The 122,807-nt window shown below is 37.0% G+C and overlaps 1 protein-coding gene across 2 annotated transcripts; it reads right to left on the bottom strand.

The window, feature by feature from the left end:
• Positions 1–23,724: 23,724 nt before the first annotated feature.
• On the bottom strand, positions 23,725–117,333 carry SPAG1 (sperm associated antigen 1). Of its 2 annotated transcripts, none has more exons than XM_074268219.1 (20): positions 117,223–117,333; positions 114,683–114,771; positions 107,992–108,130; positions 104,919–105,078; positions 99,722–99,847; positions 82,779–82,846; positions 80,433–80,542; positions 79,670–79,775; positions 71,242–71,372; positions 69,976–70,082; positions 60,238–60,391; positions 54,360–54,770; positions 53,829–53,928; positions 46,021–46,173; positions 40,851–41,026; positions 38,209–38,350; positions 37,234–37,360; positions 31,367–31,531; positions 26,439–26,816; positions 23,725–26,291 (listed from the first exon to the last, which is right to left on the bottom strand). In XM_074268219.1, exons 3-20 carry the CDS (start codon positions 108,126–108,128, stop codon positions 26,160–26,162), a joined length of 2,883 nt encoding a protein of 960 aa, XP_074124320.1. In that variant the 5' UTR covers positions 108,129–108,130; positions 114,683–114,771; positions 117,223–117,333; the 3' UTR covers positions 23,725–26,159. The 2 variants fall into 2 exon arrangements, with proteins under 2 accessions (XP_074124320.1, XP_074124311.1); XM_074268210.1 differs by having other exon boundaries at positions 60,238–60,403.
• Between the last annotated feature and the right edge of the window lie 5,474 nt (positions 117,334–122,807).

The raw sequence follows: 122,807 nt of genomic DNA on the forward strand, positions 1-122,807 counted from the left end.
CAGTATTTGCTAAAGAATGTGAATGCCAGCTCTCTTAAAAAGAGAGAATCTGTTTAATTTGCCTTTTCCAGATTGCAAGTAGAATAGGCATCTAGAACATTGCATCATTTCTACTATTCCTTTCCTCTCAGTAAAACATTAACCTCAAGCTTTTCTTTGGGAGTTCCTTTTCCTAATTGCTTTTAATGCAGGCTTTCTTCAGTACTTGAAGAGCACCCAGTCATGTCACCCCCCACAAATGTGAGGTAGATAATCATGCTTATATTTCATATTCATAAATTAAGACCTGCCCTGCTTTGTATAAGAAAATCATGGTGCTACTTTGGTTTTTCTTCCTGCCCAAATCTTTCTGTATCTGCTGTTTTGCCAGCTCTGTCTGAAGGATCTTGAAATAAGAACTTTTGGTATTAGGAAAACTCAGAACAAAAGAATGGCTTGTTTCCTTAGTGTTGTGAGGATATAACATATGTGTGTGTGTGTGTGTATATAAAAAATATAAAATTACATACTCTATGATCTTTCAAGGAATGAAAACTAATCAGCCTCTATTATTTTAAAATATATTTTTGTTTCACAATTTTTAAAATTTGAATTTTAAAAAATTGAATAAAAATTATTCTCACCATGTAAGAAGGCAAGCAATATATGTTACACACATATGAAGTGATGCAAAACCTCTCCATATTTGCCATGTTGCAAAAGAAATCAATAAAAAAAGAAAAAAAATGCTTTGTAAGTTATCAGTTCTTCTGATTGTACCTGAATATAGATTGAAATATTCTCTATATCATTTTTATTAAACTTATTTTTTCTTGAGGGTTTTTATTTTCATTAGGATGGGAAATCTATATTTTCTTTCATAACTTGACTTTTATAGAAATGTTTTGTATAACTTCACATGTAGTTTTTTAATTGTGGGTGGAGATAAGGGAGAGAACTCTTAATTTTAAATTTTGTTTTTTAATGTAATGAGAAAAATACATAAAACTACTATTTAAAAATATTTTTTAAAGTTCATCAGGTCTCTGAATGTGAATGACATTTTTTATCATGGGTGCTTTGGAATCATCTTAGATCACTGTCTTGATCAGAGTAGCTGCTTTTCACAGTGATCATCTTTAGAAGTTGCTGTTACTGTGTAAAGTGTTTTCTTGGTTCTAATTACTTCACTTTGTATCAGTTTATTAAAGATTCCCCAGGTTTTTCTGAAACCATCCTGCTTCTCACTTTGTATAGCATAATATCCCATCAAAATCATTTGCCACAATTTGTTTAGTCATTCCTCAATTAATGAGTATCTCCCCAACTTAAAGTTCTTTTCTACCAGAAAAGAGTTTGGCATGACTCCAAATTGCTTTCTAGACTCCAAATTGCTTTCTAGAACAACGGTTCAATTAACAGTACAATGTGTACAATATGTTCACAGCTTCAACAATACATTAATGTTCCAGTTTTTCCACATCCTCACTATTTGTCATTTTCCTTTTCTAACATGTTGGCCAAAGCCAATTTGATAGGTAAGAGGTGGTGAAGTAGTTTAATTTGCATCAATAGTCATTTTAGAGCATTTTAAAATATGTTATAGTATATCCCAATATATGTGTGCAGAACCAAACAGTTTTCTTGTTGCACAGGAAGAATTGGATTCAGAAGGTAAAAATAACCTGGGAAGAAAAACAAAAATGCAAACACTTTACACTCATTTCCCAGTGTTCTTTCTCTGGGTGTAGCTGATTCTGTTCATCATTGATCAATTGGAATTGGATTAGCTCTTCTCTTTGTCTAAGATATCCGTTTCCATAAGAATACATCCTCATACAGTATCACTGTTGAAGTGTATAATGATCTTCTGGTTCTGCTTGTTTCACTTAACATCAGTTGATGTAAGTCTCTCCAAGCCTCTCTGTATTCCTCCTGTTGGTCATTTCTTACAGAACAATAATATTCCATAACCTTCATATACCATAATTTACCCAACCATTCTCCAATTGATGGACATCCATTCATCTTCCAGCTTCTAGCCACTATGAAAAGGGCTGCCACAAACATTTTGGCACATACAGGTCCCTTTCCCTTCTTTAGTATTTCTTTGGGATATAAGTCCAGTAGTAGCACTGCTGGGTCAAAGGGTATGCACATTTTGATAACTTTTTGGGCATAATTCCAGATTGCTCTTTAGAATGGCTGGATTCATTCACAATTCCACCAACAATGTATCAATGTCCCAGTTTTCCCACATCCCCTCCAACATTCATCATCATCTTTTCCTGTCATCTTAGCCAATCTGACAGGTGTGTAGTGGTATCTGAGAGTTGTCTTAATTTGCATTTCTCTGATCAATAGTGACAAATCTCTAATCTTAAAAAAATTGATTGATATAGGAGTTGTTTAGGAGTAGCTCCTAAGATCATCTAGCAAGGTAAGGTGATTCATATATCAGATATGGAATATGAAGTCAGTTCTTCCTAATATTTGTGTTAAATAGCTATGGTTATTATAAAGAAAATAAGAGAGAAGTAAATGCTGAAAAAAATTATTCGTGGATATTACTGGAGACATGTGAGAGTAACATTTTTGTTGTTGTTTTGAACGTTTCCACCAACTGCCTTGAGGAAAATTGTAATGAATTTATCTGATCATAAGTAGCTAGTATTTTAAACTTCTTAGCACTTTAAAGTTTGGAAAATGTTTCACATATGTTATTTCAAATAATCTTCACAACCATCCTGTGAAGCAATTGCTGCTATTATTCCCATTTTGTAAGCAACCTATTTTGTAAGATAGTAGAATAGATAGATAGAATGAGGACACTGTAGTCAGAAAGAAAGAAAGAAAAAGAAGGAAAGAGAGAAAGAGAGAAAAGAAGGGAGAAGGAAGGGAGGGAGGGAGGAAAGAAGGAGGGAGAGAGAGAAAGAAATTTATCCAGATACTAGCTATTGATATTTCACAGGTAGCGATTTTATAAAGGAGTATACTAAGGCCAAAAGGATCCAGGGTATAAAATATGTATGTAGTATGTATTTGAGACAGAATTTGATTTCAGCTTTTCCTTTTCCCGAGTCTAGCACTGTACTATTTAACTGTCTCCTTACCCAACATGTACTATGTTAAGTAATTATACATCCACATTTTTTGCTTGATCTGGCTTTTTACCTTGCAGTAGTGCCACTGAAAGCATAGAACAGAAGAGAGGAACCAAAACATTCCAAAGTATTGGGCACAGAAGACTAAGCAATCCCCAAGCAAACTTCAGTATTCAAGTCTGAAAGATTTCAAGACTGACCATTAACTAAGCAGGCATCAACAGAAGTAACAATAATTGTAGATTCACTATCATCAGGTCCTCATTTCTTCCCCTTTGGTCTTAGCCATAGGTATTTCTCAAGATTGTTCTCTTAGTATCAAAAATAAACGGTGATGGGAAGTGGGGGGGGGAGAGATGAATTTTTTCCTAATATGCCAAAACTTTCTCTTTTTTGGATTATACTTTAAAAGTCCTTGCCTCCATTAAAAAATTACTTAGAACCCCATACTTCCTAGGGAAAACCTTTTTTTCTTTCTAACATAATAAGATCCTGAAAAGGATGGGAACTGCACCTGAGATTTCTTTTGTATAGGGAATTCTGGGAGGGGGAAACTCTCATGCAGGTCTTCTCTTTCTTTGTTGAAAGTTGCCTAGAATATTGAGATTAAGTGATTTGGCCCAGAATTCTGAAAATTGTTTAATATCCTATCAGAAAAAAAATCATGACCCCTCTGCCTTGCTTCCATGCTATATGTGGTAGGTTAAGATTTGGAGATTTGGAATGGAAAAATAATATCTTTAGACCTAAAACTATCACTTGCTAAACAGATGTTGTTTGTTAATCTATATTTGAGAAAGAAAATGCCTCCTATTTTATCGTCAATCTGTGACCAGGCAGAACTCTTAAATGATGCATGAATTTCCCTCAAACCAGTGGAGCTACTTGTTGGAGGGATTTGCAGGGCATAGGTGGCAATGGGATGGGAGAAGGAAAAGGAGGAAATCTTACTCCATTATTTGAGGGAAAAATTTTTGATGGATTAAAATGGACTGAATCTGGAAATTGTCCTCTTACCTACCCTCTTAATTATATCAAATTTCTCTCATTCTGGGGATGTGGCCTATCTACAAAGTTCACTTAATCCTATTGTATAGGTGGGAAAACTGAAGTTAAGAGAGGTTACATAGCCACTAATTAGCACTAGGACAAGATCTGATTTTCAGCTTTGGACACATGGTTACTCTGGTTTTTGTCATCAATAAAACATTAAAAGGAAAAAAAGAAAATCATCTCAAAAGGTATTTTGAAACTTTTACTCCTAGCTTCCATTGTGATGCAAAGGGGAATCACAAGAGGAAAACTACTGGGTTATTATCCTGTGCATTGGAGATTTTTTGCAATAAATAAAAACGAACACTTTGTCCCTTCTCTCCATTGGTCTGTGCCCCCCACTTCCTTTAAAACCCAGTTCAAAGACTTGCATGAACTGATGCTAAGTGAAATGAGTAGAACCAAGAGAAAACGGTACACCATAACAAGAATATGCAATGATCAACTCTGATGGACTTAGCTCTTTTCAACAATGAGATGATTCAGACCAATTCCAGTGGACTTATGATGGAGAGAGCCATCTGCACCTTGGGAGAGGGCTGTGGAAGCTGAGTGTAGATCACAATATAGTATTTTCACCTTTTTTGTTATTTGCTTGCTTTTTATTTTCCTTCCCATTTTTTTTTTCTTTTTTGTAAAGAGCTGAAACTCTGAATAGGTGCACTGGAATCAGACAACCTAGAACTTAAGGCTAATTACTGATTGGACAATACTCTATTAGAACATGCTTGGAAAATGGCTCTTCTCACTATTTTGTGGTGGCTCAATCTTTTGTTATATACAGATAATTGTAGGAGGGATTAGGGGGTGAAGTAAGACAAGCCAGAGTCACTTTGGTGGTGAACGAAGAGAAGGGAGGTCATGGAGAGCTTGTGTCCAAACCCTTCCCTTCTTCCCCCAAAGAGCAAGAATAAAGATCAAGGACTTTTGCTTATCCTGACTCTGGCTGATTCTAAGGTATTCAGGATGATAACCCGGACTTCACGTTTTTTTTTATCTGAGTTTTCTTGTGGAAGATAATAATTGTAGAAATATGTGTAGAAGAATTGCTCATATTTAACATATATTGGATTATTTGCCATCTGGAGATGAAGAAAAAAATGTAATATAAGGTTTTGCAAGGGTGAATGCTGAAAACTGTTTTTGCATATATTTTGAAAATAAAAAAGCTATTATTTTTAAAAAGAAAAAATGAAGATGCAAACAAACAACCCAGCTCAGACAATCCATCCAGAAAGTCTTATCTGATTAATCCTGCCCAAACTCCATGTATTGATTCAAAATAATGAAACATAATTAGTGTTGTATATTATATTTTATTATCCTTATTTTGTTATCAATTTGTTTTTCTGTCACTTACCTTTTTAACTAGATCATATAGAAATTTGTAGGGGAGCTTACATTTGTAGGGGAATTTGTGTGAACATAAGCCTTTATTATACATATATATATATATATATGTATATATAATACCAATATGTGAAATATTTATAATCTTACACAATATATCTCACACAAAAAAATATATAATAGAATCATAGATCTAGAAGTGACCACGAAATACCATTTATTTAACTGATCAACATCACCAGTCCTTGTACCACAGTTGAGAAAAGCAAAAAGAACTGGATAGAATGGGGGAAATGTTATAATACTTCAATATATTAAAAATAAATGACATCTCATTTAGGATAATTTCTCTACCCTATTCAATGTGTGGAGAAATTTCTTGTGGTAGTAACATGGCTCATTACCAGGAGAGGGAACCAGAGAGCTTCATCCATTCTCCTAAAGAATACAGTAATCTTTATTGGAGATATACCAAAAGATGACTTTCAGCTGGGTAAATATGGAATTTTAGTTTAGGGGCTTGCTTAGAATTTTTCAAGAGCCTCCACATCCTTTCCTTTTTTTCTTTTTTTTTTTTTCTTTTTGGTTCATTTGTGAAGAGCTTTTTTTTATCCTTAATTTCTTTTTTTTTTTTTTTAATTCTATTTTTTTATTATAGCTTTTTATTTACAAGATATATGCATGGGTAATTTTTCAGCATTGACAATTGCCATACCTTTTGTTCCAATTTTTCCCCTCCTTCCTCCTCCCCCCTCCCCCAGATGGCAGGTAGACCAATACATGTTAAATATGTTAAAGTATATGTTAAATACAATATATGCATACATGTCCATAGTTATTTTGCTGCACAAGAAGAATCAGACTTTGAAAAGGTATACAATTAACCTGTGAAGGAAATAAAAAATACAAGCAGACAAAAATAGAGGGATTGGGAATTCTATGTAGTGGTTCATAGTCATCTCCCAGAGTTCTTTCATTGGGTGTAGCCGGTTCAATTCATTACTGCTCTGTTGGAACTAATTTGGTTCATCTCATTATTGAAGATGGCCACATCCACCAGAATTGATTATCATATAGTATTGTTGTTGAAGTATATAATGATCTCCTGGTCCTGCTCATTTCACTCAGCATCAGTTCATGTAAGTCTCTCCAGGCCTTTCTGAAATCATTCTGTTGGTCATTTCTTACAGAACAATAATATTCCATAACATTCATATACCACAGTTTATTCAGACATTCTCCAATTGATGGGCATCCACTTAGTTTCCAGTTTCTGGCCACCACAAAGAGGGCTGCCACAAACATTCTTGCACATACGGGTCCCTTTCCTTTCTTTAAGATCTCTTTGGGATATAAGCCCAGTATTAACACTGCTGAGTCAAAGGGTATGCACAGTTTGATAAATTTTTGAGCATAATTCCAGATTGCTCTCCAGAATGGCTGGATGTATTCACAGTTCCACCAACAATGTGTCAGTGTCCCTGTTTTCCCACATCCCTCCAACATTCTGCATTACCTTTCCCTGTCATCTTAGCCAATCTGACAGGTGTGTAGTGGTATCTCAGAGTTCTCTTAATTTTCATTTCTCTGATTAATAATGACTTGGAACATCTTTTCATATGCCTAGAAATAGTTTCAATTTCATCATCTGAGAATTGTCTGTTCATATCCTTTGACCATTTATCAATTGGAGAATGGTTTGATTTCTTATAAATTAGAGTCAATTCTCTATATATTTCTCCACATCCTTTTCTAAGAGCAAAATGAAATTTCCTTTTAATGGACAAGCCTGAGGAGCTCAATTTGGGTGATTTAAACTTATTTATACCAAAAAACCTCAACCAAACAAAAACTACTTGTAACAAGTTGTCTTCCTTGCTGCTAACTCCTTATCTTCCCTCAAATTTTCCCATGCTGTTCATCCATAAAACAACTCTGCAAGTTAAAAGTAATCTGATTTCCAGCAAATAGACACCTCTTGCAAGCAGAAGATTAACTAAAGTGGGTATTTTTCTGTGGTGTATTCTATTAAACATCCCATAGTTATTCAAGGATATGAATTAATATTCATATTCTTTGGGATTCATAAATAGCAAGACCCTTCATCAACATATATGTGCTTCCAAATTGAAATTATCTCTAGCCATATGAAAAGATGCTCCAAGTCATTATTAATCAGAGAAATGAAAATTAAGACCACTCTGAGATACCACTACACACCTGTCAGATTGGCTAAGATGACAGGAACAAATAATGATGAATGTTGGAGGGGATGTGGGAAAACTGGGACACTGATACATTGTTGGTGGAGTTGTGAAAGAATCCAGCCATTCTGGAGAGCAATTTGGAACTATGCCCAAAAAGTTATCAAACTGTGCATACCCTTTGATCCAGCAGTGCTACTACTGGGCTTTTATCCCAAAGAAATACTAAAGAGCGGAAAGAGTCACATATGTGCCAAAATGTTTGTGGCAGCTCTTTTTGTTGTAGCTAGAAACTGGAAGATGAATGGATGTCCATCAGTTGGAGAATGGTTGGGTAAATTATGGTATATGAAGGCTATGGAATATTATTGCTCTGTAAGAAATGACCAGCAGGAGGAATACAGAGAGGCCTGGAGAGACTTAAATCAACTGATGCTGAGTGAAATGAGCAGAACCAGAAGATCACTATACACTTCAACAACAATACTGTATGAGGATGTATTCTGATGGAAGTGGAAATCTTCAACATAAAGAAGATCCAACTCACTTCCAGTTGATCAATGATGGACAGAGGTAGCTACACCCAGAGAAGAAACACTGGGAAGTGAATGTAAATTGTTAGCACTAATATCTGTCTGCTCAGGTTGCATGTACCTTTGGATTCTAATGTTTATTGTGTAACAAGAAAATGATATTCACACACATGTATTGTACCTAGACTATATTGTAACACATGTAAAATGTATGGGATTGCCTGTCATCGGGGGGAGGGAGTGGAGGGAGGGAGGGGATAATTTGGAAAAATGAATACAAGGGATAATATTATAAAAAATATATATATATAATAAAAAAAATTTTTTAAAAATATAAATAAATTAAAAAAAAAAAAAAAGAAATACTTAAGATGGGAAAGGGACCTGTATGTGGCAAAATGTTTGTGGCAGCCCTTTTCATAGTGGCTAGAAACTGGAAAATGAATGGATGTCCATCAGTTGGAGAATGGTTGGGTAAATTATGGTATATGAATGTTATGGAATATTATTGCTCTGTAAGAAATGACCAGCAGGATGAATAGAGAGAGACTTGGAGAGACTTACATCAACTGATGCTGAGTGAAATGAGCAGAACCAGGAGATCATTATATACTTTAACAACAGTACTATATGATGATCAATTCCGATGGACGTGGCCCTCTCCAACAATGAGATGAACCAAATCAATTCCAATAGAGCAGTAATGAACCGAACCAGCTACACCTAGTGAAAGAACTCTGGGAGATGACTATGAACCACTACGTAGAATTCCCAATCCCTGTATTTTTGTCCGTCTGCATTTTGGATTTCCTTCACAGGTAATTGTACACTATTTCAAAGTCCTATTCTTTTTGTACAGCAAAATAACTGTATGGACAAGTGTACATATATTGTATTTAACATATACTTTAACATATTGTATTGGTCAACCTGCCATCTGGGGGAGGGAGTGGGAGTAAGGAGGGGAAAATTGGAACAAAAGGTTTTGCAATTGTCAATGCTAAAAAATTACCCATGCATATATCTTGTATATAAAAAGCTATAATTAAAAAAAAGAAAACTCTGCATGTTTTGAAAATAAAAAGTTTAAAAAAGAAAAAAAAATGTGCTTCCAAGTGAATTTCTGTGAGCCCTTTTATTTTCTAAATTAACAAGCCAAGTTGTATGACCATGAAAGCAGCATCTATACTATATAATTTTTGTTAATTTGTTACAATGTATAATATTTTTAATATATACATACTATTTATACTATGTAATATGATAATTTGTTAATCACAATGTCATGGACATTTAAGAAATGTCAACTGGACCAGAATCAAACTCTAACCTGAGAGTAGCTGGAAGTGAGACAGAACTGCTGGCCAGAAACAGCTTAAGGAAAATGAGACTTGCAGGCAGAAGCTCCTCCTCCTAAGAAAAGGGGCTTACCATTGCTGATGCTGGAGCCAGTTATATATATGAATTGTTTTATATATATATATATATATATATATATATTGTCCACAACACAATCATTCTTAGCTCTTGAGACAGTTCTCATGGTTGGCATTTCTTGAGACAATACAGGCGTTCTAGGGTCCCATGGGAACAGTCATTGTGTCAGGGGCATTTGGGGTCATGATTATTCCGAGGGATGCAGCACCAGAGTTCTGTGATAGGCCAGAAATGCACTACAAGGAACAGGGGTTATGAACATGCCCTGGATGGCCCCTCCAGGGGGAGGTAAGTCCCTCAGTGAACCCCTGGTGCTGGTCCAAGCAACTCACTTTGCCAAAGAGTGATAAGAATATAAAGAATTATTTGTTATGTCAAGCTCAGGACGCAGCCTGATCGTTGAGCTTAGCTCTGGGAAACAGAGTATCTCCAAAATACTTCAACAGAAATAAATATCTTATTCCCCAGTTCTAGTCAGTTTTAAAGTTCCATCAATACTACCTCAATGATATTTCTTGCATCTGTCTTTTCCTTGTTACTGTGCTATTCACATTGCTATAACCCTAGTTCAACCCCCCCATTACCTGGTGTCCCAGTCTCACCCTGCACCTCATGTACCATGCATTTGCATGCACCAATCCCATCCTTAAAACATAACCCATAGGGGCAGCTAGGTGGCGCAGGGGATAGAGCACCAGCCTTGAACTCAGGAAGACTGGAGTTCAAATCTGGTCTCAGACACTTAACACTTCCTAGCTGTGTGACCCTAGGCAAGTCACTTAACCCCAGCCTCAAAAAAAAAAAAAAAAAAAAAAAAAAAAAAAAAATGGAAAACATAACATCTCTAAAACTTCACTATTAAAGGACCTTACATCTACCAAAGTTGAGATCAGGTGCCACCTTCTCAATATTTCTCTCTCCCTGATTCCCTCAGCTAGAAAAGATCTCTCCCAATCTGTTTTGCTCTTCCATATACTTACCCTAACTTTTGTTTTCATGGACATATTTCATCATCTATTAAATTCTAAGCTCCCCAAGGACAAGTATGATGTCTTATGTTGTTCTTTGCATCCCAAACACCTTGGAGATAGTGCCTTGTACTTGCTTAATAAATGCTGAATTGAAATATTGATTGACATAGTCAATTCACTATCAGATGCCTGTCTAACAGACATTTATTTATTCATTGAGAGGCAAGATCCATGGGACTTAAAAACAAGCTCTTTGAGAGTGGAATGTGATATAATTTAACCTCTTCAGAATAACTAGCATTTATGTTGTAGCATTGTGTTCCAAGAACTCTACAAATATCTCATTTGATCTTCACAACAACCTGGCATAGAGATACTATTATCATCCCCATTTTACATTTGAGGAAACTGAGGCTGAGAGCAGTTAAGTGACTTGCCCAGGGTCACATAGCTAGTAAAGTTCAAAAGAGAATTCAAACTCCAGTATTATTGGCTCCATATACTGTACCGCCTAGTTACCTACAGACTTGGCTATTAGGAAAGTGGGTCATCTTTGATAAAGTTATAAAATCAGAGAGAGGAAAGAAGTGATAAAATCACACACTTCCCTTGTATGAAATTGTCCAGTCTCAAATCCATTAAGTGTTAGAATAAACAGCAGTAAACAATCCTGAAATCCCTCAAAGACAAGCAAACTTTTTTCTGCCAATTGGATATTTATATCATTATTCATGGGCCATCCAAAATTAACCACAAAGTTGTTGTCTGTTGGTGCCTTGGCAGGGCCAGACCAAATGATTTTGTAACCCTTACCTGGGTTTTGGGCCAGTCATTCCCTTCCCTGACAGAGCTAAATTTAATGTACTTTTTTAGTTCAGAGTATTCCTCGCTCATACTTGAGAAACAAGATTATCTGCTTAATTCTCAGTCAGAAGACATTTCCAGAAAAGGAATAGCAGGAAGTCTTAAAATACTGGGAGATCCTGTGTCAGAGTCTCCTGTGTTTGGAGAAGAGCCCCCTTTTCTGAGTGTTTCTAAGGGGAAGATTGGTATTCTTGAGTTCAGGTTGAGCCAGTTTTTTGGTATACCTTTCCAGGATGGAGTTTGGGGCTTTTTGTTTTGTTTAATTTTATATTTTGCTTACTGTTTGTTTTAACCCAAACTTGTGATTTCATTGATATGGGGAACTCTGGGTAAGGAAAATTCCCTCCATCAAAGTAGTCTTAGACCCTTGCCACTGGACATGAACGAGAATTTATTTGTCCTTTCTTAGAAGTGATTACTAGAGATCATTGTTGATCACAAAGTAGAAAACTTTGATTATATCAAATTGAAAAGTTTTTATACAAACAAAAACTAATGCAGATAAAATTAAAAGGGAAACAATAAACTGGGGAAAACATTTTTATAGTCAAAGATTCAGATAAAGGCCTCATTTTCAAAATATATAGAGAATTGACTTTATAAGAAATTAAGCCATTCTCCAATTGATAAATGGTCAAAGGATATGAACAGACAATTCTCGGATGAAAAAATTGAAACTATCTCTGACCACATGAAAAGATGCTTCCAAGAGAAATGCAAATTAAGACAACTCTGAGATACCACTACACATCTGTCAGATTGGCTAAGATGACAGGGAAAGATAATGCAGAATGTTGGAGGGGATGTGGGAAAACAGGGACACTGACACATTGTTGGTGGAATTGTGAATACATCCAGCCATTCTGGAGAGTGATTTGGAACTCAAACTGTGCCTACTCTTTGACCCAGCAGTGTTACTACTGGGCTTATATCCCAAAGAGATCTTAAAGAAGGGAAAGGGACCTGTATGTGCAAGAATGTTTGTGGCAGCCCTCTTTGTAGTGGCCAGAAACTGGAAACTGAGTGGATGCCCATCAATTGGAGGATGGATGAATAAATTGTGGTATATTAATGTTACGGAATATTATTGGTTTGTAAGAAATGACCAGCAGGAGGAATACAGAGAGGCCTGGAGAGACTTACATGAACTGATGCTGAGTGAAATGAGCAGGACCAGGAGATCATTATATACTTCAACAACAATACTATATGATGATCAATTCTGATGGATGTGGCCCTCTCCAACAATGAGATGAACCAAATCAATTCCAATAGAGCAGTAATGAACTGAACCAGCTACACTCAGAGAAAGAACTCTGGGATATATGAACTACTACATATAATTCCCAATCTCTCTATTTTTGTCTGTCTGCATTTTTTATTTCCTTCACAGGATAATTGTACACTATTTCAAAGTCCTCTTCTTTTTGTACAGCAAAACAACTGTTTGGACATGTATACATATATTGTATTTAATTTATACTTTAACATATTTAACATGTATTGGTCATCCTGCCATCTGGGTGGGGGCAAGGAGGGGAAAAATTAGAACAAAAGGTTTGGCAATTGTCAATGTTGTAAAATTACCCATCCATATACCTGGTAAATAAAAACTATTAAAATTTAAAAAAAGAAAAGAAAAGAAAAAAATTTACAACCAAATCCTAAAGGATTTGCCCAAAGTCACACAAACCACTGTGTGTCAGAAGCAGACCTGGAGCCCCTAGATTAGATTCTTCCTTCTAGCATCAAGATATATATATATATATATATATATATATATATATATATATATATATATATATTAACCATAAAGTCATCCTTCTCTCCCCTCACAAGTTTTCTAGCTTGGTCTCATTATTTTCCTTGGTCCATTATTTGCTCCACACGCACCCAAGAAGGTCAACCTTTTATATGCTGAGGATGCCCTGAGCTGGACATGTGCTGGCTTGCTTGAGACAGGAGATCATCTCGTCCTGGACTATTGAAATAGCCTGCTGCCTGAGATCCTTTGCTTCGAATCTTTCCTCCACTCAGCTGTTAAATTGATCTTAAAATCCAAGTGTGGCCACATCATGGCCCTAATTCAATTATCTCCACTGGCTTTCCTTGCCATTTCTGCCTTTCCCTCTTCTCCACATACTCTTGGAATCCAGCCGTGATACTGGTCTCTGGACTGTTACTCCCACAGGACATCTCCCAGTTCCTGGCATTTTTACTGGTTGTCTCGGTTTTCTGCAAGTCTCTCCCTCCTGGCTTCTCTGACCACTTTCAAGTCTCAGCTGAAGTCTCAAATTTTGCAAGAAGCCTTTCCTAATCTTCCTTAATCTTAATGCCTTCCCTCGGAGACCACCCCCAGTTCATCCAGTAGGTCTTGTTTGTACAGAATTGTCTGCATATTGTCCCATTAAACTGGGACTCCCTGAGGCCAGGGACTACTTTGACTTTCTTTGTATCCCCAGTAATTAGTAAGGAATCTGACACATAATAGGCACTTAATAAATATTTGTTTCCTTGACTTGATATTTTGACCATAAAGGGTGACAGGAAGCATTTTTTTTCCTGCCAAAACAATGCTTGAAAACCATCTACTAAGTTGTGGAGGGAAGACCCATGCTGACAGCCGTCACAAAGCCATGAAATAAGTCTGGAGTATGTATTTTAGATGCATCATTACAAATGTAGAATTTTGTGTCATTTTAAAGACCAATCTGGCTGTTAAGTAGAGTATTTCCTAGGAGTCTATAAATCTTGTCATGATTTTCATGAAAACATCTGTAAATATAGCATCTGTCCATCTGTGCCTCTTAGTTATTGAATAATTGATAAAAGAAGAGGAAACTCTATATTAATGAAGCCTTTTTTGCATTGCTCATTTATGTTACCAATATTACCCATTATGTTACCAATGTTATCCATTGTGTTACCAACCTTATCCATTGTTACCAACATTATATTTTCACTAGGCTATCAGTATTGTCTATTATGTTGCCAGTATTATTTATTAGGTTATCCATTATTCATTACCACCAGTTTTTCTGGGGTTTGATGTTACCCTTTCCTGACATGATTGAGGTCACTGTGTATATATTCTTTTGCTACAGTTTAATTACATAATAGATGGTTTGTATATTCTTGATAGGATCATAATTTTAGAGCTAGAATTGACTACAGAGCTCATTAATCCAAGGCACTAATTTTACAGATACGGGGTCTGAAACCAGACAGGTTAAGTGATTTGTCCAAGAGAGCCAGTTTGATTTCAGGTTTGCTGATTCTAAATCCTGCTCTTTATCTACTATACTACACTGCCTCCTATTGGCCATGTCCAAAATTTTGTTTATCATGCTGGATACATAAACTCAAGGATTTGGCATTCTATGCAGAGAAATAATATATACACCTGAAATTATAAGCAAAGTTGTTATATATACAAGGTATTTGCTTCAATTTTATATATTTGCTTCAATTTTTATATATTGATAAATTTGGCCAGAGCCAAAATTGTGCCAAGGGTAGTGAGGAGAATTTTTACTTACAGTGCAGCTGCTCTACCCTGAGAGCCTCCACAAGGTTTCTAAGCTGCTGTTTTCTGCTGCTAGACTGGCCAGAATCTGGGGTGGACCAGGGCAAGTGAGGGAGCATGCCCAGGTGATAGGCCTTCTATTGCCAAGGTGTGATAGGGAAGGGAGACCCGCCTGGGATGTGGTCACCTAAATGCATTTGGAAGTGACTTTCTGAATTTCAGGGCCCTGGGACAAAGTTTCCAGTTTCCCCCATCCAAGTTATGGCTTTGCTTTTGACTTAATTTTGCACAGATAATACAGACCCCATTCCTTTGTCAGTCTTCCTCATTTTTCTCTTTTGCTTTTAGATGTGACAGGGGGTAGTTTTGTCAAGCAGTTGTGTCCCTGGCAGGGGTTTGCCATTTCCTTTTCCAGCTCATTTTACAGAAAGGGAAACTGAGACAAACAGGCTTAAGTGACTTGTTCAGGAAGGAACAAGCTAGGAAGTAGGTTTGAACTCTGGAAGAAGTCTTCCTGACTACAGGTCCAACACTTTACCACCACTCTGGTGCATTGTCCTCTGTGATTTTCAGTGCATCACAAACAATGCCTTAACTGAAGAGAAGGCTACTGCTGTAAACTTTGCTACAACTGGATCATGAGACAAAATGTAATGGGAGAAAAGTTTCTAAAAAAAAAAAGAAAGAAAGAAAAGGAAAAAAGAAAGTTCTTTAGAGCTCACCAAAAATCCTGGCATGGTTTAAATGAGTGATTATTCCAACTAAGTTTACATAATTTAAGCTGTCCACATTCCAAGAAGGCATAATCCAGTTTTAAGGAAGTTAGGCACTTAGATTGAAAATAAAATGATTGTAAAAGAATTTTGAAGGCAAAAATTTCCTTAAGAATTATATCAATAACATTCACAGAAATAAGGATGGCAGTTTTACAAAATATTTTTTCTTATAATAATCCTATATTAGGTAAAAGAGTGGATGCTTGTGCAATGTAAAGCTTGCAAACCACTTTCTATCCATTACCTCATTTGAACCTCACAGTCACTATATATGGTCAAGAAAATAAAAGTAAGTATAAGCAAGACATTCATAGCAAAGCACAAATCACATGGGTTGATAATTTGGCTCCATCTGTAACCATTTTTCCAGTTTCTTTTGGAGTATCTTATTTTAATTAGCCCAGCTCTCCTTTGACTTGCTGAAATGTTTGCTCCCTTTGTTGGAGATAACTGATTATTCTGGCTGATCATAATGCTCATCAGTACTGTGGCCCTCCCTTCCTAAACCTGAACTCAGAGAGGGCTGACAGGGACATTAAACACTATGGGATGGGGGAGTCCCAATAGCTTTAGTACAAGAAAGAAAGTGCTACCTTAGAGTTCAATCCCCTCCTTTTCCTCAAATTGGTTTTTCATTCTTTCTCTTTTTCAATGTCTGTTTCTGAGCTACTGCTGTGGTCTGGCAATCTTTGCACTACTGGAAATCATTCTTGTTTGTTTAAAATCTGCTAAATATGAATGTCCCATCAGTTTTAAGTATTTGAGGCTGGATTTGAACTCATGAAGATGAGTCTTTCTGATTCCAAGCTCAGGGTTCCACCCATTGTGCTACATAGCTCCAAATTTTATAGGGGAGAAAACTGAAACTAAGTTTCCGAGGCTAGGTTTCAGTTCACATTCCAGAATCCTTCCAGCTCTGAATATCTGAATTTGGGAAAAGGAAACCACAAAGATAGTAGCATGAGTAGTGTAAATTTTCCTTGGAGAGAAATGTGTCTGTGTATGTGTGTAAAATCTTTTTCATCAAAAGTATCTTATGTCACATACTCCCAGGAAATACGCTGACAGAGATAAAAGCTGGGATCATACATGGTGTGGAATCCCTGCAGATTATACAGCACAGAAAAATGTTTGTGGTGCCCTTTTTGTAATGGCAAAACGAGCAGATGACCATCAGTTGGAGAATGGCTGAATAAGTTATGGTATATGAATGTTACGGAATATTATTGTGCCATAAGAAACGACCAGCAGGATGATTTCAGAGAGGCCTGGAGAGACTTACAGGAACTGATGCTAAGAGAAATAAGCAGAACCAGGACATCATTGTACACAGCAATAATAAGATTATATGATGATCAATTCTGATGAACATGATTCTTTTCAACAAGGAGATTTTCCAGGCCTGTTCCAATGATCTTGTGATGAAGAGAACCATCTATATCCAGAGATAGGATTGTGGGAAAATGAGTATGGTTCACAACATAATATTTTCACTCTTTTTGTTTGCTTGCATTTTGTTTCTTTCTCATTCTTTTTCCTTTTTGACCTGATTTTTCTCATGCAGCATGATTGTAGAAATATGTATAGAAGAATTGCACATGTTTAATATATTGAGTTACCTGCCATCTAGGGAAGGAGGGTCAAGGGAAGGGAGGGAAAAATTTGGACACAAGGTTTTTCAAGGATCAGTGTTGAAAAATTATCTATGCATATGTTTTAAAAACAAAAAGCATCAATAAATTTTTAAAAAAAGAATATATAGCAGAGGATACAGTTGTGACTGCAAAGGGAATTCAGCAACCAACTCAGATTATAAAAGACAAAAAATGGAAATAAAAAGGTTTGGGAAACTTGAACGACTCAAATTTCATCAGTATTATTACTACTTCATTGATATAGATTGTAACTCTATGCTATCTCATTTTGTCCATTTCTTTCAATTCTCTAGAGCAAAGGTGTCCAACTTAAAGGCCTCTTGGGCATAAGAGTGATTAGTAAAACTAAGTTGGGCCAAACCACATCAAAATGTAATAGGGAAATGTTTAATAGAATAAGAAAAAATAAAATATAGATATTAATTTGTGATTTTCTAATTGGGTGTTTTACAAGGATTCTGAGTATGATGCCCATTGTTTCAGAGCACTTAACCAATATGATTAAGTTCTTTCTCTGGTTCTTTTGATATTCCTGGAGTAATACCAATATATCTGGGGGCAGCTAGGTAAAACACTGGGCTTAAAATGAGAAATCTCAATTCATCTTCCTGAATTCATCTGGTTTCAGACACTTATGAGTTGTGTGACCCTGACCAAGTCACTTTATACTTTGTTTGCCTCAGTTTCCTCATCTATAAAATGACCTGGAGAAGGAAATGGCAAACCACTCCAGGATCTTTGTCAAGAAAACTCTTCAAATGGGATCACGAAGAGTTGGCTACAACTGAACAACAAATAGTATACCAATGTTTTGGGTATCTATGGTCTATCATTTTTAGTATATGATTCCATCTTATTTTCTAATTACCCATGACATCCATGGTTGTGTGAACCTGGGCAAGTAACTTAAATCCCAATTGCCTTCTCAAAAAAACTGAACAAGCAGCAGCAGACGTATATATCACTCAGTTTGGGTATTTGTGATCTATCATTTTTAGAATATGATTCTATCTTATTTTCTGGTCACCATGACATCAATGATACTTGACACTTCCTGGCTGTGTGACCCTGGGCAAGTAACTTAACTCCAATTGCCGTACCATTAAAACAAATCTAGTTTAAAAAAAAAAGCCTTACAATTAAAAAAAAAATTAGAGGTAGAAGAATTCTTACTTTAGATAATTAGTCCAACTTTTCCCATTGTATAGAAAAGGAAGCTGAAATCTGAGATCCCTAGAAGTAGCTGGCCCATACTGACAGGAAGCTAGAGCTTTTCCCACTGTCCCATACTTCTTCCCTTTTGCATCATGTAATTCTCAGAATACACTCCCAGGCCTCTTCCAAGGAGAACTCTGTCGTCTTTGTGCCAGCCTGGGATCCAGTCACTTTCTTCTTCCAAAGTAGTGCAGACTGCTCTCTGCCAACCTCTCATACCCCTCCACAGCCTAAACATGGGGTTCTGGGAATCACCAGGACACAATGTTAGAAACTTAAGCCAATCTTCTCAAGTCCAGGCCCAGTTCATGGTTAATTTACTGCAGCCCTCCAAGATCATTATTGATAAACATGTGAGGATGGGGGGAGAAGAAAATGCAATTTTACTTTTCTTTTTCTTTCTTTCTTTTTTTTTTTTTTTAAAGCATAGGATGTGGCTAGTAGCAGGGGAGGAAAAGAGGCAAAGTGCTTCAGGAAAGCTTGAAAAGGGAGAACACAGTTTCAGTTGAAAGAGAATCAGAAAAGGCTTTGCAGAAGAGGTGACATCTGGGCTAAGCCTTGATGAGGTAAATTTTGGAAAAAGGGGCAAGAAAAGAAGGTACATTTTGGGAATGGGGAATATCCTACATAAATGCCCTGGTCCTAGAGATAGCATGTTATGATCTAGGAAAACAAAGTGGAAATGTGAAAGCTAAAAGGACAGATTGGAACCAAAGCTGAGTATAAAGTCAGGAAGATCTCAAGTTCTCAAATCTGGTCTCAGACACTTATTAGCTGTGTTATCTTGAGCAAGTTACTTGCTTTTTCTGTAATTTTTTTGTAAAAATAAGTTCTCTTTATTTTCTGTAATCCACTAGAGAAAGAAAAGGCAAACCATTCCAATATCTGACAAGAAAACCCCATGGCCAATCCTGGTGTGGTTTAGTCCACTGGATCATAAAGAGATGGACATAACTGAATGACTAAATAACATATGCCAGGCAATGTGCTGAGGGAAAAAAGACAAAAATTAAAAGTTGCTGTCCTCAAAATTCTCATATTCCAATGATTTAAGATTAGAGAAGACCTGAACATGCTTCTAGCTTTATGAAAGGATTTGGCAAATAGAAATGAGTGCATGATTCAAGAGGCAAAACTCCCAGAAGGGATGGGATCAAGACACTAGGACTAGGATCATATCTTTTGAGACAGAAGGAAATAAAAATAATAGATGATGATGTAGACAGCTCTTGAATTAGGGAGAAGGGGTGATGAAAGTGCTCATAATGGATAGCCTCAGTCTTTTAAGAAGCAATGATCTTGTGAGTGATCTTGCTGAGGCAAATTGAGATAAGAGTTGGAGATTTGAGAAGAAAACTTCTCTAAGTTTGATGAGAGAGGTTAAAAGCAAAAGAGCCTGTTAAGTTAGATAACATGCATTGTTGTGGACTTGAGAGAGCAGTTTTATGATCTTCTCTAGCAGGTTGGGATTAGAAGCAAGGATGATACAGGACTGAGGATTAGTAGGGAATCAACATCACAGACAAGGAGGAAATGGTGAACGACAAAGTCAAGATTCTAAAGGGAGGGAAGCTAAGCCAAAATAGGAACTCTGAGAAACTAGAGGAACAGAGGAACCAGAAAAGGCCCACGAAAGGGGGAAGAACTAGTTGAGGGAAAAGCAGGTAATGGGAAGGATATATAACATTAAAAATTGCTTCTGGGCCCAAAAGCCCAACTCTATTCCCTTTGCATTAATGGGCCAATCGCCTCTGGACCCACGAATCGCCTCTGGTCCGTTTAGATTTGATCTTTAATGAGAGAAGTTAGGTTTCCCTTTCCCAGACTGTTGATTCTTTATGGCATCCCAGTAGAAAACTGCTTTGTTTTAGTTCATGCAACCAAGAACAACGTGGGGGATCTTTTAAGATTTACTATGCTAGGTAGGGAGACAAATATAACAAAAGAACTGGTAAAGGACCCCAAAAGATCCACAGTACACATTGACTGAAGCAATTGGCAAATTTTAACCTAAAACCACATCTGCCAGGAAGTGGAGTCACAAACATTAGGAATAGAAAGTAGTTTGTGGAACTACCAAACAAATAGGTATTGCACATGTCACTTCAGCTCTGTAAAACCCAATTTACTTTAGGTGCATTTTTTCTGCTTTTCCAGGTTAGGGATAGGGGCCAGATTCCTGCTGGTGGTCATTTTTCCCAATGAAGAAACTCTTCTTGTCATTTGGAGGCAGGAAGTCCATCTTCTGTGACTGGACACATTCATAGCAAGAACAATGTTTGACTGTCTACACAGGAAGGTTGTTGTTTGGCCTTTGGAGGAGATGCCATGACATGCAAGTGAGTTGGACTTAAGTGAGAGAGGGCTGGGCAAAGTTTCTTGCACCACTTTCCCTTCCAGAGTCATCTGGGTTCAGTGGCCAGATACAGATCAGGATGACTAGAGATAATCTTAGATGCAAGGAAGACCTTGGTCTTTTTAAGGTCTTCAGAATGTCTCACTTTGACTGAGGTTGCACCCATTCAGTGATTAAGGCTGGAAGGAAAGAAGCACAAGCCAGAAGCCTCTTGCAACCCTCACTTAACAGTTGAGTCTTGGCTAAACAGCCAATGTGGAAGTGGTCACCATCCTTCCCCCACCCCTCACCAAAAGTCTCAGTTACAAGATGCTATCTGTAGGGCAAAACAAAAGAGAGCAAATTAGAAGTTACCTCCCCTAATTGACACAACGTCCCACTTGGGGAAAGGAGATGATGGAGGGATGACCCAGGCTTTGCCACATAATAACAAAGCACGAAGACTTTTCAAAGATTGAGTACATGTTTTCCCCAGGAAATGGTCTAAGCAACTTTGTGAAGTTTCATGGGATGGTCTCTATAGTCCCATTATAAGGATGTTCCCTGGGGGAGTACACTCCACCTTCAATACCAGATGGAGAGGCAGAAAATTGTGGTTAGAAAGGGAGAATCTGAATTCATGGCTTTAGAGATTACCATCTTTGGTGAAGGCTGTTAACATTAAAGTCACTACTATGAACCACTACATAGAATTTCCAATCCCTCTATTTTTGTCTGCCTGCATTTTTGATTTCTTTCACAGGCTAATTGTACACTATTACAAAGTCCGATTGTTTTTGTACAGCAAAACAACTGTCTGGACATGTATACATATATTGTATTTAATTTATACTTTAAAATAGTTAACATGTATTGGTCAACCTGGCATCTGGGGGGGGGGGAAAGAGGGGAAAAATTAGAACAAAAGGTTTGGCAATTGTCAATGCTGTAAGATTACCCATGCATATATCTGGTAAATAAAAACCATAATTAAAAAAAAAAAACATTAAAGTCACTAAAGTTATAGAGGGAGCTTGGTGTAGAGAGGAAGACCATAAATCAAGGACTGAATTAACCAACATTGGAGAAGGACTTGCTAGTTGCCAGATGATTGCAGTAAGGATAGGACAGATATAAAGACGAAAAGAATTTCAAATAGGAAACAAAAATAGTAGCTGCTTAAAAATTTAAAACCTTCACAAAATTCCTGCCTTAATTTTAAAAATTTCATTCACTTATAAAACTTTAAAAGATATTTTAGAAACAGGAAAGTCACATTAATAATCTGGGGTTTGTCATTTCTTATCAGTATGACTGAGCAGGTTCCTTACTCTTTTAATAGGTTTCCCCATTTGAAAATGGGGATGATAGTATTTGCATTACTTATCTCAAATGACCTATAGAAAACAAAACACTCTATACCTGTGAGTTATTATGTGGAATTTAGTTGAGTTCAAACAGTTTAATTAAAACTAAATTTTTAAAAAATGGAAATTAACATGATTAGATTTTTAGGCTAAAGAATTTTAAAATTGTTTCTGAGTTTCCCTTTATAAAATTAAAACCTAGGCTCATCTCTCTGCATAGAAAACTCTTTTATACATTGGTGAGGAAGGAAAGGAGGAAAAGAGAAAGAAAAATATAACTTGGGGAAAATAGGATAGCGAGAAATAGTAATTTTAACCCTGGGTGTGAATGGGATGAACTCTCCTACAAAATAGAAGTGCATAGCAGACTGGATTAAAAGCCAGAATCCTACAATATGTTGTTTACAAGAAAACTTTTATAGGCATTCTTAATGAATTTTTCTGCAATGATTTTCATGGTCAAAAGATCCTACCTAATGTACTTCTTGACCACCAAAGACTAAATTATATTCAGTGGCATAAGTAAAATTTACTATCATTATTGTAAAGTTTTTAAGTCCATAAATAAAGTATAGGTAATTGAATTAACCAAAATATCTAATTAATCAGAACACTCAATATATGTTTGTTAGAATTCTTACAAGGTGCTAAGTTACTGGAATGGATAGAGACAATAATTATCTAATTTAGTTCTCTAGGTCAGTAATGTACTTACTAGAATTCCACAAGATTCAGACCTTTAAGATAGCATACTTTTAAGGAGCTTCCACAAGCCCAGGGAGGACCCAGAAGCCCACTCTCTTGGAAGCGGAGTTCATTCCAACTTCCACCTTTGTGCTGGCTGGAGACATTGGGAGGACTTCAGGAGATTCAGAGTCAGGATTCAGTCAAGGAGATTCACAAATCGGTCAATACAAAGGAAGACAGAGAAGTGGTGGCAGGCTGTCCTGTGGAGAACACTGAAACCAAGATCCAGAAGGCCTCCAGAAAACTAGCAGAGCCCCAAGTGAAGGAGATAAGATTTGTTAAGAGACAGTAAAGGATTTGGACTCCTGGCTGCATTTGGGATTATTGAACTGAACTGAAACTAAGGCTGCCTCCAGAAGCTCCCCAAGAAACCTGCACCCAGAGAACATTATATTTTAGAGAAGAGAACATTACAGATGTTGAACTGAATAATTAGAGCTTACTGTAGAAAACATGTAGAATAATCTTATTGGTATAAGATGGCAAAGGAAGAACTCAAATTCTAAACCTCAGTCAAAAGGATCAGATTCTTTGAGAAATAGGCAGAAACTAGTCTTTCAATAAAGTTCAAGTCAAACCTTCCTATCATTAATTACATCAAACTGAAATGAGTTACTCAGATAAAATCTTTTATTGTTATGCATGTCATAGTTCAATTTGGGCTCTCAGTAAAATCTGAAGGCATGACCAAGTAGTTTGCAAAATCTGCCCTAGGAATAAAGAAATTATGATACAGAGTAGTCAATTCATGTGTATTTTTAAGGCAGCACATCAGTTAATACAAATTACAAAATAAAAAGCTAAGCAGAACAAAGAATTTGGGGTGTTTCTCAAAATGTTCTTATATTTTAAGTTGCATCCTTAACCTAATCCACTACCATTTCATATGAAATACAATTTTCTACCCTTAAAAGCATCAGACATAACTGATAGTTACTAAAGAAGATACGTTCTTTGGTATGATTTATATGCATTTTACTTTTTCTTTCATTGCAAGTTCTATGATTACAGTATCACAAATAATTTTTTCTTAGTTACTAAATAATGTGGAAAATAAGTCAAAATTTGAGTGGCTGTGGTCCTATTTTAATAAATGAATACTGTGAATAAGTCAATAATTTACTGTTTTACTTTATATTTCAAAGGAAGAAGTGTTCTTTAAAAAAATCTAGAGGTAGAATACTTCTTATACCTTTTCAATTTATGCAATTCTTAAATAAAACTTTAGCTAGGAATGACTAGGTTAAGAGTTAAAATGTCAGTATAATATTTTTCTATAAATTTTTTTAATCATTCCAGTTTCAAAAGAATACCAGAAAACATATATGTGAATGTGACGACAACCTTTTCAAAGGGAACCAAAACATATTTGAATATGATGTGGAAGGAAATCCTGGGACTACAAGGTTATGCTAAAGGAATGAAGTCTAACACATCCTACCAAACTGGGATAGCTTTAGCACAAAATAGCAATGTCTCTATTTGGTCTCCACTGTGTACTTTTCAAGGACCAACCAGCTAAGTTAAATTGGAGAGAGAGGTTGATTCATCAGTTGAAGGCTGGCCACCAGGTAATGGATTTTTAAGCCAGTTAGACAGTCTTAAATTGAAGAATAGTTCCTGTCAGTATTGGTTCTGGGATGGTCCACAAGCACAGAACTATTGCTTTTTTTTGAAGTCCACTGCTTATTATCATGTATCCTAATTTGACAAGCGAAAAAAGAACTCACCATAAAAAAGGAGAAAATGGGATAGAAAACAGTGCAGCACTAAGAATCTTACTTTCTGAATAAACTGAATTCAGTGTCTTTAAGAGGTTTCCAAAGCATCAGTTACACTAGGTAAACAGCAGACTTCCCAGGTTTTTTGAAATACCATTCCTTTAATCCTAATGTACAACTGAGACACACTTTCTGTACTGATAAGACCTAATCTTTACTTTTTTTTTTTTCCATAGTGAGGAAGCAAATGTGCTCAGATCTTCCAGACAAAATAGAAAAAGAGGACTTAAATGAATAGTAGTAAAATTTGGTTGAAAAATATGTAAACAATTGGTTGGGACAACCAGGTGGTGCTTTACAAAATGACTTTTGTTTTTGGTTACATAAGCATATTGCTTTTTAAGGTCTCTAAGTAAAACTACAGAACTTTTCCATAATGTTAATATCTTATTTAAGATTGATTACTGTCTATGTAAATAAGAAACTATTACTATGTGCAACAAACACTATTGGAAAAAAATCATGTGCAATGGTAGACAGACCCCTTTAGAAAAGGCAATTTATTGCTTTGAAAAACAGTAAATGAGCATTCTTCCATAAGCCTGAAAAGCTTGATTATCTGGAATTCACATTTCATCTTTATCCAAATAGAGGCCATTTATTTCATAACCGCATACCTTTATAGTACCAAAGTACAAGATGTCCCAAAACTCCTAGTCCTTTTTTTTTTTTTTTTTTTAATAAGTTTATTAAAAGCACTAAGACTTTTGGGATATTCTGTATTTCTTTAATCCATTTCATCTTTGCATTAGCAATATAAAAATAGGTTTTGTGTATTTCAGGGCAAGAAATGAAGATGATACAATCATCAGATTTTCATAGAATTAAATTTTAAAAATCAACTAAGTAATCATATTTCTATTACACTTTAAGGGTCTCATTTTCAGAGTTCAAGACTGCAAATTTAGCTCAACTATTTTACCCAAACGAATGACTAAAAGATGGAAATTATAAAAGGTGAATGTACTTAAATACACTCAAAATGAATCATTATCAAGTCAACTAATTAAATAACAAGATGTTATGTTTTTAGGGAAGATAATATATACAAGTTAAAGGGGAGCAGCAGATTGTAGAAGGTGCGTACACAATCCTTTACAAATCTTCAACAGTCCAAACAAAGAAGGTGCCTTTCAAAACTCAATTTTATCCATACTTCCAGGTAGTTGATAGCCCCAGTCTACAAATATTCCTGGGACCTACTCCAGGATGGAGAAATTAAAACAAACAAGCAAACAAATAAAAAAAGCCCAACCCTCAGCTTAAAGTTCGTAATGCTTTTTCAAGTTCTGTACATCCTCCGAAGTAAACTCATGGTTTGATTTGTCTGATAGGGCCTCCAACAGCTGTTGGATCTGTTCCTTTTGTCCTTTGCTAAGCAGTGTCAACATCATCTGAAAGATAAAGAAATTTACATCATAATGACAGTACAGTCAGATACTATTTTAAAGATCAAATCAATATCTTTCCTAAAATATGAACTTTCTCTTTTTAAAACTCATCAATTTACATAAAGAGTAAGACATTTGGCAGCAGCTTACCATAAATCTTTCTGCTTTACTTAGATACAAAAGATGCTGATAGACCAACTCGGGATCATTGTCAAGAAGGTGATTTTTCAGAGACTGGATAAGGAGAAGGAAAGTGTCCCCTTCCAGTTTGTTACTCAGTAACGATGGCAAATCTTTTGGGTCTGTAATGGCTAAGAGCTTCGCACAGGCTTCTTCATCCTTCCTCATGTTTATGGCATTAAGAACCTGACCAAATTCATAGGCATTGGTAGGTTTTGAGATGTGGAGTTTTTCCAAGTCCATTGCCGGAGGCCTGCTGCTTGCTGGCCCCTTCTCCAAATCATGGCCAGTAACCAAGACATTCTCCGGAGAACCATCTTCAAGCTGTTCCTCACTATTCTCCCTCACCTTCAAGATAGAAAGAATTTAATTCTGACATTGAGCAACATCATATATTTACAGTCACATGTATTAGTTCACCTGGTGTTTTTCAAATTAATATTTAAGTTAAAAAATACTTTATAGAAACATGAATTTACAAAAATAAAAAATCAGAACCAATGTAATTTAGAAGCAGAAGGACCTTGGAGAGACCAACTGAAACTATCAGTTTTGTAGGCCTTTGCCTAAAGTCCCATAGGTAGGCAGCAGCAGAGCTAGTATGGACTAGAACTAGGGTCATGAGACTTTGTCCGCTGCTCCCAACATTTACTTTGCAAAAACACCTAGTGCAGGGATCATTCCAATAATGAGCTTCCTTAGAGCATTTATGATACTTTAGGAAGATAACTAAATTAATAACAAGCAGTGTTAGGATTACCAGGTGAGAATTCAGGTTGTCTGGACAATTACAAGGTGAAAACTCAGGTTGACCTGACAGTTCTTTGGCTCAGGCCTTTAAAGGGAGTTTACACCTTAGGAATTCTAAGAAGAACAAGTTCATTGGTTGTAAGTAATTCCCACAAGCCCCTGGGAGTACCCAATCCAACTGCTCTCCAGGCTCAATGTTGCCTCTTTTTATCCTCCCAGGGAATGGACGTTAAGGGCTAAACCAGCAATATCTTATAGCTGAAATGGGGCAGATGTTAGCTAAAGACAATCCCTCGACCTAAGCCGACTCAACCCCAGCCCCAGATGCAGCCTCAGCTCCAGCCCCATTCAGGAGTGGTACTATAGAGAGTATAATTAAGATAATTGAGAAGCAGAGTTTACTTATAACCTGGGTACAGATTGCTAAACTCTTGGCTGCATTAAGAGACTCACATCCCCTTGGTTCTTAGAGGAAGAAAAGATAGATGTAGATAAATGGAAGCTAGTGGGATTTGAAATGAAAGAATTTCATGCCAAAAAAATGGGCCTCGTTCAATTTCTGCAGAGGTATTTTATATCTACAACATAGTTCAATTAGCCTTAAACTATCAAGCAAGTTGTAGAAGGGAAAGTTTTAAAAATGAACAGAGGAGTAAGTAAGTGTGAGGAAAAAAGGAAAGATCAAGATCTTGCCCAAGAGCAAGAGGATTTAAATGAGGAATTAGGGTGTGATGACTCTAATTCTCTTGAAGAAGCTTCAACCCCGCCTAGAGAGCAGATTATTGATGGGCCCACATCAACTCCACCTTCAGAGGTGGAGGAAGGAGGAGGGGGAGAGGCAGAAACACAAACAGAATTGCCTGTGAAGCAGCCTAAGCCTATGACAAGATTAGAAAAAGCATTGGTTAAAGCTAAGAGAGAAGGACAGGATATAAGTGATTTTATACATGTATATCCTGTGATTGAAGATACTGACTCTGTAGGTCAAAAAAGGAGAAGATATGCACCTTTAGATTTGAATAAAATTAAAGATTTGAAAAAAGGTTGTACCCTTTATGGGGCTACATCAGCTTATGTTAAAATGTTACTAGATGGTTTGTCTTATGAAGTCCTAACCCCGAATGATTGGAAATCCATAGCAAGGACATGCCTGGAACCTGGAGAAAATTTGTTATGGCTTGCGGAGTTTCATGAATTATGTAAGATCCAAGTCAGATGCAATTTGGAAATAGGAGTTAACACAAAATTCACTTTTGAGCAATTAGCTGGTGAAGGTCAGTATGGAGAGAATTCAGAACAGATTAATTATACCATGACAATATATGAGCAAATTGCTAAGGCTGCAATAAAAGCTTGGGGTGTCCTCCCTGGACAGAAAGATCGGGGAGAGGCTTTCACTAAAATAGAGCAAGGTCCCAATGAACCTTTTGCAGATTTTGTGGGACGTTTGCAAACTGCTGTCAAAAGAACTATTGGACAAAATGCAGCTACAGAAATAATCACCAGACATCTGGCTAAGGAAAATGCCAATGAGATTTGCAAAAGAATTATATGGGGATTAGACAAAGATGCTCCTTTAGAGGAGATCATAAGACGATGTACTACAGTGGGAACAAATGCTTTTTATACCCGGATGATGATGAATGTGGAAAGACAGGGTCCCTTCTGGCAAGGGACTTCTAGAGAAACTCTCAATGTGGAAAAATTGGACATCTAAGAGCTCAGTGTAGATATGGAGATACAGTGAGAAGACAGGGTGAGAGAAGACCTAAAACCCCATGTCCAAAATGCAACAGAGGACTCCATTGGGCATCAGAGTGTAGAATAATTCAGGGAAACGGGATGAGGGGCCCAGGTCCAGGGCCCCAGGCAAAAAAGACTTGGTGCATGATGGCAGCTGATATTATACCCAAAGAGCCTTTAGAAGGTCAAGACTCTGATTTGATCAACCAGCAGAAAAGCAATCACATGGCAGAAAGGGATTACCTGATAAGTCAGTCAAAAGGCAATCAGATTGCAAAAATGGATTACACTTGGGGAGAATACAGGCCTTTTAAACCAACAGGGCTGTGTCCAGTGCAAACAACTCCAATGTAATTGTCAGATGATGAGAAGAGATTTAGAAAGTGGTAAATAGAAGGTAATTAGATAGGTTAACTACCTGGGGGAGAGGGTTTGCTTGTATTTCTTCAGCAGGAGAAGGAATCAGATGGGTGCCAACTAGTCGTATTCGCCTTGTCCATCAGAGAGAGACAAAAAAAGAGAAAGACCTCAAAACAAAGGATAAAATCTAAGAAACATCTGACACTGAAAGAGCATGGCTAATAAGAAGACTGTTAAAGAACTTTAAAACCAGCAGGAATCATTGTATTTCCTAACACAAGATGAGACTAATGGACAATGGACTTATGGACATTTATAAATTCTCATTTTATGATTATTTGATCATGTTATTTGTTACATACTTCTATCATGTGTTATGTTACTATGTTACTATGTGTTTATGTAATTTATGTAATTATGTGTAATACCTCCCATATTGATGGATTTATGTTTCAAAGTCATGACCACCCTATGTTCTAAATCAAAAGAAAGGGGGAGATGTTAGGTTCTTACTAAGTACTAATGAGATAATGAGATATTAGGTTCTTACTAAGTGCTAAGTCGGTACTTAACAATGATGAAAAGGGGAGATGTTAGGATTACCAGGTGAGAATTCAGGTTGTCTGGACAACTACAAGGTGAAAACTCAGGTTGACCTGACAGTTCTCTGGCTCAGACCTTTGGCTCAGGCTTTTAAAGGGAGTTTACACCTTAGGAATTCTAAGAGGAACAAGTTCATTGGTTGTAAGTAATTCCCACAAGCCCCTGGGAGTACCCACAAAGCAGGACAATGTTTTTACTTTATTGCTCTACTTATGACAGGTAAGATTTGATAGATGGATATGTGTGTGTGTGTTTATCTTGATAGATAGCTAGATGCTGTTGAAATACATTAGAGAAAAGTAATCACAGACAAGAAATTCTCAGCCTTCCTTATCCTGGAAAATAAATTACAAGACTAAGTTGATGATTTTCAGAAGCATTCCTTTGGTTAATTCATTCAAGAAATAATTATTAGGTAACTAACTATGCAGAACACTGTGTGAGGCACTGGACAGAGACAAAGTTTAGCATAGCTGTTCCTGCCCTCATAGAGCCTCCAGTCTAGGAGGAGGATTAGCACAGAGATAGTTATGATGCACATTATGTGCTAAACTCTGTAAGGGAACAAGACAAAATGCCATGTGAAGTATGTAGAGAAAGGTTATTTCCCTATTCCATGGGCAGAATGGGAAGAGGGGAAGATCAAAGGAAACCTCATGGAAGAGACAGAGTTTGAAGTGGCTTTAAAGGACAAGTAGAAAATTAATATGTGAAGACAGGGAAAGAACATAAAGGTAGGAGAGCAAAGGGGCTGGGAGCTGTCCAGTTTGGCTAGGGTAAGAGAGCATGGAAAGGACTAATATGAGAAAGCTCTGGAAAGGTCAAATTGTAAAGAACCTAGAACATTGGTCAGCAGCCCCTGTTGATGTCTGAACAAAGAGACAGGATTAGATAAAGGTGGGGTAGGAAGTAAAGGTAGGAAAATGGGTTAGAGGCTCCTGCAGTAGCTTCCAAATGCCTGGATGAGGGCTTGGAGAGGAGATGGCAGTAGGGATAGAAAAGAGGGAACAGAGGTGAGGGATGTGGAGAAGACATCCTGTTGTCGTCCTCCCTTCTATAGAAACCACTGCTCCTGCAACATGCTTCACTAAGGGCAAATTAAGACTAGAAGGGATTATGCTGCAGCAATAGTTTTAGATTAGCTCAAATAGAGAGTAAAGGCTGGTTTAGTTCTGTGGTAGCCCCAGAACTTCAGGGCCTGGGTTGTAGGACTGAGAAATTCAGAGTTAAGCTTCCAAGAGATCTGAGCTGACTTAAGTTTATCCCAAGGCTACTTCCAGGACCATAGGAGGGACATGTGAATCAGTTCAAGTTGGGGCCTCCAAGTTCAGCCAGGGAGGAAGCCATTATCTTCCCCTCCATCTTTCCCTCCACTCCCATGCCCACTCATCCCTCCCCCAAACTTCACTTTATAACCAGAGTTACTTTTGTGATTATAATACCTCTTCAATTTTTATTTTCTTCCTTTCCTTTTCTTGACTGTGTAGTGGTGTGTTATCCTTGTTATTAAGATATATGGTTATCTCTTTTAGTTCTTTCTTTGCTTCAGAAACATTTGGGTCTATCAGGAGAACTTTGTTGAGATCATTTAAACTTTCCTGGTAATTCTGAAAGTCAAAGTGGGGAAGGGAGAAAAGAAGAAATACTTTTTATAAATCATGTAAAAACTGGCATGGGTTAGGAAACTCTGTGTGATATTCAATTTTATACACTCCAGTGGGAGGCTCAGAGGTTTATCCCTGTCCCAGCTCCCAAGACTATAAATCTTCTTCCACTTCAAAGGACTCGTAAATTCAGGTCTATAAGGCCAAAGTATTACAGAGTATGATCTGGTAGTAAATTGTGTATGTTTATAATACAAACAGATTGGTTTCATGAAATCTCCCAGAGTTCAACACACACTAAAATAAGGACATAAAAAAAGCCATGATGCTATTTGTTGACAATTTCATAGAAATATGCTTTTTTTAAAAAAAAGTATGAACAGCTTTCTGGTTCCGGAGACTCCTGGTGCGGAATATATGTTCAGGACTGTGGCCTACCGCATGCAGCCAGGCTCCCGGGAAGCCTCGGGGGCCGGGGCCCTCTCTCCCGTTCCTTTCGGGACCGATAGGCCTTAAAAAATCAAGAGATCTTGCCCAGAATCTGAACCTAAAATGTTGAGATGTCTTAGATGATTGTGGATGGATATTCAGATCTTTATACCTTTACAAGATTTCCATTTGTTTTATTTCAGCAGATATTTCTGAAGCTGTGACAATGAATAGATTTGGGATCTGAATCAACACTTCATAATTTTGGTGTACATTTGCATGAACTCATGAGACTTTCAGCTCGTGTTGATATGTAGTAGCAGTAATGCAGTGGGAAATAGAAGACCCAAGACACTTGAATCATGATGTATATTTGATACTATTATCTTTAACTCCTACACCATTGTCATGTCTGACAGACTCATGACCCTATGGACCAATGCATGCTAGGCATTTCTATCCACTGTCTTCTGAAGTCTGTCCAACATCATGTTGCTTTCATGACACATTCCGTCTATTCTCTCATGTCTCCTCAACCTTGCCTTCAGGCTTTCCCAACATCTTTTAAATGTTCAAGGTAGTTTTTCACTCTCCTCATCAAAAAGCTTAATAGTTTGCTTTCTGCCATGATCTGAGATTATTGATTACCCTGCATTCTGTATTTTTTTATTTTCCAGACATTTTTTTGCATGATGTACTCTGCAAAAAAGTGATAATACAGAATCCCAGTCTTAAACCAAAAAAAAAAAAAAAGGTATGAACAAATGCAAGACATTTTCATATGGCTTTTTCACATCTCTTATTTTTAAGCATGCATATCTATGTGTATATATGTGTGTACATTTACATACATTTTTCTGATTTTGATGTTGGGAACCCTGAAATTGCCTCTCTCTGACTTTGGGATGAGCCATGAGGTAAAGCACTTGAGAAGCTCCTTATAAGAGAGATTCTCCTTGAACCCTACCTCTGTGAGAGACCTCCCCAGGGAATCAAAATAAAGTTTCATTCTGTTATCTGGGTGGGACTAGTAGAGTCCAGGACCAATCTTACTTAGTCCAGAGCTGGAGATTTCTATCCACCTCTTTTGAGCTGGAGATTGGCTTAGGACCACTCCCAGTAAGCTGTCCCATTCTACTGGACATCTAGGCCTGGGGGCAGTAACCTCATTCAATTGAAACTTCAGTCTCAGATCTCTTTAAAAGAGCAACTTTGGGCCTCATTCCTAGCAGTGGACCTAAAAGCAGGACTTGCCATGCCAAGGAACTTCTCTCTCTCTCTCCTTGGCATAGCTTGTCTGCAAGGACCCTCTGCCCGTTGAGAAGACATTCTCTTTTCAGTGTTAACCCCTCTTTATCTCTCATCTACTTCCCTAACAGGACTACACCACCACCTTCTCTCTCTTCTCTCTCCTCTCTCCTCTCTCCTCTCCCCCCTCCCTCCCTCCCTCCCTCCTTCTCTCTCCCTCTCTTTCTCTCTCTCTCGACTCCTCCTCCTCTATTGGGACCTTGCCACTAAGGAAGTCAGTCTCCTAGCAAAAGCTAACTTCCCAGTGCCAATAAACTTCTTTTTGCCAATCTAACTTTTTGGGTTTGAAAATTCTTTTACAAAAGACCTGTACCGACCAGAAGGGGTTCCCATAACTCTCTGCCCTATGCCGAACCTCATCAATTTAACTTCTTATATTTTATCTATTACTTAATTTATGGGCCATAATGTGACAATGTAACAATATAATGCAATAATACTGCCTGGACTACATGAATTTAACTTAACTTTTAAAGTTGAATCTTTTTTAAAATTCAAATTCACTTTCTCTTAATGGACATAAATATTTGTATTTAAGATCTATTTTAAGATCTTTTAAAATAATACTGTTTTCAGAAATTACATTTTTAAAACACTTGTACACACACACACTGTCCCAGAAGTCTTAATATAGTTTTAAATTTAAGACTTCTGAGAAAGTATACACTTAAAAGCTAAAACAACAATAATTATTTTGTAATAAGTCACTGTTTGGGTGCCTTTTTTATTTTATTTTATTTTTTTAAAAAGGAAGAAATTCATGTACTTCCTCCTTCTGAGGATCTGACCCTTAAGCTCTTGGACCAGGAAAAAAAAAACTATTAAGTCCACTGGATGAGACAGGGCAGTCCATTTGGGAAATTAAATATTAAACTGGTGTCAAGGAGGCAACTCATCTACCACTAAATCCTAAAAAAGTTGGAGTGCACCCAAGATATTTACATTTTTATGTACACTATAAAAAGTAAATTTGTATTCTAAAAAATGTGACTTTGAAATTACCTGAAGTTAAATTCATGTAGTACAAACATTATTGTTATACTCTAGCCCATAAACTAAGCAAATAGAATATAGGAAATCAAACCAGAAAAATATATTATGGTCACATAACTCAAAAAATTAAAACTAACAACACAATTTATAGTCATTCATCCTAAGAAAGTACAAATTTCTGGTGTTCTCTATACCTTTAAGCAATGACCTTCCCTGGGGAAAGCGAACACATAATATATCATCTTCAGCTAACAAAACAGATTAAGTACTTCTTTTTTAAAAATCCCTCCCTTCCCCTCACATTCTGTGCCTTCCCCATTCTCATTCACTGCCCTCCCTCACCCCCGTTCCTGCAAGCCCCAAGTAAATCTTCATTTAGCATTTATCATTACTATAGAAGTTATCTCCATCCCCATCCCAGTACTGGGAACTGCAGTTGTGGAAACTGTCTCTGTAGATACAGGTCAGCAGTAATTTAAAGTCTGAGAGAACTGCTTTAGGGCAACAAGACTTGCTTATGTATCAGTCCCAGAGCTAGTATGTGTCACAGGTAAAATGTAAACCCATGTTTTCCTGGCTCCAAAACCATCTCTCCATCCACTAAGCCATGCTGCCTCCTACTACTGTTACTAACTTGTTTAAAAGGTATCTTGTAGCTCAGCATTCATCCATGTTAGCACAGAGGTGACAAAGGACAGAGTTAAAGGTTGGAGTAGGAACCAGGGCAGAGATTATTTACTTTTCCTTTTGTTCACTGGTAATAGTACCCTCTCCTAGACCTTTTGATACCTGCCTTTAAGAAGTATATCAAATCAGAGCTTTGGCGAAAGTCCAATCTAATGTAAATCCTAGCTACAAATATCCCATCCTAAGGGGTTTAACTCTATTATTATAACTCGCTCAAATATTTTTTTGTCTATTGTGTTTATCAAAACCTATATATGATTCTCACACTGAAGCAAAAACTTGATTCTACCTTCTTTTTTATTTTGGAGTCTCTAAATTCAGATTTCCATTCTGCCCAGGACAGAAACAAGGCTTGAGAGCTTGACCCAAAGTTAGATAATCACACAAATCAGTGGTTATCATAGCCAGAGTGAAGGATTGTGAAAGAAGGGTGATGGGTAATATTTAGAAGAAAACAAAGGAAACCAAATTTTTACCTGGGCCACATGTACATATTTGTTCCAAATAGTTCTGCTATTTCAAATCATTTAAAATAAACAAATACATATAGCAAATGGCATTCAGAAAACAAAGAACATAAAGGTCATTCAAAACTTAAGGTAGAAATTTATTTTTAAATAAAAAGTGGCAAGAGCCAGGACACTACTGAAAAACTCCATTTAACACAAACATTTTGTGGAAGACTTTGAAGACGTGAGTTGTCAATTTTATAAAATTCATATAATTTCTGCAAGTGTATTTCTGAGAACAGTATCAATTTAAATGATCTTGAAACAACTATTATCACACAAATCTTTTGATAGGTGTTGAGTTTTTGTTTCTTATGTAAGTTCTCTATTTTTAGGTATATTGTAAGTCACAACTTTCACAATGCAAAGGAAAAAAGTATTAAAAAAAACCCAAAAATTCATCTTTCCTTTAGGCTAAGTGTTATTCTAAGATAGGGTACATACTTGTCACCTCATCTTTCCAGAAACAAATAGCAATGTAGGACCAGCTATGAAGGTCATTCCATGTGCTCATGTTGCTCTCTCTACCAAAGGGAGACCTTTTCCTGCCTTTATTTTGCCATCTTGGCTCTATCTCAGAGAGACCTTTTCTAGTCTCTTCTTCCTCTTTGATTCTTTCTCTCTGTCTCACCCTTCTTCCTTCCCTCCTTATCTCTCTCTCCTCGTTCTTTCTTTCTGATTGTCTATCAGTTTCTCTCTCTCTATCTAAACTTCAGGTCATACTAGTGCTACCAATGGACATTACTTTTTTTTTTTTTTTCAGAATCATTTAATAATTTATTGACAAAGCTGAGGATGGACTCCAAGTCTTCTGACTTTCAGAATGCTGGTGGTCCTCAGTTATAGCTTGCAGACATTTGTTACTTGTGTTTAAGTATGACAGGAATTAATTTTGTATAATAAACTAAAATTCAGGCATAAAAAATCACAGATTATTAGAAGGCACTGATCATTAAATCCAAATCACTTCATTCAAGCTCCCAAAGCTGGTTAAGAAGGTAGAAGTAGATTCAAAGTCTTTTCACCTCTAAGATAAAATATAAACTCCTACGTGTGGTAAATTGGAGCTCTTTATAATTTGGCCTCAATTTACTCAGCCAATCTGATTGTACATTATAGCCCTTCATGAACACTGTGGCCCCATCAAACTGGTCTTTTTATGTCCCTTCTACACAACTCTCCATTTCCCTCCCCATATCTTTGCACTAACTGTCCCCCATGTCTGGAATCTAGGTCCTCCTCATTCAAGGCTTTAAGCTTTTTCTGATGCTCTATACTGCTGGTACTTTTTCTCTTGTCAAATTATATTTTTATGTACCTATATATGTATATGCTTATCGCCTAAATAGAAGGTAAACTTGCCATTCTCTTTCCCTCCCTCTCCTTTATTCTTTCTTATATCCTTAGTGCCTAGTATAGAGCAGATACTTATTACTTCGTGTTCAACTGATAATTCTTTTTTCCTTTCATTAGCAGCTATGTTATTTCATCTTTCCCAGATTTTTGTTAATGTAAGCCACTTGATTTATTTCTGAAACAATTCTCAGTTTGGACATTCATGGGATCATAAATTTGGAGCTACAAGGAACTTCAAGTGTCATCTCATCTGACTTTTACATTTCATAGATGAAGAAGCTGAAGTTGAAATTAATTTAACAGCTTTCCAAAGATCACAAAGATAGCAACAAAGGGCATGGCTGGGGGGTTTTAAACCAGGGCCTCTGGCTCTCTCTGCCATGACACAGTCTCCTAATACACATCCTCTTGCCCCCTTCTTACCTTTAGTCCTTTGTGAGCAAGACCTCTCCTATAGAAAGCTTTAACATTAGCCTCTTCTATCTCAAGAGCTCGATCACAGTCCTCTTTTGCCTCTTCAAACTGGCATAACTTCAGGTGACAAAGAGCCCTGGTATAAGGTAGGGAACATAGCATCATGTAGAGTGATGACTCTCAAACACTTTCCTTCTTTATAACTGTGAATGCTAAGCAGAAGTCAGAGTCAGCGACCTGAGGCTTCTGTGTGGGAGCTGCTGGTACATTATTAGAAACCTGACTTTTTCACAGTCATTGAAGAATGAGGACTAGTGATTCTTCAATGGAAGGGAAAGAAAACACAAATGTAGTCAATGATTACCGTCTGAAGAACACCTTGGAAAAGACTTGGGGCAGCAAAACAAAAGTTCTCCGTCACTCCAGGACAATTTTGGCTGCCATGACGACCTCGCTTCTTAAAAACTCAAAAACTGTGCTCTGCCTCATTTAGGACACTCACCGTGATCAGAACTAGAGGGTATCAAAGACCACCCCAGAGAACTCCTAAAGGGAGCAGCAATAACTTTTGTAAACCTGATAACAATTCCCAGAAGCTCTGTGACTCCCAAAGGAGAAACACTGAGTTAGAACAATTTGTATTATAAAACAGAGGCAGCTAGGTGGCTCAGTGGATAGAAGCACCAGACCTGGCATCAGAAAGACTCACTCATTTCCTGACTATGTGACCCCAGGTCACTTCACCCTGTTTACCTCAGTTTCCTCATCCATAAAATGAGCTGGAGAAAGAAATGGCCAACCACTCCAGCATCTTTGCCAAGAAAATTTCAAATGAAATCATGAAGAGTTGACAGGAATGAAACAAGTGAACATATTATTAAGCCCAGGACCACTAAAAACAATAATGGTAACTTCTTTTTCTAAAAGGATCTGCTATCAGCATTAACCCAGTAATTAGAGGTTATGGGTCAGACCCAAATATACCTGTTTGTGTATATAACACATTCACTGTGATTTATCTCCAAACATTTGCTGTATTTGTCAAGAGCTTCTTTATATTTCCCTTTCTTTACAAATTCATTTCCTTCTTCCTTAAGGGTTGCAAACATTTCTTCACGTTTTTCTCCTACATGTAAGGAAAAAAGGAATTTTTTTTCATACAGGCAGCTCTTAAGATAGTAATGCTTACAAACTAGTTCAAGTTCATCCAACTATTGTTGCTCTCTTCATCTGAGTGTCAGAGTTACACAGAGGAAAAAAAAAAAAAACATTGAATATGATAAAGTACAGAACTTATGCAGGTAAGACGACCAATGAGTTCTTAAGAATCACAGGGGATTTTAAAATTAACAATTTTTGTCTCCTGAGCATTTAGGGAAGTATAAGTCACCACAAAGTGACAGAGACAAAGGGAACATTAAGAGGTCTGGAAAAGGTCAATGATGTTACCTGACATGGTTGTTAATGCAATACTTGAAGGTCAAAGCAACTGTTTCAACCACTTCCCCACACTATTTTGTGTAGTGTCATGATGATAGTCAAATATAGGGCCTTTAAATGAAGTTCTTGAGTATTGGCAAACTTTAATCAATTTAATTTTAAATGTAATTCATAGATTGTCTATCTTACCTGACACTTGAACGTTAAAATTTAGGACAATTACATTACCTTTTGTGTACAATTCTTATTTCAGAACCTGTCACAAAATTTCAAAATAGTAGCTACAAATAAAAGAGTAATTTGCTTCCTGGGGTCAAGGAATTAGTGGGTAAAACTACTGCAAGAAGAGATTCACTATTCACTAATAGAAACATTTTTTAAAAAATCATATTTATTATACCTACAACCTAAATTATTAAAATTTAAAAGGTTTAAAAATTATAATGTACTTATAATGTACTAAAGAAAACCTAGAGTTTAAAAAGGGACAATAATAATTTAAGATTTCTTCTATCTATGTGGCATAACTACTAGAAATGAAAGGCATTATAGTGTGGTAGAAAGAGAACAGGCCTCAGTGCTCTAGGCTGCTCTGTATGACACTAAGTTACAAAGAGAGAATATCCTTTTTTTTTTTTTTTTTTTTTTTTCCCTGAGGCTGGGGTTTAGTGACTTGCCCAGGGTCACACAGCTAGGAAGTGCTAAGTGTCTGAGACCAGATTTGAACTCGGGTCCTCCTGAATTCAGGGCTGATGCTCTATCCACTGTGCCACCTAGCTGCCCCAAGAGGGAAAATCCTTATCAGGAAGTAGTTCTCAGGACCAGTGATATCATAAATTCAATCCCTATTCTTCCAGAAATAGCAGTTCAGATATTCTTGATGCAGATTCATATCTTTTTCTTCCAGTAAAAAGGGACCCTGATACAATGCATTTTAGAATGCTCTTCAAGAACCACATCTCACACCCTCAAACTTTACAAAGATAATTCAGTGAGCACTGGAGTTCTCTCTGTGTCTCTGTCTGTCTTTCCTCCTCACTCTTCCTCACCCAACCCTGTCTCCGTCTCTTTGTCTCTATCTCTGTTTCTGTCTCTTTGTCTCTGTCTTTTTCTCTCTGTCTCCCTCTGAGTCTCTGTCGCTCTCTTCCTTCCTCCCATCCTTTCCCCCCTTCTCTCCTCTTCTTAAATACCACTTTATCTCTTGGCTCTTTCTTCTATTAGGCTCAGATTTCTTCCAAAACCCTCCAAATTCCTAGGGAAAATCATCTACACACTTATTCTTGCAGCAATCCAGTTTCCAATCTTGTCATTTGAATGCTTTCCAATTCTGCTTTCCAAAGTTGCTAATGAGCTTTTAAGTAATCCCTCGGATGGCCTTTCCTTAGTACTGATCCTCCCCCCTACCTACATAACACCTGACCCTGTTGAGCTCTCCCTGTCTGGAAACACTCTCTTCCTGGTTCTCCACTTATTTGTCTGACTACTCTTCCAATTCTCTGCTGGATCATCTGTGCTCCATTCCCTGTGCATGGGCTTCTAGTCTCAGGCCTTCCTTTTTGTATGCAGAACACTTTCTATCTATTACCTTTTATAACTTGGGCTGCAATAATGGAAGGAGAGAGTAATTCTGCTGTACTCTGCCCTGCTTAGGACACACCTGGAAGTCTGTCTAACTCTGGGTACCCAGCCAACATTAGGAAGGGACAATGACAAGTTTGAGAGAACATATAGAAAGATGACCAGAATGGTAAAGGGCCTCAAAACTCTGTCATCACATAGGGATCAGGAAATTGGCTCTGCAGTCAGTTCCAAAAATGGGCTTGCTAGATAGCAGAGGTGTTAAAAGTACTGGACTCAGGTCAGGTTTGAACTTCACCAGCTAAGTGACCCTGAGCAGGCACTCAAACTTTTTCAGCTCCAGTTTCCACATAAAGTGCTCTGCATACCTAACAACGCCCTACATGTACTAGTTATTATTTTTAAGAATTCCAAAGATGTTTTGTCCATCATCATTGTTCAGCCTCCTAAGATAGTTGATTTGAAGGATGTAAATACATGATCATATAGATATAGATACTATAGCAGAGAAAAGTATTTCAATGATATGGTTGCTCTGGCTTCATTCTAGCACAAGGCCTTGCAAAGAGGGATAAGTGAGATCCTAGAATGACACATGACTCGCATACCTGTGACACTTGGCTTTTGATGGTGTCTGGACTCGGTAGTTCCATTTTGTGTCGTCTGTGCCTTAGGACTTCCTCCATCTAATCTATGTAATTGAACTGAAAAAGGAACAGCTGGAATTGGGGATAATTTTTCCCTCCAAGTTGGACCATCTTGATCTATTAAAGTTCTTGTTATTCTAAAAAACAAAAACAAAAACAAAAAAACAAACAAAAAAAAACCCTAGTCATTTCCACTGACTATATAATTTGTTTCTCTAATATTATCCCACAATAAATTAACAAATATTTTCTAAGTTTATGATGCCAGTCCATGGGTTCCTTTGGGCAAAACATATAAACGTGAGCTATTTTCAGTGACTGTTCCCATCTAAGTCCATAATGGACTAAAGAGGCTTCAGAAACACAATGTTCAATGAATGCTAAACTATTAATAAAATAAATATAATTTTTATAAAAAGAAAAATATTCTCTCACTAACATATTACTGATTTGATCACAGCCACCTTTAAAATCTTTCTGTTCAAGAAGTGAAACATAAGACTAGCATTTAGTAGACCAAGAGGATGGTTTCCTTTAACATTTAATTCTTATATAATTTAGCCAAGTTTTATTGTTAAAAATTACCAAACCAACACAAACAGTTTTAGATCCTAACTGTATAGTGAGTGATTTAAAATAAATAAAACTTATGAAGGATATATGTTATATAATATTCACTTCTTCTTAGAACATTTTCATGGTTAGCAATATTCTTACCTTGTATTTTTAATCTCTAAAATTATTCTAGCAATATTGTTTATGCATTTACAAGGCACACAGAAAAGAGAATGACATATTTACAACCAAATGCTCCCACAACATACTTTACACTTGGCATTTACTAGTGACTGTAAGAAAAATACTAACATATTTTAAGAAACTCAAGATCGGGTTTATAAAACTGGAAGACCTCCTACTTATGTTTACAAAACAAAATGGTACCCAGTCTTAGAATAATGCTTTTCTATTTAGTTGTTTGCCCACATGACACCAATGTGATTTATTGAGAATTAGTGGGATTTGCTTGATTTAATTCAAGTTGTCAGCTTCAGTTAGTCTCTGTAGCAGAGGTCTTATATTTACTTGTGTTTACACATATACTTCAGTGTGGAAAATAAATGAATAGCCATCTCAAATTACAGATGGAAAAGGAGCTTTAGAGAAAGAATTTGCAAGCAAAAAATGAATTACCAGCAGAGAAGAAGGAAGAAGCAGCTGAAAAAAGGTGATGTGTTGCCAGGGAGTAAATAGCTATGTGCAGGGAAATCTAAAAACATAAGAGATGCCTAGAGAGGAAAAGAGGAATATGGTTAAGAAAGGACAAAAATAAAGTGGATATGTTTTTTTTTTTAAACAAAGCTATTGATGTTCAGTTTTCCATTATTGAAATTTAATATGCACAAAAGCAACAATTATGAAATTAATAAATAGATATTGAAGTTAAAAAATAATGTCTTTAACTGGGCACATATACTTCAATCTTCACATCCAAGCTATATCTAAGTTGTACAAGTCCTCTAACAGGATTGCGAATATTAAATAGCCATAAAAGGAATCATCTTCAAGACTTTCTAATCAGTAAGCAAAAAAGGAAAAACATTTTTTTAAAAAAGGGAACCCTTATCAGTGTATATAAAATTCTGGGGGAAAATGCATAGATATTAAAAGTTAACTCTGTATATCCCCACTCTAATCCATCTGCCCATCACTGCCTGACAAAATCCCAAACACCATTTTTCTCATATCCTGCTTCAGAATGTGGCAGTGTGGTATGTTGGAAACAGTGAATGTTAGTTTAGAATCTGGATAATTCAATTTTAATCCTAGCTCTGACTCTTATTAATCATATGACAATGGATAAGTCATTCAGTAGCTCTACCAACTATCTTCACAATTCAATTTCCTATTCTCTAAAGAAGGATAATAATCTTTCGCCCAACCATCTCCTAGAGTTATAAGGAAAACACTTTAACTTGAAAAAGCTAAATAAATGAGCCCTTAACTGTTTTTTTATAAGAAGCCATTTTTTAAAAATTTACTCTAGTTCTGGGAATAATTAGCAATGAGGCATAGTTAAAGACTCAGAATAGAATGGAACATGTAATGTCATAACTGGTCCCTCCCTAAATAAAACTTTGGAGAAGTATTAGGTGCAGTAGTGGCAACTGACCTCATAAAACTGCCCACTATTGGAAAATCAACAGATCTGTTAAAAGACCTTCAAGATCCCTCAAGCCCATCCTTCTTCCTTAGCAGATGAAGGCCTAGAGGGCCCAACATCGCATAGCAAAGTGAGTAAGAAAGCAAGGCTACTATTAGGTCTCTGGACTCTCAATTCACTGCTCTTTCCACCAGCCCACAATAGAATAAAATCTAAACTTAGTATCACAGCATTCAAAGAGTTGGACTTCTCTTACCATTGTGACCTCATTTCCAATAATTTACCAACAGTCTCCAGCTAGCCCCTCACAAATTTAGTGTTTATTCCCCACTTTATGTTTTTCCTTATGTTGCTCCTGCCTAAAAGCCCTTCCATACTCTTCTCTAATTATACAATTCCTGGCGACACTTTAGGGGCCATCCTGAGGACTATGTTCTCTACGAAATCTCTGCCAACATCTCCCACCCAAAATGACAAGCTACATTCTGGCACCTATATCTTGTATTTTCCTAAATTATTAAACACATTTAAAATATCTCTTCAATTAACTTGTAAATTCCTTGTGAGCAGGGATCAAATCTTAGCCTTCTCTTGTACACTTGACACTGGGGAAGCACACAATGCATCAGACAAGAGGCACACAATGAATACTAACCAAATTGAATAGAATCCTAAATGAGGTCAAGAAACTGTAATAGACTGAATATGGAGCTGGTACTGGAGTTAGGAACATCTGAGTTCAGGCTTGCCTTTGTCACATATGATTTCTGTGACCACAGACAAAGCACCAACACATCTCAGTGTTCTAAGATCCTAATTTATGGACAAGTTATCAATGTACATGAATACAGAATTTGCACCCTAGGAGTTCCCTATGTGGATAAAATCACAGGCCCAGATATCACCCCTCAAATATAGAATATAAAATATTCACCAAAAATTGTATTATCATTCTCATTTTAAATAACTTTATAAGGCCTAACTAGATTACCACATTAAAAGACAAAAACAAACAAACAAACAAACAAAAAACAAACAAGATATATGCAGTTCATTTTCCCTCAGGAATACAGATATGTTATTAAATAAATATTAGCATTCTTTTTTATTTCACCATTAGGAACTGCTACTAATCCCAAATAAGTGTCATTTACAAGCCATAAATCCATTAAACTCAAAGAGTCATGTGGGCAGAAATAAACTCTGAAGAGAAAGATGTATACTTGTAGTGACATATCTGCTACAGTAGAGTAGCAAATCATCAATACTTTTTTTTGTTGCTATAGCAAGTAAAGCTGAAGATTCAGTGTTTGGACTAGAGACATGAATCTATTTCCAGAAATACTTAGTGATGCTGATCTGATAAGGCTTATCTGGTTATTATCACTTTCCTAACCTTGTTATATAATTTAAGTCAGTGATTCCCAACTTGAGACCCAATTATTGCAAAGAGTCCACATGTGCATATAAAAAAAAAGTAAATTTTGTCTTTATTTAGTTACAACTGAATATGCAATATGACTCAATATAGTGCTTAGCATAGTGCCTAGCACATAATAAGTTCTTAATAAATGTTTACTGACTGATAGATTGAAAATGAGCAAATGTACCTGCTATGTACTGAGTAAATAATATCTTTCCAAATGTATAAAGATTCTATTGTGATGACTAAAATAAAAGTTAATTTTAAAGTGTTACTGAATTCCTAAGAGCTCTCTGTCATCATGTATTTTCTCATTCAATGGATACTAATTCTCATTGGCTTTTAAAGCCCTTCATAACCAGACTCCTTCCTCCCTTTTGTCTTTCCACCCTTTCCTTCTCTCTCGCTGGTATCACACTGGCCTTCTCACTATTCCTTGCACAGATCTCCCACCTTCCTTGTGGCTGGCTGTCCCTGCCACTTGCAATGTTCCCCTTGCTCTTCTACACCTTTTGCCTTCCTTGGCTTTTTTCATGGCTCAGCCCATGTCCTCCTTTAAGAAGCCTTTCCTAGACCTAGTTCCTTCTGTTTGAAATCTCTAATTAAAGTTTTGGGCATATTATCTTTCCCATATTACTTTAAGAGTTCCTTGAGGCAGGGATAATATTTTCACCTTTCTTTGTAGGATACAGTAGGCATTTAATAAATATTTATTAACTCGACTATCAGTATAACAATTATTATGTAGTGATGGGAAGATCTGTGAGATTTTTAATTTTTTTTTCCCTGAGGCTGGGGTTAAGTGACTTGCCCAGGGTCACACAGCTAGGAAGTGTTAAGTGTCTGAGACCAGATTTGAACTCGGGTCCTCCTGAATTCAGGGCTGGTGTTTTATCCACTGCGCCACCTGGCTGCCCTGAGATTTTTAAACATAAATTAAAGTGGAAAAATATTTTTCTTTTTTTTTTTTAGGCTGGGGTTAAGTGACTTGCCTAGGGTCACACAGCTAGGAAGTGTTAAGTGTGTGAGACCACATTTGAACTCGGGTCCTCCTGAATTCAAGGCTGGTGCTCTATCCACTGCGCCACCTAGCTGCCCCCAAAGTGGAAAAATATTGACATAGATGAGAAACTGCAGGAAGAGTTAAAGCATTCATGATTATATCCACATAGGATTGATTCATAAAAAAAGATAATATTCTTTGGTGTCCTTTCCCCACCAAAACATAAAGATGTACAAATGGCTTGTGAAGTACAGGTTCACTGAAGATGGCAGAAGTAGAAAGTAAATTAAAAGAGATTTAAAGAAAGTCAGAACCAAGTCCTAGGCAGAAACTCTGATTTTTATTAATACAGAAAAAAGAAGCTGTTGTCACATTAGTAATATTGCCATGATTTCAATCTCTCAGCAGTCATAAAATAATTTTACTTTCCTTGAAGATTTAAATCTAAAATTCTGTGATATCTAACTTGATTTTATTAATTAAAAGCAATGCAATTTAATTAAAAATATACTAGATCTTCTGCAAAGAATAAAAATTAGGTTACCTGTTAATGCTGTCATTTGCTGCCTGAATCCTGTTGTCTATCTGCAATACTGTTTTATAGTCTACATATGCTTTGCGATACTGTTCCATTGTTTCATATGCTACTGCTCGTCTCAAGAGAGGTTTTATAGAAAATGGATGAAGTTCCAGGGCCCTAAATGAAAAGGGAAAATTACGAAATATAAGTTAAATTATTTTAAAATGAAATTCAGAGTTATCATACAATGTAGAATCATGTGCTCTCAAAAGGGCAGATGTCTGCAATTTCTTCTTAGTGGCCTGATAGCATAGCAGAAGAGCTAAATCAGTTTACAACATTGATAGCTAAACACAAAATGGAATTTCCAAAGATATTTAGAAGCAAATTAAAAACCACATACTTTACTATTTCATTTATTCTTTTATTCTTTCAAATTTGTCAGATCAAATGCAAACCCCTAAGTCTGGCACTTTGCCCCAGTCTTAGAAATCAGCAGTGTCTACAGCCAGCATTCAATGTAGGACAGAAAAGAAATGCAATTCAGACCAAGAGTTATAAAGCCTACCATATAGAGGACATTGTATTACATATGAGGGAGATATAGAATTTAGCTTTCATAAGAGTTTACAAGTTTCCTAAATGAATAACATAAATAATTAATGTGTATATACTTGGGTAAACTGATAACCTACAACACATAGTAAGTCATAAAAATTATAAAGCAACATGCTAACCTTGTATAAAGAAACATAGCATAAACTGAACAGATAACAGAGGGAAAGTCCTGCCAAAGAGACGGAAGGGAATTCTGGGAAGCCTTTCTCTAGCCCATGAGTTTAGAGTCACCTTATGGGTGGCCATGAAGAAAACAAAAGTGGTCAGGTAAAAATATGCTTCTAAATCCTGGTGGAGAAAAGACTACAAGGTTTTTGAGGAGAAAGACTATTCTATTAATATATCCTAGCACAGAGTGACTGGCTGGTATGTGGTGGGTGCTCTGTCACAGCTTTCTGTTGTTGAATGGATGAAAGAACTGTTCATTTATATATATGAGTACAGCTAAAGCTTTACTAAAACTTCAGGTCAGTGGAATGGGTAGGAAGTAGTAACTGGAGAAAAGTGGTGAAAGGACTGACTGATGGTGGACACATCTCCGACTGGCATAGGGAGAAAGTGTTTGTGGAGAATGCTCCCACCTCATTACATGTTACTGCTCTTTACACAATCTATGAGTAAATCAAAATGTCCTTGCTCTTCCTCATGCACAAAACTCCCACCTCTGGTCTCTGTGCCTTTACTTTGGCAGCTAACTCATGCTCAGAGCAAATTCCCTCCTCATCTTTGCCTCTTGAAATCCCAAGCTTCCTTCCAAATTTTCTTGCCTCCAGTAGATACTATATCTTTTACCTCCAAGGTTACCTTGAATCTATTTTGTAGGTGTACTTGTACTTGTACATCTCTGTTATCCCTCCTCTTAGAATATAAACTCCTTGAAAGTAGGGAACTTCTCTCTCTGTTTTTGTAGTATTTAACATGACCTGTTGGTGTTTAATCCAATGCCTATTGTTTGATATGTGTGTCTTTAAAACAGTAGATATACAAAATATGTCGAAAACTATCTTATTGACCAATAAAAATTCTCTATCTAAATGGGGAAATGGGCTGTGTTAAACAAAGTTCCACAAATAATGATTTTATTTTATACAACTTTAACATAACAGAGATATCCTGACATTTACTGAATCATAGGATTTCAAAGTGAGAAGGTACCTCAGTGACCATCCAATCCAGTGGGTCTCTAAAGTGGAGGCTGGGTTCCCAAGGGCCCTGGCCTGATTCCTAAACCCCCTGAAGGCCAATCTTGATTCCAACACACCCACCTATCCTGCATTCTCTCCCCACTGGGTATTCATTCCCTCTCTTAGCCAGGTATCATTTTCTCTGGGAAGTAATAAGCTAAAAAAATCTGCCCCCAAAACACCCACAGTACCTTACAAAGATGCCACTGGAAAGATGTTACTCATCTTCCATGAGGGTCTTCCAGTCTTATTGGTATTTTATTATTATTATTATTATTTTCTGAGGCTGGAGTTAGTGTTAAGTGTCTGAGATCAGATTTGAACTCTGGTCCTCCTGAATTCAGGGCTGGTGCTCTATCCACTGCGCCACCTAGCTGCTCCTTGTTAGTATTTTAAATGAGATTTGTTATGGTTGGGTTATGATCTGAATTTCAGATTTCATTGTATTATCTTTCTACCTATTTTTTTTAACTGTATTTCTGTCAAAGACACTAGTCCCCAGTCACCTAAATATCCTCTTATTCCTAATTCTTCCTTAAGCCAGTTAAGCAAGCAGTTACTGTCTTAATTCTACCTTCACAAGACTTTACACACATGTTCCCTTTTCTTCACTTCTTCAGTAACTACCCTAATTGTTCTCATTATCACCATTAAAAAAAAAAAATTTCTATTGTGACTCAGCGATTTATTAAGGAAGCTCAAAGAACATAGTAGTAGGAGTCAGGAGATGTTAGTGCTAGTCCTGACTAACTTTGATGAAATTTGAGGCAAGCCATAACTTTTAAGCTTCACTGTCCTCATATGCAAAATGGATTTCTCCTTCCCTATCACAGTAAGTATTTGTAAGCACAAATATGCTCATGTATGTGAATTCAAACATGTTAACTAACCATTTAAAGATACTCTGCTAGATACCAGGGGGAAAAATAAGCACATAAAGCTTTTCTTCAAAAACCTTGAAGTCTACTAGGAATATATGTTTTTTACACAAATAATATAAGACAGAGTATGATAGGGGGAAAAAAATAGATTCAAAATTTTTTAGGAAAATTTGCAGAGGGAAAGCCCCAAAAGGATCATCTGTGGGGAAGGGAGGGGTGAAAATGAGGAAAGGATCAAGAAATGATTTACATTTCCTGCATGGGCTTTAAAGGAAGAAAATTTCTCTTTTTTAAAATAGTATTTTATTTTTTTCTACTTATATATAAAGACAATTTTTAGCATTCATTTTTATAAGATTTTGAGTTCTAAATTTTTCTTCCTCCTTTTCCCTCTTCTCGTTTTCCTAAAATGTTATGCAATTTAAAGAAAAATTTTATGTAAAGTTTTGAATTCCAAATTCTATCCCTCCATCTCCTCCCCCCCAGATGGTAATTTAATATAGATTATATATGTATAATAATGTAAAACATATTCCATAATAGTCACAGTTGTAAAAGAAACATACCAAAAGGGAAAAAAAATTAAGAAAAAAAATAAGGCAAGGGAAAAATCATATGCTTTCATCTGCATTCAGACTCCATCATTTCTTTCTCTGGATGTGGATAACATTTTTCCATCATAATAAGTCTGTAATTATCTTAGATCATTGTGATGCTGAAAAGAGCTAAGTCATTATACAACATACACAATGTTGCTGTTCTGTGTACAATGTTCTCTTGGTTCTGCTCAGTTCATTCAGCATCAATTCATGTAGGTCCAGGTTTTTCTGAAATCTGCTTACTCATCATTTTTTAGTTCACAATAATATTCCATTTCATTCATATGCTACAATTTGTTCAGCCATTTCTCAATTGATGGACATTACCTCAATTTCCAATTTTTTGCCACCACAAAAAGAATGCTACAAATATTTTTGTACATGTATGTCCCTTTCCCTTTTTAATGATCTCTTTGAGATACTGACCTACTAGTGGTGTTGCTGGATCAAAGGGAATGTACAGTTTGGTTGTGCATTGCTCTCCAGAATGATTAGATTAGCTCACAACTCCATTAACATGCATTAATGTCCCAACTATCCCATTCTCCAATATTTATCATTTTCCTTTTTTGTCATATTAGCCTATCTGATGGATATGAGGTAGTACCTCAGAGTTGCTGTAATTGGATTTCTTTAATAATTGCAATTCTCTAATCAAAATTGATTTAGAACACTTCTTCATATCACTTATCTATAGCTCTTATTTCTTCATTTATAAACTTCCTGTTCCTATCTTTTGACCATTATCAATTGGGGTATAGGAAGAAGATTTCAATAGCAAGAATGAAGTGAGAATGAATTCTAGGGGCAGGGAAGTATCTGCACAAATATATAAAGATGAGAGCCAGCAGGAAGAGATTATACAACAGCTAGTAATCCGGTTTGGCTGGATCACAGGATATGTGAAGGAGGGTAATATGAGAGAAAGGTAGAAAGGAAGGTTGGGAAAAGAATGTGAAAGGCCTTAAATGCCTTATATATTATAAACTATAGCCAGTTAGGAGCTTTTGTAGGTTTATAAAAAGGGATCTCTGCTTTAGGAAGATTATTCTGGCAGCTTCATAAAGGCCAGGTTGGAGAAGCAAAGAGACTAGAGGCAGGGAAACAAGCTGGGAAAACTAGCTTAAGAGTTGAGGTAAGAAGTGATACAAACTTGTAACAGTGTTATGGGCCAGAACTCTGCACTTGAAACAATGGTTATCTAGTTTAGCATGGTGATTAATAGTTCTCTAATTCAGTATGATTGATTTAATCTTACAACAAATAATGGTTCCCTAGTGATATAATGGTTGGGGTTTATACTCAGTGTAGAGCATATAAACTGGGATAAACTCAGCCAGGGTGGGACTGAGAGACAGATTCATTCCATCATCCACTTTTGTGGTGGCTGGGGGCTGAAGCACAAGCCCTCGGATTCAGAGCCAGATCACTTCATCTCACACCACTGTGGCAGTAGGGCTCTCCTCGTGCACTTCTCCACTGAAACCAAGACTCTTCAAGGACCTCCAGAAAGCTAGCTTAAACCCCAGGCAAGGAGACAAGCCTTTGAAGAAGATAATAAAGGATTTGGCCTTTAACATCTGGCTATTCTTGTAGTGATTATGAACTAAGGTTGCTCCAAGACCTCCAGAAAAACCAAACATGTAAATGTTCTTACATTATACAACAGGTGACAAAAACTGAAGATAATCTGCAGAAGGTAGACATTAGAATAAAGGGAGATCAGGAAATGCAAATTAAAGCAATTCTGAGGTTCCACTTCATACCTATCAGATTGACAAAGTTAACCAAAAAGAAAGAAAATGACAATTACTGGAAAGGCTGTGGGGAAAAGGCTATGTTAATATATTTGTGGTTGGAGCTATCAACTAGCTTAAACTATTCCAGAAAGTAATCTGGAACTACACTCCAAAAGTTGCTCATGTGTGCACTTTTTGATCCAGTGATCCAACTACTAGGTCTACAACCCAAAGAGAACAAAAAAGAGAAAAAGGACCTAAAGTATAAACACATTTATAACAGCTCTTTTTGTGGTAGAAAAGAACGAGAAACTAAATCCCTCAATTAAGGAATAGCTGAACAAATTATGGCATATGAATACAATGGAATACTACTGTGCTGCATGTAATGATGAATTCAATTTAACTCAATAAATATTTAAGTGCCTACTATATGCCAGGCAGTGTTCTAAGGGCTGGGGATAGAAAAAGAAGTAAAAGACTCAAGAGACAACATGTGAAGCCCGTTACATACAAGATAAATAAGAACTAACATAGAGGGAAAGCAGTGGAATTAAGGAGAGTTAGGGAAGACTTCCTGCAGAAAGTGGGATTTGACTTGGGACTTAAAAGGAAGCTTTTATCACTTTATCAAAGCCGGGGAAGCCAGTAGTTGAAGCAAAAGGAAGAGAGCATTCCAGGTATAGCATTCCTGAGAAAATGCCCAGGGCTGAAAGATGGATTATCTTGTTCATGGAACAGCTGGGAGGCCAGTATCCTTGGATCAAAGATTATATGTGGGGAGTAAGGCATAAGAAGACTAGAAAGGTAAGAAGGGGCAAGGCTCTGAATGCCAAACAGAGCATTTTCTACCTGCTTCTAGAAGCAAGAGGTAATGAGGACAATAATTTCAAAGAAACTTGAGAAGATACAATTGTGTGGATGATGTAGAAGGAAGCAGAACCAAGTGAACAATGTACACAATAACAATAACATAAAAACAACTCTGATCAACTCAATTGTCCAACCACAGTTCCAGAGGAGTCATGATGAAACACACTACCCATGTCCTGACAAAGGACTCAAGAGTACAAAATGAAACTTTTCTTTTCTTATGTGACCAATTCAGGAATTTGTTTTGCTAGACTATGCATACGTGGTACAAGAGTTTTGTTTTTTCATTTTTTGCTCATTGAAAAACTTAACTCTGATACCTACTTACATATAAGTATATAAAGATTTCCTTGCACCAAACATGGACAAGAAAAAACATGGCCCATCATTCCAAAGAACTCAATATGTGCTACACATCTTCAGCTGACTCCCAAACTTCACTCTAGGTATCTCTTATAAGAAGTCTCTGAGGGAGATACAGTAACAAGATATACTGCTTGAGAGACTGAAGGTTCTTGGCCTTCCATCACATAAGGCTTTGTGTTTCACAAAGTGCAAAGTGGACAAGATCTCTAGAAGAGGTGTTGTAGTGTTTGTTGCAGTGAGACAAATCCCCATTGTTCATTTTCTTAAGAACTTAGTGTAAACAAAATGAAGTTTATGGGTCAACCAGAAGTCAGTCACTTATTTGGCAATACATTTTTCAAAACTATAAATTTAAAAATGTGATGATGGTAAAATTAAAGAGTTAAAAGTTTGTATAATTTAGTTACAAATATTATGAAGAATTTTTTGAATAACAAGTTCTTTGACTCACTTAATAGAGCTAATCCTGCCAATGAGAAAGAGTAAACCATTCATTTTGTGGAAGTCAAGTTAACTCTTTCAGGTCTGACGGATATTTACTGTCCTAATGCACTTAAAAAGCCCCCTCTTCGTCCAAGGAATAAAATATTCAATGATTAAAAAAAACATTCAATTATTTGTTACTTGAGGAAGTAGTTTTCTTTCCAGAATATAACTTGGTACTAGACTATATTAAGGTGGCATTATCATTATGCATTCAATAAATTTTTTTGGTATCTTCTTTTGTATCTTTTGTACTTATTTCTGTTTCAACTACATCCAAGCCATAGTGCTGTCAATTATAATTAACATAAAGTTTAAATGGTGACAGACCCCCAGAACCTTACAATCTAAAGATGTGATGACATATGTACAAAAAGCTGTAATAAAAAGCTATCACATAAGACATTTCTGTTGTAAGTAAATGACATAATTCTAGAATCACCAGGTTTAGAAGGAAAAGCGGAAATTTAAAAATAATCTAATACAACTCCCTAATTTTGCAGATAGGAAAACTTGGGCTAGATAGATTAAATGGTGATACGGGTAGTAAATAGCAGCAGCAGCAGCAGCAGCAGCAGTGCTAAACCAAACCAAATCCAGGCCTACGGACTTTAAACCTGAAGCTCTTTTCCATTACGGCATTTAATCAAAATGATTACTTTGAGAATATTAACTTGGATGAAGTGTTCAGGGCAGACTGTAAGGGGAAGTATCTAAAGATCGGAAGGAGTCTGTAATAGTAAAGAATACAGGTGAAAGACAGTAGAAACAAGATTCACTATATACACACAATATACACACCCATCCTTATTTCAGATCTTGACTATAACAGCCTCTTCAGTGGTTTTCAGATCACCATATTCTTCTCTATTCAATTCATTTTTTTTATAGTCTACTGATTTCTACTAAATCATCCTTTTGTTCCAACTCTTACCTCCTCAAAAACTTTATGTACTTCCTTATTATCTACCAAGGAGGCTACATTCCTAGCTAAATTAGATCCTTATCAAGAAATGTAAAAAAACAAAACAAAATATTCAAAATGATGAAATCAAGCAATCTCCTCCAAACCCAAAATGTGTCACTTACCTGTTACAGTCTTGAATGCAGCCACTGCAGTTGCCTTCCTTTAGGTAACATGCTGCTCTATTTGAGTATAAGACACTTAGTTCCTCAGCACTTTCATTTCCTAAAATTATACATAAATTAATTATCAAAACTCTTTTTTCCTTATAATTAAAAGATTCCTGGAGCTTCTGGGTTGTACTGCAGTATCATTTTCTGCTGATGTTGCAAAGCTTCCAGGGGCTATTCATTATTCCTGATATAGCCCTCAAAAAATCAGCAATCACAATATTTAAATGAGTATAAATAGGACTCCTTCAAAGCAACATTTCAAATAGCTTCCTATTTTGGTTCAGTTAAAACTCATAAATCACATCATGCCATCATTATTCATTACAAAAGAATTTATAGACAGCAAATTCCTGTCACTTAAAAGGGTTGGGCTTAGATTTTTATACAGTGATTCCGGCAAATAAAATTAGCAGCAATTAAAGATTTGTTTGTAAAGTAAGTAAGATAGTCCATGAAACACCCTCAAATCACATGACAACTCACCTAAAGCCTGGAGTTTTTCAATAGCTTGGGAGTACTTAAGCACTGCCTCCCCAAACTGTCCACTCTTGAACAACTCATTTCCTTGGCTTTTCAGGTCTGCAGTGGTGTCCGTGTCAGCGGGTACGGGCAGAGGAGAGGGGGCGGGCGCAGATCTGGGATCTTCCTTGGACCCACTGCTCCCACCTGCACTTCTGTCACTCCCGAGATGGCCATTAACTTCCCCTCCAAGTTGGGGTGAAGGCTTTATGTTCGGTCCCTTGGAGGGGCCCCCACTCAAGGTTTGCTCACGGCACTTCTGGGCCTCCTTTCCTCGGGACTTTTTCCCATTGCCTTTAGCAGTAAACTTATTTTGCACATTTCCCATTTCAGTCAGGTCACTTCTCTGCTCTCCTCCCACGGGCACCTCGTTTTCTATAAGGAAGTTGATTAAGGAGGTTAGACTTTGCATCATCAGAAGAAACTACTGTGAACACAACAGAGGGGTGTGCCAGCCAGGAACCAAAGCCCAGGTCATTGAGCAATTGGTTTTTTGAGGAAAATTGGGGATCAGAAACATGTACCTGCAGATGCTAGACAAATGCATAGGAAGTGAAAGTGGATACTGCCCTAAGAAAGTAATAAAGCCAAGGCTTCTTTCTCTTTGCCACCCCTATTTTTCCACTCTTGTGCTACTGAATTGTAGCTTTATGTCCTGCAACATTAACTCTTTAAATACAGAAGAACTAATCAAATAATCATACTAGGAATGGGTCACTAAAATTCAACTTTTTCACTACTAACTCACTACCTGTCAAATTACTACATAAAAAATAAATGCAAGAATACTACTATTTTTTTTTCAAAAACATTTCATGAATTAATGACTCAACTTTAAGTGTAAAAATACTATTAATGGAAAAGAGAATTTTTAGATAATATCAAAATTATGCACATGTTCTCTACTTGCTTCCTCTTTCCATTACAGATCATAATTATTTGTAAAAGATGAAAATAAAATCAGGGTGAGTTTTGATTAATGAAATTTAAAATTATTTTCTTAAAAATATACCATAGCTCACTGAAATTTTCAAGCATAAAATACTTAAAATTTGTCTCAATATATGTCTCAGTAGTGGGAATGCCCTCTACTGATACAGATTAAAATTAGTTGATAAATCCCACAGTCACTAGAGCTTCAAGGAGTGGCTCACAGGATGATCCAGTGAATAACAGAGGCAAAGTGAGTATAGATCATCCTGACTCCAAGTCTGGTACTCTAACTACTGAACCAAGCTGGATCTCACTTTAAATGACTCAAGGTTAGGTGTGGTAATTGTGTTCTTTTCAATGTCTTCTTCATTATGCATTTTCCTTGTATTATGATTAAAATGTAATAATCACTTCTTAAGAACACTAGCCTTTTATGATTTTAGCATAATCTTATTTTTAAATGCGTATAATACACATTTTACATCAGTGTATACTGATATAAATACTGTATCAGTAAACATCTTACATCATAAAGGTTATTTTATTTCTTTTAAAAAAATATTTTATTCCCATTGTATGCAAAAACAATTTTTAACATTAGGTTTTTTTGTTATTTTTTTGCCTTAAAGTTTCAAATTCTATCCTTCCCTCTTTCTTCTCACCCCTCTGAGATGGTAAGCAATCTGATATAGGTTATACATGTGCAATTATGTCAAACATATTTCTATATTAGTCTTTAAATTTTTTCCCCTATAAGCATTAAATATAGAGTACAGGAGAGAGTCTTTTAAATATGTTTTCAATTTTTTAAAACATGTGATTAATCCATAGTTAATAGTTATTATCCTCATTTGGTTAGAAAATGTTGCCTCTACATAAGATGCCCTTTTCTTTCTTACACACTTGACTATCCAAATCCTATCCCCGTTTCATGAGATAGATCTACCTAGAGGCATGATAGTATAATAGAAGGCTATATTTGGAGTCAGAAAAATTGTTTTTAAAATTCTAGTTCTACCTATGTGAACTTAGGCATATCATTTTCCCTTCTGTCTCTCCATCTATAGAATGAAGGGGTTAGTTTCTAGCATCCATTTCAGCTCTAAATCTATAACTTTTCTCATAGAAAAATATTTAGTTGCATACGTTTAACCCATATCCGATTGCTTGGTGTCTTAAGGAGGTGAGGGAGGGGGAAAGAGGGAGGATAATTTGGAACACAAGCTTTTGCAAAAGTAAACACTAAAAACTATTTTTGAATGTATTTGGAAAAATAAAATACTATTAAAAATATTCAGGTCTAGAAAAAATTTCTCAACTTGTCATCAACCTGCCTGTAGAAATGTTTGAAGGAAATATTTGGTGAATACCAAATAAATTAAAGCTTATTAACCACAGACTACACTATATGGAAAAAAAATCTAACTAGAATCAATTAAAAGTGAATTATCAGGCCTTCCCTAACTTCAGCTGGGTGGCACAGTAAATAAGAGGGCTGAGCCTAGAGTCAGAAAGACTCATCTACTTGAGTTCAAATCTTGCCTCAGTCATTGACTAGCTGTGTGATCCTGGGCAAGTCACTTAACCCCGTTTGCCTCAGTTTCCTCATCTGTCAGATGAGCTAGAGAAGGAAATGGTAAACTACCTAGAATCTTTGCCCCTCCCACATCCCCCAAATGGGATCACAAGTTGGACACATCTAAAAAAAATGACTGAACAACCTAATTTCAAAACTTCAAGTGCAGCATTATATATGTCACAGTTGGCTTATGTGATGATTGATTTGCTTAAAATCAAAGACCTAATTTGTAATTTTGACTAGACATATTATTCATTGTGTTTTATAGGTAGTGAAATCAATATATGGAAAGTAGAGACAATGAATACAGATAATAGGAAACATTTAGCTTCCTGAGGTGGATTTCCTTTTGTAATTAGGACTTATTCTCTTGAAAAGTCAGTGAAAGGTTACTTAGTCATTCCACCAAATAATGTTTCCTTTATGATCAATCAATCAAGAAGCATTTATTAAATCTATCACATGCCAAGCACTGAGGTCCAATTAAGTATAAGAAATGTGTGATTTGGTCTCCATCATTAAAAATTATGGGCCCTAAAAATTACAAGGCAGCTCTGGTATACTCAATCTGACTTTTCCTATCCATGTATCTATTAAAATTAATATATTCAGGATGAGTGGAGGCACAATTGGTACTTCTTTCTATTCCTTGCTACCACCCTAGCGTCTTCATGTACAGCAATGGTTCCCAAATGGTCTTTTAGCCTCTAGTCCCTTCCCTCTCCAATTCATGCTACACACTCACCACAAATACAATTCCAATTTCTTTATGTTGTCCTCTTCTTTAGGAAGATCATAAGTAATGTCTCTCTTTTAAACTAGTCTGTCTAACAACCTACCTACCTATTCACACCCACCAGGTCAGTCTTCTCACTGGCCCCTTAGCTGTAGTTCTTTGCTCCTGTTATTTCCCCACCCTAGAATACCTTTTCCTTGCCCCTTACCTATCTAAATTCTAGCCCCTTCAAGGAAACCTTTTCCACCTCCCCCAACCATTCCAAGCCCATGTTGATTTCTTCCAACCATATATTCTGTACTTTGTTTTCTGTCTCTACCAGTTATTCTGGTATTTAATCAAATATTGTTTTGCACTGTTACTTAATCTGTCTCCAACAAGCTTGTCAGTTTCTGATTTTTGTCCTACAAAAATTTGGAAATTATGAGTAAAACTCTCTTCATGTGGCCCTGTTCAAGCTAGAGGAAAAATGTTTTAACCTTCTCAAGAGAATTATGCTTTCTTAAGATTTGTTGTAAAGCCCTTGCCTAGAGGCAAGTTTTAATACCCTCTCTTCCTAAAGAGGGATCATAGATGACCTAGTTAATGAACTGCCACCACAAAAGAGAAACCTAAAATGTGGTGAGGCTCCGGAGGCGATCTGCTAAGTAAACAAACAACAAACATTAAGTGAGCAAAAGATGTCAGCACCCATAACAGCAGTAATTCAAAGGGTTAACTCTCCACAACAAGCCAATTTTGCTCTGTGTGCAAAAACAAGATCCAAGGAGATTGTTGGCTCCATTTATCTGAGAAGGACCAAGCTTCCTTCCTAGCTACAGTTCCAGGATTTAAGAGGCTGGAAGTTGAAAGGGGATATAATTAAGGGAAGGAGGGAGGGAGGGAAGGAGGGAAGAAAGAAGGGAGGGAGGAAGGAGGGAAAGAGGGAGGGAGAGAGGGAAGGAGAGAAGGAGGGAGGGAGGAAGGAGGGAAAGAGGGAGGGAGAAAGGAGGGAAAGAGGGAGGGAGGAAGGAGGGAAAGAGGGAGGGAGGGAGAGAGGGAAGTAGAGAAGGAGGGAGGGAGGGAAGAAGGAAGGAAGGAAAGAAAGAGAGGGAAGGAAGGAAATAAAGGGAAGGAGGGAAAGGGAGGGAAGGAAGGAAAGGGAGGGAAGGGGAGGAAAGGGAAGGAAGGAGAAAAGGAGGGAGGGAGGAGGGAAAGAGGGAGGGAAGGAAGGAGGGAGGGAGGGAAGGAGGCAGGGAGGCAGGGAAGGAGGGAGGCAGGGAAAGAGGGAGGGAGGCAAGGAGGGAGGAAAGGAGGGAGGAAGGGAGGCAAGGAGGGAAGAAAGGAGGGAGGGAGGGAGGAAAGGAGGGAGGAAAGAAAGAGAGAGAAGGAAGGAAGGGGAGGGAAGGGGAAGAAAGGGAGGGAAGGGGAGGAAAGGGAGGGAAGGGAGGAAGGGAGGGGAGGAAGAAAAGAAGGAGGAGCATAGCACCTACTGAGTAATATGCATTGTGCTAAGCACTTGTCAAGTTTACCTCATTTGATCTTTATAACAACTCTGAGAAGCAGGTATTAATATTATCACCAGTTTATATTTGAGGAGACTGAAGCAAGCCAAAAAGATGTTCTGTGACCTGCCGAGGATCACCCAATTAATAAGTGCTTGAAGTGTATTTGCTCTTCAACCTCTATCCACATTGAAGCACCTAACTTTTATTTTCTAAGGATCGTTTTTGTTTTAAAAAATACTTTATCTCCTAGAAAGTGAATTTATATCTTATAACAACTCATATATATAGTGATTGTGTAACAGTGTTACCCTCATTTTCCCGAGGCCCACTTAATCAGAGTCACCATGAGTAAGGAATCAATTTTGAACATGGTACAGTGGAAAGAATCCAGCTTTTGGAATCCAGGGAGATGTACTACAAGGATTCCGTCTCATTCCCAGCTCTGCTTCTTACCACCTGTATAATCCTGGACAAATTATTTCACTTCTCCCTGACAGCTCTATCTCTAGGATTTGACAATCCTTTATTGTTCAATTTCACTGTTCACTGTTCACAATTTACTGCCTCTCTTTGGGATCTACAATTTATTTTTAAAAATAGAACTTTCTCCACATTGTTTCTGTTTGGGATCTTTTATTTCTGAAAGCAGAACTTTTAAAGAAGGCAAAAAAATTATGTTTTCATTGATTCACCCAGTTTAAGGATATATATGAAGCTATCTGCACAGTCTTTTATTTCCTTTTTTAATCAATTCCTCTGTCACTAAACAAATGGTTATAAAACCCCCATTAAATCTGAAATTTTTGTTTTACTTGTCAATTATGTTGTTACAATAGAGCAGTCACAGTTTCATTTAGAAAATTTCACTCCTGAAAGCAAGTAATCAAAAGAGGAACAAAACTGAGGATCTTTGAAAAAAGTGAAAAAGTAAAAATAAAAACTTAGAAGGTGACCTAAAAGGTAATTTTTAGAATAAAAGGTATGTCTGAAATGAACTTATAGAAGTCCATGCCCTTTTCCATGTAAACTGACAAATACAGTCAACCTGAATTCTTTCAAATATATATATATTTTTTTTCTCATAGAACAATTGAAATGATATTTTACTTTTATCTCCACTGCCATTTTCATGTTCTCCACTTCTTCCATCTTCCTCCTCTGAATCTTCTATTTCCTGAATAGCCATTCTCTTCCCTTTAGTTGGTGGGGCAGATTCAGGCTGAGTCTTGTTCAGATCTTTTTCAACTTCTGACAAGATTTTCTGTAATGTGATCTTCATGTTAGGAAAATGTTTTGCAGTAATGAAAAAAAATTTTCAATCTTAAAATTCAATAAAGAGAATCTTGTTAAGCCCAATAGTATCAGAGAATCTCACAGTTTTAAGAGACCTTAAGGGCCACTGACTCCACACCCCTCCATGAAGCATGGATCCCTTCCTTAACATCTCTGCCAAGTGGCCAGGCAGCTAATTTTTAAAAAAATACTTTTAGTGTCCAGGAATTCACTATCTGAGAAGGCTGTCCTATTTAGGCACAGTTTAAACTGCAAGAAAGTTATATTGAGCCAAAAACTTGCCTCTTTTAACTTATGCCCATTTGGTACTGATTATGTCCTCTGAAGCAATGAAGAATATGAAAAAAAAGAAAGAAGGTCAAAGAGACTCAAAGCTAATTTCTCCTTCGTATGACAGCCTTTCAAATATCTGAAAACAGCTATCATATTCCCTTGTCTTTTTTAATAAGTTAAAAATACACAATGTTCTTCAACAACTCTTTTGTCCAATAGGATTACTAGATACTAAACCATTCCTGAATCCCTCCTCTCAATCAACCCAGTCCATCAATGTTTCTTTTAAAATGTGGCACCCAGAACTGAACTCTGTGTTTTAGATGTTGTCTGTTCTGTGCAAAGCACAGGGAACTATGATACCCTTTGCTCAGGATATTATATAGGAACATATGTATGGTATGGCCTGAATCAATACTTTACAATAATGTCATGGGGGTGGGAGTGGGGTCTGATTTATTTGGCATATAGATTTCCCAGTGAGGAAACACTCTTCCTCCCCAATTTTGCCTTTTGAAAATCATAAGAGTTAAGAGAATAATCTGGTGGCAGTGGTGGGAACTGAGAGATTAAGTGTTTTACTCACAATCACAGTGTCAGTATGTCTAAGAAGCAGGACTTGAATTCAGGTCTTATTGATTTCAAGAATGTTTAGCTATATACTATACCATGATCTTTTATCATAATATCACTAATACATAATAAATATAGCTTCATAGAATCTTAAATGTAAAATCTCCAGTCATTCAATCAATCAGATGGTTTGTAAAAATAAATTAACTAATAAGCCCCAAAAGGGTTAACTCCAATGGATCCCATCTGCTTATCATCACTATATAGCTTACTGGATGTTCCAAAATATTGTGCCTACTGAATTAATTATCCCCTTTAATGGTTTTTTACTTAACACTTTAATATAGGATTTTTTTGAATGAAGTAAATGACATTGTGTGAAGTATATCTCTATTCTATTAATAAAACCTAATATTTTATTAAGAACAACCTAGATGGCTCAGTGGATAGAATGCCAGGCCTGGAGTCAAGACTACTTGAATTCAAATCCAGCCTGTTCAAAAATAACTTGAGTAAAGAAGGCAAAATATATCACTTGTCTATTTACTCTAAAATATTACTTATATGAAGAGAGAAAAAATACAGAGGCCCACTCTTTCTGCCACTTCATTAGTTGCCAAGTTTCTTTCAATATAACTTGATTTCCTACATATGAAGGTTCTTTTACTTCGTTGAGTTAGTTTCACAGAATCATGGAATCTCACAGGTCATCTCTATCAATTAACCAAATGAATATTTCAGTGTGTACTATGTGCCAGGCACCATGCCACATTCTGCCCTCAAGGAGTTTATAATCCTTCTACATTTGTTCTAGACTGAGCCTCATTCAGACCAGTCCCTTTTTAGTTTAAGAATGAAATGAGATATTCAGAATATTAAGCAAAAAGAGATCTATTTATTCATAGAAGGAGAATGAAATTCAACAAAGATACAATTTGGGGGCATTCCTATTAAAGACCTTAACTCAAAAAGGCCAGGGTCTTCCACTACATTCAGGGTCATTTCCTGATCTATGTCTGGCCATTGGACCCAGATGTCTCTAGAGGAGAAAGTGAGACAGGTGACTTCCATCATTTAAATTCAATTCACTTGAATGTCACAGCATCACCTCCCTGATGTCATGGTCCTCTTTGAAAACAAAAGACAAAGGAACAAGAAGTCAGTTGAACCAAGATCCCCTCCCTCCTTATTACCCTTTAGTGCCTGCCAGCCAAGCATCAGCTTATTACTGGAGGTCCTTGTGGCTGTTTTGTATTTAAGTGATTGGGAAGTGATGTCAATAGCCTAAGCTTTTAGTCTCCCGAGCCAAGTAAGGCTTGAGAATGGTTTTAATACCTTTTACGGAAAAACTAGCTTTTTTTAAATATGGGAGCAGAAGGCTAGGATATTCTTAGCTTGACAAGCTGTCATTTTGCATTTGCTTTGAAGACTTCCACTGAGCAGAAATTTACCAACTCCAGGATAGCCTAGTAGAATACTTTTGGATTGCTCTAATTGTTAAGAATTTTCCTTTTATGCTGAACCAAAATCTGTCTCTGCAAACTCCACCTTTTGCTTTTTTGTTTTGTCCTCTAGGACTAAAAAAATAAGTCTTCCAGAAAAAGCCATTCTTCATACTTGAAGAAAACCATCAAGTCTTGACTAGGATAAACATTTCAAGCTCCTTCAACCATTCTTTGTATGGTTGTCTTTAGCATCATGATTATTCTTCTATAGATGCAGGCCAGATGTTTAAAGTCCTCCCTAGAATGTAGGGACAATATTGCAGGCAAAGCAGAGCTGGAATTACTTGCCTTGCCCTCCCTCGCTCCCTTCATAGATGTACCCCTGGGACATGTCACTGGTACTCTTTTTCTAAGATGACAACAAACTATTACTGGATTTGGTCATTCAAACATTTCTGAATCCACGCAGTTTTACAAAATCCAGGTGGGGAAAATGCAGTACCCATAATTTAACTAGATTTTCAGCAAGATATTTAGTAAAGTATATTATGCTTTTCTTACAGAAAAAATGGAGAGGTGGAATAGTGGATAAAGGATGTACTTGGAGCCAAGAACAACTAGATCCAAATTCTCCACCGGTCATTTATTAGTTGTGTGACCCTAGGTAAGTCACCTAAGCTAATCCTTAGCTTCTTCATCTGTAAAATAAAAATTATATTTGTAGAAGTTGCCTTGTTGTTGTTTGTCCTTGTTTGTCCAAAAGAACCATGACCTCAGGGAGGTGATGTCATGACATGCTTGTGAATTGTATTTTAAGTGAGAGAGAGATATGCAAGGTCTCCCACCTTCACTTGCTTCTTTAGGGCCATTTGTGTTCAGTAGCCAGATATAGACCAGGATAACTAGAGAGGACCTGGACGCAAGTGAAGACCTTGGCCTTTTTAAACTAAGAGTCTTCATCAGGTCTCAGGATTATTGTGGCATTCAAATAGGATTATATATACTATATTGTGCTAATATATTGTGTATATTTTATAAGGGGGGGAGAGAGAGAGAGAGAGAGAGACAGAGAGAGAGAGAGAGAGAGAGAGAGACAGAGACAGAGACAGAGAGAGACAGAGAGAGACAGAGAGAGAGAGAGAGAGAGGAGGGAGGGAGAGAAAGGAGAGGAGAGGAGAAGAGGGGAAGGGAGGGGAGAAGAAAGTTCCTAGCAGAGAAATCCCCTAGCAGTCAAATTTTCTGATGAATTAAAACTATAAAAAAAAAACAAACTACAGCGCTAGAACATTCCAAGTTCTGACCAGGATGATCATCCTGAGATGCCTCCCTAGCTAATCCCTACTCAGCAGGCTTCATTTTCCTAGTCGTGAGCCAAACCAAGGTGATCCCCTGTTCTCACCTGAACACCCTCACTAACTCTGTCAAAACAGTGGCTAGGGGCAGCTAGGTGGCACAGTGGATAGAGCACCAGCCCTGAATTCAGGAGGACCCGAGTTCAAATTTGATCTCAGACACTTAACACATCTTAGCTGTGTGACCCTGGGCAAGTCACTTAACCCCAGCCTCAAGGAAAAAAAGAAACAGTGGCTAGGATGCTAGCCTTGGAGTCAGGAAGACTTGGACTTCACATCTACTTCAGGCCTTTACTACGTGTATGACCCTGGGCTATTCCTTAATTTCTGGCTCTCAACTATAAAAGAACTGCCTCCCAAGGCTGTTGAAAGATTAAATGAGTTAATATTTGTAAAATGCTTTACAAACCTTAAAGCACTACAAAATTTTTATTGCTTTTGTTATAATAATAATTTTATTATTATTTCAGTACAATTCATTAAGTCATCAGGAATCTCACACCAAGTACTTTTGATCATATGGGTCACACTATTGGCATGAGCTACTTTCCTCTCCCTTTTTTTGTAACCTTTCAGGGCATTTGTAATTACCCAAAGGAAAGCTTTTCTAGCAAACTTCTGGCTGCACAATCCTAGCTCTGGGCATAGTATACCATCAAAATTGTTTCCTTGTTCTATGTAGAACCTGGGGCCACTCCCCAGCTCACATCTGGGTCTCCTAGAAAAGGCTACACCAGTTTCAAAGAATTTATCTGTTCAAAAATTATAGCTTATGAGTCGCATGACAAAATTTTTATTTTTACTAGTCATAGGACGCAAGTACTTTAAAGCAAAGATATTTAAAGAAATAATACAGTAAGAAAAGTAACAGTGAAAAACATTCCATCAACTCGATGCACATTATGTGTATGTATGTGTACTTTTTTGTTACCTGAGAATTTTAACTAACTTGGAGGTGCCCTTGAGAGATGTCTGGAGCATGTCCAGACTACCTAATATGAAGGCCTTTTCATCCTCTACTCCTGAAATAGTATTAGGGCAGGCAAAGGATTATGCCTCCCATGTATTTGGGTGAACATGCTTGTGTATTTTTTTATTATACTTTTTGAAGTAAATATTGGTATATAAAAGCTAATTTGATTTTTAGTGGCTAATGGAACTAGGGTGCAAGAGAAAACACCCTCATAATGATGGTGGGTTGGGGGGGTTGAAGCCTAGACATCCCTCAATCCCCTAAAGAGTAGTGAGAACTCTGAGGGAAGGGTGAAATGCCAATATCTAAGGTGAGGGGAGGGAGGGGAAAATGTTCTGTGTTGCAATATTGTTAGAGGGAATAACAAACATATACTTATAGGGCACAAGGCTGAGGATTCTGGATAGAGACTCATGTCTCTGCTGCTATTCCTTGGCTCATGGGGACCGCAGTCTCTGGGAGAGATGACCAAGCTTCTGCTGAGAATCATTCTCTGAGCGGTCACTGCTGACTGTATGGTGTCTGTAGTTTTGTGGCTGACTCCAGACGCAGCTCCACTCAGGGTCAGGTTATGAAACTCATCTCTGCACCCAGAGGCTTCCTCCAGTGCCCAGGACTGGACCAAGGATGCTGCTCTACAAGGCATCCTAACTTGGCAGTCCCAGCTTTGGCCCTGGGATTGTCCAACTGCAAGGGACCTCTCTCTTGCCTCGGCTCTAGCATTATTACTTCTAAGTCCTTAGCTGAGGTGCTGCCTCTTGCCTACAAGACAAAGTGCACCATCTCTTTAGCTTTGGAGCTTTCTGGGCAGGCAAAGCCTGCATGCCTCAGATTCTGTGCTGCCCCAATGTCTCCTCAGATCTCCAAGGTCACACCTCCAAACACCTTTCAGACACTTCATAATGCTGTACAGAAGTCCTTGAAGTAAACCACATCCAATGCAGAGCTCATTATCTTTCCCCAAACCCTTCTCTCAGAGGCCATACCACCCTCCCAATTCCCCCAGGCTCTAGGAGTCACACTGCATTCCTCAGATTCTCGCACTGCCTGTCACAATTTCACCTTTAAACATCTCTCCAATACGCCCCGCTCTGGTGCAGACCCTCATACCTCCCACTGTGATCACAGCAATAGCTGCTGGCAGGTCTTCCTGTCTCAAGTCTTTCTTCACTCCAACCCATCCTCCATTCAGCCACCAAAGTGATTTTCCTAACTCATCAGTCTGACTATATAACACCCCCAGCCCAATAAATTCCAGGGGGTCCATTCTCCCTCCAGGATCACTCACAAACTGCTGTTTGGCATTCATAGCTCTTCTTAACCTATTCCCCTCCTACTTTTCTGCTTCCACCTTCCTTCCTACCACACATATTCTTCCATCAGTGACAGACCTCCATGAATAGGACATCCTTACCAGTGGTCCCCCCCCATGCCCAAAACACTTGATCTCCCCATCTCTGTCTACTGGCTTCCTTTATGTCCTTGCTAAAAGCCTATCTTCTACAGAAAGTCTTTCCCAACCTCTCTTAATCCTAATGCTTTATTATTTCCAATTTGTCCTATATACTGCTTGCTTTGCATTTTTTTTTTCTAGGACTATCTTTTGCCTCTGATTCCCCAGCACTGAATACAGCATATGGCACATAGTAGGTGCTTATTAAATGTTTATTGACTGGACTATCAAACTGGGGAAAACTTTAATGGCTTTTCTTTCCATAAAGAAAATCTGACAGTTTTATTACCTTTAGCTTTAATGTGTATTTCTTCTTCAAATACTGATTCCTTACTCCCAGTACCCAGCTTTTTAGAATAGAGAAGAGTCCCTGCTAATTGGTACCAGAAAGCTTTAATTCCCCCACCTTTTTTTAAGTTTAATGTGTTTTATAGCAAACTTATAGGAACAGTACAGAAGATAGATATTAAAAACATATACATACAGGATAACTCAGAAAAGTATAGTGAATGGATGGAATGGATGCATAATAAAAATTATGAATATTCATAATAAACAAGAAATTTACTTATTTTTAAAAGTCAAAATGACAAAATATTCAGAAAAAATAATATTTATAATTATAATAAAATTAGATGGTGGAGGTCATTAAAGTATTTTTGATTAATTAATCTCTAGATTAATTAGAGAGAAGATGAGGAATTCAGGACTCCTAGGTTGGGAGTCTGAGGGACTGGGAGGATGGTATTACTATCTCAGTATCATGAATACTTTATACTTATTAATGGTCTTTTATATATTCACAATTTACATACAAATGAAAACAGAAAAAAATTGCCATAACCTGATCTTATCCCCTATTTTCCCATCAAAATCATCTAGATACCTTTCGATCCCATTAGAAAAAATATCTAACATTCAAAACTACTGATAAGAGAAGATGATTTTTTTTCTTTTTAAAGAATGAATGTTTCCCCGTACAGTGGAGTTTTAAACATACTCTTCACACATGTGGTGTGCTGGCTGGATATCTTTTGGCATGACTGCAACACATTTAGCATGGAGAGCACATCAGCTGGTGTGGGCCTCCCTGGGCTCTTGCTAACCCCAAAGGCTGCACTCTGGAAGTACAGATCTGTTTTCAAGTCTGGAGCAATCTCATACAGCCAACATTGAAAGAGAATTGTCCCAGTCTTCCAGAGGTTCAATGGACTTAAAGGTCCAATTTCCAGGGCAGCCACAGTTTCCTACCCTGTAGCAATACATTTTCTGGATTCCTCTAGTACAAGGAGCTGCTTCCTAGATGCTCTAAAACCAGGAGATTTACCTACAGTTTGCTTGGTATGAACCATGAACCTAAAAAAATGTCTCCTTATAGTAGCCTTGGCACTGGAGAGACTGATGTTCCTGGGGACCTCCTGATGATGGCTGCCTGCTTAACTGCACCCAGCTGGTGCCATTAGTTCTGAGGATGTCCTTCTAACAAGTTACTATGGGCTCTCTGGGTTCAAAGCCGGAGAATTTTCTTAAACCAAAGATTTTGTTTCCTATTTCATTAAGAGAGAAGGGGGAGAGGCTTAGAAACAAAGCTAACCAATAGGTTAATTGTATCTTCGTACCTGACCTCATTCCCACTTATAATGGTTATAATGTATGTGTTTGTGTATAAATATAAATAAACAAACAAATAAATAAATAAATATATACACACACACACACACACACACACACACACACACACACACACACATATGGCTGTCAAGAAGCCACTGGACGTCTGGTTGATGAATTTCTATTTGGTGAAATGCACCCATTTTAATCAGTCTGTTTCAGTTTATCTAATTCCTGTAGAAATGCATCATTCTCTGGTATTATTTAATGTGGTCTTTCTTTTGCTGGTTGGGACTAGGTGACTATTTCCCAGAATGCTTATAGACCATCCTCTATGTTTCCCCAAGATCTTTCTGCCAGAAAGTTTTTGGGCCATTTAGTTTTCATTGAAAAAAATTCTATTGGAAGGGGAAGAAGAGAACAAGTTTTTATTAATCAACTGCTATGTGCCAGGTACTGTGCTAAGTTCTTTATAAATATTATCTCATTAGGCTTCACAACAACTCTGAGAGATAGATGCTATTATCCCCATTTTTCAGTTGAGGAAACTGAGGCAGATAAAGATTAAGTGACCAGTAAAAGTCTAAGGCTATATTTGAACTCAGGGCTTCCTGACTCCAGGCCCAGCAATCTGGAATTTAAGCTAATTCCGGAGTTTTATTCTCATCTGTCTCCTCTAGGCCTAATCTATATGGCCCAATTGGGCAACTGAGGACAGAATAGACCTATTTTCCTCATATCCTAAGTGGAGCCTCTGGGAATAAGTGAAACTCATCCAAATCATGAGGAATTTCTGTGCTCAAACCACTGATGGAGCACCACAAAGGCTGCACCTAATTGTAGCTCCCAAGCTGCCAGGCTGTCTCAAAGAGAATGGCCACAGAATGCCCTTGCTAAAGGTCCTAATTCACTACTCTACGAAGCAGAGATGTCCACACACTGATGTCCACACACTGACTTTGTACTGGGCCTGTGCTTAGCCTGGCTTAGGGAGCTCTCAACAGGGAGGTAGCAGATGCAGGGGGTGGGGACTGCTAAGTCCACCCCAAGCCTCCAACACTGACTGACTGGGCAAGTCACTTAACTGCTTGGTGACTTATGCAACTCTCTAGAATGTTGAATCACAGGTCAGGTAAAAGAAAAGAGATCATAAGGTCACAGGATCATAGGTCTGAGAAAAACAGGGGATCAGTGAGTAGAGAGTGCTGAACCTGGGGGTCAAAAATCCTAGCTCAAATCCAGCCTCAGACACTTTCCAACAGTCTAATTCTGGGCAAGTCACTTAACCTCTGCTTGCCTTAGTTTCCTCATTAGTAAAATGGGGATAATAATAATATTACCTGCATCCCAGGTTTGTTATGAGGATCAAATAAGATAACAATTATAAAGCACTTAGCACAATGCCTGGCACATAGTGAGTGCTATATAAATGTTAGTTATTATTTGCTTTTACAGATGAAGAAATTTTGCCTAGAGAGGTGAACTGATTTGTCTTAAGTCATCCAAGGTGTGGGAGAGTTAGGATCTGAAGCCAAATCTTCTGACAAATATACTATTCTTTCCTCGACAGATGGATTGCAAGAAAGTAGTAACACCATTTGAAAAGCAACTCCAAGAACGTGTCTGTTGCTGACAAGTTAATAGTTTGTGTGTGTGCACATGTGTATTATGCATGTACATATGTGTATCACTTAAAAAAAACTAAACATATATTTTCATCCTATTTCCAAAAGATATTTATACGTTATATTACTTGTGATACCTTTCAAACAGAAAATCTAGCCCTCAGTCTAAGTTTATTTGCTATGGTTGTTTATCCATTAGTTTTCAAATTATAAATTAGAGAAGCAAGAAGGAAATCATTTTCTTTACCTTCGCTATAGCATTGTCTGGTTCAACATTTAGCACTTTCTTCAAATCCTCTATTGCTTCATGGTACTTGTTTTGATGTTTATATGCAGTGGCACGTCGCATAAAAGCTGCAAATTTGCAAAAAATATTTCTTTCACCATTTACACTGTTGAGCATGACTTGTTTTGCCATTGAGGAAAGAATGCAAGTAATACAAAACCATTAATTACATTATCACTAAGGTGTACAAACACTACACAAGAACCCCATTTTCCCAGTCTTGATTTCTTTAACAAAAAGCAAGGACAAGGATATTTTTTAGAATATTCTGGTTCAAATTTTAGCTTATTTCATATTAGTATATCTCTCAGTGCACAGTATCATCAGTGAAATTTTCATCGCATGTTCCAAAATAATTGGCAAAAGGTACTTCTGAAAGGTACTTCAACATCAAAAAATAGTCCTTGGATTACACAAGTATGGAAATCAGCCATATTTAGGGGCAGACACTTTGATGAATAGAACTTAATGGTGTGCACATAAATAGATACATAGATACAGATATAAATATATAGATATTTATTTAGGTGAGGCAATGGAATTAAATGATTTGCCAGGCACTTTGATAAGCAGGTAGAGACAGAGATAGATATTTATTTGTTTGTATATTTATTTATTTAATCCAGGCAACTGGGATTAAGTGATTTGCCTAGGGTCACACAGCTAGTAAGTGTTAAATCTCTGAGATCGGATTTGAACTCAGTTCCTCCTGACTCTAGGACAGATTCTGTATCTACTGTGCTATCTATCTGCATTCTTCCCACCCCTAAATGAGAATAATTAGCTTACTGTGTCACATCTTTAATAGAAATGATAATGTCTTAGTGGAAAGTCATTCAGTGTAGAGCACTGGGCTAACACATCTGAATTCAAATCCTGCTTTACATATATACTAGCAGTGTACCACCGGCAAACCATTTAAATACTCTGAGCCTCATCAGTTCCTTCATCTACAAAATGAGGGAGGTCCAGTTCTCCAAAGGTCTTTTGTAATTCTAAATCTATGATCCTATGAATTCCCTCAACTCAAGCCAAGAGAATGACTTCACTCTCAGTCCAGGTCACACAGCCAGCGAGTTGGGTCAGGATTCGAATCAAGATTTTCTAATTCACCTTTTTGTAATTAAGAATACATATAAGAAGGAGAGAATTCACATCTAGAAATTGCAAACACATAGATTCCACTGAAATTAATTTTTAAGGAGTCATGTTTATAAACTGTTTTACCTTTTAAGTTTCCAGGTTCCAACTCTAACACTTTTTCACAATCTTTAAGAGCCTTATCCCAGTTCTTTAGTTTGATTTCTGCTTGAGCTCTGTTGTTATATGCAGCCACTGTGGGAGATACCGATATGCTCCTGTAATATTAAAAAGAATCTATTTACCAAAATAGCTTAAATTGTTAGGCATCAAAAGAATGTGTATGTGTATATGTATACATATAATAACTCATATAAAATGGTAAGGCAGTCTAAATATATAAAAGCTAAGAAAATGAAAAATTCATATGCAATTAAGTTTTCAATAAAAGTTTTAAGACATACTTGAGCACTAAAGCTTAGCCCAGAATATAGAGATGAGTAGGGACTACTTTACCCAAGATGGTTGATTAAAAATCCATTCAGTAGCACACAAATGCCAAACAGATCTTTTAATTACTATAAAGACAATTTTCTAGTATGGAAGATAGAAGGATTAAGTAAAACAAATAGTCTTCTTGTTTTCATTTCTTTACTAATAGAAAACAATTTAGAAGTGGGCTATAAATCTTTGAAATAATGATCACGAGATCAACTGAATTTAAGACTTATGGGAACAGAGGAAAGAAGCCAACAGGATAAAGAAAATGAATTCTAAGAATTGAAATTTTATGAGCTTCAGAGTAAAAACTAAGAAACAAAAGGGCCCCACAAATCTGGCTGCTATTCAAAAAAAACTGTATAATGTTCTGGAACAAATTATACATGTGTATAGAAAAGATAAAGATAACAAGAGATTCATGTTAGATATAAACTCTAAGAAGGAGAATTATAGGCAGAAATAGGAAAGTAGTAAAAGGTGAAAATGAGTTCAGATTACTAAAATAAGTACAAAAGCACAACACATCTAGGACAAGATGAGAAGACCTGATGCTGCTTGTGGTGGCCATCAACACTTTTTGCTCAAATATATTATTTAAAGGAGAAGGAATTCAGAAATGTTATTGCTCTGATAGTTAAAAGGCCTCCACAAAAGCCCTACTTGATCCTCCATTTTTTCTGCCAAGGTCCTATCAAGATGGAAAATCTGAAATACAATGAATGACTCCAGCAACAGAACCAATCTGGTAATCAAGGACCAGCCTAGCAAAGAGCAAAGAGGCTACACTGGCTGGAAGAGATGTGTAGGACCCCTGAAGAGCTTACATCATCACTAGCTCCCTAGATAATGGCCACCAAGATACCACAGTGGTATTTTTATATCCATGGTGATGGTCAAATCCTTGTGCCCTGCCTTATTGCCAGAAGCTGTGATGATCACCATCTGCAGGTACAGAGCAGCAAAACTGAACCCATCTACACAGGTTGATTCATTGCAATGTACACTATAAGGTTCATGATATCAAAAAACAATTAAATCTTATGCTACTAAACTTTAAGGATTCCAAGGCCTTTCCATTTGAACCCTCCTACATGGGTTGTTTCTGCCTATTAGATGACTTCCTCACCCCACATTAAGAGTAGGAACTGCCTCAATTTCCTAGTTGTTTCTCCAGTACCTAGCACTGTGCTTGCCATATAATAAGTGTTTCCATTCATTCATTCTGAGGCTTATTTATTATTAAGATTTTCTGTAGAATTTATAAAAGGAAATGGATAGGAATTTCACAGAATGAAAAGCCGTGGATGGATTACAAGTCTGCATGGGAGGAAGGATTACCTGTATTAGTGAGAACAAAGGAATAGAGACAAGAAGATGAAACTTCTTGGTGGTGAAATTTCTGAACTGAAAAAAGGCCAACTGGAATGTACATCTTAATTTTTTTCCCCTAAAATATGGTCCAATTCTTCCTTGTTACCAAATATAAGTACTGCTGAATGAGACTTGTAAATGCTTGGATCAAACTTCTGATCTTTACCACCACCCCAGTGTTTTAATTAATTAAATTAGAAGCAGTAAGGTTCAATGTTAGTCAATAAACATTCATTAAGCACCTACTATATGCCAGATACCAAGCTAAGTGCTGGATCGATAAAAAGAAGCAAAAGCCAGTTCCACCCTTCAGAAGCTTACAATCTAACAGGGGAGCCAATGAGAAAATAAATATGTACCAAAAAGCTACATATGGGATAAATACAAAATAATTAAGAAAGGTCAGACACTAGAATTAAAAGGGCTAGAAAAAGTTTCCTTAGAACAGTGGAGTTGATGCTGAGTGAAATGAGCAAAACCAGGAGATCACTATATACTTCAACAACAATACTGTATGAGGATGTATTCTGATGGAAGTGGATATCTTCAACAAAGAGAAGATCTAATTCAGTTCCAGTTGATCAATGATGGACAGAATCAGCTACATCCAGAGAAGGAACACTGGGAAATGAGTGTAAAATGTTTGTACTATTGTCACTCTACCCAGGTTACTTTTACCTTCGGAATCCAATTCTTACCGTGCAACAAGAAAATTGGTTTTACACACATATAATGTATCTAGGATATACTGTAACACATTTAATATGTATGGGATTGCCTGTCATCTAGGGGAGAGGGGAGAGGGAGGGAGAGGAAAATTTGGAAAAGTGAATACAAGGGATAGTGTTGTAAAAAAAAAAAATTACCCATGCATATGTACTGTCAAAAAATTATAATTATAAAATTTAAAAAAAATTTTTAAAAGGAAAAACAAACAAACAAACAAAAAGAACAGTGGAGTTAAACTCAAATAGCAAGAAAACCACCATCATCATTATCTATGTTCCACTGTATCTTAATTTATTTTAAAAAATATTTCCCAATTATGTTTTGATTTGCTTCAGGATATGCTGTTGGCAGTGAAGCCTCTGTTGTTAGAAGAAGGGATTTGAGTTGGAACTTAAAGACAGGGAAGTCAGCAGACAAAAGATGAGGCAGAGGACTTGAGTTCTAATTGGGCTAGCTATGCTGACTAGTGAAACCTTCAGAAAATTACTTAACTGGAGGATTCTGGGAAGATGGTAGAGTAGATTGGTAAATTTCAAACTCTCCCAATGTTTTCTCACAAACAAAACAAAACAAAACAAACAAATTTGCCCCTCAGTTTGAACACAGACTGGTGAAAAACCAAAATGACTTGAGGCAGAGCTGGGGTCCTCCAGATATAACCTGAAATGATCTGAAGATCGACCCCAGGCTGGGAATTAATCTTTTTGAAGTGCACACACTTCCAGGCTCGGCAGAAGCATCCAGTGGGGACCTCTTGGGCTAGCTGGGTGTGGCTGGAGTCCCAGCAGGAATCACAGAGACTTTCACCTCCAGGACAGCTTGTCAGTCTGGGTTTGAATCCAAGAGTGTAAGGGCCCTTTAAATGGGCTGCGCCACAGCGCATCATTGAGGCCCGGAAGTAATTTCTGTGGATATTAGGACTGCCTTGTAGGTGGGATCCTGTCCATTTTGAGATAGCTTCGTAATGGGTGACTCTCTCACTGATTGGCTGTGTGTGTGACCTCACAGGCCCTATGTAAGCCCACTGCTGGCAGCAGTCGCTCTCTTTAACCTGGCGCTCTTCACCCTGGCTCCCTAGCCTGGGTGGCCAAGCCGAGATGGGTAGCCGAAAGAGGTAAAGGTTTTGGTAGTGAACACGTGGGTCTTCTGACCAGGTGTTCACTAGGGAACCAACAAGTCAGGGCATCAGTCAGGGCATTATGTGAGTAGGTATAATAAAGGCTTTTAAGATTACACGTGGCTGTTCTTGAGTGCGCTACCGGTTATTAAGCTATAGATTCAAGAGATTGTGGATTGTGGCCAGAGACCTTTGAAGGCCTCAGAGGAGGCGAGCCGGGTAGAGTTCACACAGCAAAGGACAGTGGTCAAAGGTACTCTGGTGGGTCTAGGACAGACTAGTAATTGTAACTGCCAGGAGAGCACGTTACACAAGAAGACTGAGGAAACCTGGGCTATTTCGGAACCCTGGATCCAGCTGTGCTGGAGGGATGGTGAGAAAGAACCAGCACACCTGTGAGTGCAGCGGCAGAAGGGCAGGGATGCTGCTGCTGTGGGCACTTGCTGGAGGGGAAGCTCTTGGTTTGGGGTTCCTGGTCAGAGGGGAGAACTGAAGGAAAGCTTGTGGCACCATTCCCTAATCAATAGGGAAAGAAAGAAAAAACCCCACCATTGAAACATAGTATGGGAACAGGTAAAGACCACAGTTCATCTTCAGAGGAGACACTTTAGTAAAAAAAATAAATAAATAAAAAGAAAAAAAATGTTTACCCCAAAAAGTAAAATGAAACAGCTCCCTGTCCAGAAAAAAATTTATAGGAGATCTCAAAAAAGAATTTAAAAATCACATGAGAGACATTAGGAAAAAACAAAAAAATAAAAATAAAAGCCAAGAAAAACAAGATTATAGAAAAAAAAAAGTTAACCAACTAGAAAAGGAGATACCGAATCTCAAATATGAAAATAACATTTTGAAAATTAGAATTGGGCAAGGGGAAGCCAGTGAAGCTATGAGAGACCAAGAAATAACAAAACAGATTATAAAGAATGAGAAAACAGAACAGAACGTGAAACATAAGAAAAATAATCTGTAGATCTGGATCTGGAGAACAGATCAAGAAGAGAAAATATAAGAATAATTGGACTGCTAGAAAGAAAGTGGCTAAAAAGAGAACCTTGACACAATAATGCAGGAAATAATCCAAGAAAATTGTCCTGGACTGATAGAACATGAGGGAAAAGTAGAAATAGAAAAAAATCCACCAATCACCACCTCAAAGAGATCTTTTGTGGGAAACACACAGGAATATTATTGCCTAATTTTGAAACCCCCAGATCAAAGAGAAAATTTTGCAAGAAATAAACAAAACCTATTCAAATACATTGAATTATACAATTTTTAGAATACACCTACAGCCAAAAATACCATATCCAGCAAAATTATCTATAACTGAATGAGAAAAAAATGGACAATCAATAGGGTTTTCAGGCTTTCTATCAATTAAGCTCAAACTTAACAGAAATTTTAACATAAAAAAGTCGATATGAAAGATCAGTTTTAAGGAACTCAACATGGACAAATTTTTTTATTTTTTTTTAATGTACACTCTGTTTAAAATTCACATTAACAATAAGGTAGCTCAAAACAATGATTGGCAGGGTTAAGGTAAAAATAGTAATCATGTTATATAAATGAGGTGCAGAGGAAGAACAGACACAGAGGCATTAGAGGGGGCAGGAGGGCTCTTAGTTCTGAAAACCTACTCAAATCAGGAATGTATTCAATAGGTAACTACTACTACATAGATAGGTTAACACACTACATATATATCATGAAGGGTATAGCACCCACCAAAATCTATAAAGGAAAAAAGGAGGGAAGGAAGGATGGACGGAGAATCAAAGGTTGTAGGAAGAAGACAAGAGAGGATCCTTGAGTGGGAGGAGGTTAAATAATAGCAAGGCAAATTATGGAGAAGAACTTAAAAGAGACAACAGGGATAGGAAAGACGTGTGTGTGTGTGTGTGTGTGTGTGTATTTATGCATGTATATATCTACATATCTATATATAAATATATCTACATATCTATATATAAATATATCTTTTCTTAACTGTAGCTTGCTTGGGGGTAGGTGGGGAATGAAAAGGGGAAAAAGAATAAAGTAAATAAGGTGTACAGCAGAGAACCAAAGAACAATTTACAAGGCAGAAAAGAAAAAATGGACATTCATGAATATAATTTCTTCTAACATAAACACTTTCTCAGACATACACTAATATATACACTAATCTCAGATATGATTCTAAGAATTAACACATTAAATTTTTCCTGCAGTAACACCACATTAACTGATAGAACAAAATATGAAAATTCTACAAATGATATTGTATTCTATCATGTATCAATATTATCATGGGAGTGAGTTAGAAAATTAATGTTTGCTCATTGAAAAATTAGAATTAAGTGTTAGCTTCAGTTTAGAAAAGACTTGTCAGAAACATAATTCATCTTTTATATATCAGAAAAAAATAAAAATATTTTCTCTCCTCTATCCTAAAAAGGAAAAAAAAAACTTCATAAAGTTAGATTCTAGTCTCAACTTTGCCACAACTACTAATGCAACAACTTTAGAAAAGTTTCTCAGCTTCTTAGATTTTTTTACATGTCAAATGATGAAGCTGGATCAAATTATCTCCCCACTTCTATGTGAATCTATCTCAAAAGAGAGATCCATCTACTCAGGAATTTTGAAATAATTAAATGAAAATTGGGGAGCAGCACAGTGTCAACATTGGTTCAAAGAAATTAAAATAAGAATACTTCCCTGATGTACCTCTGGCAGTCAGAATCCAAAATCATCTCTCCTCTTCTCTATGACTAATGAATGTGATCACCCGTTAGTTCTTGGATTGCTTTATGAATACATCTTATTAATATGCCATGACACTCCATTACTTTTTTGTTTCTAGATTATTCCTGAATATGGTTTGTCCTTCCCAGTCCTAAATTCCTAAGTCTCAGTGATAATTAGAGGACTAACTTTGTCTACTTTTATTCTCTCTGGTTTTCCCCATTTATTCATACTTTTAAGTATAATCATCTGAGGCCTTGGGTCTTATGATTGACTCTCATATATTTTCTTATGTAAATTATTGGTATTAAATTATTGTCATTTTTCTTCCTAGTTGCTACTCTGCATGGTACCTTGGTAAATTTCTACAGGTAATTTTCTCCTTTCCTTTTCCTTTTCAGCTTAAACTTTAAAGTCTTCTTAATTAAAGATGCATAACTCTGGGAGATTTCACACACATACACAGACATTCACACACACATATTTTAAACCAGTTATTTACTTTATAATATTTAACTTTCAAGTACATAGGCATGTATGTGTGTATGCATGCATATGTGTGTGTGTGTGTTGTGTCCTATAATGACCTCCTTGGACAGCAGGGGCTGTTTGTTGTTTATCTTTCGTGATAGGGTAACAAACCCTGGAGTTAGGAAGGCTTGAGTTCACATCAGGACTTAACACACTTGACCTTATTAACTGTGTGATCCTGGGCCTAAGTGACTTATCCCCAACTGACTTGCCCCCAAAATAAGTAAAGATTGCTCACTGACAGATTAGAGGTCCTCTATCTCTCACCATAATTCCTGAATTTTAAGTTACTGCCCAAAAAATCTCAATCTGAAGCACTATTTCTGGCTTTGGCTTCTGTTTTTCCCTCTAATCTCTCCCCTCTCCCTAACCATAGGTGTTTCACAGGAATGAATCATTGCCACTCTTTACACTATCATAGGCAGTATTCTTTTCCTCAGTTGTTAGATCTTTCCTTAGATCTAATAATAAAAAAAGATCTAATGATAAAGATCTTTATTAGATTTTTCCTTTTAGCTTTAATGTCATTACTATACTAATGATGTTCAAATCTTTATTTCCACCTTTATCTCCAACTACCACAAAGCTCACTGCTTTTTTTGCAGTTCAAATTCAACAGATGTCAAACCTAAAGGGTCCTCATTTTCACTGGATTCTGCCACCAACACCCATGGGTTTCTTAAGAAATTACCTCTATTCCACAAGGCAGATATGGTAGGAATCCTTGAGTTATGTTTAATTTCATGAATAGAAAAATGTATAGGTAGAATATCATCATAAACGCTGGCACATTTTGAAGGACCTCTCTGACACTGGTAAGTACCTGTAGCTTCCTCTTAGTGAACATTTCTATTGTTACTAGTAGCAGTAACAATCACTAATACTTATATGGCACTTTGACAATTTGCAGGCAGCTAACTGGTGCAATGGGTAGAGACTCCAGCTAGGTCTGGAGTACGGAAGACTCACTTTCTTAAGTTCAAATCTGGCCACACATAGCAGCTATGTCTCCCTGAGCAAGTCATTTAACTCTATTTGTCTCATTTTCCACATCTATAAAAATGAACTGGAAAAGGAAATGGCAAACTCTACCAGCACCTTTGCCAAGAAAACACTATATGGGGTCAAGAAGAGTTGGACACAACTGAAAAATGCATGAACAGCAATAGCTGATGGTTTAGTGCCCTACTAATATTACCTCACTTGATTCTCACAATAACCCTTAAGTCAGGACTATTATTATCTCCATCTTGCAGATGAGGAAACTGAGGCATAGAATGGTTAAGTATCACAACAGCAACTAAATTTTTGTGATGGAACTTGATTTCATATGTTACTATATCCATTATACTACTTAGGTGCCTTTCACTATGCAGAAAATCACCAAAGTGATCTTTTTAATTATCTCCATCCTGGCTTTCATATAATTTAGAGTTATGTATGACAACATTTTGGACAAAATCAATTCTCCATTAAAATTAATGCACTCCCCAAAATAGGATCTTGTGTTCACTATCCACTTCAGTAAGCAGTATGAATATAAAAATATGTTCCACTTAAAAAAAAACCCAAAACACACAAAATCCCACATACCTAGTATAATATGTCACAGCCTCTTCATAGTCACCTGAACTGAAAGCTTCATTACCTTTTTCTTTTTCACGAGTAGCTAAGAAATCTTTTTCTTTGCCACTCAGACCTAGAAAAGAACATCTTTGTTGCATAAAAAAGGGCTAAAAACTTAATAACAAAAATAAAGAGTATTTAATTTTAAAAATAGGAATTAAGAGGCAGCTAGGTGGTGCAGAAGATAGAGCACGAGCCCAGGAAGTCAGAGAGGAAGGAATTAAAATTTTTTGCAATCACAATCTTTAAAAAGCAGTTCTATCATTCTGAATGTCTTGTGCTGAATTACAGAATTCATTCTGAGGGTTTTTTGAGTTGTTAATGAGTAACATTAATATTAGTTGATTCCTTAAGTGCACCAAAGAACTGTCACAGCATGACTCAAACCTGATATGTGTGTGAATGGCAAACAAAGGAATTGAGGGGTTTTGGAAAAGAAGAATTTTAAAAAGAAGATTAAACAGTTAGCTGGATGGTGAGAAAACTGGATTTATTTGAAGTTATAGAACTCTAATAAAACAAATCACTATTTTAATGGTAAATAAAAGTGACAAGATAGGATTTGATTGGCATGGGAAAAGTAGCTTGTGGGGAGGGGAATTCTCAAAGTATCAATTTTAAAAATGGTACTTCTGAAACAAAGATGTCTTCCAGTTTATTATCAAAAGTCAATATAATAGGACAGAAATTTCAAAATTTACTAAATTAACTTCTGCTAGGTTGCAATTACCTATTGTAGCAATATTCTTCTCAATCTTAAGTGAACATGACCTGATATTTGGAGTAGTATTTTCTTTATAATCTTCATCGATCTTTGAACATTCTTTTTCCACATCAAATCTTAAACGAAAGAAAAAAAGTATTTTTATAAATGAAACATTTGGAAGACTTCAAAATAACACAGGACAGTTTAATTATTGCTGAACTTATGTTTCCCTCACTGTGCCTTTCAGAATCTACCCAAACAACAAATATTTATTTAAAGGGGCATTAAACTGAATAAATGTGATCTTTGTATGTTGGTTTAGGGTTTATAAGAAGCTTTACACAAATGACATTAATATTAGTTGATTCCTTAAGTGCACCAAAGAACTGTCACAGCATGCCTCAAACTTTCTTCTTTCTTCCCTGTGCCTTTGCTGAGGGTATGCCCATGCTTGAAATGCATTCTCTCCTTAGAATCCCTAATTCACAGTACCTGGTATATAGTAGATGTTTGATGACTACCTGTGAACTGATTGATCTTGTTTGACCCTATAGTTATTTACTAAAATTCCTATTTTAGAGAGGCCAGAAGAGTTAAGCAAATAACTTGCCAAGGGTCCCACAAGCTAGTATATTTCAGAGCCAAGATTTGAAGCCAGATCTCTCCCACCTTCAAGTCTGGCATTCTTTTCATAAAACCACACTGCTTCTTAATACAGGCTTATATTACAAATTATCCTTGCTATAGTATCAAATGTGTAATCTAATGTGAACTCCAAAAGCAATCAAAACCAATACCATATTTAGCTTTATGGATTAAAATCAAAGAATATCTTTCAAGTATCAGACATTGTGCCTTATTGGATATGAAAGATATTATTGCTTGGTTTTGAGGTAATAACACTTACTAGCTATGTGATCCTGGCAAATCACTTAATTATGTGTTCCTCAGTTTCCTCATCTAAAAAATGAACTGGAGAAGGAAATGGCAAACCATTATCTTTCCAAGAAAACCCTAAATGGGTCATAAAGAGTCAGAACTGACTGAATGATTAAATAAAATAGAAATAGGGGATCAGAAGCTAATAGGGGATACGAAGTGGACATATAAGGTCACAATATAATTATATGACATAATGCAGTAATAATATATGATGGTGACAATAACAGCTGACATAATGCACTTACTATTGGCTAGCTACTGTACTAAGTACTTTACAAAACATTATTCTTTGATTCTCACAGCCACCCTGCAAGGTAGCTGCATTATCTCCATTTTACAGATGAGGGAAGTGAGGCAGCAGCTAAGTGATTGGCCCTGGATCACACAGCAAGGGACTGAGGCTTAGTTTGGGTTCAGGTCTCCATGGCTCCAGGCCTAGCGCTTGATCCACTGCATTCATAGCTGCCTATGTGGCAAGTGCTAGACAAGGAACTGCTTCTATCAGCGTGGATCGGGGCTTTCTATACAATTTATGCTCTCAGAGTGACGCCCAGAGCACCAAGAGACTAACTGATTTGCCCAGGGCCACACAACTGGTATATGTGTGAGAGGCAGGACTGGAGGAGAGGAATGCAATTTACTTAAACTTTATATCTAGGAAAAAAAATCTTCAGACCCTATGGCACCAAGAATTAGCCAAATTTCCAATGTCCTTTGCTTTGTGTGCTAAAGGCAGTATGGCGCACGTAATAAGAACATTGCTAGGCCTGGAAGCAGGAGGAGACCCAAGTTTAAGGCTCTGACACATACTAGCTGGGTGACCTCAGACATCGGATTTCTTCCAGCCCATTTCCTCATCTGTATGTAAATATGGTCCTGCCTCAAAGGTACTAAAATGCAGGATGGCTCAGGAGGTGGTTGTGGGGATCAAATCATATCTTGGATGTCAATTACTTTATAAAACTTCAGGGCTGTACAAACTACAGCTGTCACAGCCCTGGACACAAACTAAAGATATCTTCCCTCCCCTCTGAAAGGAGAGTGGAGAACCAAACCCCTGGGGATGACTTCCTTGAAAGAGGGCAAACCCTGGCCTCTCAGCCCTCCTCAGTTTGCACTTGCTGCTCTTCTGGTTTCCAGGTGCTTGTGGCCCTGGCCAGGTACCTCCTGGCATACCCCTCTCCCCCTGCTTTTCTGTATCCTTTTGTGTGCTGTGTCTTCCTTTAAATTGTGAGCTGAGGACAGATACTGTGTTTCTTTATCAACTGTATTCCCAGGATTTGGCACAGTGCCCAGGACTTCTTAAGGACTGTATAAATGCTGATTGGATTGGATAGTTAAGAAATTATTTTTGAATTTTACAGTAATTCTGTCCTTTTCAGAAATATACACATAGCTAAGAAAATAGATATAATATAAGGGACTTACTTATCCCACTCTGCATAATCTCTTGGTACTTTCTTCTTTTGAGAGGATCCAGATTTATTATCTTTCTCCTGAACAAAGAATAAAGCCAAGTTTTACAAGATATTAATTTTTTTCCCTGAGGGTCTTGTTGTGATTAAGATGTAGGACCTTGAGTTGGAATAAAAATGTATTATTGTTTTAGGCAAGAGAACTACTTTCTTCCATGGACTTGGGGAGTTATGGTGATGTAAGGGCAGATTCTGGAAAATAGAACTATTAGACAAAAAGTAATGGAGGTAGACCACAGATTTGCTAACTTATTCCACTCATGTTTACTTACAGAAGGAATCTAATATTTGGGCCATACTACTTTGCTGAGATAAAGCCCAACAAACTTTACTTTGTTCCATCAGAAAAAATCAGGGTTGGATTTTTGCAACTGATTCTCAATTGGAAGACTGATGTTGGTGGGTAATTGGTGAGAAGGGAGGAAAACTGCTCAAATCTTGGAATGTGGAAAATTAATTCAACTGCTTCCCTACATTATACCAGTCTATGTAGCCTTTGGGAGAAAGCTCAGATGCTATTCTGTTCTGGCATTCATTGGAACAGTTCCAGGGATCTCCCAGTTTTGTTTTGTTTTTTCCATTTGTCCATCATTTTGTTCAAGACACAGCAAAGATGTTACCTCATCCATGAAGTTTTTATTTGCCCCAGGTGAAAACAATTTCCTCTGCCTTCTATTTCCTATTACTATACTTTTGCATTTATTTAACTCACCTACTAGGTCATTTGTTTTTGTACTTGTCTTCCCTTGTTAGATTATAAGCTTCTTGAGAGTCAAACCTATTTTATCTTCACATCTGTCTTTGAATCCACATTGTCTAAAAACATGGTAGATGTTTTATTAATATTTTTTGAATGAAAGATGAAGATATAAATGAAATGCTGCATTTTTTACGTGTCAAAAATAAAAAGGAATAGAATTGAGAGCAGAAAAGGTTTCTTAGGGCTCAAAAGTCTAGTGGAAGAAATGAACTAACCTACTGAAGCTCATACAGCTAGTAAGCTGGTAAGTAATAGCATCAGGAGTCAAACATAGGGCAAATTCAGTGCTGTTTCCTAACACTAACTACATTGCTTGGGTGGCAATCAATCAATCAATAGCTTTATTAACATTTATAAACCAGTCATTGTGCTAGGTGCTATTGCCATTTATCTTCCAGTAGACCATTCAAGACCAAAAGACGGTGGTCTTGATCCATTGTTCTCTCAACTTATCTAGCCTGGTTGCAATTTTCAGCAGACAGACCAAGTAAGGGTTAAATCTATTAACTGGATTTAAAATTGATATATGTGAGCACCTACATGTACACTGCATAATGTACACTGTTCTGAACATATTTATTTGGTGACTTTTGGGGGGGCATAAGGAAGTCCCTCTGAGGAATACATGGGATTCCCCCTTTAGCCCTTGAGCTGGGCTCACAGTGCTATATTCCCTCAGTATAGGTGCAGATGTCAAAAGGTTATTTGAGCACCAAGTTTACATCTAAGGAAAAGCCTGTGGATCAGTCAGACACATAGGGGAAAATAACTCCCTAATGAGTTTAGATGCTGATAATAAACAATAGTAATCAGTTCTATGCAAAGTTTAATTGTAAGTACTGGAGGACAGTTAGAAATGTAGGAGGAGAATGGGGCCTATTTACCTCCTTCAGGAAGGGGGGTACTTCTGCTGGAGAGGAGGGTATGTTCTAAAGGGCCCATCTGACAGTGGGGTTCTTATTCTCTCTAATTTTTTTTTTTAATGATCTGATTTCCAGTTTTGGAAAAAACCAAAAACCTTTTGTTCAGTTTTGGCTTTTCCCCCTCAGGGTATATGGCAATCTAGGATTTGCATGGCAGATTGGTATTTGACATTAATTTGTATTATCAGTTGTTTCAACACTTATAGAAAATGAGTTTATTAAAAGTAAAAGTGAGACAAAGCTCAAAGAAACGGCAGTAACTAGACAGGGGTCCAAACTGGCTAGTTTGATTGGGAGATGTGACCACACCCTTAGGAAGATCCTAGAGCCTGGTACCACTCACACAGCAGTAACTGGCAACCTACTACCTATGGCCTAAGGGAGGAAAAGAACTGTGATGCCTGATGCTCACAGCACCCTCTAGTGTTCAATGGGATCCATCACATGAAAAAAAATAAACAGCTTTATAAATAACCACTCTCAAGAGAAGTAAAAGTTTTCTCTGGATGGGTATGTAGGGATTTTAACAATATTTACTTGATTGTCTCTAATAAGGGTGTACTTTCCTTTAGTAAACATGCTCTAAAACAACTTCAGTTAGTCTACAATTGTTCATTAAAGAAAGCCCCAAGATTCTTGAGCTACCATACTCTGAATGTAGGATTGCATGAGAGGTGAGGCCTGAAAATAGCCCCTACTTTGCTGGAGAAGAAGGGACAGGTGACAGGTACTTGGAAGAACAGCAGGGGAGCCCCATGAAGCATCAATAGGAGATGAAATTTGCAAGACAGAGACAGAGACAGAGACAGAGAGTGAGAGTCCAAGGCAGAAAGACAGAGACAGGGGCAGAGAGAGAACAGAAAATCCATAGCTGAGCATCCTAGTAGGCTTGTGGGAGAAGTATCCCAGGCAGGATGGATTCACATCTGATTTCTAGACATTGGCTGCCCTGTCCCTATTCTCCAGGATGGGAAGGCTGAGGCAGGCCAGAGGCACCCTGAAATGAGCTAACACTTTGTCCCAAAGCCGCCATGCTTTCTGCTTGGATAAATGAAAAAAGGATTGAGAGAGGCCAGAGGGTAACTGCTAGATACAGATAGAGATCAGAGCTCTTCTGTGAGGTTACTTCCAATAGGGTTGCCTCCCTGTACAATCAGTTATAAAGGCAATCCTGTGGGTCAACAAATCTTTGGTGAGATACATGTGGTCATTAAGGATGAAGATTTCAGAAAAAAAGATTTTGATCCTTTTTGAAAAGGAGGAGATTCACTTCTGCTTCAGTTCAGGCTTAACTCCAGGACACTTACTCCTTACGAAAGGTTTTTGAGCAAAGGAGATGTGTTGATATCATGGCCTAAGGTAAGTTCAAGCTTTCTCATAAACAGAAATATCCTGTTCTAGATTTCACAGAGGTAAGCCCTTGAAGCAAATGGAACTCAGGCAAGATTAGCCTCCTGTGTGGTGTTCGTATTCCATGAGCTGGGGGTTGCCCAATACATTCTTTCTAGGTGGGGTGCTCTGTGCTTTGCCACATGTGACCATGCTATATGTTGGGTCACCTTTCTTTTAGAAATCAGATGCAGAATGACCCTGCCAACATAATTTCCTCCCATATAATACAAAATGGACAATCATTTCTCTTCTGAAATCCTTGTTTCCAGAATTCTCCAAAGATGTCATTAAACTGATGAATTATGGGTCAGTCTACTTGTGTTTCTGGAGTCTGGTTATGTCCATAACAAATCAACTTGAGCAGAGCACCTCAAACTCAGAAATATATTCATTAGAAAAAATTTAAGTTTTCTCAATAAATAGTAAAAAGAATTTCAAATTATTAATTTCTATGTGAAAGGGTATTCTAATAAGAGAAATCAAATACTTAAATGGATTTATGATTTTATTGATTTGAAAGTTCCCTCCAAAGATGCAAATAGCAACTCAGGCATGCTGTATGTACATTCTGAGTAATTCTTATCTATGCTCTCCCAAGAAATTGGCATAGGATGGTCATTCAATATACTGGGGTCCTTCCTTTCCTGACCTCACTATATTACTGGTTCATTTTCATCTTCCTATCATGTAATTGATGACCTCTTTTACTCCTATTCTTCAGAATTCCTAATTAATGTGTCTGATGTGGACACCAGATGATGGCAGGCACCAAAAGTTGGGGTTTGGTCATGTGAAGAATTCACAATGGCCATTCTCTTTGGTTAAGGTAGGTTTATTTAGGGGAATGGGTTAAAGACAAAATGAAAGAATTCAGTAGACAACAGGAATGGTAAATATGAAATAAAGTTGGGAGAGAACAAAATTGAGTCAATAATTAATAATGGAAAAGTCAAATTCCCTAGTGGAACTTGTCATTTACCAGGAGAAAGAAAACATCCCAAGAGGTTGGATATGCCCTTAGCTGGCAGGCTAAATTCTGAAAGAGACTTAGCATTTTCTAAAAGTTAGCTAGCTGTAAGGAAGAGAAGTGGGGTCAGCAAATACACCATAAAGCAAGGTGGAGTTAGGAAAGCCCATGTGACATGGAGGACAGGTAAGAGGAAAGACACCACGAGGCAGAGTTTAATGGGAGACTGACCCAAAGGCAGGCAGTGAGCATGGCATGGCCATAAATAGGTTATATAAGAAAAATGTAACCTCAGGGCCATGACTGGGATTTCTGAAAGGATATGGCAAAGTGAGGCTGCCCCAAGACCCCTACAGAGAGTGGGCCTCAGGGGTTTGACATATCTTGAAATTTCTGAGACCTTCTCAGAGGGTGGGACCAAGGAGCTAAACTGATCTCCATCAGAACCTTTTCCCTGCTTGCCTCAGGGATCAATTCTTCAGTTTCTCTCTGCCCAATACACCATTCAGGACCTCATCACTAATTAATTATATCTTGCAGCTTGCTCACAATCCTTTATTCCAACAATAAGCCTCTCCAATATCCTCTGCATATTAATCATTTTTAATTCCTCAGAGACTGCTATATTTCATATCTTGCTGACATGGAGCAGCACAGGTAGAAAGATGACACTGATGAGTGTTTGCCTTCATGGGAAGCTTGGAATCAATAAAAGACTCCCAAAATTCTTTCCAGTTTTCTCAGAGTAATCCAGGATATTCTCTTCCTCCTCCTATTTATCTTTAGACCTGACTTCCATATCAGCATTGTTTATCTCAGATATACATTCTGACAGAAAAGCCCTATATGCTGTCCATCTGATGTGATGCAGCTTCTAGGGGAGATATAGCAATAACCCAAGGCCACCTGGCTTTGGGAATGATGTAGTTGGAAATGGTATATTTCTTCCCCTAGGTTATCCTGTCCCAGTTTGCTCTATATAACCAGGATGCTGTGGCTACAAATATCGTTGGCTATCAGATAACAGCCTATTAGTAACAACAAAGTTTCTAAGACTAATGAGCAATGAGGTGCGTAAAGTTGATGCAGGCGCAGAACACAATTGGTTGTCTGTTACTTGATGTTTTAGGCTTAAAAACACACCTCCGGAAGGTTTCCCCCCACTCTTCACCCCTGAGCTCGTCCAGAGAATTATGGGCATTACACCTGTGCACTAAGTCAGAACCAGACCACTTTATCTCTAAACTAAAAATTAGCATATCAGTGACATTAAGCATCTGGTTTCTCTAACTTTTTCTTATAAATTTATCTTCTTGCCCCTGGTTCTTTGTTAATTTCTTCTGGAACTTAGCCCACTTTAATTGGTAATACAATTATAATAAATTTTGTCCCTTGACTTGGAGATGGGTCTGAGCCTGCAAATTCTTTTCAGACACCTTGTGATACTCATCTGGAACCCCAACCTAATTGGGGTCCCCCTTGAACCTCAACACATCCATATGCAGATTGTTATCTAGACAATAGACATTTATCATTCACTTGGTTTTTCAAGTATGGATGACTAGGCCAAAATACTTTTGAGTAATTACAAGTAAGAGAAAAACAAATTAAAACAACTCCAAAGTTTTATCTCACATCGAATAAATTGGCAAAAACAGAAATAGTCATAGGATCATAGCTTTAGAGCTAGGAGGGACCTTAGAGGGACTTTGCCTAATTTTACAAATGGGGAAACTGAGACATTATGAGATTAAATAATTTGACAAGGGTTACAAAGCTAATCCTATCTCAGACAGGATTTGAACACAGGTTGTTCTGACTCTAGGTCATCACCTTTTAATGAGAGAAGAAAGAGCATATTAACACAATGGATCTATGAATTTGTTCAACCCTTCTGGAATTATATAAAAAAAGTCACTAAACTGTTCATATTCTTTGGCCTAGAGATCTCACTATTGGTTATTCCATGAACAAGACACTACACCTCTCAATTCTGAGCATTTCCTTTGGCCATCCCTTATACCTGGAATACTCTCTCTCCTCTGCCTCAACTGCTGACCTCCCTAGTTTTCTTTAAGTTCCAACTAGGAAACCTTTCCCAACTCCTCTTAATTCTAATGTATCTTACTCTCTTCCCCTATCAGGAAAAAAAGCTATTATCAGATAATTCCCAGACTATCTTAGAAAGAAACTCTTTATCAACTCCTACTGTACATCCCCCAATCTCTGGGTATCTTAAAACAACCTTTTGAGATATTGATTTAGGAAGGATTGGGACCTGCTTTGCCAGCTGCATTCCACCTGGCTCCTTACCTCTTCCTTTGAGTCTTCATCTTTACTTCTCTGGTCCCTCAAAGAAAACCCTCCAAGGCTATATTTCCCCTATAAAAGATTTGGTTATGATTTAGATCTTTACTAAGTTTTATTTAGGACTCAGGCCATTATGAGGCTTCTCTTTCTCTCCCTCAAAGTGACTTACCTCTAATAGCACAGAGTATTTCCTTGAAATCTCTTAGAATATTTCCTTTCCCTTGGTTAATTGTGAGTTCCCCAGGGAAGCTTGTCTTTTTCCTTGCTAACTATATGCTCTCCCAACTTTATTTCATATTTGCCACTACTAGTGCCTATTTTACCTTTTATTTTGTCTGAAACCTATTTCCCTAATTAAATCTGCCTTTTGCCAAAGAGAATGGCCATTGTGAATTTGTCACATGTTTAATTCAAACTAGGTATTGTTATCACAAACTCATCAATTTCAGTGCCTTACTTCTGTTAAGTAATTCCTATTAAAACTGAATGGATGTCCATCAGTTGGAGAATAGCTGAATAAGTTATGGTATATTAATGTTATGGAATATTATTGTTTTGTAAGAAACAATCAGCAGGCACAAGAAAAATCAATTCAAAAGGGCAAAAAGCATGAGAAAGAAAAAAATTAAAATATTATGCTTTGATCCACATTCAGTGTCTATACTTCTCTCTCTGAATGCAGATGGCTCTTTCCACTTTTGGAAATTTCCGTCTTTTGGAATCATCTCATTGTTGAAAAGAGCCAAGTCCTTCCTCACATAATCTCCCCCCACCTAAGCAATTGGGGTTAAGTGATTTGCCCAGGATCACACAACTAAGAAGTGATAAGTATCTGAGACCAGAATTGAACTCAGGTCCTCCTCACTTCAGGGCTTGTGTTCTATTCACTGTGCCACCTAGCTGCCCCAATTATTACATAATCTTGTTGGTTGTGCTCACTTTAGTTAGTATAAGTTCATTTAAGTCTTTCCAGGCTTTTCTGAAATCAACCTGCTCGTCATTTATTATAGAACTATAATATTCCATTACATTTATATACAATAACTTATTCAGCCATTGGACATCCACTCGATTTCTATTTCCTTAACACTACAAAAAAGGCTGCTACAAACATTTTTGCACATGTGGGTCCTTTTCCCTTTTTTATGACCTCTTTGGGATATAGACCCAGTAGAGACACTGATAGATTAAAAGTTATGCACAGTTTTATAATCCTTTGGGCATAGTTCCAAATTGCTCTCCAGAGTGGTTGAATCATTTCACAATTCCACCAACAATGCATTAGAGTTCCAGTTTTCCTAAATCCCTTTCAACATTTATCATCATCTTCTCCTGTCTTCTTAGCCAATCTGAGAAGTGTGAAATAATACCTCAAAGATTGTCTTAATTTGTATTTCTGTAATCAATGGTGATTTAGAGCATTTTTTTCATATAAATAGTATAAATAGTTTTAATTTCTCCATCTGAAAATTATCTGTTCACATCATTTGGCCATTTATCAACTGGGGAATGGCTTGTATTTCCTGCTTCCCTTCTAATCTTGGTGTTGTTTGTATAAAAACTTTTTAATTAAATGTAATCAAAATTATCCACTTTGCAATTCATAATGTGTTCTAGCTCTTCTTTGGCCATAAATTCCTCCCTTCTCCACAGATCTGAGAAGCAGACTGTTCTCCTTTGTTCTCCTAATTTGCTTATAGTGTCTACTCTTTATGTCTAAATCATAAACCCATTTCGACTTTATCTTGGTATGTGATGTTAGATGTTGGTCAATGAAGCATAGTATTTTCACCTTTGCAAGATGACAGTAAGAAAATGTTGAAAAGAACTGCACATATTTAATCTATATCAAATCGCTTGCTATCTAGTGAAAGGGGGAAATAAAGAAAAGAAGAAGAAAATCTGAAACACAAAGTCTTATAAAAATGAATGTTGAAAGATATCTTTATATGGTTTTTCAAAATAAAATAGTATTGGAAATAAAAAAATAAAGAACTTCCAACAGGTTAAAAAAAAAAAAAAGAAACCATCAGCAGGATGATTTCAGAGAGGCCTGGAGAGACTTACATGAACTGATGCTGAGTGAAACAAACAGAACCAGGAGATCATTGTACACAGCAACAACAAAATTATACAATGATTAATTCTGATGGACGTGGCTCTTTTCAACAATGATCTTGTGACAAAAAGAGCCATCTACACCCAGAAAGAGGACTGTGGGAACTGATTGTGGATCACTAAATAGCATTTTCATTCTTCTTGTTTGCTTGCATTTTGTTTTCTTTTTCATTTTTTCCTTTTTGATCTGATTTTCTTGTGCAGCAAGGTAATTGTATAAATATGTTTACATATATTGGATTTAACATATATTTTTAATATGTCTAACATATATTGGATTACTTGCCATCTAGGGAAGGTGGAGGGAGGGGGGGGGAATTTAGAACACAAGGTTTTGCAAGAGTCAATGTTCAAAAATTATCCATGCATATGTTTTGAAAATAAAGCTTTAAGACTTCCAGCCAAGATGGCGGCATGGAGGCAGACAGCTGCTTGAGCTCCGTGTTTTCTCTCAGGACTTACTTCATGACAAGCCTCAGAATTAATGCTTGACCAGAAAAGAAACCCACAAATAATCACCAACAGAAGACATCCTTGAAATTTGCCAGAGAAGGTCTGTGTTTGCTTAGGGGAGGGTTGAACAGACTGGGCCCAGACTGAGGGCAGGCAAGCCAGAGCGAGACAGATAGCTCACACAGCTCAGACCAAGGGTGGGGAGGGGTATGATCTCTGACGTTTCTGCAAAAAGACTTTTACCCCAGTGTGGATACTCCGTCTTGGTAGCAAGCCAGGAGCAGGAAGAGGGTGTAAACAGCGGAGGTGAAGATTAAAACCCCAGAAAGCCAGTGTCTCTCAGAGCCCGGCCACCCCCAACCCCCACCTGGACTGACTCGGTGCCTTCTCGGAGCCTCAGAGCGCAGACTCAGTACAGTCATTGCTGTTCTGTTAGTGGCTCTCTGCTGCCCTACCCCCAGTCTGTAGAGGAAGCCCATTAACACCATCCAGCCCCATCCCCCCCAAAACAGACCAATTGTTTCTCTTGTCAATTTGTTTTCTTCGATTCCCGCTCTGACAAAATGAACAAAAAATTCAAAAGGGCTCTAACCATTGACAGCTTCTGTGTGGAGAGGGAGCAGACTTCAAATACTGAGGAGACTAAAAACAGATTGTCCCCAGAGGAATCCCCTAAGGGGGATATGAGCTGCTCCTCAATACAAAAGAATCTGATAGAGGAAATCAAAAAGGCTCTCACAAGAGAGCTGGAAGAGAAATGGGAAAAGGAAAGGGAAGCTTGGCAAGAGAGTCTGGAGAAGTCATCCCATGCATTCAAAGACAGAGTGGATAAAGAAATCAAATCATTGAGAAATAAAATTAGTGAATTAGAAAAGGCAAACAACTCCAAGGAAAACAGGATTAGTGAGCTGGAAAAAGAAATCAGCTCTCTAAAAAGTAAAATGGATAAAATGGAAAAAAATTCCATAGAAGATAAAAACTCAATTGGACAATTACAAAAAGATATAAAAAATTTAGTGAAGAAAATACATCATTGAAAATTAGACTCGAACAAGTAGAAATGAATGACTCAAGGAGAAACCAAGAGGTAGTCAAGCAAAACCAGAGAAATGAAACAATTGAAAAGAATGTGAAGTACCTTATTAGAAAGACAACAGTCCTGGAAAACAGATCCAGGAGAGACAATTTGAGAATAATCAGACTCCCTGAAAAATGTGAGGAAAAAAAGAGCCTGGACACTATTTTCGAGGAAATTATCAAAGAGAACTGCCCAGATGTTTTGGAAACAAAGGGTAAAATAGAGATTGAAAAAATTCATCAATCACCTACTGAAAGGGACCCTAAAATCAAAACGCCAAGAAATATAGTGGCCAAGTTCAAGAACCATCAGACAAAGGAAAAAATATTGGAAGCTGCTAGAAAAAAGCAATTCAAATATGGAGGAGCCACAATAAGGATAACCCAGGATCTAGCAGCATCTACATTAAAAGAACAAAGGGCCTGGAATATGATATTCCAGAAGGCTAAGGAACTTGGTATGCAGCCAAGAATAACTTACGCAGCAAAAATGAGCATCATTTTCCAGGGAAGAAGATGGACATTTAACGAAATAAATGAATTCTATCTATTCTTGATGAAAAAAACTAGATCTACATAAAATGTTTGATCTTCAAATACAGAACTCAAGAGATTTCTAAAAAGGTAAAAAAAAAAATCTTGAGAACTATACTTCTGCCAAAAAAATATGTAAAGAACATAACTACAATTTGTCTTAGAAACTAGAGGTGGAAAGGAAATTATATCATAAAAAAGTGTAAAGTGGTGGTATTACATCTCATGAAGAGGCAAAGGTAACCTATTATATCTGAGAGAAAGAAAGGAGGGAGATGAACATAGTGTGTATCAATAGACATATTCGATTTATGGTGAAACTTCTTCCACTTCACTGAAAAGTGAGAGGGAAGGAGTAAGCTAAGGGGAAGGGAATACAGAAATTTCGAGGAAAAGGGGTAAAATAAGGGGAGGAACTTTAAGGTAGGGGAGGGATCCTAAAAAGGGAGGGCTGTGAAAAGCAAGTGGTATTCACAAGTTTAATACTGGGTAGGGGGGTAAGAGGGAAAGAAAGGAGAAAAACAAGCAGAGGTTAACAAGATGGCAAGCAATATAGAATTAGTCAAAATGTGAGTGGGGCAAACTGCCTCATAAAGAATGATTGGGTAAAACAGCAAATCATAGACATAATTAATAACTTCACCCAAGAAAATGACAATAATGAGACATCATACCAAAATGTGTGGGATACAGCCAAAGCAGTAATAAGGGGAAATTTTATATCTCTACAGGCCTACTTGCATAAAATAGAGAAAGAGAGGGCCAACGAATTGGGCTTACAACTAAAATTACTAGAAAAGGAACAAATTAAAAACCCCCAGACAAACACAAAACTTGAAATTCAAAAAATAAAAGGTGAGATTAATAAAATTGAAAGTAAAAAAAAACTATTGAATTAATTAATAAAACTAAGAGTTGGTTCTATGAAAAAAACCAACAAAATAGACAAATCCTTAGTAAACCTGATTAAAAAAAGGAAAGAGAAAAAGCAAATTGTTAGTCTTGAAAATGAAAAGGGTGAACTCACCACTAATGAAGAGGAAATTAGAACAATAGTTAGGAGCTACTTTGCTCAACTTTATGCCAATAAATTTGATAACTTAAATGAAATGGAAGAATACCTTCAAAAATATAGCTTACCCAGATTAACAGAGGAAGAAGTAAGTAGTCTAAATAGTCTGAGTCATCTCAGAAAAAGAAATAGAACAAGCTATCAACCAACTTCCTAAGAAAAAGTCCCCGGACCAGATGGATTTACATGTGAATTCTACCAAACATTTAAAGAACAACTAACTCCAATGCTATGTAAACTATTTGAAAAAATAGGGATTGAAGGAGTCCTACCAAATTCCTTCTATGACACAGACATCGTATTGATACCTAAACCAGGTAGATTGAAAACTGAGAAAGAAAACTATAGACCAATTTCCTTAATGAATATTGATGCTAAAATCTTAAATAAGATATTAGCAAATAGACTTCAGAAAATCATCCCCAGGATAATACACTATGACCAAGTGGGATTTATACCAGGAATGCAGGGCTGGTTTAATATTAGGAAAACTATTAGTATAATTGACCATATTAATCATCAAATTAATAAAAACTATATGATCATCTCAATAGATGCAGAAAAAGCATTTGATAAAATCCAACATCCATTCCTACTAAAAACGCTTGAGAGTATAGGAATAAATGGACTATTCCTTAAAATAATAACGAGCATATATTTAAAACCATCAGTAAACATCATATGTAATGGCGATAAACTAGAACCTTTCCCTATAAGATCAGGAGTGAAACAAGGTTGCCCACTATCACCATTACTATTTAATATAGTACTAGAAACTATAGTACTAGCCTCGGCAATAAGAGCCGAGAGAGAGATTCAAGGAATTAGAGTAGGAAATGAGGAAATCAAATTATCACTTTTTGCAGATGACATGATGGTATACTTAGAGAACCCCAAAGACTCTGCTAAAAAGCTATTAGAAATAATTCAGAATTTTAGCAAAGTTGCAGGATACAAAATAAATCCACATAAATCCTCAGCATTTTTATACATTACCAACACAATCCAACAGCAAGAGATACAAAGAGAAATTCCATTCAAAATAACGGTCGATAGTATAAAATATTTGGGAATATATCTACCAAAGGAGAGTCAGGAATTATATGAGCAAAATTACAAAACACTTGCCACAAAAATAAAGTCAGATTTAAATAATTGGAAAGACATTCAGTGCTCTTGGATAGGCCGAGCGAATATAATTAAGATGACAATACTCCCTAAACTAATCTATTTATTTAGTGCTATACCAATCAGACTTCCAAGAAACTATTTTAATAACCTAGAAAAAATAACAACAGAATTCATATGGAACAACAAAAGGTCGAGAATTTCAAGGGAAGTAATGAAAAAAAATTAAATGAAGGTGGTCTAGCTGTATCTGATCTAGAACTATATTATAAAGCAACAGTTACCAAAACCATTTGGTATTGGCTAAGAAATAGAGTAGTTGATCAGTGGCATAGGTTAGGTTCACAGGGCAAGATAGTGAATAAAAATAGCAATCTAGTGTTTGACAAACCCAAAGATCCCAAATTTTGGGATAAGGATTCATTATTTGACAAAAACTGCTGGGAAAACTGGAAATTAGTATGGCAGAAACTAGGCATGGACCCACATTTAACACCACATACTAAGATAAGATCAAAATGGGTACAAGATTTAGGCATAAAGAACAAAATCATAAATAAATTGGAGGAACATGGGATGGTTTACCTCTCAGACTTGTGGAGGAGGAAGGAGTTTGTGTCCAAGGGAGAACTAGAGACCATTATTGATCACAAAATAGAAAATTTTTGATTACACCAAATTAAAAAGTTTCTGCACAAACAAAACTAATGCAAACAAGATTAGAAGGGAAGTAACAAATTAGGAAAACATTTTTACAGTTAAAGGTTCTGATAAAGGCCTCATCTCCAAAATATACAGAGAATTGACTTTAATTTATAAGAAATCAAGCCATTCTCCAATTGATAAATGGTCAAAGGATATGAATAGACAATTTTCAGACGATGAAATTAAAACTATTTCCACTCATATGAAAGAGTTCCAAATCACTACTGATCAGAGAAATGCAAATTAAGACAACTCTGAGATATCATTACACACCTGTCAGATTGGCTAAGATGACAGGAACAAATAATGATGAATGTTGGAGGGGCTGTGGGAAAACTGGGACACTGATACATTGTTGGTGGAGTTGTGAAAGAATCCAACCATTCTGGAGAGCAATCTGGAATTATGCCCAAAAAGTTATCAAAATGTGCATACCTTTTGACCCAGCCGTACTACTACTGGGCTTATATCGCAAGGAAATACTAAAGAAGGGAAAGGGACCTATATGTGCCAAAATGTTTATGGCAGCCCTTTTCATAGTGGTTAGAAGCTGGAAGATGAATGGATGTCCATCAATTGGAGAATGGTCGGGTAAATTATGGTATATGAATGTTATGGAATATTATTGTTCTGTAAGAAATGACCAACAGGAGGAATACAGAGAGGCTTGGAGAGACATCAACTGATGCTGAGTGAAATGAGCAGAACTAGGAGATCATTATACACTTCAACAATGATACTGTACGAGGATGTATTCTGATGGAAGTGGATATCTTCAACATAAAGAGCTAAACCAATTCCAATTGATCAATGATGGACAGAATCAGCTACATCCAGAAAAGGAACACTGGGAAATGAGTGTAAACTGTGAGCATTGATTTTTGTTTTTGTTTGTTTTGTTTGTTTTTGTTTTTATTTTGTTTCTCTTCCCAGATTATTTTTACCTTGTGAATACAATCCTTCCTTTGCAACAACAACAACAACAAAATTCGGTTCTGCACATATATATTGTACTTAAGATATACTATAAGATATTTAATATGTATGGGAATGCCCGCCATCCAGGGGAGGGAGTGGAAGGAAGGAGGGGAAAAACTGGGAACAGAAGGGAGTACAAGGGATAATGTTGTAAAAAAAAAAATTACCTATGCATATGTACTGCCAAAGAAAATGTTATAATTATAAAAATTAATTTAAAAAAGCTTAATTAAAAAAAAAGAAAAAAAAGATAAATATTGGTAAAGATATGTAAAAAATAAATAAAGCTTTAATAAAAAATAAACAAAATCCTATTAATTCTATAAATATTAATATGTAAATTAATATAGTTTGCTGTGTATATATACAGCAAACTCTGTATATTAATTTACATGTATTTGTTTGCATGTTGTCTTCCCCTTAAATCATAAGCTCCTTAAGCATAGGGATTATCTTCTGCCTCTTTTTTATCCCCCAGTGCTAAGGATACATTCCTTGCCACATAGTAGGTACTTAATGTTTATTAATTGATTAATATACCTCAAGGAGTTCAAAGATAGTAAAATCCCACATTTACCAAACTTTCATAGCAGAACTATCAGTTGCCACCACCGTGTTGAGTGACTTTACTAAACTGTTTTTCCTGTGAGAAGGGAGGAGGGCTTATTAGAGAAGAGTGGGTAGGGGGATGGAAGAAATGACTGAGATGTAAAAAGAAAAGGCACTAACCAAACTTATTAATTGTTAAAAGCCATTTTCATATTCCTAGAATCTATCACAGAGTTTTGCATAGTAAGCACTTTAATAAGAATTGTGTTGAATTGAATGGCAAAAGGAATACCTTAAGAAAAGATAAGTCTGGGGCAGCTAGGTGGTGCAGTGGATAGAGCACTAGCCCTGAATTCAGAAGGACCTGAGTTCAAATGTGGTCTCAGACACTTAACACTTCCTAGCTGTGTGATCCTGGGCAAGTCATTTAACCTCAGCCTCAAAAACAAATTAGTTAATTAATTAATTAAAAAGAAAGAAAGAAAAAGAAAAGATAAGTCTGCACCAAATCAAATAATAGGGGACTGTACCTGCAATTTCCCTCAACTGTGTGCAATTTGTACCATGACATTCCTCCCTCCCCAATTCTCTGGGGACACTTGCAGTTATCAGAAAAACTGTGATCCAAAATAGAAGATTTTGATTACATCAAACTAAAAAGTTTCTGTACAAACAATACTAAAGCAAACAAGATTAGAAGGGAAGTAACAAATTGGGAAAATATTTTTAAAAGTAAAGGTTCTGACAAAGGTCTCATTTCCAAAATATATAGAGAACTGACCCTGATTTATAGGAAACCAAACCATTCTCCAATTGATAAATGGTCAAGGGATATGAACAGACAATTCTCAGATGATGAAATTGAAACTATTTCCACTCATATGAAAGAGTGTTCCAAATCACTACTGATCAGAGAAATGCAAATTAAGACAACTCTGAGATACCACTACACATCTGTCGGATTGGCTAAGATGACAGGAACAAATAATGATGAATATTGGAGGGGATGTAGGAAAACTGGGACACTGATGCATTGTTGGTGGAGTTGTGAAAGAATCCAACCATTCTGGAGAGCAATTTGGAACTATGCCCCAAAAGTTATCAAACTGTGCATACCCTTTGACCCAGCATTGCTGCTATTGGGCTTATATCCCAAAGAAATACTAAAGAGTGGAAAGGGACCTATATGTGTCAAAATGTTTGTGGCAGCTCTTTTTGTTGTAGCTAGAAACTGGAAGTTGAATGGATGTCCATCAATTGGAGAATGGTTGGGTAAATTGTGGTATATGAAGGTTATGGAATATTATTGCTCTGTAAGAAATGACCAGCAGGAGGAATACAGAGAGGCTTGGAAAGACAAATCAACTGTTGCTGAGTGAAATGAGCAGAACCAGAAGATCACTATAAACTTCAACAACAATACTGTATGAGGATGTATTCTGATGGAAGTGGAAATCTTCAACATAAAGAAGATCCAACTCACTTCCAGTTGATCAATGATGGACAGAAATAACTATACCCAGAGAAGGAACACTGGGAAGCGAATGTAAATTGTTAGCACTACTGTCTATCTACCCAGGTTACTTATACCTTCGGAAGCTAATAATTAATGTGCAACAAGAAAATGGTATTTACACACATATATTGTATCTGGGTTATATTGTAACACATGTAAAATGTATGGGATTACCTGCCATCAGGGGGAGGGAGTGGAGGGAGGGAGGGGATAATTTGGAAAAATGAATAAAAAAATAAAAATAAAAATAAATAAATAAAAAGAAAAACTGTGATCTCAGGTATTTCATTTCCTGAGTAAAAAGTTTCCATTTTTTATTCTTCTGTGACAGAATGTCAACTAGAAGAGGATGGACAAATGAAAAAAGTCACCATAAGTGTCCCCTTTTTCCCCCAAGAACCTCTAGCCAAATACCTTGTCAGTATTAAGAGGGTTATTTGTACCACGAACTGGAGGCAGATGGTCTTCCAATTCTTGAAATGTGTCCATTTCATGAAAATGCATCTTAGAGTCTTCCTTTTTTATTTCTGATACCCAACTCTAAGGAAGAAAGAAAAAAAACAATTACAGGAAAACAGAGCTTGCACATATTCAACCAATTAGGCTAAAATAATACATAATTAACTCAACTATTCAGAGATTAACGATCATTTATATTATTCTTTACTATCAATTTAAAACCAAGACATTATAAAAGAAATTATATTTATAATGATAACAAAAAACCCACCAAAAATATTGAGTTTCTTCAGGTATATAAAACTGGATAAAAGTATAACAAAAAAAGGAAAATCAGAGTCAAGAATATCAAGAATTAGTTGAATGTTGAAAACTATCTTTGCGTATATTTGGAAAAATAAAATACTATTCAAACAATTCTGAAAAAAAGAATATCAAGAGTTGATGGGACAAGAGGGAATAAAGAAGGCAGATTTGCTTTCATGGGCTCTTAATTTTATTACAAAGAAGTCATGATCAAAGTTGAGAGTTGCTGCTGAGAGGGAGTACTGAGGCCACCTTGACCTTTGGTGCACAATAAGTTGTGAAAAACAGTAAGTTTTCCTCCATGCTGCAGAAATGCCCTATGTAAGCAAGGAGCAGTGATGCACATCATGGGAATGGGTTGGCCTGAGGGTCACAGCATAGCTGATGGTGAGCAAGGATGCTTTGACAGGGCCTCTCACCTGTGAGTGGGTTGCTAGAATGGCTGGATTGGCTCTCCTCCCACTGGAAGATACCATGCAAATGCAAAGCCCATGAGCTGCTTCTCTGAATGGTGATTGGGGATTGCCTCCTGCTCATGGGCTGCTTGCAAAAATGCATTGCAACAAGACCACACGGCATAATAAATTGGAGCTCCTTTCACACTCTATGAGTCTCCAGCTTCATTCATCTTGCCTCTGAGATCAAAGGGCTCATATATTTTGAGCTCTCAATCAAGATGGCCACAACAAGAATAAAACAGAATAATCGTAATCTGAATGACCTATGATTCTATAGGTGAAGCAATTCAGTACAATCTATCTAGAATTTAGATAGTCATTGAGTGTTTGTTGAGTCTCAGAAATGATTTGGCCACAGCAATTACACTAAGAAATGTCAAAGGCAGGATGCAATCCTAACTTCCTGCCTCTGGGTCCAGAAATTCTATCCATTATATGACACTGCTTCTCAAAACAGAATATATTTATTGAAAAAAAGAAACTATAATATACAAAATAGTAGTGATTGATAAACTATGGAAAATAAAATTGAAGAAAGGATTTATTAACAAATGATCAGAAAACTGAATTACAATGTGATTTTAAAAGACATTGATCTACTTATCTCATATTATATATGATGATAAATTCCAGTTGAGCCATAGACTCAAAAAAAAAAAAAAACTACTAAAAAGTTAAAAGAAAAAGGAACAGTACATTTAGCTCAATTGTATTCTACTAAATAAATAGGACTTATTGCACACAAAATAGATGGATTCAGCTTCACAAAAATAAAACTTTGCAGCACTATCATAACAACAGCAACAAAAACTAATCAAGATAAAAAAGGGAAATAACCTGTTGAAAAATAAACTGAGAAAGAAAGACACAACAGCAATCATTTGAAGTGAATCAAATTTATCTTCAAAAAACTGACTTTCCTGGCTTGATGTAGAGGAAAGACTACTGCTACCCTCAGAGTCAGCACATCTGTGTTCAAATCTTCTGATACCTACTATGACCATGAGTGAAGTCACATGATTTATTTCTCTGGAAAGGAGTTATTCACCTCTAAAATGGGCATAATAATATGAGAACAAATGATAGCCTACTCATCTGCCTTGGAAAGGAGTGTCCAAGTCTGCTAGTGAGTAGAAACATTGTTCTTTTGGGACAGCCATTAAGTCTTTTCAGTCACCTAGTTGATTTCACAGTTAAGTCAAGATGTCATCACACATCTTACTGGCCTACAGGAGGTTAAATACTTTATCCATATTGTAACTCTTGCAATTTGTTGACAAAATCAAATTAAACTAGAAAGTTCATTTTTAATAGTATTTTATTTTTCCAAATATATGCAGATAATTTTTAACATTCACCTTTGCAAAACCTTGAGTTCCAAATTTTTCTACCTCTCTCCTCCCCTCCTCCTTCCCTAAGACAGCAAAAAATCCAATATAACCTGAAAGTTCTATGAGTCTTTACTTTTTCATGTCTGCCACCAATAAAATACTTTTTCAGAATAAAAACAAGGAAGATCAAGAACAGGACACGGTCCAAATAGAATGTAACAAGTTATAGAGCATTCCTCCATAACCCATAAGAAGCTCTTTTAATCAGCTACATTATTGCTTCTTACTACTATTCCTCCATTCTTATCTTCCTAATTACATCATTTTATGAAGTTTTCAAAAGGTCAGATTCAGATAAGGCAGAATTCAATGGCTCCAATTTTTTTAATAATACCAAAATTGCTGAAAAGCAATTTAATATCCTTTCCTACAAACCTTAGTTTCAAATGAGAACTAATAATTTAAAATGACAGAAGAAAATGAACTAGTGGCAAAGTAACAAAAAGACTTTATTCTGCCTAGCACTGTATCTGTTGAACATATGTGCCAAATGAGATAGGTGTAGAAAGCATTTATATCAAGATTCATTATGTCTTGCTTAAAAGACAACTGATATCATTTGGTACTTCCTCCCAATCAAAACTGAGGATGCTGTAGGATCTTGTGGATATGGGATTGAAATGGGCATAATTAACTAGTACAGCCCTGTGGCACTTTAGTGAAGAGGAAACAGCTCAAGTGAGATGAAGTGTATTGTCAAAGGTCATATTGCCAGAATTCAAACCTTGATCCAAATGGCCAATATGAAAATTTGTTTTACTTGACCATGAACATATATTACACAATTTTTGACTTCTTTTTTTTTTCTTCAAAAGGAGACAGTGGGAGGGAGAAAAAAAATAAACGCTTGATGATGAAAAAAAGAAAATAGATTTTAAAAATCCTAGTCCAAGTTCTTTCTTTCATTCCTTGACCAAAGAGCTTTCACTATAGAAGCTACTGAATTTCAATCAAGACCAAAGTATATAAGAATATTGGATAAATGAAAATAAATGGGTTGTCCATATACTTAATAGCTATTATACCAATTCTGCTTCTTCTGTACTTGTAACATTGTAGTACTCGATTTAGTTAATGATACACTGCTAGGGAGACATCTCCTCCCTCCCCTTCTTGAATAGCCAGGGTTTACTTTACCATGAAGTTTGCTCAGCTGACTGACCAATGGTCCCATAAAAGGGTACTTATTTACACAGGCATGGCAGGAGCTATCAATGAATAAGTAAAACTCGCCATCTGAAATGACTGATCAGTATCACCATTCCTTTTCAGAATAACTATACAAACTCATCTCTACAAAAATCCAGCAAAAGAATTTGACAGAAGTCCAGATCTTGACCTTGAAACCTGAACAATCAGAAGCTGACTGAACTTCCAGCAATAGGTAGCCTCGGGTAAATGTACTAGAGGTCCAGTAAAGGAACTTCCAGGGTCCTCTGGTCAATACTAGAACTCTATTTACTTTCCCCTAAACTTCTTACAATGCCATACTAAAAGTATTTTTCCATTAGCTTTTCAAAATCATCTGAAAGATTTAATGCTTTCAAGTGACACATGGTCAATATCCCTGTTGCCCAAGTACATAAGCTATGCTTCCTATATTGCTAGCTCTATGTATATTTGTGTGTGTGTGTGTGTGTGTGTGTGTGTGTGTGTGTGTATAGACAAGACCCACACAGAGAGAAACAGAGCACACACAAAGAAAGGCAAAGACAAAAAATTTAGGGGAGCCAAGGTGATGCATTATTTTTAATTGGCAGAAACCTAAATAAGCGTTAACAAACTGAAATACAACAAAGTAAGGAATTTTCAAAGATGATGAACACATTTGGGGGTTGTCTCACATTGAATAGGCAGCTACTTGGCCTAGTGAATAAAATGCCTGATCTGAGTCAGGAAGACCTGTTATGGGCCAAAACTCTGTACTTGAAACAAGGATTCTTACAAGGTGCTAACTAAGTGGAATTGATAAGACAATGGTTATCTAGTTTAACATGGTGATTAATAGTTCTCTAAGTTCCGTATGATTGAATTAATCCTACAACAAATAATGGTTTCCTAGTGACATAATGGTTGGTTTATACTCAGTATACAGCATATAAGCTGGGACAGACTCAGCCTGACAGATTCATCCCATCTCACACCGCCTTGGTGAGAGGCTCTCCTCCTTTGCTTCTTCACTGAAATCAAGACTCTGGAAGGGCTACAAGAAAGCTAGCTGAAGCCCCAGGCAAGGAGACAAGACTTTGAAGGAGATAATAAAGAATTTGGACTTCAACATCTGGCTATTCTTATGGTGATTAATCTGCTGAAAAACGAAGGCTGGTCCAGAGACCTCCAGAAAACCAACCAGAACACTACAAAAACTGATCTACCTGAGTTCAAATCAGACCTCAAATGCTTATTAGCTATGTGACTCGACCTCAAACGCTTATTAGCTATGTGACTCCAGGCAAGTCCCTCAATCCTGTTTGCCTCAGTTTCCTCATCTGTAAAAGGAGCTAAGAGAAGAAAATGGTAAACTACTCCAGTGTCTTTGCCAAGAAAACCTCAATTTGGGTTATGAAGAGTAAGACATGACTAAAAAATGACAGAAATGAATCCACATTGTATACCACCAATCCCTCTGCAGTAGGGCCCAGAGGAAGATGCTAGTTCAAGAAGCTATTACCACAAAAAATTGTCTGGAGCTAACTTTCCAAAGATTACTTTTCCTCTTCTATAAACAACTACTTGATCATATCATTCCATTATATCTCCTCCTATCAGTGTGATCTAATTATACGTATAACTGAAGAGTGATGGAACATCAGTCATCCTGTTATTCATCTGATAATTCCCTTCCCTAGTATTTTAGGCCACTGATATTCAGATTGCATCAAATAACATCTTCATGACATTGATAAATATAAGAAGAGATGTTGATAATTTTGTGGACTAAAAATCAAGCCAAACATTTTATATACAATTTATCAAAAACTGATGTTACATATATACCTTTATATCACCATCGATTTTTTCCCATTCTTCTCGTGTAAAACTCGATGCTGTTGCCACAGGTTTCTCTTTTCGCAAAATTCTACTTTCAGGGCATAGGGTTTGGATGCGTTTTTCACAACACTCTATAAGTTCAGGGTAAAATCCTTCCTCACCAGACCTTAAAAGATACAATAGTTACATGCATTAAAAAGGGAAAAGACAAGATTATGTACGCCATGTCTATAGTGAGCATGCAATCTGCATTTTCGGGAAAGATACTGATTTCAAGGGATTAAGAAGGGGAAGACACTGAATTAAGGCTTCCATCAGAATATATATTCTCCTTTTCAGTTCAGAAAAATGGGATCATGACAACACAGATAATCTTCATTTAATGAATAGCAACAGCTCATAGATAGGGTTACAAATACTAGACATAGGCAGAGGAGAAGTTGGAACACCTATGTAGAATGTAGATTCCATAACCTAAGAAAAAATTGGGGGAATAAAAGTTAATTCATAGGGAAATAATATCATACTCTTTCCTCTTCAAATTAGGACATCGGATCATTTTTAAAAATTCATCTTTCTGGGTAGTATACCAAAAAATACAAAACTTAATACAATAATGTTATAATATTCATAAAATTTCTTAAGTGGAACTCACCTTATTCAAGGAATTATAGAACATATAAGAAAAAAATATTAAGTGTATTCTGATCCAAGGAGATAGGGGCTATGCCTATTCTGAAAAAGGATAACATTCTTCCCCTTACCCTAAAAAGAAGAGCTGAAATATAAGGGAAGTGAGGCAGCTAAGCTGAGAAAGAGGTACAACCAAGCAAAGGAGAAAAGATGGGAGAACATCTACATTGGGAAGTTGCTAAGCTAAGCTGCCCTCCCTATGGCAGGAGGAAGAAGGGAAAGACTGGAAGTATACTTAGTGGAAGCCACACTAAGTATATGAAAGATTGCTGTAAATGTTTCTCTTTGCTGAAAATGAAACTGGCAATGCTCTTCTTTGTCCTTACCTTGGCTCTCATACTAAGCCTATATTCCCAACTTTCATTTATTTAACACCACAAGAACCAGATATAGCAATTGTTAGAAGAATTTTAAAACATCATTTCACTAAATTTACTATAATTTCTCCCATATGTGCAAATGAATCTTAAATAAAAGTCATGACAAACAGATGCTATATGATTTCCATCATGCTATCTATATTTTCTTTGCCTTCTAGACTTTAAAAAAAGGCACTGTGTCAATTGATAGAGGTTAATTCTTTGATGTATTCTTAAATTCTGGGCATTTTAAGAATATATTCACTTTATCATGTGTTGTTTTTTGAAAACAGGTTTCTCTAAAATATGGTTCTTTGTGCTGATGTTTTCCCTGGAAGGATTAAATGCAGAAGAGAATACTATTATATATGATTGACCAGATTCACAAGAGAGATATAGACTCTAATTGCCTAATTGCCGGGAATACCATCTGGAAGATGAACAAAAAAGATTTTATTGATATATATTATAGCTCTCTAAAAGGAGCTAGGTGGTGTAATAGATAAGAGTGCTGGGCTTGGAATCAGTAAGATTCATTTTCATGAGTTCAGATTTGGCTTCAGACATTTACCAGCTGTGATTCCTGGACAAGTCATTTAACCCTGCTTGCCTCAGTTTCCTCATCCGTAAAATGAACTAGAAAATAAAATGGCAAACCACTCCAATAACTTTGCCAAGAAAAACCCAATTTACAAAGAGTTAGACATGACTGAACAACAAACAACAATAACAACAAAGGCAGAGAAACATACATTAATTGAGACTATCATAGACAAAGGATGAGAGCAGTTTTCTTGTAGAGCATAGGATGAGACAATAGTTTTCTGGTGGCAGGAGATTTAGTAAATTCATCAGAAACAGCATTATCTGAGGCTAATTTCCTCTCCATTGTTTATTTCACTGCAGGTTTAAAGTATCCTTTAATTTACCCACTCAGCAGTGGAACTAGGTTATCGACCAGACAATCTCTGAAAGGGAGAATTGGGAACAAGGTGGCACATGAAGGTGAAGACCATATAAAGATAGTGATAGTTCTAATTCTCAACCAAACACCTGCCCTTAACCCCTAAACATTTTTGGATAACTTTATTGATAGCATGAAACTATTTTGATTCTTTTATTTTTGTTGAAGAGGTGATATAAGTAATAAGTATACCATGGAATGAAAAAGTTTGAAAATTAAAGTCTCATGCTATTCATTTCATAAACGATCAAGTTTCTAAACTAAAGGTTATAATCTTGGGGAAGAAGATGTTATCATAGAGAGAAAAAGATGGCAAGAAGGGACTAAAAGATAAGAATGGGCAAACAACAAAGTGACAATGGTGGATGGAATATAACAGTGCCAATAATGTTGACTTAGCAGAAGAAAGAGGCCTTTATCTAAAAGTTTCTAGATAGTCTTCAATCTTCCTAGGAAACCCCAAATAGGTATCTATCACTAGTCTGATAATGACTACCTTGAATCCATATGACTCTTTGTTTTCTCTCTAGCATTGGCTCTGTCACTTCCAAAATAACATAGGGATCATTTTCTAGCTCATTCCATTCAGCGCCACTGGCCTCCAGTTGGGACTGAATCAGTTGTTTAGTCAACCACTCTTACGTTTTTTGTTTCATATGACTGACATAAAGGACATTTGTGTATCGGGGATCTCTGCAGATTAGACTGGCTACATTTAATGTCCAGCTACAATTTCATAAGTACATAATATACACTACTATTTTCTCACCCCCTCAGAAAATTGTACCAAGTTCAAGCTGATCTAATTCTAATGTTGTTAACAGGTCATGAGAACTTTCCACAGAACTATATAGATGCCCATAATAAAATTACTGGTGAAGAGTTCAGATGTGTATTAATAAAATATAAGTAACCATGTAACTGAAAGTTTTCCAACATGTTAAGATTTTTGTATGTTAAACCAATGTCATCTAAATATTACACAAAGTAAATTTAAAAGAATCAATTAATTAATTTAATGAACATGTTGTTTCTAAAGAACTGAAAATTTAAAAATGTTTACCTGAGTACAATAAGAATCTTTTCCAAATGCTTAACATCAGAACACTTTTCAACAAATTTGAAATCCAGATGTTCAATGGGAATTTGAAATGATTTTGTTGTTCCAAAGCTCCAAAGTGAAGGTGTTTGATCAGTCATTGCTATAATATTTAATAATAGAGAAAAACTGTCATTCTCCCAAAACATAGGTTAGCACTCATATTATTTTACATACCAAGTTATGCTGAAAATCATTAATTCTGCCATAGGTTTGCCACTGACTAGCTACACAACCTTGGCTTAAAACCAAAGGATCTGGGTTTGAAACCCAGCTTGGACACTTTACAGTTGTGTGACCACGGGGATGTCATTTCTCCTGCCCAGGCCTAAGGTTATCCATCTATAAAATTAGGAAATTCATTTAGATCTTCCAATTTCCCCCTCAATTCGAAATATATGGTCCTTTGATGCTCCTTCTACACTTCCAGGGGGAGATGTGTGATGACCGGTTAGCACCCTGGATACCTTAGAATCAGCCAGAGTCAGGATAAGCAAAAGTCTTTATTCTTGGTCTCTAGCGGCACAAGCCAAGAAGAATGGACACCTAGGATCTCCATGACCTCACCTCCTCCTCTTCCGCCCACAAGTGACCCCGGCTAGTCTCACTGCACTTCCTAGTCCCTCCCATAATTCTCTGTATCCACCAAACAACTGGGCTAGCATAGAATAGTAGAAAGAGCCATTTTCCAAGCATATTCTTATAGAGTATTGTTCAATTGGTAATTAGCCTCAAGGGCTTGATTGTCTGAGCTCAGTGCCTTAACTCAAGAGTTTCAGCCCTTTACAGAGATGTCCAGCAGACAGTTTGAAACGTGAATCTGGATCTCAGGAAAGAATGGAGGCTAAAAATACAGATTCTGGTATCATGCTCTTTGAAATAAAAGGAAAAGAGGACTATTGCTAAAAGTGGCAGTGCTGAGAGAAAAAAAAGTTTTATTAGGATTAAAAGTCGGGAAAAGAGGCTCTAAAATAGGAGAGGAGGAGACAGTATAGGTGGAGATAAGGAACTATGCAACAGCAAATTGAGGCCACTTGCTTCAGATAGCCTTGATCTTCCAGAAATAGACACTCCAAGCTTCAGTTTTAGTAAACTGGAGATTGAAGTGAATGATCTCCAAGTCCCTTGTAGGTCTAAAATACTATAGTTGTTTAAATGTCTGTCAAATGTTTTGGTGAGGTCATCATACTCTAATCTTGTTTTACTGTTGTCTCTCCTATTAGGTTGTGAGGTCTTTGAAAGGCTCTCTTTACATACCTAGAGCTCAACACAGTGCCCAGCACTTAGTAGGCATTTCATACAGATTTATTAACTGACTAATCTCCAGTAAAATTATAGAAGAGATTATTAAATGTTTTGTCAGGTCTTAAAGGAAGTAACAATAACTAAGATCCACCAGGCATTCAATAAGTATAAGTCATGTCAAGTTAACTTCATTTCAATTTTGAATATGATGACTTGTGCAATATGTCAGAGAAATGCCACAGACATATCAGACCTAGTTTTCAGAAAAGGATATATGACAAGATAGATCCTAGATGATATTAGTTAATGTTCGGGGCTTAGTCCAAATAATTTTTCCCTCTGGTGAATCATAGGTTCTTAATCTTGGAAGAATGTCAGAGGAAAACTAGTTCAATCCAAAAACTGATCGGGATTCTCTGTGTGCCTCCAATGTTTATCCAGGATCCCAATGTTTATTCAGCCATCTTCTGCTCTAATTAGTCCTACCATAGACAGAGACTGACTAGCGTTTGGTATGACTCATACTCCTTTTAAGCTACTTTAACCATTAAGGTTTACTCAAAATGGAGTTTTTCCCGTTTTCTCTGAAAAGTTCTTCCACTGCTACTATCTTTACCTTCACAAGGTCAAATCTTTTCATGTGGCAATCAATAGAATATTGGAATATTTCTATTTAAAATATACCCTTGTTCCTTCAGCCAACATGTGGCATGATTTTATAGCTCCTGTCATTTTGGCTCTTCACTGTTCCAGATTGACCAATATCTTTCTTAGTATGGCAACTCCCATAATCAAACACTGTCCTAAAAGTACAGTCTGTTTAGGACAGAGTAAGTCAGAGACACATGTGAGATCAAGTCTGGTCCCCAGAAACTTATTTATTGTGTGACCTTGGGCAAGCCACTTAACCTGTTTGCCTCAGTTTCCTCTGAGTACAAAATGGGGACAAAATAGCACCTACTTCAAAAGGTTGTCATGAAGACTGAAAAAGCACTTAGACTCGTGCCTGGAACATGGAAGGCATCATACAAATGCTTATTCCCTTCCTTTCTCCCAATCTAGGATTAATTTAGCTTTTTTGGTTACCATGTCATTCTGTTGATGCATATTGATCTTATAATACACTACAATGCCTACATTATTTTCACACCAGTTGTGGCCCAGTTATGCTTCTCTAATCTCATACTTGTGAAGCTGGATTGAACTTCATAGTAATCAAAATTGATTTTTAATTTTATTAGATATGCTGGTCTACCATTCGGCCTGTTGAGAATTTTTTGTATTCTAATTTAGTTGTCAGCTTTCCCTTCCAGGTTCATGTTTCTTTGATAAGTATGCTATCTAGCTTTCATTTAATCAATAAAAAAGTTGAAAATCAATGGTAAAATACAGAGATCTATGGCATTCCAGTGGTGGCTTGCTTCTAAGATGACATCAATCCATTAAGCATCACTCTTTGGGCCTGGCCATTCAACTATTTATGAATCCCCTTAATTGTAACAGGATTCTACCCATATCACTCTGCCTTGCATGTGCATCAATATATCATGAGGAGTTTTTCAATTGCCTTGTTGAAATTTGAGTACAATGTGTCTCTAGCATTCCTAGCATCTACCTGTCTAGCTAGTAATTCTGTTAAACAAGAAAAAGAGGTTAATTTGATAAGATATTCTTGCCAAAAATATGCTGGGTTATAGGAATCCTTGTTTCAGTTTCTAAATGTCCACAAATCATCCTTTTAATAATATATTCTAGAGTTTTTCCAGAAGTCAAAGTCAAATTCACTAAACCAAAGATTTAAAAATCCACTTCCTTTCCTTCTTTGAAAATTGGAAAAACAATTTCCTGCATGTAATCCTATGGTACCTTTCCCATTCTCCATCCATGATTTTTCAAAAATCACTGAAAATTGCACAATAACCAAACCCACAGATTCCTTCAGTATATTGGAATATAGTTTATCTAGGACTGATGACTTGGATCAGTTGGAGGAGTCTAGTGTTTAGTATCTTTTATGTCATTGTTAAGCATTTGTGTTCCATAATACATAGTCAGAAGTTCATTTTCTTTAGCTGGAGGACAGGAGAGTAAGCAAAATAAAATTTACATAGTTCTGCCAGAACCATAAGATAATCTGAGATTTTTTTTAAATGGTGGGAAGTGGGGTGAGGAACTGAGGAGGGAAGGAGAAAGGCAGGCTCTGGTGTAGAGAATAGCACAAATCCAAGAATGCTGCCCATCTCCCAGTACAGAGACACCATGATGAAAAGAGCAAATCAACAAGGAGGAATGGCATAAGATTGAGAGGGAGCTTTGGTTGGGTTATTTCTCGTTGTCTTGCTCAATCCGTGCTCTCATACTAGGGGATTTTAAGCATATTTATTTAAGCATTTATACTCCCTCAACCACCATAAGATCCCAGTTCATCAATTTAATCCTCTCAGACAAGCTGTTCCTCTACCCTACTTCTGCCATACACAAAGATGGTCACATCCTTAATCTTGCCACAAATGCATGTTCATAGACTCCAAAATTCCCTTATCTGAGCACAATACATTTTCATTCCATCTCGTCTTCAAATTCTGTTCTTTACACATATCATGAATTCCAATTCCTTAACCCTTTCAGTTCTTTCCCAAGGCATCACTCCTACAGTAAGTTACACTTTCCTCCCTAACCCATCTTGATCCTTTGGGGAACCAATTCAGCTTTCCATCTTTATCTTGACTTTCTTTGCCCTCTTATCTTCTCTCTGATCTTGTTCTGCCAAGCTTCAGCCTCAGATCATTCCCATTTCCAGTGCCTTCCCTTCTATCAATGTGCTGCTAAATGAAGCTAAAGAAAACTGAAACTATGCCAACTGGGTCCAATATAAATGTTACCAAACTCCTACTGGATCTTCATCACTGCAAAGCCTTTACACCTTCCCAATTTATTCACTCTCCCAGCAGCTCTTCCAAACCTTCTTATCTTTCCTTTTGCCTCCCATAGCACCTCCCCACCTTCTCATCTGAGAAGCTTACCCCATATTTTACTGAAAAAATAACAATGCTCTTCACGAGAGTTCCCTCTTCTTTCCTCCTCATCTCACATTACCTATGTGCCTTCTGTCACTATAACCATCTTTACCTTTGTCTCACATGAAGACACAGGTCATCTTTGCCAAACAAAACCCTCTTTGCACAAGTGATCCCATTCCAAACAGACTATTTCTCCTCTATCTTCTCTACTCTCCCTTTAATCTTCAATCTCTACTTCCCTGCTGCCTGTTAACATGCCCATGTCTCCCCATTCTTAAAAACTCCTCTCTTGATACATCCATCCCTGCTAGCTAGTATCCGATATAGCTCCTTCCTTTTGTGACCAAACTTGTTGAGAATTCTCTATAATCTGGCTTCCAAGGACCTCATCATTCAATCAAATTTGCTCTCTCCCAAATTGTCAGTGATTCCATGATTGCCAAACCCAATGGCTTTTCCTTTATCTTCTTTCTTCTGGACTTCTCTATAGTCTCTGATGTATTTAATCAATTTTTTCTCCCTTAGCTCTCTTCTCTCTAGGTCTCTCCTAGCTCTCTTCCTATCAATCTGATCACTTCTTTCTCAGACTTGTTTGCTGGATCTTCATAAAGGTCATGCCTGCTAACCATAGGTGGTCCAAAGGCTCTATTCTAGGCCCTCTTTCCTTTTCCTTCTATACTGATCCCCTTTCTTGCATCTCCAGCTGCTGATGAAATGTCTTGAATTGTATGTTCCTTGGAGCTCAAACGCTCCATGTGTCTAAAACTGAAGCCATTATCTTTTCCTCCCCAGCCCTCCTCTCTGCCTGATTTCCCTATTACTATCCAAGATACCACTAACTTCCCAGTCCTCGAGGCTCATAATCAAAGTGGAAGTTCCAATTCCTCTCCCTATCTTACTCTGCCCCCAAAAACCCAGTCTGTTAATAATTCTGTTGATTTTACCTTGGTAAGGTCTCTCAAATGTTGACCCTTCTTTTCTCTGAGAGGCAGTTAATCTAGTTGCATAGTGGCTGAAGTGCTAGTTCTATAGTCAGAAAGACTTGGGGTTCAAATCCTGTCTCAGACACTTATTAAGGGTGTGAGAACCCTGGGAAAGTAGAAATAATAATACCCCCTACTTCCCAGGGTTGTGATGAGAGTCAAAGGAGGCACTATTTATAAAATGACCAGCACAATTAGTGGCATGTAAGTATCATATAAATGGTTGTAGCCCAGACAGTGCGGGACCTCCTCATCTCACACTGGGATTGTTCCAATAGGTTGTTAGTTGATATCCCTACTGGAGGTACCTTTCCACTCCAGTCCATCCTGTACTCAGTCATCAAAGTGATTTTCACAAAGGGCATGTCTAATCATGCCATTCCCCTACTCAATCGCCTCCAGTAGCTCCTATAACCTTTAGGATCAAAGATACTATTGCATTTTCAAATCCATCCACAATCTTCCCCCTTTTTTTCCTGCTCTTTTCCAGTCTTTTCCTCTTCTCCCCACCCCTATACTCTTTGAGGCAGTGACGCCGTACTCCTTGCTGTCACTTCATCACCCAACTCCAGCAATTTTCTCTAGCTGAAACCCATTCCTAAAATGCTCTTCCTCCTCATCTCTGTCCCTGGTTTCCTTTTTGTTCCAGATAAAATCCCCACTTTCTGCAGGAAGCTTTTCCTAATCCCCCTTAATTCTAGTGCCTCTCCCTTGAGATGATCTCTGATTTATATATTACAATATTACATATTATCTTGTAAATGCAAAATTGTTTTCAGATTTTATCTTTTTCTATATTGAGCTCTTTGAAAACACTGACTCTCTTGATTGTATTCTTTTTTTTTTTTATATCCCTAGAGCTCAGCATCATGCCCTCAATCAATCAGCATGTACTTATCCAGTAAGTGCATAATGATCAAATAAAAATAAATGCCTTTCTACTGTGTAGCATTATTGTGGCAGTAAATAATTTCTGCTAATAATTATCCACATTCCATTTTTAAGAAGATAGGATATTTTCCATGTTATGCTACTCACTCATTTTCTACTGACTCCTCAAGAAAAATCTGAAGATATGATTTTCAAGGAAGTTATAGATGTATGTATATGTACATATTATATGTGTATATATCCACACAAACATATACATACTTGTTTTAAAAGTTAGTATTCACAACCAAGTTCCTTGTGTACTTGGACTACTCTCTAGGATATAATATCATAAAATGTTAGGATACAATGTTATATATAGTGTTACTATCCTTTAAGCCTTACTAGAATAAAATTAAGTTTGTATAAATTTAAATGGCAAGAGAATAGAAGAGGAGGATAATGTTCATACTACTGGCTGTTGACAATTTTTTTCAATGAAAAAATTTGAAATGCCGAATATGAAGATATACTTACTTATAAATAAGTTTTACTTTGCTTCTTTATTTTCTTTTATTTTTTTTCTCATCTCAACATGTAAGCTCCTTGAAAGCAGGTTACTTTCTCTAAAAAAGAAAAGAGGCAAGAGGTAGAGCAAAAATGGCAGATTAGAGGCTGCAACCCAGCTGAACTTTCTCAACATTCCCCTCTAAACAATTCTGGAGTGGCAGGCCAATAAAAGGTCAGGATGAGACATTTTTCTAGCTTAAAAAAATTTAGGAGGACAGCAAGAAAGATCTGTGACTCTGGGATGATGGCCAACACCAGTAGCAAGCACTGAATGCCTCTGCAACAGCAATAAAATCAGCTTTGGGAGCTCTCTCCAGAGACAGTAAGGGGATTAGACAACTGACCTTTTTTGCTAGCACAGGGTGCTGGCACTGACTGGCAAGTCTACTGCCCAAACACAGTTCTGGGAGTGCTTATGGTAGGTCCCAAGGGAGCAGAGGCACTGATCCCAGTTCCCAGGCAAACAAGCCCTCTATATACAAAAATATTTAAAGCAGCTCTTTTTGAGATGGCAAAAAACTGGAAATTGAGGGGATACCTATCAATTAGGGAATGGCTGAACAAGCTGTGATATATGATTCTGATTAAAATATTATTGTGTTATAAGAAATGACCAGAGAAGTGATTTCAGAAAAACATAACAAGATCTATATGAACTAAGGTAAAGTGAAATGAGAAATAAATAAGATCATTGTCTACAGTAAAAGCAATGTTGTCATAATGACCAACTGTGAAAGACGGGTATTCTGATCAAAAAAATGATCCAAGAGAATGCTCTCTACCTCTGGAGAGAAAAACAATCGAGTATAATTTTCTCACTTCATTTTTCTTACTTCTTTTTATAATGTGGCTAACATGGAAATATATTTTGTATGATTTCATATGTATAATTGTTATCATATTGCTTGTCTACTCAGCAGGTAGGAGAGAGGAGAAAATTTGAAAATCAAAACTTAAAAGAAAAAAGTTAAGAAAAAACTTAAAAAAAAAAAAAAAAAAACAGGTGTTTTCCTTATTTTGCCTGCCTACCACTTAGCTCGGTATCTTTAACATAGGTGATCAATAAGTAATTGGAGGAAAAAACCAAATTCATTATCCAATGCACTTTTTACTTTCTGACATACAAGTACGTACATTATCATTCAAAGGAGAGAATGATGAATAATGGCGGAATCTTGAAAAGCTGGAAGCTAAGGATGCTAACTGGCAGGAGTTAGAAGACACTTTCCATACCCGCGGGGGACAGTCTGGGCCAAGGCAGGAGACCAGAAACGTCCCGGCAAGTTTGGCGAATTCCAGGAAGGCAGTCTGACTGATTTTGTGAGGGGACTAAAGTGCTGTAGGCCCAGAAAGGTCAATTGGAACCAGACGGTCCGGGGCTCCAGACTCTAGATTATCTTTCCGACTTTATGGTAGCAATTCATTAGCTCACTGCCAACAAACTGCGCTGTATTCAGCTAGGTGGGTCAGAAGACAGGGCAAAGCCACGCCACCGCTGCACCTCCTCCGTCTGGGTTCCCTGTGCTCAACATGGGGATAACGGCATAGTTGGTAAGGATGGAACGAGATATAGGAAAAATGCTTCAGACGAATTAAAGACCACTATAAATCTAACTACAGGGAAAAGCCCTGAGTGGATAAAGATCTCGTGGTCATCGTAAGCATGTCATTTTGGATATTGTTTTCTCTCAGCATCTTCATCTGTAAAAATGGGGGTAGTAAAAGCACAGCATTGGTGAGGATCAAATGAGGCATCCAAAAAGAGCTTCCCGTAAGTTAAAGCACGGCAAAGCGCCGAATGCATAAATTTCTCATAGTAATTATGTGCCCGTCACTCTGAATGTAATTTCTAGGTGTGATTTTTGAATTTAAAAAAAATTCATGCTTCGTCAGAGAAACCCGCACTTTGCGAGGTATCATCACCAGGAAATCGACCGGTCTATCCTTCTCCAAAGAGAAGGGTCTACCTCACCTTCTCTGCTCCTTCTTAGTGTGGCGAGGTCTCTAGTTCCCGGGACTGAAATCCTCGCTTTACTTTCATTCTTACGGAGCGGGGTCGTTTTTGCCCCGCTGCCCTACCAGCTACCGGAGTCGCCAGCCACCCCCGGCCAGCCACACAGACGCCAAGATCGGAAAAAGCGAGCGGAGGTTCGGCGCTTAGCTCCCTCCAGCCTCCCAGCCAGCCCCGGCGCGCCGATCTACCGGAAGGAGACGCGTCCCTTTCTCCTAGCAACTGTTGCTATGCACAGAGCGGGGTCCGAGGAGGGACCCTCCGGACCTCTCTTTCCCCTTCTCTCTCTTCCCCATGCCCCCGCCCCGGTGTCGGTTAACGGCTCAAGCCCGCTTTGTAGGGTCTTGGGGCAGGAGCCAATGCGGCAGAGCTGTTCCCCGGGGCTGAGCGCAGGCCCCTCACCACGCCCGGCGGAGGGCCGCAGAAGAGGCCCGTGGGGAGAGGTTCTCGTGGCACCTCAGAGGGCCAGGCGGAGAGGTTGGGCACAAGCACTAACCTCTCTCCGAGGCACCGACCCTGCGGGAAAGGCGTAAGATCACCGCGGACCCGGGAACCAAGCCGGCTAGAAGGTGCTGGGATAGAAGAGTCTAGCGAACAGGTTCCCGAGGGGGCGGGACAAGGCATATCCGGCGAGCTGATTGGCTGGTCCGCTGCTCGTCTCCGCTGATTGGGTCTTCTTTTCTTCTCCCCAGATACCCCGCAGGTGGTTAGGTGAGAGTAGCTGAGAAGGCTCCACGCACTGAGTATCCTGGTAAAGGTTTAAGAACCACATCTCCGAAGGGAAAACAAAGGGGGGAAAAACTGCACGACATACTTCTAAAGTTTAATCTGCTTTATTAACACTTCTCCATCACTTCCTTAGGACTAGATAATCAATGAAAGAACAGATCATACCTTAATTTGTAGAATTTGCTGATTCTCCAAGTGTACATCTTCACACTGCCAATTTAACAACCGGCTCTTTATTTTAAAGTATGAAATCAAAAAAGTAGTGTGGTGTAGTGAATCTGGTCTTTGCCTAGACAACCGGAAGACCTAGGTTCAAATAGCTCCTTCCACACTAATTTAGGAGCTACTTAATCTCTAAATTTTATAAAACTCATTAGGATTTAATTCAGAAAATTAAATCCCTTCATTTAGAAGAAAAAAAAATTAGTCCAGCTTTTTGCTAAAGGAAATATGTTTACTCTTGTTTTTTGTTTTTTCCCCCTGAGGCTGGGGTTAAGTGACTTGCCCAGGGTCACACAGCTAGGAAGTGTTAAGTGTCTGAGACCAGATTTGAACTCAGGTCCTCTTGAATTCAGGGCTGGTGCTCTATCCACTTCGCCACCTAGCTGCCCCCTACTCTTGTTTTGAAATTCAATTTGTTTTCAATGTCCACTGAACAATTTTTTCCTTCCTTCCCCCCCCTCCCCTTTCTTTCATTCTTTCCTTAAGGAAAGATTTCATTGTTCTACACTTAGAAACCAGATTAGTCTATATCTTGACTTATGTCCATTGTTCTCCATCTGACTATCCTTATTCGTTTAAGATGTTCTCTATAACAGAATGTCCTTCCCTTTGCCAGTTGAAATCTCTCTTTTTAAAATTTTTCTTGGTGTGAAGGGGGAGGGATGGTGGGACTAGAATGACAAGTGAATTCGAATCTAAGTTCTGTTATTATCTTTGTGACTATAGGCACAACCTTCTTAAACTTTGGTCTGCTTACCTGTAAAATGATGAGATTGGTCTGGACCTCAGTTATTGTATGGTTGTATGTGATATTTCATGAGCCTATTTAGGGTTTTCTTGGCAAAGATATTAAACTGCCATTGCCTTCTCTAGCTCATTTTACAGATGAGGAAATTGTGGCAAACAAGGTTAAGTGGCTTGCCCAAGGTCATACAGAGAGTGTTTTTAGATAGATTTGAAGATGCATCTTCCTAATTCCAGACCTAGCACTCTATCCACCTTCAAAATTAGCTGTTCCTGGAGCATCATCTTTAATTTGATAAGATTGGTCTGCTGGGCCATTTCCTTATGTGTAAAAGGATGGTATTGTTCTCTGAAGTTTTTCCTAGATCTACACCTATAATCCTTCCTTGAGTCTCCAATAACCTTTATTTGGATACTACTTTGTTTTAATGTTATACTTATGCATGCATATGCTATGTCCTTTTCTCTATGCAAGTATCCTACACCACCTAAACTGGGTGTTTAATCTAAACTTTGTATTTACTCTCAAGTGTGGCCAGTACGTTGCTTGGCACACATTAGTTGCTTAAATATTTGATAATTTTGTTTTATAGAGCAATACTTTCAAACTCTGAAGGGACTATTAGATGAACTCTGATAACTATTATCATCTTTATTTAATTATTGATAAAAATCGAAGAAATTCCCTTGTCCCACATTGAAAGGATTCATATTCCCTAAACTTAAAACCACTACAAATTTCTTTCTCAAGTCTCTGGTCAAAATCTCTGTCCCTTCCCCAATACCTGAATGCTAACTAGACAGTTGAAGGAATCATGTTTTTTACTGACTTTTTATAATATTAAACTTATGAATTTATAGGTATAATTTAAAATTTTATTACCAGGATTTACATTCCTTTCCAAATTTCACAACCATCTTCAACAATCAACAATCACCCTGTCTACTCTGATTTGCCATCCTGCCAAAAGAAGGATACTTTCTTGAAGCACTAGGAAGATGATGGCAACTCTTCTTAGTTCCCAGATTTCCCTCTTCACCTATCACAATTTGCATTCAGGAAATCTTTCCATAATAAAAATAACAATTATAGGGATGCCTAGCATTTGGGGAATGACTAAACAAGTTGTGCTATGTGATTGTTATAAGAAATGATGAACTCAACAATCTTGGGGGAAAAAAGATAACTTTCCTGAAATAATGAAAAGCAAAATGAGCAGAATCATGAGAATAATATATATGATAACAATACAATTTTATGAACAACTTTGAATGAAAAAGTCATTTTGACTATTATAAAAACCCAAATTAACTATAAAGAATAGAGGAAAGAAGATATTATTTGCATCCAAAGAATTGATAAATAACTTTTACACACACGAATATACATACACATATTTGTGCCTGAACAAGAGGATGAGGGGAGGGAAGAAAAAAGGAGAAAAAAGAAAATTACATAACTTTTTTATATATTTAAAAAAATGAAAAGTTATACATGAACAATCATCTTTTTATCTATTCTACTATATGTTATAGAAATGCTAGTTTATTTTTAAAGTTCAGAATAAAATAAATAAAATTTAAAAAATAAAACTCTAATTTGCTTTGAAGTACTTTTAATTTGCATGTAGTACTTTTAAGATTTACAAGAGATTTTATTTTTTACAAAGGGCTTTCTTCACAAATTAATCAGTGAAAGTATAATTTTGTTTTGCAGTTGAGGAAACAGAGGTTTGAGTAATCATTAAATATCACCCTATTCCAAAAAATTCAGTATGCATTTATTAAGCACTTACTATGTGCAAAGCACTATGCTATTTTAAGCACTCGAGATAGAAAAGTAGGCCAGTCTGGGGCAACTACCCGGTGTTGTGGATAGAGCACTAGTCCTGAAGTCAGGAGGACCTGAGTTCAAATTTGCTCTCAGACACTTAACACCTCCTAGCTGTGAACCTGGGCAAGTCACTTAACCCTAATTGCCTCAGAGGAAAAAAAAAAAAAAAAATTAGGACAATCCCTGCTTTCAAGGAGTTATACAGCTAATAAGTGTCTGAGGCCAGATTTGAATTCTCTATAAAAAGAAATCTACCTAACTCCAGGCTTAGCTCTTTATTTACTGAACAGCTAACTCTCCCAATAATGGATGATAAAACTGACTTCAAAACCTAGATGTCTTACTTCTGATACATTATCATTGTGTGATCTTGGGTAAATAATTTAATCTTATCAGTACTATAGGCTAGTGGTATCACATCCTACTAAACTTCAGGGATACTTGTGAAATCAAATTTATCTCCTTATGCAAAATTCTCTAGTTTGCCTTGTTTTTTGCCAATATAGTTATACATTTGAGAAGTTTGAGCCCATGTGTTTTATTGCTGCTTTACCTCTTGAATATTACTACCTGCCCTCTTCACTGATGCTCTTTTTTAGATACTGTACCTGATAATAACTTCTCTGGGTTATCTAACTGGTACAGTTTTCACCATTTTAAAGATGAATATAAAAATGAGAAACATTTCTCTTGAAGTGCCTTATACCACCTAAAAATTGAAATTTCATATAACATGTATACAAGAAAATTCACACACACATACACAAATTTTTGTGAAAAGATTTTAAATAGTCCAAATTACAAAATTGTATTATATAAATTAAATCAGAAAGGGCTGTTCCTCTTTCATGGGGGTTCTCATGAAATATTCTATTTAAATGGTGAGAAAGGGAAATACATTCTGGAGGAAGTTTAGACTCCCACCCAGGGCAGATTCTATTTACCCATCAAAGGACCTGCAATAGAATACAGCATTTAATTGCACATTAAAACAAAACAAAACCCAGACTAAATTAAAGTTACATTAAATCAAGAAATTTCACATGTGTAAAAAGGGGGAAACTGTCATATCTCTTTGAATTCTGCTCAGTTCTACATGGCATAGCTTTATATTTTTATAGGTTTAAAGGGGAATGAATTGAAGTGAGAAAATTTCAAGATGTTACATATACTTTCTATGTTTACACACTCAAACTTCAATATCTATTTTACATTTTAAAACATTTTGCCTCACAAATGTCTCGTAATCATCTAAGAACGTGCTTGCCATATAATTTCTAATTACCAAGGTTGCTGCAATATGGAATTAGTCTTTTTCTTCCCCTCTACAACTCCTATGCAATAAAATAATTCATAATCCCTCATAAAAATGGCAATCTTCCCCTACAGGTTTTCACTTAGATTAAGGAAAAGTGAATGAATTCCAAGGTGCAGCAGAGACAAGGGAAAATTTAAATAATGAAGACACTACAAGCTGCCTTGACTTCATGTTACCGGTGTTCTGAGCAGGCCTGTCATTCTAGGCCGTAACCATCAAAGATTCTCTCCTGGACAGCCAATACAGACACCACTTGGGCTATTAGCTACTTCTCCTCTGTCATAGATACTTCTATCTCCCAAGTCTATCATTCCCAGAATCTTAAAGCCATCACTGCAACCTTAGGCTTCTTAATTATTATCAGAAAAGGCATCAACATTATTCTCTACTTTAGGCAAATATTTGTACCTTTAGCTTTCTCTGCTCAGGTTATTGTGTCTTTACAGGCATCAGATTATTTGGGTTTCCTTCTCTCACAAGAAGTCCATCCAGATCCTAAGGTGTATTGATATTATCCTTTGGCTTGTTCCTTGTACAATATTGGAGCTGCCAAAAGGGGCCTCTCAGGCACATGCTATTAGATACTTACTCATCCCTATCTAGCCTTGACTCTCAACTAGAGTAGTTTTTGTTTTGTTTTTTTAAACCATTTCCTCACTTGACAAGTGGTGGTAGACAGCTTATATTCCCACTCTACACCTTAATAAGGGGCTTAGGATAATCACATGTACCTTTCTTCATTCACTGGTCGTATAATGTTCTATCTTTTCATTTTATCTTGAAACTTAGGTATCTCAAGAAATCATCAAAATACTGAATAAGGAAGACACAAAATTCCAAGTCTTTTGATGTGTTTTTGCTGTCATAGCAAACTAATTCCATATTGCAGCAACCTTGGCAATTAGAAATTATATGGCAAGCACGTTCTTAGATGATGACGAGACATTTGTGAGGCAAAATGTTTTAAAATGTAAAATAGATATTGAAGTTTGAGTGTGTAAACATAGACTAATGGGGCTCTTTTATGTACAAGACATGATGTTAGGTATTAAAAGGGATAGATGTGCAAAAGGAGTAAGACAGAGTGAATAGTCAAGCTTCACTTTGACTGTAAACCTGTAAGACTGAAAGTATAGCAATTTCTTTGACAAAACTAAGGAAGCTAAGGAAATGGGTAGATTTGGAATAGGGGAAAGAGAAGTTAAGATAATTTAAGATGGATAAAGAAGCAGAA

The sequence above is a fragment of the Sminthopsis crassicaudata genome, chromosome 1 (genome assembly GCF_048593235.1).
Source record: "Sminthopsis crassicaudata isolate SCR6 chromosome 1, ASM4859323v1, whole genome shotgun sequence".
NCBI classification, from domain to species: domain Eukaryota; kingdom Metazoa; phylum Chordata; class Mammalia; order Dasyuromorphia; family Dasyuridae; genus Sminthopsis; species Sminthopsis crassicaudata.

Bases quoted from the DNA above. Each gene is read 5' to 3' on its own strand.
- SPAG1 (XM_074268210.1), bottom strand. From the start codon at position 108,128: ATGACTGATCAAACACCTTCACTTTGGAGCTTTGGAACAACAAAATCA. The intron at 105,079-107,991 runs GTAAACATTTTT...GTATCTTTTAAG, and splicing joins AAGATTCTTATTGTACTCAG to GTCTGGTGAGGAAGGATTTT. The intron at 37,361-38,208 runs GTATATTTGGGT...ACCTTATACCAG, and splicing joins TGTGTTATATACACAAACAG to GGCTCTTTGTCACCTGAAGT.